We start from the raw sequence: 144,179 nt of genomic DNA on the forward strand, positions 1-144,179 counted from the left end.
AAGGCTGGGAAACAGGAAGAGATCACAGCCCCTGGCAAGTGTCGTGACCTCAGTCTTTTTGTACTGCTGCCTTGCTGTGCCTACTCTGGATCAGGTTCTGCAGTGCTGGGTAGGAATTAGGGAAGGTGGTAGTTGTGGCCAGCCAAAAGAAAAAAAAATGATCTGGGTCAGGCACGGGTCCTGAACTTGAGACGCTTGCCAGGCTTGGTCTGGATTAGAGCTGACAACTGCCAAATTATGCTTGCAAATTTCAATCCAAGCAGAGAGATTTCTATCAGCAGGAGCTTGGGAGTCACATTTTAGTTCTTTCTCTGGCTAACATTGTGCCTTTTCTGGCATTGTATAAAGTCTTCAGTAGTCAGAGAACCATGTTTATGTTCCTGCTTGTTGTCGTGGACGTGCATTACCTGTCTCATAGGGTGTTGCACTTCTAACAGTTTGGAACCTATTTAGTGGTGATTACCCACATGATGAATGACTGTATTTGTTGCCCCAGGCCACGTTCAATGAGCTGTTTACATGACTCCTGGAGACTCACTTCCAGTGTTATTACTGTTAATAATAATAATGATATTTGTTAAGCGCTTAACTATGTGCCAGGCACTGTACTAAGCGCTGGGGTGGATACAAGCAGATCGGGTTGGACACAGTCCCTGTCCCACGTGGGGCTCACGGTCTCAATCACCATTTTACAGATGAGGTAACTGAGGCCCAGAGAAGTGAAGTGACTTGCCCAAGGTCACACAGCACATTTACTGTTACTTATCAGAACGTTCACACAGCAGACGTACTGTTACTTATCAGAATGTCATGTCCAGTTATTTTCTGTGGGTCTCCTTATGCCCTGCATGTCTCACGGGGCCTGTTGAAAGTTTCCCTTCTGCCAAGAAGAAAGCCAGTGGCTTAATATGGGGATAAAAAAGAAGAGGTTGATGCTCACTCTCTTGTTCACGTTCCTGCGGTAGTAGAAATCAATCAATCAATCAATCATAGTGGTAGTAATAAATAAATTTATGCATAAATCAATCATATTCAATAAACACATTTTCAATGAATGAATAGTAATAGCACTGATTAAGCACTTACTGTGTGCAATGTACCGTAGCAGCTTGCTTTCCTGGACAACCTGATCACCTTGTAATAAAAATAATAATAATGATGGCATTTATTAAGCACTTACTACGTGCAAAGCACTGTTCTAAGCGCTGGGGAGGTTACAAGGTGATCAGGTTGTCCCACTTGGGGCACACAGTCTTCATCCCCATTTTACAGATGAGGTAACTGAGGCACAGAGAAGTTAAGTAACTTGCCCAAAGTCACACAGCTGACAGTTGGCAGAGCCGGGATTTGAACCCATGACCTCAGACTCCAAAGCCCATGCTCTTTCCACTGAGCCACGCTGCTTGTCTGTCTCCCCCTTCTAGACTGTGAGCCCGTTATTGGGTAGGGACCGTCTATGTTGCCGACTTGTCCTTCCCAAGCGCTTAGTCCAGTGCTCTGCACACTGTAAGTGCTCAATAAATACGATTGAATGAATGAATGTGAGTCCGTTATTGGGTAGGGACCGTCTAGGTTGCCGACTTGTACTTCCCAAGTGCTTAGTCCAAGCGAGAAGCAGCGTGGCTTAGTGGAAAAAGCCCGGGCTTTGGAGTCAGAGGTCATGGGTTCAAATCCCGGCTCTGCCAACTGTCAGCTGTGTGACTTTGGGCAAGTCACTTAACTTCTCTGTGCCTCAGTTACCTCATCTGTAAAATGGGGGTGAAGACTGTGAGCCCCACGTAGGACAACCTAATCACCTTGTAACCTCCCCAGCGCTTAAAACAGCGCTTTGCACATAGTAAGCGCATAGTAAATACGATTGAATGAATGAATGAATGTGAGCCTGTTATTGGGCAGGAACCGTCTATGTTGTCGACTTGTCCTTCCCAAGCGCTTAGCCCATGCTCTGCCCACAGTAAGCGCTCAATAAATACAATTGAATGAATGAATGTGAGCCCGTTGTTGGGTAGGGACCGTCTATGTTGCCAACTTGTACTTCCCAATAATAATAATAATAATGGCATTTATTAAGCGCTTACTATGTGCAAAGCAGTGTTCTAAGCGCTGGGGAGGTCACAAGGTGATCAGGTTGTCCCACGGGGGGCTCCCAAGCGCTTAGTCCAGTGCTCTGCCCCCAGTAAGCGCTCAATAAATACGATTGAATGAATGAATGTGAGCCCATTATTGGGAAGGGACCATCTATGTTGCCGACTTGTCCTTCCTAAGCACTTAGTCCAGTACTCTGCCCACAGTAAGAGCTCAATAAATACGATTGAATGAATGAATGAATGAATGTGAGCCCATTATTGGGTAGGGACCATCTATGTTGCCGACTTGTCCTTCCCAAGCGCTTAGTCCAGCGTTCTGCCCACAGTAAGCGCTCAATAAATACGATTGAATGAATGAATGAATGAATGAAAGAATGTGAGCCCATTATTGGGCAGGGACCGTCTATGTTGCCGACTTGTCCTTCCAAGGCGCTCAGTCTAGTGCTCTGCCCATAGTAAGCGCTCAATAAATATGATTGAATGAATGTGAGCCTGTTATCGCTCAATAAATACGATTGATTGATTCTCTGTCTCCCCCTTCTAGACTGTGAGCCCACTGTTGGGTAGGGACTGTCTCTAGATGTTGCCAGCTTGTACTTCCCAAGCGCTTAGTCCAGTGCTCTGCACACAGTAAGCACTCAATAAATACAATTGATGATTGATTGATTGGGCAGGGACCATCTATGTTGCCGACTTGTCCTTCCCGAGCGCTTAATCCAGTGCTCTGCACACTAAGCGCTCAATAAATACGATTGAATGAATGAATGAATGAATGTGAGCCCATTATTGGGCAGGGACCGTCTATGTTGCCGCCTTGTCCTTCCAAGGCGCTCAGTCTAGTGCTCTGCCCATAGTAAGCGCTCAATAAATATGATTGAATGAATGTGAGCCCGTTATCGCTCAATAAATACGATTGATTGATTCTCTGTCTCCTCCTTCTAGACTGTGAGCCCACTGTTGGGTAGGGACTGTCTCTCGATGTTGCCAGCTTGTACTTCCCAAGCGCTTAGTCCAGTGCTCTGCACACAGTAAGCGCTCAATAAATACGATTGATTGATTGATTGGGCAGGGACCGTCTATGTTGCCGACTTGTCCTTCCCAAGCGCTTAGTCCAGCGCTCTGCCCACAGTAAGCGCTCAATAAATACGATTGAATGAATGAATGAATGAAAGAATGTGAGCCCATTATTGGGCAGGGACCGTCTATGTTGCCGACTTGTCCTTCCAAGGTGCTCAGTCTAGTGCTCTGCACATAGTAAGTGCTCAATAAATACGATTGATGATGATGATGATGATGATTGAATGAATGTGAGCCAGTTATCGCTCAATAAATACGATTGATTGATTCTCTGTCTCCCCCTTCTAGACTATGAGCCCACTGTTGGGTAGGGACTGTCTCTCGATGTTGCCAGCTTCTACTTCCCAAGAGCTTAGTCCAGTGCTCCGCACACAGTAAGCGCTCAGTAAATACGATTGATTGATTGATTGGGCAGGGACCGTCTAGGTTGCCGACTTGTCTTTCCCAAGTGCTTAGCCCAGTGCTCTGCAGATGATTGAATGAATGAGTAGTAGGCCTTAACAAATACCATCATCATCATTATTATTACCACGTGGTGTGGGGGGGCACCGCCTAAAAACTGGCCTTCCCCCTGCTTCTGGAGACCTAGACTGTAAGCTCGCCGTGGGCAGGGCATCTGTCCGGTAGACACTGTTCCATTGCGCTCTCCCAAGCGCTTAGTCGAGTGCTCTGCACGCAGTAAGCGCTCAATAAATATCTTTCCTCCTTCCCTTCCCCACAGCACCTGTATATATGTTTGTACATATTTATTACTCTCCAGGAGGCCTTCCCAGGCTGAGCCCCTTCCTTCCTCTCCCCCTCGCCCCCCTCTCCATCCCCCCCATCTTACCTCCTTCCCTTCCCCACAGCACCTGTATATATGTATACGCGTGGCTCAGTGGAAAGAGCCCAGGCTCTGGAGTCAGAGATCATGGGTTCAAATCCCGGCTCTGCCAACTGTCAGCTGTGTGACTTTGGGCAAGTCACTTCACTACTCTGTGCCTCCGTTACCTCATCTGTGAAATGGGGATTAAAACTGTGAGGCCCCCTGTGGGACAACTTGATCACCTTGTAACCTCCCCCAGCGCTTAGAACAGTGCTTTGCACATAGTAAGCGCTTAACAAATGCCCTCATCATCATGTGTTTGTACATATTTATTACTCTATTTATTTATTTTACTTGTACATATCTATTCTATTTATTTTGTTAGTATGTTTGGTTTTTTTTCCTCTGTCTCCCCCTTTTAGACCGTGAGCCCACTGTTGGGTAGGGACTGTCTCTCTATGTTGCCAATTTGTACTTCCCAAGCGCTTAGCACAGTGCTCTGCACATAGTAAGCGCTCAATAAATACGATTGATTGATTGATTGATTGTCTCCCCCTTTGAGACTGTGAGCCCACTGTCGGGTAGGGACTGTCTCTCTATGTTGCCAATTTGTACTTCCCAAGCGCTTAGTACAGTGCTGTGCACATAGTAATGGCTCAATAAATATGATCGATTGATTGATTGATTGATTGTCTCCCCCTTTGAGACTGTGAGCCCACTGTCGGGTAGGGACTGTCTATGTGGCCAACTTGGACTTCCCAAGCGCTTAGTACAGTGTTCTGCACATAGTAAGCGCTCAATAAATATGATTGATTGATTGATTGATTGATTGTCTCCCCCTTTTACACTGTGAGCCCACTGTCGGGTAGGGACTGTCTCTCTATGTGGCCAATTTGTACTTCCCAAGCGCTTAGTACAGTGCTCTGCACATAGTAAGCGCTCAATAAATATGATTGATTGATTGATTGTCTCCCCCTTTGAGACTGTGAGCCCGCTGTCGGGTAGGGACTGTCTCTCTATGTGGCCAACTTGGACTTCCCAAGCGCTTAGTGCAGTGCTCCGCACACAGTAAGCGCTCAATAAATATGATTGATTGATTGATTGATTGTCTCCCCCTTTTACACTGTGAGCCCACTGTCGGGTAGGGACTGTCTCTCTATGTGGCCAACTTGGACTTCCCAAGCGCTTAGTGCAGTGCTCCGCACACAGTAAGCACTCAATAAATATGATTGATTGATTGATTGATTGATTGTCTCCCCCTTTTACACTGTGAGCCCACTGTCGGGTAGGGACTGTCTCTCTAAGTGGCCAATTTGTACTTCCCAAGCACTTAGTACAGTGCTCTGCACATAGTAAGCGCTCAATAAATATGATTGATTGATTGTCTCCCCCTTTGAGACTGTGAGCCCACTGTCGGGTAGAGACTGTCTGTCTATGTGGCCAACTTGGAGTTCCCAAGCGCTTAGTGCAGTGCTCCGCACACAGTAAGCGCTCAATAAATATGATTGATTGATTGATTGATTGTCTCCCCCTTTTACACTGTGAGCCCACTGTCGGGTAGGGACTGTCTCTCTAAGTGGCCAATTTGTACTTCCCAAGCGCTTAGTACAGTGCTCTGCACATAGTAAGCGCTCAATAAATATGATTGATTGATTGTCTCCCCCTTTGAGACTGTGAGCCCACTGTCGGGTAGGGACTGTCTCTCTGTGTGGCCAACTTGGACTTCCCAAGCGCTTAGTGCAGTGCTCCGCACACAGTAAGCGCTCAATAAATATGATTGATTGATTGATTGATTGATTGATTGTCTCCCCCTTTTACACTGTGAGCCCACTGTCGGGTAGGGACTGTCTCTCTATGTGGCCAACTTGGACTTCCCAAGCGCTTAGTACAGTGCTCTGCACATAGTAAGCGCTCAATAAATATGATTGATTGATTGATTGATTGTCTCCCCCTTTTACACTGTGAGCCCACTGTCGGGTAGGGACTGTCTCTCTATGTGGCCAACTTGGACTTCCCAAGCGCTTAGTACAGTGCTCTGCACATAGTAAGCGCTCAATAAATTTGATTGATTGATTGTCTCCCCCTTTTAGACTGTGAGCCCACTGTCGGGTAGGGACTGTCTATGTGGCCAACTTAACTTGGACTTCCCAAGCGCTTAGTACAGTGCTGTGCACACAATAAGCGCTCAATAAATACGATTGATTGATTAATCGATTGATTATAATGATGATGACGGTGTTCTTTCCTCTGTTGTTATCGGCCTCTTTCCGTCCCCTCAGGCCCGCTCCTCCCGCCAGAGGGGGGCGCGTCCCCCCGTCACGTGACCCCGGGCGCGCGTGCGCGGGCGCGCGCGCCCGCGTCAGCGCGTACTCGACGTGCCGGAGCACCTCACCCTCCCTCCCCTCCGAGGCAGAGCGGAGCCGCGCCTGCGGGCTGGGGGCGCCGCGGCGGTGCCTCGCGCGCACGAGCCGGGGGCCCCTCGGTAAGGAGGGGGCGACGAGGAGGCGCGCGCACCAGAGGGGGTCGCGCGCGTGCGCGCTTGGTGGGGGGGGGGGGGTCCGGTCCGTACCATGGAGAGGGGCTGGGAGGGGGCGACGGGTGTGTGTGTGGGGGGGGGGGGGGGGGAGATAGTGGAATGTTCCACTGTGAGGGGCGCGCGCGGGGGGGGCGGGAGTCCAGGGCAAGGCCCCTCACCGAGCCCGTCGTTGTGGAGGGGCCCCCGCCGCGGAGCCCAAGCGCTCAGTACAGTGCCCTGCGCACGGTAAGCGCCCAGTCAGTCAGTACGACGGAGGGAGCCAGTGGGCTGACGTGAAGTTGGGGGTGTCCTGACTCCCTGGGCCGCCGCCCGCCCCGCCCGCTCCCGTGAGGGACGGAGGGTGTGCTTACTTGTGGTGGTGGGCCACCCCTCCCCCCCATAATAATAATAATAATGATAATAATAATGGCATTTGTTAAGCGCTTACTATGTGCAGAGCACTGTTCTAAGCGCTGGGGGGAATACAAGGTGCTCAGCTTGGCCCACGGGGCCCTCACAGTCTTCATCCCCATTTTCCAGATGAGGGAACTGAGGCTCAGAGAAGTGAAGGAATGGAATGGAATAATGGCATTTGTTAAGCGCTGGGGGGAATACAAGGTGAACAGGTTGGCCCACGGGGGGCTCACAGTCTTCATCCCCGTTTTCCAGGTGAGGGAACTGAGGCTTAGAGAAGTGAAGTAATGTAATAATGGCATTTGTTAAGCGCTTACTATGTGCAGAGCACTGTTCTAAGCGCTGGGGGGGAATACAAGGTGCTCAGGTTGGCCCACGGGGGGCTCATAGTCTTCACCCCCGTTTTCCAGATGAGGTAACTGAGGCTTAGAGAAGTGAAGTAATGTAATAATATAGTAATGGCATTTGTTAAGCGTTTACTATGTGCAGAGCACTGTTCTAAGTGCTGGGGGGGAATACAAGGTGATCAGGTTGGCCCACGGGGGGGCTCACAGTCTTCATCCCTGTTTTCCAGACGAGGGAACTGAGGCCCAGAGAATCAATGAATCGTATTTATTGAGCGCTTACTGTGTGCAGAGCACTGTACTAAGCGCTTGGGAAGTACAAGTTGGCAGCATATAGAAACAGTCCCTACCCAACAGTGGGCTCACAGTCTAGAAAGTCAGAGAAGTGAAGTAATATAATGTAATAATGTAATAATGGCATTTGTTAAGCGCTTACTATGTGCAGAGCACTGTTCTAAGCGCTGGGGGGGGGGAATACAAGGTGCTCAGGTTGGCCCACGGGGCGCTCACAGTCTTCATCCCCGTTTTCCAGGTGAGGGAACTGAGGCTCAGAGAAGTGAAGTAATGGAATGTAATAATGGCATTTGTTAAGCGCTGGGGGGAATACAAGATGATCACGTTGTCCCCCGGGGGGCTCACAGTCTTCATCCCTTCCTTCCTCTCCCCCTCGTCCCCCTCTCCATCCCCCCCATCTTTCCCTTCCCCACAGCACCTGTATATATGTATATATATTTGTACATATTTATTACTCTATTTTACTTGTACATATCTATCCTATTTATTTTATTTTGTTAGTATGTTTGGTTTTGTTCTCTGTCTCCCCCTTTTAGACTGTGAGCCCACTGTTGAGTAGGGACTGTCTCTATATGTTGCCAATTTGTACTTCCCAAGCGCTTAGTACAGTGCTCTGCACATAGTAAGCGCTCAATAAATACGATTGATTGATTGATTGATCCCCGTTTTCCAGATGAGGGAACTGAGGCTCAGAGAAGTGAAGTAATGTAATAATGGCATTTGTTAAGCGCTTACTATGTGCAGAGCACTGTTCTAAGCGCTGGGGGGGAATACAAGGTGCTCAGGTTGGCCCACGGGGGGCTCACAGTCTTCACCCCCGTTTTCCAGATGAGTAGGGACTGTCTCTATATGTTGCCAATTTGTACTTCCCAAGCGCTTAGTACAGTGCTCTGCACATAGTAAGCGCTCAATAAATACGATTGATTGATTGATTGATCCCCGTTTTCCAGATGAGGGAACTGAGGCTCAGAGAAGTGAAGTAATGTAATAATGGCATTTGTTAAGCGCTTACTATGTGCAGAGCACTGTTCTAAGCGCTGGGGGGGAATACAAGGTGCTCAGGTTGGCCCACGGGGGGCTCACAGTCTTCACCCCCGTTTTCCAGATGAGGGAACTGAGGCTCAGAGAAGTGAAGTAATGTAATAATGGCATTTAAGCGCTTACTATGTGCACAGCACTGTTCTAAGCGCTGGGGGGAATACGAGGGGATCAGGTTGGCCCACGGGGCGCTCACAGTCTTCATCCCCATTTTCCAGATGAGGGAACTGAGGCTCAGAGAAGTGAAGGAATGGAATGGAATAATGGAATAATGGCATTTGTTAAGCGCTGGGGGGAATACAAGGTGATCAGGTTGGCCCACGGGGGGCTCACAGTCTTCATCCCCGTTTTCCAGATGAGGGAACTGAGGCTTAGAGAAGTGAAGTAATGTAATAATGGCATTTGTTAAGCGCTTTCTATGTGCAGAGCACTGTTCTAAGCGCTGGGGGGAATACAAGGTGCTCAGGTTGGCCCACGGGGGGCTCATAGTCTTCATCCCCGTTTTCCAGATGAGGGAACTGAGGCTCAGAGAAGTGAAGTAATGGAATGTAATAATGTAATAATGGCATTTGTTAAGCGCTGGGGGGAATACAAGGTGATCAGGTTGGCCCACGGGGGGCTCACAGTCTTCAGCCCCGTTTTCCAGATGAGGGAACTGAGGCTCAGAGAAGTGAAGTAATGTAATAATGTAATAATGGCATTTGTTAAGTGCTTACTATCATCATCATCATCATCATCAATCGTATTTATTGAGCGCACTAAGTACTATGCGCTTGGGAACTACAAGTTGGCAACATATAGAGACAGTCCCTACCCAGCAGTGGGCTCACAGTCTAAAAGGGGGAGACAGAGAACAAAACCAAACATATTAACAACAGATCAATCAATCAATTGATCGTATTTATTGAGCGCTTACTGTGTGCAGAGCACGGTACTAAGCGCTTGGGAAGTACAAGTTGGCAACATATAGAGACAGTCCTTACCCAACAGTGGGCTCACAGTCTAGAAGAGTGGGCTCACAGTCTAGAAGATCTGGAGTGGCAACTGAGAAATCCGTTTCAGTTAATGGGGTGGGTATCAGCGATTCAAACGAAGGCAAGACGATCCAGTTAACAGGATACACTGAATTTCAAGGTGGTCCCACACCGGGCTCATAGACTTAATCCTCATTTTCCAGATGAGGTAACTGTGGCCCAGAGAAGTTAAGTGACTTGCCCAAAGTCACACAGCTGACAAGCGGCGGGGCCGAGATTTGAACCCATGACCTCTGACTCCAAAGCCCGGGCTCTTTCCACTGAGCCACGCTGCTTTGGCATTTGTTAAGCGCTTACTATGTGCAAAGCACTGTTCTAAGTGCTGGGGGGGATACAACGTGATCAGGTTCGTGGGGCTCACAGTCATCATCTCCATTTTACAGATGAAGTAACTGAGGCTCCGAGAAGTGAAGTGACTTGCCCAAGGTCACACAGCAGACATGTAGCAGGGCTGGAATTCGAACCCATGACATCTGACTCCAAAGCCCGGGCTCTTTCCACTGCCACATCTTCCCTGATATGCCTTCCCCTGCCTACGGGAAGCGCGGGCATGTGTGTGTGTGTGTGTGTGTGTGTGTGTGTGTGTGTGTGTGTTGGAGTGTGTAGGTGTTGTGTGTGGTGTTTGTGTGCACACACATCTCCCACGCAGCTCTCCTTCAGAGCCCAGAATTCATTCATTCAATCGTATTTATTTTACATGTACATATTTACTATTCTATTTTTTTTGTTAATGATGTGCATTTAGCTTTGATGACTTGACACCTGTCCACATGTTTTGTGACTTGTGGCTTTGGGCAAGTCACTTAACTTCTCTGTGCCTTGGTTACCTCATCTGTAAAATGGGGATTAAGACTGTGAGCCCCCCATGGGACAACCTGATCACCTTGTAATAATAATAATAATAATGATGGCATTTATTAAGTGCTTACTACGTGCAAAGCACTGTTCTAAGCTCTGGGGAGGTTACAAGGTGATGAGAGTGTCCCACGAGGGGCTCACAGTCAATCCCCATTTTACAGATGAGGTAACTAAGGCACAGAGAAGTGAAGTGACTTGCCCAAAGTCACACGACTGACAATTGGTGGAGCCGGGATTTGAACCCCTGACCACTGACTCCAAAGCCCGTGCTCTTTCCACTGAGCCATGCTACTTAGAACAGTGCTTTGCACATAGTAAGCACTTAATAAATGCCATTATTATTATTATTATTATGTGCTGTCTGTCTCCCCCTTCTAGACTGTGAGCCCGTTGTTGGGTTGTTGTTATCTCTCTGTGTTGCCGACTTGTACTTCCCAAGCACCTAGTACAGTGCTCTGCACACGGTAAGCACTCAATAAATACGACTGAATGATATATATATATATGTTTGTACATGTTTATTACTCTTTTACTTGTACATGTTTATTCTATTTTATTCTGTTAATATGTTCTGTTTTGTTGTCTGTCTCCCCCTTCTAGACTGTGAGCCCGCTGTTGGGTAGGGACCGTCTCTATATGTTGCCAACTTGTACTTCCCAAGCGCCTAGTACAGTGCTTTGCACACAGTAAGCACTCAATACGATTGAATGAATGAATGAATAAATACGATTAAATGAATGAATGAATGCAGAGCACTGGACTCTGTCCCATTTGCGTATTTGGGGCCTTTGAAGGGACCGAGGTCACGTCTGTTTCTAGACTGTGAGCCCGTTGTTGGGTAGGGACCATCTCTGTGTGCTGCCGACTTGTACTTCCCAAGCGCTTACTACAGTGCTCTGCACACAGTAAGTGCTCAATAAATACAATTTAATGAATGAATGAATGTTGGGGGTGGACAGCAATGCAGGGAAGTGCCCCTGAGCAGAAATTTGCCCTCCTGGCTCTGCTTGGGGGTCTTCTCTCCTGCCGCCTTCCCTTCTCCAAGGGGATGCCTTTCAGGAGATGTGTAAGCGCTTGGGAGAACCTCGGAGGGGAGAAGGATGCCCAAGAAAAACCGAAGGAAGTCAGGCCCAGGTGATGTTCGTGTCGCAGATTATGCCGCTGCAGTCCTGCCGGGTAGAAATCCATAAATTGTACCTTTAACCAAGTTTCTAAGGTGTGCTGTTGAAAGACAGCGCTTAGCGGGGACAAAGATCGCAAAAACCCATTAAAGTGGCTTAAGATCGCACGCCGGCTTTATAGTTAACTGTATCATATAGATTTCCGTGGCTACGAAAGAGAAGTCGAAAGTCAGTCTGTTGCAATTTGGCTTGCGCAGGCAATTTCAAGTTACTCTGCTTGATTGATTTTCATTTGGCAGTTTAGTCGAAAATCCACTTGATGAAAACGGATGGCGGTTTTGTTTTGTTGCTGCTTTCTTTACTGAAGTCCTAGGCCTAGTCTGACTTGAATGGCCTTGTGTAATTCTGAGGAGAGAAAATGGGAATTACTGAAAACTATTTGTCAGAGTAGACACGTTCTGAAAGCCTACAATGCTGTATGTGCACGCAGTTTGTGTTAAAGTGTTGGAATTCGGTTCTGTCGCATAAAAATTTAAAAATTTACGTTTGCATTAGTGCGGTAGTTTCAATTTGATGTGAAATCAAGGTGCCTTCCTTCAGTAGTGAAAGGAAAACTTAAGGCAGGTGAAAGACAGTTGAGAGTTACTTGTTTCATATTTCACTAGGCTGAGTGTTTTTGTATTTTCAATTTTGATATTGGGTTTTTTTTTAATAGAAAATTAGTGTATTACTCAATGACATTTTGGTTGAAAGTTTGAAGATATTTTGAAAAACTAAAGTCAACTTGAAAAGTTTTAAAAATACTTAAGGGTATTAGATCTTGGGTGATCAGTTTCCTACAAATAATTATGCTCCAAAGCAGGAACCTATTTTATCTTCTAATAATACCCATACTGGAAAATCTGTGTTGCCATTGCTTTGTGTAGGGTACTTTAATGATGTTTGAGAATGGGGTGTGGTGAACTCCCATTGTAGTAGCTGGGCCTGAGTGATCCATTTTAAAAGTGATCCATTTTAAAATCTCCTGTACCAAAAGGGTAGGGCATCTAGTGTTAAAAAAGTATGAAGTGGAAAAGGTGAGGATGGGGGAGTTTGAAAATTCATCCTAAGTTTTCTTGTGGAAGAAATTGTGATTTTTTTCGGCCTTCAAGACAGGAATTAAGTGAACCTGATATCTTAACAATAAAAACTTATTTTAGTTTCTGCAGGATTAGAATGTATCTTTTTTTTTAACCAGGAATCAGGGAAATTTTAAGGATTTGTCAGCAAACGTAAATGCAACATTCTTTTGGTTGTTATTCTGTATCTTGTTTTGGAACCGTTGATTTTAAGTGTTGGAGTTATCAGCGCTGCATCCAACCTAATGTCCCATGAGTGAAATGGGTTAGGTAATTGGTCCGGTTGTATTGAATCTGTTTAATGTAACCCTGTTGGACGGAACAGCCAGGGGCCTGGAAGCAGTTTTTAGACTGCATGTGCAGCCTTCCAGAAACCTTTTTTCAATAGCCTATGACATAATCGTGTGTTTTGGAAGCAACCATCTAAGAACTGCTGTTGTTGATTACTGTGCTCTTGAAAGACACCCACAGGAAAATATAAAGAGATTATGGACTGTTTTTCAAGGTAAGCACAGTGCCATGAAATGACTATAATCTTGAAGAAGACAGGTCATGTACCAGCCTGCACGAGGCCTACACTACACATAGCGAGATATTTTTTTCCCTTTGGCAATCCTGAAGTGAAAAATGTCACTAAATTATTTTACCTTAGTTGAAAATGGCACATTGATGTGCTGACTGTCAGAATGCCAGTCTCTACAGGAGAATGGTGGTAACATGGCACCAAAAGCATCAACCCAAAGTGTTTTATAGACTCATAGTATTGTTTACAGAGAGGTGGTAGATTCTCACTTTCTTTGTGAATGAGACTTGGACTTGCCATAGATGTATTATTCAGCTTCTTGAACGGTTTCATAAGTGTCCCTTGAGAGACATACTGTACTCCATACTAACTTAGAAAATAGCATCACCAACAATGAGTTCTTGGAAGCTAGCCAGTCTCAGCATTGAAGTGAAGTTTTCTGCAGTGTAGTCCTATAGAGTAGACGTTTGGGGAGGATGTCCAAAATACTTTGAAAGAAGAGTTTGAAGAGACTTGGGAGTGTGCCGAAAGGGAAGAAGGAATATGGTTAACACATGCTGGAGAATCACTTCACATAGTGTGGTTTAGCTGGGGAATATTCGAAAAATAGAAGCAAGAACAACAGACTGACCAATCTGGCATTTAGATACACTTTTGTGAAGAGCTGTCCAGATGTCTGTCAGGCAGTAGTAGAGCCATAAACAGTGACAGATCCTCAAATGCAGAGGAGTCTTGAGACTCCGCCATTGTGAAAAGGTCTGATACCAGTCATGGAGATTGGAAAAGTGTATGAAGTTGGGATGTCTGCAGTGGCTGAGGAACCCAGCGATACGATGTCACTACGGTGGAGGCACAAGTGAGACAGTGGTCCTGGAGCTGGGGTCATGGGAGGTTAGCAGAGGGTGGGGGAGAAACAGAATTCAGAGAAGCCAGAGTGGACAAAGCCTGGAAAATAAACCTGACTGGATGAAGGGGTGCCTGGGTTTGGACGTTCCCCTAAAGAAATAGGGGGCGAGGGGGAAATGAAGGTACGGGATTGTAGTGGAGGGAATGCCCAGGAAGCCGGTAGTGTAGCTGGGCTCCAACTACTTGGCTCTTTCAGGACCAACTACTTAGAGAATGTGAACTGTGAGTTGGAAGGGCCCTCTGCTCATCACTAATTCTCCAGCCTCCTCCTCTCACCTTCACCCAGTTGCCCACCTCATCTTCCTGAAATGCCCCCTAAAGACACCCCTCTCCACTCCTCATGTAGCTCCAGTGGCTGACTGTCTCCCTCTGCCTCAAACAGAAATGCCTTACCTGGCTTCAAGGCAACACCAGCCTTCTCCATTATTCATGTCCTCTCTCTTCACCCCTGCTCCCCAGCTGTCGCTCCTTACTCCTTCCAAGCTTTTGGAGTTGAGCCCCAAGGGTTGCTGTAACACTGAAGCTCTAAATAAAAGGCCAGCTTGGGAGAGGGTCCAATCCCAACTGTCTCAAGAGCAGGGCAAGGTAAATTCCAGCAAGAGAAGACTCGAGGCGATCGGCTGTCCTCCCTGTCCTCCCCTTTCTCCCAACCAGTTTGCAGAATAACTGTAAAGGTGAAAAATCTTAAAATCTTTGAGCAAGGTCAAATTTGAGGGAATCAATTGTAACTAGAGGGAATGTGGTGATGAAAGTAGAAAGGATTCCAGTGGTAATGAAAGGCTATTAGGATGCTTAAAGGACATATAAAGCAGGGAATCAAGTAAAATTAGGTGTCTCCTAGCTGCCGGGAAGCAGTTCTAAGAAAGGGAAAGGGAGGCAACCAGGGATAGAATGAGGTTTGCCAGAAGCACTGTGGACAGTCTTCTCGGAGGAATGTTTTCCTTCTCACTGTCACTAATAACAGTTGGAGGCTGTTAGCTCCATCTTAGATGCAGACAGCAGATGGCAAAAAGGTCACCGTACCCCGCACCTAGTGACTCAAAACAGTCTGCGTGCAGTTTAACCTCATTTGATTCTAATGCTCTTTGGCAGGAAGGACTCAGTTAGCCTTAGTAGTAATGGGAGCATTTATTGAGCATTGATGAGGTTCACTGTACTAGGACCTTGGGAAGTGCAGAATAAAGAAGTGACGTGTTTCCAGCCCTGGGGAATTTACGCTCTAATGGGGAAGACAAACATAAAAATATTTACATCTAGAGTGGTCAAAGTTTGAGCATGTGTATCTACATACATGAGGGCTGCTGTCTGAAGGAAGGAAGGGTGCAGACTCTTGCGTGTTTAAAACTAGTTGCCCAGTTGGTTCTTTGGCACTTTACTGTCATTCTGCCAAGAAGCTTAGGTCAAATTCTGCAGCTCTGCCTATCAAAATTGACTTTGGGACAGGCTTGTAATGCATGGCAAAGGGATATTTGCTAAACAAATGTATATGTTTAGCGATGTTGGTTTTAGAATTTCACCCTACAGATTCTGGTGGGATTAAAAAGATCCCCGGCAAGGGTAATTCAAAAAGAGAAAAGTAAAAAGTTATGTTTTTGGAGGATATTTTGGGTTAGGTAATTTAAATTTGAGTCTTATTTTGCCTAAACTGCTTTTACAATTATAAAGTTATTTTGAAAGAAGGGAGTTCTTTTGGACAATTCTAAAAATGAGATTAGAAATTTAAAATATATCTATATTATATTATATGTTATAGTATATCTATATCTAGATATAAACGTATCTATGTAAATGAAAGAACAACGCTCACTTTGTCAAGCGTTGTTCTAAACACTGGGGCAGATGCAGATTAATCAGTTTGAACACAATCCCTGTCCCATATGGGGCTCGCATTCTATGCAGACATGAGACCAGGTCAGTCACCATTTTTACAGTTGAGGAAACTGAGGCACAGAGAAGTTAAATGACTTGCCCACGGTCACACAGCAGACGAGTGGCAGAGCCAGGATTAGAACCCAGGTCCTCTGACTCCCAAGTCTGTGCTTTTTCCACTAGGTCACGCTACATCTCTATCAGTATTGGGTGGTGCTTTTCCCCAGTTCTCTCCCCTTTTCCATGCTTTTCCTACTGCACTGGGCTTTCTCAGGTTTACTTTCTGTCCTGACGTTTCCCTTGGCCATTTGTTAAAATTTGAATAGGTTCCATGTGTGGATCTAACTTCCATATCCTTATTCTTATTGATGGAACTGGGTATCCTCATTAGTCACCATAGTATTGGCAGTTACTAGATGCAAGGTTTCCATACATCCATCTCTGAAAAGATTGGGACTGAACTTCTTTCAGTTAATCAAGTTTATTTGGTCTGGGGAGGCTTGAGTTACATTTCTGATGCTGAGTGAAGTCAGAAGAATCCCCCTCTGAGCTACACCCTTGGCTTGGGAATTCCCTTTTCTTGCAGCCTGAACTTTGAGCTAGGCCAGCCTATAGATAAACTGCAGCAAAGGCAGGGGACTCTTAGGTCCTGTGTAGAGCCAAAGGGTGGGGTCGAGAGAGAGAAAGGTCAGTGCAGCAGAAAGGGAAAAGGGACAGGTCAGAAACAAGGGCTAGGTAGCTCCTCCTTCCCTTGCAGCTGTGAGTCAGGGGTAGGAAAAAATAACCCATTCCTCGTGGAGAGCTCAGGGCAGAGGTTGAGGCTGGGAGTGCAGGTCCATTTTCTGACCTTGGAGGGGGTCAAGGGGGAGTTCAGAATCCCATTCTAGAAACCTAAGTAGTACTCTGGTTTCTCTGAACTCTCCTGTGACCCCAAACTCCAAAAGGAAACAAGTTATTTTAAGCCACTCTTTCTAGAGTCCAGGCTGAGGAGTAATAAGGGAAAGTAATTTTTCCTTAAACTGGGAAATTGTGGCTGAAATCAGATATGAGTCTGTTGTACGTTTTGCCCCTGTCGGCGGGGCACTATATTTGTGAATATATTTATCTGTGTTTGGGGTTTGAGATGCAGCAAGAGGGAAAGATTTTTATCAATATGTGTGTGAATGTGGTTGATAAGACCGATAAGTAACCAGCAATATCATCCACAACGCTACCGCAGGCTGAAGGCCCTCAAGTCATAGCCTGGTGGAACCAGGTTGGGTCCCTTTCCCCATTTGACGTCAGAAGTGCATTTCTAAATAGACGTTTCAGGTGCATTGGCTGTTACTGTATGTGACTGCTGCCTCTTTAGCAACTGAGTGGCCGGTGTAATAAAAAATATAATAATAAAAATGGTATTAAGTGCTTACTATGTGCCAAGCACGAAGCCCAGCAGTGTCTACTGCTGAGGTGGGTGATCAGGGATGTTCGGTTCTAAGACAGTGATTGCATTCAGCTGTATTGCAACTTGTGCTTACTGGTCCCAGGAGGAGTGGATGAGAAAGTTTGGATGGCTCAGTGCTACTCCACACCACTCCTCTAGAAACAGCACCAGAGCTGTGTTCTACTGATGGTGGGAAAATCCCCCCAAAAGTCCTAGGCTTTACTGTAGACAAACCGTAGGATTGGGAATCAGGAGACCTGGGTTGTAACCCAAGCTTTGCCACTGGCCTGCTTAATATATGACCTTGGGTAAGTCATTTTTCTGTGCATCAGCTTGCTTATGTGTAAAATAGGGCTAAGCTCTTGGGACACATGACTGCATGCAAACTGATAATCTTCCTCAGTGCTTAGCATATATTAGGTGCTTAATAAATAGCGTAATAATAATCATAATACCTGGTGAGCAGTAATCCAAGTGGAAATGAATTTAGGCTTATCGGCTGGACTGTTAAAGAACCGCCCCAAGAGTTCTGGATAGGTGAGTCTTCTCAAGACCACCGTTAAACCTGAACTAAAATAGTGGGATAGTAAATCAACACATTTAAAGTATGGTCATAAGACATGTTAGGGGAAGTTGAGAAGCAGCGTGGCGTAGTGGAAAGCGCATGGTCCTGGGAGTCGGAAGGACCTGGGTTCTAATTCCAGTTCTGTCACTTATCTGCTGTGTGATCTTGGGCAAGTCACTTTACTTTTCTGAGCCTGTTGCCTCATCTGTAAAATGGGGATTAAGACTGCGAGCCCCATGTGGGACATGGACCGTGTCCAACCTGACTGTCTTGTATTTACCCCGGCGCCTAGTACAGTGCTTAACTGTAAGTGCTTAGTAAGAGCTTAACAAGTACCATTTTTTTAAAAAAATTCCAGCCTATAGCCAGCTAATTGAGATATTCTTCCCATATTGAAACATGTTGCTTGAATCTGGCCTCCTTTAGAGATTCATTCATTCAGTCCGTCATTTATTGAGCACTTACTGTGTGCAGAGCACTGTACTAAGCGCTTGAAAAGTACAAGGTGGCAACATATAGAGACAATCCTTACCCAACAATAGGCTCACAGTCTAGAAGGGGGAGACAGACAGCAAAACAAGTAGACAGGCATCAATAGCATCAATATAAATAAATAGAATTATGCACATCATTAATAAAATACATAGAATAATAAACATGCACTTATATACACAAGTGCTGTGGAGAGAAGGGTAGAGCAGAGGGAGGGAGTCGGGGCGATGGGGGGAAGCAGAGGAAAAGGGGGGCTCAGTCTGGGAAGGCCTCCTGGAGAAGGTGAGCTTTCAGTAGGGCTTTGAAGAGGGGAAGTGTGCTAGTTTGGCGGATACCTTGTTCAAGATTGCCTTGAGCAGGAAGTCTAAGCCAACTAAGTAGGACCAGGAATTTGTCCCATTTCTCCAAATTACATGGGATAGCCACCTAACCCCACAGTTCAAATTTCAGAAGAAACACAGAGACAGATCAATTAATGATATTTTTTGAGTGCATACTGTACACAGAACACTGTACTAAGTGTGTGGGAGAGTACAATGCAGTCAAGTTAGTAGACTCGTCCCCTGCCCATAAGAAGCTCATAGCCTAGAGGGGGGAGAAAGACATGGGGGAAAAAAAAATTATGGATATGTTCATTTAGTGCTCTCAGACTGAGGGTGGGGAGAATATTAGGTGTTTTAGCGGTTAAAGTGGGCAAGCAACGCAGAAGGGAGAGGGAGTGGGTGAAGAAATGGCTCTTGGAGGAGCTATGACTTTATTAATAATGTTTCAGGTTTTGAAGGTGGGGAGAATGGTGGTCTGTCTTATATGAAAGGGGAGGAAGTTCCTGGCCAGAAGGAGAATATAGGCCAGTCGTCGGGTGGTGAGATAGACAAGATCGGGCACAGTGAGTAAGGTGGTGTTAGAGGAATGAGGTGAAGATCTGTGTTAATTTTGTTATTTTGGGAATATATGTTCCTAAAAGGCTTTTTGAATGTTTTGAATAGTGTCCAGAATAGTGTCTTCTATGAAAACAAAATCATGCAACAGGCAGTTTACTAAATTAACACTTCTTTTTGCATTGTTAACTTTATGCCAAAGTCTGCTGATTGCTTCAATAGGGTCAGTGCTGGCACTGCTCCAGAGGTAGCGTCAGCGATGAGACAGCACGAGGGGGGGCCAGAGTGGGGACCCCAAATAGGAAAGATAGGTGTGCAAGACTGTTACTCCTTGCCTTGAGCCTCTGTGGGCCTTCTCAGATGTCACCAAAACCAAAACCTTCCTACTTCTCATCAATTCCAGGTGGAGTTATGGGTGAGGGAAGCTCTCAAGGGGAGAGGAAAAAGCTGAAATCTTTCCCGTGCCCTGGAAATTCAAGTCTTGCCACAAACTAGATCGACATTTTTTGGTCGCATCTTGGGCACCAGGCAATTACAAGTCACAACCACTGCTCTAAAATGACAAGCACAATGTATACCATTCATTTAAAAGCATTCAACTTTTTTTTTTCCTCCCCACTTTTCTATAGGCCTAATTGTGGTTGACTTGGAGAGGGAGGTTGCTTGACGTATGTTTGGAGGAGGCAGGTTCTTCATCTGACCTTTGGAATCTGGGGGCCGTCTCTAGAAGGTGGCATAGAGGAGGAAGAGGAGGAAGTAGAAAGAGGGGTTAGGTCAGGTTTATTGGCAGAATAGAAACTGCACTTTGATTGTATCTCAGGAAGATGGAATAGGAAACTAGATTTAAGCACAGTGAAATAGATCCCTGAATTCTCTCTGTGACCCTGGTAATACAGGATATATTTTGTGGGAAAAAGTGCATTAATGGCTGAGAGTAGGAGCTGGAAAGGGAAACAGATGGTTTAAATGAGGTTCCCAATTAGTGTCATTCTCCCCCCCCACCCCGCCCTCTTTTCTTACCACCTGGCATACTCTCACCTAAATTTTTCCTTTGGCATTTTGTGCTCACCGAAATCTTCCCCAGTATAGTTTTGTGACTTCTCTGATCTGCAAAGATCAATCTTACTATTTAGAGAGGTTTAAAGCTTGTCTTTTTCTATTAGTGAGTATGGCAAATTTTTTGTCCCCAACCCTATATTATAACTAAGGGCCCCCACCCATTTTAACCTAGGTGACACTGGAATGGAACCTCCCTTCCTTTCCCCAGTCATCCCCTCTCCTCCAGAGCCCATCCTTGTGTTAAAAAGATGTGGCCGAAGAATCCCTTTCTGAACTGGAGTTGAGCATGGTGAAAGATTTCTGACCCTAAGAAGGGGTCAGGAGATATGAGTTCACCATTTTTATCCCATTGACAATGAAAACAAGTTTATTGTGAGCCTGGCACTAGAAGATTGGCTAAACATAAAGAAAATCTGTGGTCACAGAAAGTAGATTTTATTCTGGGTTGTTTAGGCACACTATCCATTTGGCCGAATGTGTAAATGTTATCTCTTGGTGGAAGGAAGAGGCCAAACATATTTTTCTAAAGTCCAAGCTGTGTTGCTGTCCTTAAAGAACGACGGCACCCTTAAAAAAACATAATCACTTATGCATTCCTTTCTTGTAACTTTAGAAAACTTGAATAAGAACACAGGATCAGTAGTTCTGAATTCCAATCTTGCCTTTCATGATATTGGGTCTTGATTCTCTGTTAGGGAATGCTAAATTTGTGTCAATGAAGTTCTTTTAAGGCGTAACTTAACCTTAAGAGAACTGTTTCTTTCTTCTGAGCCTACAAGTCATTCCATCCAAGGGGTATTGTGTAAGTTCTTAATATCCTCTGAAGAGTAAAGCCTTGGGTGAAAAAATCTGGGGTAGTGGAAAGAACGAGACCATTTTCTGTAGGTTATTTTTATTCTTGTTTCCATATCTTCACACAAGAATGGCTATTCCATTAACAGTACTGTTAACTTTGCAATTTAGCAGTGTGTGGGTTTGTATCAGGAGAGAATTGTGCGTCAGGCAAAAAGGAAAACAGTACCAGCTGCTGCAAAGACAGATACTTGAGACATTGTGTGGTTGGGCCTGTCAGCTCTCCTTCAGCTTTTTCAGCCACAATTCATTGTCAACGGTGTCACTTTTTTTTTTCATATGAAAGACGGATGGGTAAGTATCTGTATTGTTTTAATGGTTCTGATTGTCATCTAATGCAAAGGAGGGCATTACAAGGAAACAAATGCAGTAATCTTTCTGTCTGAAAAAAACAATGTAGAGAAAAGTGAGTTCAAGTCAGTAAGGTAGTAAGGTGATGGGGTGGGTGAGAGTGATGAAACAGGAAATCTGTTCCTGAATGGCTCTTTGATGTGTTTGTAGGGCAAGCTGAGGCAAGATAAGTATGCAAACTTGCACCAGAAAACTTTATAATTTTGTATATAACTGGTGGAAACAGGCGTATATTCGATTCTCAGAAAGATGAGCAATGTTAGCCTTTTTTCAATGATCCTGCCTGATTCTAATTAACTTATTTTTTCCTCCTGTAGGTCTGAGTTTTCTGGTCTGACTATTCTTCATTGGTGTAGAGTTTTTGTTTTTTCTCCTTCTAAGGTAGGTGTTGAAAAATGAGTTTTCTACACTTGCGATTCCTTTTAAAAGAGAAGACCATTAAATGAAAATTATAGTTTTAATCCTACTTCATTTTTCAGACTTTGTTGACAATGAAAGTTGAAAGAAAAACACGAATAAAAGGATGTTTCCAAAATTTTATCGATAACTTTATTGACATTTATTCTCTGCCAGAAGTGGGCTAGGTGTTACTCCGCATACATTCCCACTGTAGGAGTCATGATCTAAATTGAGCATGGAGGAAGATAATTCACCAAAGGGAAGGAGCGGGCTATCACAGCGTGTTTAGCTCTTTAAGGAAGTGAAGGAAGTGGTGTTCACTGCCTTCCAAAACACCCGAGAAGCAGTTTGACCTAATGAATAGAGCACAGGCCTGGGAATCAGAAGGACCTGGTTTCTAAACCCGGTTCCACCGCTTGTCTGCTCTCTGATCTTGGGCAAGTCACTTCACTTCTCTTTGCCTCAGTTACCTCATCTGTAAAATGGGGATTAAGACTGTGAGCCCCATGTGGGACAACCTGATCACCTTGAATCCTCCCCAGCGCTTAGAACAGTGCTTTGCACGTAGTAAGTGCTTAACAAATGCCATTATTACTATTATGAAACCCCACCTATTGCTGGAGCCCTTCCCCATGTCGACTCCTTTTATTTTAGCACTTTTGCAGCACCTTAACACTTTTGAACTCACTGCTTCCTGTTACACTTTTGCGGTGTTTGTTAAACACTTATGTGCTAGTCACTGTACTAAACAGTGGGGTAGATACAAGATTATCCGGTTGGACCAAGTCCCACGTGGACTCAGAGTCTTAAAGAGGGAGAAGAGATAGTTCCCATTTTGCAGATGAGGAAACCAAAGCACAGAGAAGTTGTAACTTGTCTAAGTTTCTCACAGCAGGCAAGTGGCAGAGCCCCATTAGAACCCAGGTCCCCTGGTTTCCAGGCCCCATGCTCTTTCCTCAGGGCCATGTTGCTTCCCTCTGTATGAATCATTGTACATTCTCTGACACATCTTGCTTTTATTGATAAATTATTTTATGGCTATTACCATACTTGATTGGAAGCTCCTTGTGGGAAGGGTGAATAGTCACTCAAAAATACTCTTGATTGGTTGTCAGGCCAAGGAAGGGCTGGCTTGGCTGGGACCAGAGCCAGACCCTGTCAGGTTTGGGCTAGGATTTGACAGTCTCTCTTCTGATGCTACCTTTGTCCCTCCGAGTAACCAGGAAGAGAGGAAGGGATACTAAGTGCAAATTTACATGACACGTTGTTTTGGCTTCATGTGTGCTGGAGGTGAAACCAAAATGAAAGTTCATGTAAATAAACATTTAAATGTTTACTTGCAGCTCCTGGGCCACCCCGGAATCAGAAATAAAGGGACGTGTCAGATAAAAGGGCTACTCTTCATGTAATTGTTAGACCTGCCACGTGAGTAATTAAAAACACTGGGGTCTTGAGTCAGCCAAATGGATTTAAACTTTTTTTTTTTCCCTGAAATGCTCATTGAGTTTAGGCCAGGCTCTGGTGTACATGGTTGGAGTAGCATCCTAAAATTTGTCCACGTTAGTGTCCATGTTGTTCAGGCTCAAATCAGTCCTATCCCAAAATGCTCTGGAAAACAAGAGGCTCCAGGCTCCTATTTATTTCAGAACACTCTAATCCCACCGTTGGGTCTGGAACTAATTTACTCTTTTAGGGACTTTCCAAACTCAGCATCGTGGAGTAGGCTAGATCAGTAGGCCTGCCTGCATTTTTGTACTTGTACCTCAGGGGCTGTAAAGCCCTGAAACTGACATTTGTTCCTGAGCTGTAGGCCAGAGTAGTCTAAAGGCTGAACTCGTAATCAATCCAGTGTTTACAAGGTGGAAAGTACCCTGTTTCACTATACAGGTTTGATAGAACTCTGTTAGGAAAATCTCTTCCTACAATCCACATCTGAGTAAAACATGATTTGCTTTTGTAAGACATGGTTGTGTGAATGGACACAATGTGGCTCAGGGCACATGTACCATGATACAAGTTTTCCTTAATGCGGAGATCATCATGAATCTAATCGCCAGATAGGTTATAGAACAGAGTGTACTTGGGATCTTTCAAGTCAATTTAAGAACATGGCTGAAAGGCTTTGAAAGGGGTGACCACTAGCCTTGTCTAGGGAAAGACTATTAGTGTGATGGCTGTAGTGTGGGAGAGCTAAAATTATCTGACAATCTCTGAAACCCTCTTTCCAATTTCTCACTTTCTTTTTTTCTTTCTTTTTTTCTTCTATAGCCATCTGGTTGCCAGAATGATTATCCCACTTGTCATCTCCTGTCAGCTGTTATGGTCATGTGTAGATGTAGCAGCATGATGAGGGGAGCAGGTTTTTTATGTTGATGTACAGTAAACATCATCATCATCAATCGTATTTATTGAGCACTTACTGTGTGCAGAGCACTGTACTGAGCGCTTGGGAAGTACATGTTGGCAACATATAGAGACAGTCCCTACCCAACAGTGGGCTGTGAACTAGAGCACAGTAATAATAATAATAATGATAGCATTTATTAAGCGCTTGCTATGTGCCAAGCACTGTTCTAAGTAGTCTTGATTCGTTAGCATTTGGAGTTTGAGTTGTTGAGAACTCATCTGCTAAATGGCTTAAGTGAAATGATTATGTGGTTGGAAATGTTTTAAAATGATCTAACTCACTTTCTCCCCTCCATTCTCCCTTTTTTCTCTTTTCAAATGACAATAGCAACCTTGATATAAACAAAAACAATGCAGACCACCTTTTGCCCGGAGAGGTGAATAACACTGAATAAAAATGGCTGACAGAGGTGGGAAGACTTTTCCAGGACAAGTGTATATTGAAGTGGAATATGACTATGAATACCCTGCAAAAGGTAAAACAATTACGATAAAACAAGGAGAAAGATACATTTTGGTGAAAAAGACAAATGACGACTGGTGGCAAGTCAAATCAGAAGAGGATTCCAAGACTTTTTATGTCCCTGCCCAATATGTTAAGGAAGTAACTCGCAAAGCATTAATGCCCCCTATTAAGCTGGCAGCTGGACTACCAAATAACCCTTCAAAACTGGCTCAGAATATACACCTACAGAGATCTTCAGAAAATGTGAACAAATCACCACCAGAGCTTTCAAGTTTTGGAAAGTCATCTTCTGCTCATGCAACGAGTCTCGTTCGTGATGCCAATCAGAACTTTGGACCAAATAGCTCAAGTCAGACTCTAAGCCTGGACCTTACCCATAATAATGGAAAGTTTGGCAGTGACTCTCAGTCTCCAAAAGTTCCCAGCCAGCACAGACTACACTTAATGGGGCAGTTTCCAGGCCCAGAGTTCATGGATGTAGAGAAAACCAGCTTCTCCCATGAACAGTCCTGTGATTCTGCAGGAGAAGGTTCAGAAAGAATTCTTCAAGATTCTGAATCTGGTGATGAGCTTAGCAGCAGCTCTACTGAACAGATACGGGTAAGAAAAGTACAACTGAAAACAAAGCAGATATCCCAAACTTTTTGATTTGAAAAAACAAAAAATCGGGAAGGAAAGGTTCGGAATGACTGTTCAAGGAAAAGGAAGGCAGAAAGAGGAGCGTAAAAAAGGTGTGGGCAGAAGAAATGAAGTAAGGGCTTCAGGAAGTGTCAAATTAGGCGAGTGGAAGTTTAATCTTGAATGGGAGAGGGCAGGATGCGATGTGTTTTTTTTTAATTGCTTTGAATGCTTGTTGCTTACTGCTTTTCAGGTTGCAATCTCATTTAAGAGAAATCTGAATTCGTATTTTTAGAAATAATTTTATCATAAACCAAGAGTAAATTCAAATCAGTGACTATTTAATCGATTACTCCCTTTGAGTCTCTAGGTTATTTCTGAATGGCAATAGAACTGTCTGCAGATTTTTCCATTTTATTTCCTTCATGTGATTAAAACAGAGCTTTATTAACAGTTGAAAAAATCTCAAGATGCCTCACTTTTTAAGATCCCCAAATAAGTATCCAGTGGTGGGATTGAAATAATGGAGTTGAACTTTATCAGTATTATAAAATCTGTAATTTGAACCCGGTGATCTAGGATGCCCGGATTAAGGCTATTGGCAGGACTGACTGTTTGAAAATGGCTTTACTCTTTTAAAAGCTGGTTTGGCGTTGTTCTGAGACTAAGGAGCACGTAATCTCTTAAACTATGTTATGACTTTCTAACACTCTTCATCCATCCAGAAAAGGTGATGAAGGAGTCATCTGACTGTTCCCTAAACGTGGGTGTGAGTTTTATACTTGCATTTGTCCAGAAAGTTGGTAGAAAGATTATATTTGCAGTAGTGTCTTGAAGAAAGTGAAATTCTGAAGTTGTTTGTCATGAGTGCATTGGGTTTTTTTCAACCTGTCACTGCTTTCCTTCCCTCCTTCCCACTAATGACATTAGCAAGATGTTCTGTTAGTTAAAACAGTCACATTCTAATGCCAAGTAACAGACAGTATTTCATGATTCTTTAAAGTGTTCTACAGCTTGTGTTGGCAACATTATCAGTGCCTAGTCCAATGTTCTGCATACAGTGGGTGTGGGTGCTTAATAAATACTGATGACAGTCTGGGGAAAATGATGTTTGAAGTTAAAATGTTTAGCCCAGTGTGCAGCTCTCCTGAGGAATTTTGGAACTTGCTGAAGGAAAAAAAGTCAATTTGTAAGAATGGTTATTCTTCTGATAGAGCTCGTGATCAGCACTTGCATAATAGATTGTTAAAGGGAAACATAAGGAAACAGAGGGCCGAAGGTCTGTCACTCTTCATGAGGCTGGGTGCCGGGATTGGGGGTCATCTATCACATAGATGTCACTGTTGGAAACAGAATTCTGGGCTAGAAGCTTAGGTTCTTATCAACAGCTTTGTCTTAAATATAATTATCTAAAGAATTATCCTGATGGCTGTAGCTAATGGATATTACTGCAATGTTGACTTTTCTGTCATTTTCTTGGTAACGTGAGTGAATATGGATGATATATTTAATCCATATATTATCTAAAATTTAAGTGTATTTAAACTATTTGGCCACAGGTGTGAACATGGTGATATTCCAGGTAGTTGCCACATCTAGACTTGACTACTACTTTAGCCTCCTTGCAGTCAAATCTATCCTTTCTCCAGTCCATATATCACTCTGCTGCCCAGATCATTTTTCTAAAACATTGTACGACACACTTCTCCCCATTCTTCAAAAACTCCTAATGGTTGCCCATTCCTCTCCACAACAAACAGAAATTTTGAACTGTTGACTCTAAAGCGCTCAATCAGTTTTGTTCCACTTACCCGTTCCCTTCTCCCACTGTCATCCAGGTCACAATCTGTATTCTTCCAACACTAATTTATTATGCCTTTCCTCTGCAGACCTCATGCCCTTCCCACTACCAGGAACTACCTCTCCCTTCATATCCGATAGACCACAACATTCCTCCTCTCCCAAAATTCTCCTGATATCACAGGAGGCCTTTCCCATGTTACCTATAATCTCCCAACTGCCACTTCAGCCCGTCCACATCACCTAAGCACTAAGTTAACCACAACCCAAGTAGCTCTTAAATATATATCTAAAGTAGTTTTTTACTTTCTTTGTAGTTTAAATGCTTGACTCCCCTGCTAGAATGTAAACCCCTTGAGTTCTGGGATCATGCTTTGTTACTTTTTGCACGCTCTGAAGTACTTAGTACAGTGATCTGCTCCCAAAATTGACAGTGTCTTTTTGAGTGAGTGTGGGATAACTTGGAGAGGCAGCATCATGCTTGGATAATTTCAAATTGAATATCCAGGTCTTAGATGATGGTTGCTACCACAGCACTGATGTACATATCTATAAATTATATCTTACACATCAATTGTAATAAAGTATTATAAATTATTCACATTGGCATCTCTCTCCCCTTTAGACTGTAAGCTCGTTCTGGGCAGGAAACGTGTCTACCAACTCTGTTCTCTCCCAAGTGCTTAGTACAGTGCTCAAATACCATTGATGATGATGATGGTTGCTGTACTAGAATTTAATCTTGATAAATGTGATATCCATCTTTGAACTGTGTCTTATTTAGACCTAAGAAATTGCATGAGGGAGTTGTATTTGTCATATGTTAAATATTTGATTATATGAAGTCACAGCATATAAAGCACTTCAGACTATTCCAGCGTGGGCCATTATATTTGTTGGAATAAATTATGCTTGATTTAGCACTTTGAAGTGAAATACTTCCTACTTGCGTGACATTGTTTTCTGTTTCTTGGATACCGGAGCAGTGTTAGGTTTTATTTGTTGTTTGGTTCATTGTCTGAGAATATTCTCTTTGGTTTATAATTCATAAAGGAAATTCCGTTCAGAGGGCAGTTGTACATTGATTATTTGTACCTTTAAGTGATGTAACTTCATGAGATATTTTCCAAGGATTTTAAAAAGAATATGAAATGGTTTAATTCTAAACATTAATTTTCAGTCTAAATGATAATTTTTATTTTTTGGAGATAACTAAGTACAGTGAAGGAATAGTAGTAAACATATTTTAATGCTTCTATTCAGAAAAGTAGGTTCCAAACTCATTCGATGCTCATCTTAATATTTTCTTTCTTGAAAAAAATTCTTAGGATTTTATATTTTCCTTTTTAAAAATAATGTAAATACTATGTATGAATATAGTAGTGGAATAGGCTTGCCGGGTAATTTTACAAAGTCAGTTGTAAGCTGTAGAACAGAAATGAGTCATTTCATTAATGCCAAGCAGTTGGTTCCAATTGGAGGTACTAGTCAGATCATTTGTATAATGTTCTTAGTGTATAAATTCCACCACCTTTATTTCTCCTCTTTCAACTTGTAGTTGGAATAGAATCTGTATTAAACTTCTAGACCATTCAAATCATTAAAAAAAAGTTGTGTTGGGTAATCAGATTAATGAGAACCGTGAATTGAAGCCCTGTCTTCTGGTGACTGAGTTTCAATGGCTAATTTTAGTATACTATGTCTCAGAAATTCAGCAGTAAACTATATATTTTATTTTTAGTACATCACCAACTGAACGAACATTGTTTCTCTGAGTAAAGTTTGTTTTTAATCACTCTGGAGTTAGCTTAAATTGTTAATTGATGTTCTCAAGCAGAAAGGTCAGCAGATTGTAAACTGCAAAGCAGCATGGCCTAGTGGATAGAGCAAGGACCTAGATTCTAATCCTGATCTGCTACTTGTCTGCTGTGTGACCTTGGGCAAATCACTTAACTTCTCTGTACCTCAGTTACATCATCTGTAAAATGGGGATTAATACTGTGAGCCCCCATGGGCTATGTCCTTATTAGCTTATGTCTATCCCAGCACTTAGTACAGTGCCTGGCACATAGTAAGCACTTAGCATTTCATAATTTTTTAAAAAAGCTCCTAGGTTTGTAAGCTTGCTGTGGATAGGAAATGTGTCTACCAACATTACTTAGTTTCACTAAAATTTGTGCAGTTTTGTACCAATTTGGTCTTAGACTTGGGACAGTGTCATAGATGAAAACTTATTGCATAAGTCACAGTTTTGTTGTAGAACATTACAAAGGTATTGTGGAATTTTAAAGTTCGTTGCCATGGTTATCTTGTATGTTCTGAGGGATAATTTGTGACAGATGGTTTGAGGAATATTTGTGTGATGAATAATATAGCAGTTCTATGAATGTAAGATTGTTGACTGAGGCCCTATTTTGTATTCAAACAAGTTGACAGATCAGCAATTTAAGTGTAAGCTTGTTAGGAATAACAACTTCAGGAAATCTCTGTCCTATGCTACAACTAAAGGCTCTGTTTTTCAATACATTTTTGTAAGCTTTGAATAGATTCAATTGTTTGAATTTTATATAGTGATCCAGATGGAATTCAGGGAGTTCTTGATCTTTTGAGGCCTAAATATTAGAATTAGTGAAGAGTAATTGAGTTGGATTTCATATTTATAGGCTTATACTGAGGTAGCCTGGAGGACTGCATTATACGGTGGAAAGACTCAGAAGCTTTTGTCCCTCTGCGGCTAACTCTCCTTTCCCTCGGCATTTTCTACTCTCATTTCTGTGTTACTGGAGGAAGGGAATTCCTGGCATTTGGGTTCCTCCACCACTCAGTCCCCATCCATGCTTGTGAAAGTGAACCACTCCTGGCAGTGTGGAGTTCGGGAATGATGTCTCTCTGGCATTGAGGAATGACACCTGTATTGGTCGGTTGTGTGATCTTGGGGAAGTCACTTAAACTTCTCTGTGCCTCGGTTCCTTCATCTGCAAAGTGGGGATTCAGTACTTGTTCTTTCTCCTACTTAGACTGCGAGTCCCTTGTGGGACCTGATTATCCTGTATCTACCCCAGCGCTTGGCACAGAATAAGCACTTAACTGCAATTATTTTTATTGCACTTGGATCTGTACCCTTTGAGCACTTGGTATTCACCCCACCCTTAGCATTTCTAGGCATATCTGGAACTTATTCATTTACATTAATATCTATCTCCCCATCCAGGCCACAGGTCCATTATGGGCAGGGAACATGTCCTACAACTCTGTACTCTTCCAAGCACGTAGTACAGTGGTCTGCAAAGGGTAAGCACTCAGTAAATACCATTGATCGACTTATTATTATTCACCGTTGCTCCAGCTGCACTGTTCCCATGGTCTGCCCCTCAACTGATGGATCGAGGCAGCTTTGGGTCAGAGACCCTGATTTGCACCCCGCTAATGGATTACTTTTTCCTGGCCATCATCTTAGCCAAGAGCCACCCTAATGGCCCTGCTCCGCGGCACCCTCACTTTCTATCTGTACCCAGCCCTGACCTATTAAATCCGTGGGCCAGGAAGAAGCCCTGATCAAGGTTGGGACCACCTGCCTGATTTCTGTTTCCTAGGGCTTCAACTCAGCAGGAGGACCATTATGGATACTTGCAATCAGAGTGTTGGACGTTTTCAGAGAGCTACCATTATAAATGACTAACCCCTTTTCCGGGTGGGGCAGGTATTTTTGAGTTGAAGCATTATCTTTTTTTCTTTGGTTTTTCATGTGAAATCTTGGATATGTCAGGGGGGTAAATAGCAACAATGCAGCCATGCAAATAAGGCGCTGATCTAATTAAGGTCTAAGATGACTATTTTAGAAACATCCTTAATAATAATAATAATAATAATAATAATGTTTGTATTTGTTAAGCGCTTACTATGTGGCAAGCACTGTTCTAAGTGCTGGGAGGATACAAGGTGATCAGATTGTCCCACGTGGGGCTCACAGTCTTCATCCCCATTTTCCAGATGAGGTAACTGAGGCCCAGAGACGTTAAGTGACTTGCCAAAGGTCACACAGCAGACATGTGGTGGAGCCGGGATTCGAACCCATGACCTCTGACTCCAAAGCCCGTGTTCTTTCCACTGAGCCACGCTGCTTCTCCAAAAGCGTTTACTATGTGCAAAGCACTGTTCTAAGTGCTGGGGTGGATGCAAGGTGATCAGGTTGTCCCACGGGGGGCCTCACAGTCTTAATCCCCATTTTACAGATGAGGTAACTGAGGCTCAGAGAAGTGAAGTGACTTGTCCAAGGTCACACAGCAGACATGTGGCGGAGCCGGGATTTGAACCCATGACCTCTGACTCCAAAGCCCATGCTCTTTCCACTGAGCCACGCTGCTTTCTGCTTAATTCCCCCCCCCGCCCCCGTAGAAACACTTATTTTTGTCAGAAGCCATTTAACTCAAATGCAAGAACTGAGTGCAGCTGAATGGGACCTGAATTGTTAACTTGGCAGTGAACCGTATTTTGCGTAATGAAGTGTAAAGATGGCTAATCTGTGGCAGAATTTTTCCACTTGCCATAAAATTTACAAAAAGTCTCTGTCATTTGTGCTGCTGTTTTTTGGAACCTAGTGGAAGCAACAGGTGGGGGTGTTTTGGAGTTCAAAAACCATGTCATTTATCTTGGCAAGCATATGATCAGCTGTCTAGTAAACAGTGTGCTACATTGTTCAGTATGAGTGCATTTTTATAAATGCATTTTCTTATATTTGGATCATTTGCAAGTTCGTGTCTAGCAGGTGGGTTTGAAATAATGACAATTTTTGATGACGGTTTTCTCAAAAGCACTGTAAAAGCCAAGTCTCTAAATCGTCAGTGGAAATTCAGTAGGACTGAAGTTTTGCATGGCTTGAAGGGTATTCTTATTCATGGTGGTATAATAGTATCAACTGAAAAGTACTATTACTCCACATAACTAAAAAAGCTAGGCTTTAGCAATTACGTTAACATGAAATAAGAAAGTATTATTTGGCCTGCATGACGTGAATATTTATATCTTTTAGAAATATTACTTGGTGTCTCTAGCCTGAATTGTTTACATGTATCTTATGAAAACCCCACACTAGACAGAAGAACTAAACAAAAATGCTGGGTGAATGAGGCCAAGTTTACGAAAGTACAAGTGAGAAGGGAAAGAGAATCCAAAAGTAGGAGGTGGGGAGGAAGGAACGAAAAATTGTTCACAGTGTTTTTGGTTATAGTCGTGTTGAACTTTTAAACTGGAAGTTTAGCCTGAAACTTTAGATATATTCCTGTTGCTTGCCTTATGTCTCTTCTTCCACCAGTGAAATACAGTAAATATGGAATGAAAATGTTCCGAGGCAAGAAGGTGGACTAGTGATGTAAATATTTCTTATCAACTTATTTCAAGTTGCTCTTCAGTGCCATCAGGGGATTTCAACTCGTTGGAGGTGACCTGCCTATGTATTGATGAGTGGCTAAGAGGAAGATGGCCAGGGAGTACTGATTGTGCCAAGGAGGTAGAATTTCAGGAGCTATTTGGATAAAGGGAGGTAGAGCACTTGATAAGTGTGAGAGAAGAGTGTTTCAAGCTGATGGTGAGGTTTGGGCCTAGGCATTGGTCCAGGGACTAAAAAGAGTCAGCTGGGCCTTTGAGAAGCATGGTTAATTCAGTAGACCTTTTAACCCTACTTCCTCCTGCTTAGTCTGTGAGCCCCATGTGGGATGGGGGACTGTGTCCAACCTGATTATCTTAGTGCTTGGCACATAGGCTTAACAAGTACTATCATTATTAATAGTTGAAAATCCAATGTAGTTGAAAATGTAATGAAAATCTAATTAATAAATCTAATCTAAATCTAGGAGAAGCGGCGTGGCTCAGTGGAAAGGGCACGGGCTTTGGAGTCAGACATCATGGGTTCAAATCCCGGCTCCGCCACTTGTCAGCTGTGTGACTTTGGGCAAGTCGCTTAACTTCTCTGGGTCTCAGTTACCTCATCTGTAAAATGAGGATTAAGACTGTGAGCCCCCTGTGGGACAACCTGATCACCTTGTACCTCCCCAGTGCTTAGAACAGTGCTTTGCACATAGTAAGTGCTTAACAAATGCCATTATTATTATTATTATTATTAATGTGAAGCTAGTTTGTAGGTATTAGTAATCTTCAGGACATTGGTAAAATATGGAGGGGATTGGGTAGACTAGTGAACTGAGGTTTCTTTTCTAGCTGCATTGGTGATCCTTCCCCCCCGCCTTAACCCCTAAGTGATACTCACTGCAGTAAATCATTTTGAAAAAGACAGTGTCCAAATTTTATTGTGTTACCTGATTGGGAGCTGAAAATGAGGACTCCTTTAGCACATCAGAATGTTACCAAATTTGGTTTGGGTATTAATGAAATCTTTAACGCACAAAGTTAAATTCACTTGTTAAACTTTCAAGAAGACCCAATAATTTACAAGGAAATGAAATATAATTAGAATGAGAAATGGTTTTCCCTGGTTTTCAGCACAAATACTGCCCTTTTGTATATTTGTAAGTATCACGTGAAGACTAAAAAAATTAATTTATATAGTAGAGCAAGTGTGCTAATGAAATACTCTTTCAGCTTTTAAAAGAGAAATCAACAGTCAATATATTTGAAATTATTGATGCTGTGTGCCACTGAAGAAATATCTGTATTCACCTGCCAGTTACAGGGCCATTAAAAATGCTTTTAAGTGGGAGTAACATCGATCTTTTAAGCTACAGCTCTGAAAAAAGGATTTGCAAGGAAGAGCAAACTGAAATATTAATATTGAGGTTGCCGTTCCTTTAAAGTAGTATGGTCACTGGTAGAACATGTGCATGAAATCACCTTTGGCCTAGTGATATGGTAAATCAGATTGGTTGTCAACTGCAGTAATTTCTTTTATCGTTTTCAGGCTCTCCCCAGGACTTATTTTGTGCTTTTAGCAAGTCCCTTAACCTATGTATGCTTTTTCAATAATAAAATAATAAAACCATTATCTAATAATGGCCAAGTGCCAGTGATTGTTTCAACCCAAGCTGGATGTATGGATCAGGACTAAGTTGGCTATGGTAGTGTTTGATCTTGTTTTGACTGGACTTGAGAGATTGGGTCATCTCTGAAGAATGGGAACTTGGGAGGGAGTGCATCAGAAAGCCAAATAGAACATGAGTGCATGGACTTATGGCAAAATTAATTCCAGAGATTGTGACGAATGGAAATGTTGGACGTCTAAAATCAGTATTCTCGTAGGAAAAATGTGATAAAGGGGAGATTGGTTCCTGCATCAACATCTTCTTTTTACCAAAATGATCCAGAATTGTGTGCTCAATTTTAGGTAATATAGTTACATTAATGTATTTATACAGAATCAGAGAGACTCCACGATAAGGTTCCGTACTTTCAATCACAAATAAAATGGACTTGTTATTCTGCCTGTAATCCTGTGACCTCTCCCCTGACCTCCTGCCTTTCCCAGCTCATCTCCCCTCTTTTTTTTTTTTTACTTCCTCCCCAGCTCTCTCCAGATCATGATTTTAGAATTTTGCCCATTTTCCTGTGGTTCCTTGTGTGCCCATTCCCCATCATCCTACCTCCCACTACCTGAAGCCAGTTCTATGCAAGGGGATTAGTATTTTAGGTTGAAACTGATGTTTTGTGAAGCCAAAACTGGGTGAAATATTAGAACACTACAAGTGCTGTGCATCTTCAGTTAAAATGACTTAGGTTGCCTCAATTTCTGGTTTAACTCAGGAGAGGAAAATTTACAGAGCCCTTTGGCATAACTAGAACAGAACCCCGATTGCACTGTTGTCACAGGGCATGAAGGATATTTTGTGCCTTGGTTCAGGCCTAGGCCCAGACCCTGACTAGGGTGGCTGCAGTTGACAGTCGTGGATGGATACGGGAGCCAGCTCTGTCCACTCGAAAGTAGTTGATATACTTCCATTAAGTGGGTTATATGATGTAATGATGTCATATGGAACCTTTTACGGAAATCTGCAGATCCTACAGTGTGACCCTGAGTGGATCCCTGATATCTCTCTTCTCCCTCCTTTACTCCAGAGCCATTGCAGTTCCCTCCCAAATCCACATAAATGAGAGCAGTGCTTCCAACTGGGGGACCTGGTGGAAGGAGCTGGGGCAGAGGACGATTGGGTGTTGAAAATAAAAATATCAGACATAAAGGCACCCTGATCATCCTCTAGACTGTAAGGGCCTTGAGGGCAGGGGATATCTACCAACTCTTTTGTATTATCCTCTTCCAAGTGCTTAGTACAAGTGCTCTGCAAATGGTAAGCTCTTAATGAATTCCATTGATCGACAGGGGGACAGACCAGTGGAAACCCAGGGAAGTGGCTGTCCTACGCCCAAACCGCTTGCTGGGGCATGGCCAAAGACAGAGCCTAGACTCAGTCCAGAGTTCGGACAATGCCAGCATCAAACCCGTTTTTCCACATTGTACATGCTGCTAGTAAGAGCCTAGTTCAGTTGGGCGGTCTTAAGCAAATTGCCTGGTAAGCTAGATCAGTCAGCTCATAGTATTTAACGAGTGCTTACCGTGTGCAGAACACTGTACTAAATGCTTGGGAGGGTAGAGTACAGCAGTTGGTTGACACATTCCCCTCTCACAATGTGCCTAGTCTAGAGAAGTGATGGCTTGGCGGTGTTCTGATACTTTATGGCTGAAACATTCTTAGGTTGTGACTTGAAGATTTTCTGAGGAACCCAGATGATTTATAAAGTTAAGGCCAGTGTCGCACTTTAGCACCTTTAGAGTTGAGTCCCTGAGGGACAGGGGCTGTGTCAAATTCCAACTTATGTTTTTTCCCAGCACTGAGTTCAGTGCTCGGCGCACAGTAAGCACTTAAATACTATTTCTACAAAAGTGTCTTTTATTTGCTCTCCTATGAATCAGCGCCTTACCGTGGCAGTAGAGTTTACGTGTGCTAATGAAACTTTGAGGTATGCCATTGAGAGATGCCGTCTCATCAGGGTTACCCATAATTGAAAGGCCTAAGCCGAAGTGTCAGACAAAGTTGATTCACCTGTGCTGGGCAACAGCAGCACGGGAAAGAGTCAAAGGCGGATGATGAAGTGATCAAAATGTTGATCAAAGGCAACAGCAGAGCCTTAAGTTTTTACTGCGGAGAAGGTGGCAATGGTAAACCACTTCTGTATTTTTTTACAAAGAAAATTCTGTGGAAAAAGAAACATAGATTTACTATGAATCAGAAATGACGTGACGGCATCAAAGAGGTCTTCATTTGAGTTCAGTTAATGAATGGTGTTTATTGAGCGCTTAGTGTGTGTCGAGCACTGCTGTAGGTACACAGGAAAGTGCGGTGAAGTAGAAGGGTAGACATGATCCCTGCCCATGAGGAGCCTATAGCTTTTGATTCCTTACTACCACTAATAGCTGACAGCAAGATAAAATTGATGCATGGCTGCTACTTCTATTTAGTTTGGGGGATGAGTATAAGCCATGTTGACATATCCAGGGAATGCCTCTGTTTTCTGGGCCTAGAGCAGATTGAGTGAATCCTTGTTTGCATACATTTATGTCTTCCAAGAATGGAGTTGACTTGTATGCCCGATCTCCCTCTCCTCATCCTGAACATATAGCCCTGGAGAAATGAATATTCTTAGAGCTGCCATAGGCTTGGCCAGGAGTTAAAATTTCAGCAACTCATTGGCATTGTCAGATGTTGGCTTAGATCTCCTTAAGAGTTAGTGCTCGCAGATGCTGTCAGTTTTATTTGGGACTGTTTGGGGTACAACTATTAGCTCAGGCCCCAAGTTTTTTGAGGGCAAGGGAGCAGCTGAGGTATCGGACTTTCTGCTCCTTGGAACCAAATGGGAATAAAAAACAAATTGATCCACAGGGTGGAGGTTTCAATTCAAGTTTCCCTCCAAGGCCAGCCAAGAGCTTGACTTACCCATGCTGCAATATGGACAGGATGCTTGACTCTTTGCTATGGCAGCTCCACCGAGTTCCAAGGCTGGTGCCTTGTCTGCCCATCTTCCTGGGAGTTCTCAGTGATATGTCCTCCAAAGGTTTGTCCCAAGTTGATCCTCTCAATGCTGATTACAGAGTTAGCATTCAGTTCTAAAGAAGGGGATGCTTATTGTAATGAATGGTAATTCTCCAGATCAGTGCATGTTGCCTCATCAGCACAAAGCTAGGAATTAAGTTTTGCCATCTCAGCTTTAGTATCCTACTAATATGTTTTATTTGCTTTACTGGCCCATGAAGAGAAAGGGAATCTGGAATGTTTTAATAATTTCAAGTAGTAAAGGGGTCTAGTTTTCATTTGTGCTTTTTTTGATCACCCTAATAAAGCCCCCAAAGGAAGACAGGCCAAGACCCAAGTGTGGTTCAACCTGGGGCAGAACCAGAATTTTGAATTCATTCAATCGTATTTATTGAGTGCTTACTCTGTGCAGAGCACTGAACTAAGACCCACAGTTCCCAGTCTAGTGAAAGCCATTCCTTTGGAGCTGCTGTGAGGGTGCTGAAACATGCCATCATCGTATGGTTATTATTATTATTATTATTATTATTATTATTATTATTATTATTCTGGAGTGGCATTTGCAAAGGGAGGCCCATTCCCCAGCCTTTCTTCATGTTCCCTGCCAAGCTGGGGGCTTGTAGACCCTTACTGCTGCTATTAATTTATGTTGGATTGTTAGGTGAAGGCATTATCGCTTAGATATATGAGTGATCATGTCGATATATCTGTAAATACAGAACACTGCTGATCTTGTCTCCTTTCACCCCAAGAATAGGGACTACGTTTTGTCTCTATGATGAAAAATCTTACATTGAATAGAGATTTTTGTCTTCGTCATTCATGCCTGTTGATGCAGTTTCACTGTATGCAGTGTCATCTTCAAACCAAATAATTTGATTTTAAAGGGGTAGTTTCAGTTACAAATCATTGAAATTTAAAAAATGGGATTAACTGAAAATTTTAAAGAGGTTGTTAAAAAGATGAATTAAAAACAATATTTTTTATTGCTGAAGGCTTTTAGTTGCAAGATTCTTGGTTCTGAAGAATTTTTGTTGGTGGACGGATTAGTCCATTCTCTGTTATCTTTCCAGGATATGAAAGTCTTCTGTAGTCAGAACCAAAAAATAATAATTTTAGCTCTACATTTTATCTATATCCATCTCCTCTAGGAATACTCGCCTGCTAAAATTGACTTTAGTCAATTCTGAGCTAAAATTCCACTTCTGTGGAGTGAGTCTTAGTGTCACAGACAGAGTTGACACAGTAATTGCATGGCACTAGCCGTCTAACTTGAAAATTGGCATAAAAACCAGGCTGGTTCAGGTCTTAGAGGTTGGGAGTTTTACTTGGGTCCCAGAAAAATTGTGCATAGCAAAAAATTCTTCAAAGATAACTGTTTTCTTTCCATCTTTAATCCCTTCTATTAACAAACTTTGTCAGCAAAAGTAGCTCTTTAAGCTTGACATGACAGGATTTTGACTTCAGATGTGAATATGTGAAGCAATAATTGTATGATAGGCTTAAGCTATCTTTTATCCCGGAGTGCTTCATAAACTAGTTTAATACTAAGATTATTTCGCCCACTGTTGAAATGCACTGTGGAGGAGGAGAGTGGCAGTCACATGAAATCCAGCTAACTGCACAATAGCAAGAGGTGGGTGGAGAGAAATGAACTGCGGGAAGAAAGGCCTTTTCTAAGAACACTGGATCAAATCTGTTAGAAGAAATAGGGGATCATCAATCTTTATGCTGCATATGCAGCTCCTTGGTTGGCACCCCTCTTTGCCCGTAGCCCAAGAGACAGGGCTTTACTTTTCTAAGACAAATTCAACTAGAAATTAGTGGATTCTCTTGGGAGCTGAACTGTAGTAGGAAACTAAGTAATGGCTACATCAATATAGATGAATCATACAGCTATATTTATACTGCCCATACCAATCATCAATATAAAAATCTTTTGATTCACAAAGCGAAAAAGGTTCAGTCATGAAGTTATTTTTGAGAGGGAGATCAGAAAGAGGTCCTTTTGGTCAGTGATTTCTAGTAAGAACTGAGCTGATTTAAACTCTTAATCTTCAAGATCCTATAATAATAATAATAATAATAATGGCATTTATTAAGCGCTTACTATGTGCAAAGCACTGTTCTAAGCACTGGGGAGGTTACAAGGTGATCAGGTTGTCCCACGGGGGGGCTCACAGTCTTCATCCCCATTTTACAGATGAGGTACTGAGGCCCAGAGAAGTGAAGTGACTTGCCCAAAGTCACCCAGCTGACAAGCGGCGGAGCCGGGATTTGAACCCATAACCTCTGACTCCAAAGCCCGGGCTCTTTCCACTGAGCCACGCTGCTTCTCTTCCTATCAGTCAATTAATGGTATTTGAATGCCCTACCAAGTACTTGGGAGAGTTCTACAAGAAACATCCAAACATGTTCTCTGCCCTCAAGTTGCTTGCAGTCTAATGGGGGAGATGGACAGAAATATTGGGAACAGGGAACAAACAAGGATTTATCAAGAAATAGTACAAATATATCAGGATGAAATAGCTGAATTAGTAATTGAATATTCAGATAAAAAATACATATGTATAGCATGTTAGTCTTGAGGAGAGGAACAAAATAACTGATGCTAAGGGTGGCTGTTCGGTTGGTGTGACTTAGAATGTTGTGAGCTAATCAGGGACGATGTCTTGGAGGAGTGGGAATTTTAGGGGAGAGCTCTGAAGAAGTCTGGTGGACTTGGTGGGAGAGAGGAGAGAATTCCCAGCCAGGAAACAAGGCAAGCAAGGGATTGGTGGCTAAAGAGTTAATTGATAGTAGTTGTTGAGGTTTCTCTTCTGTGAAGGACAGTGCACTAAGGAATTGGAAGAATACAGTAGAATCAGGAGGATGATTCCTACCTTTAAGGAGGGGAGACAGCCATTAAAACAGGAGGAAAGGGTATGAGTATCCAGGGTGGTGTGGAAGTGCTTTAGTGGCAGTGGGTAGTTAGGGAGAATCAGTTGTATTTACTGTGTGATTACAGTGTACAGAGCAGGATGCAAGCACTTGGGAGAGTACAACAGAGGAGGTAGATGGGATGGGGAGATAGGTTAATTAGGAAATGTGATTTCAGATCTTTAAAGATGAGAACAATGGTGCTGAATCTGAAGAGGGCAGGAACAAAGCCAGTGGTATGAAGTTTCTGCTTGATGCTTAGTGGAATGGGTAACAACTGGAGGTTTTTGAAGAGTGGAGAGACATGCAGAAGAAAGCCTTTGTATGCTCTGGAGAGGGGAGAGAACAGAGGTGGGGAGGTGATGTAGTAAAACAAGCAGCTGGTAGTGCCAGTTCGAAGAGAGAGGGAGTGAAGACAAGCTTAGGAGAGGCAGATAAAGAGGGATAATTTGTAAAATGGAGAGAGCTTTAAGCCAATTGAAAGGATTCCCCCCTTTTATCTGTAGGATCTTGTGGGCAGAGAACATGTCTACTAACTCTATATTGTATTCTGCCTAGTTCTTAGAACAGTACCCTGCACATAGTAGGTGCTCAGTAAATACCATTGATCGATTGACGGATAGAGTTTTTGCTTGATGCACAGATGGACACCCATCTTTTTATGGTATTAAAGTGATTACTATGTGTCAGGCACCGTACTAAGCTCCAGGGTGGGTTCAAGCAAATCGGGTTGGACACAGTCCCTGTCCCACTTGGGGCTCACAGTCTCAATTCCCATTTTACAGGTGAGGTAACTGAGGCACAAAGAAGTAAAGTGACTTACCCAAGGTCACACAGCAGACAAGTGGCGGAGCTAGGATTAGAACCCATGACATTCTGACTCTCAGGCCTTTTATTCACTACAACATGCTGTTTCTCTAAGGTAATCAGGTCCCGTCACAGTCCAGTGTCCCACATGGGGCTCACAGTCTGAATCCCTAATTTATAGATGAGGTAACTGAGGCACAGAGAAGTCGTGATTTTCCCAGGATCACACAGCAGACAAGTGACAGAGCCAGGGTTAGAATCCAGGTCCTTCCGACTCAGTCTTTTTGAATATGAATTAATATTTATAGTTGAAAGTTTAAGCACAAATTTGCAGTCTCTCAAGAAGTGCATGTAAATTAAATTATAGAATCATTCACTTTATTAACTGCAGTTCAGATTTTATGGCCACACAGATATTAGGCTACAAGATTATGTTTATTGGCTATACTGTGTCAAGCTCAGTCCTGCGGGTTCACTGTTTATTCCTCTGGGTTATGTTTGTACATGAGCCACATTTTTAAAAAGCTGCAAGTAATGATTGCAATATTTATAAAATGATTAGCAGCCCAATACATTTGTTTTTAAATAGTACCAAAGGAAATTGAAATGGCGAATGGGAAAATCGTTGTTAATTTCTTACCATTATAGTTTTGATAGGGCTTCCACGGGGTTAGGAGTAATTCACAATTTGAGTTGAGGATGGGGTAAAAATGCAGGAACGGGAGACAAGCTCTGTTTTTTGATACTTGCCCAAATGACTAGGTCGTCTTCAGACAGTTGCTGCAGCAGAAAAGAGACCCTCGCCAAGCCCGCCCCTTCCCTATCTCTGTTACTCTCCATCCCCTGTCTCCCCTCTAGACTTTAAGTTCACTGTGGGCAGGGAATGTGCTTGCTTTAATATCCATTGGTGCATCAAGGCTTAGGAATGCTTTGAATTGAGGCCTCTGGCCATTTTCCTACTCCATTTTTGAAGGATTAGTCTTTTAAAATGTATTCATCTTAGATGAAAATCTTACGACTTATGTAGGTCATGCTTCTGGCTGGGGAACCTAAAAATCCTGAGCACACATTCTCAGACGCTCACCACATCCCTATAGAGAAAGGTGGTAGAGAGGGTAAGTTTCATTTTGTTTTATAAATAGAGGAACTGAGCCATAGAGATTTTTAACCGCACTGTCCAGAATAATGCCACAGTGTGGGGCCAAAAATGGAATTGCTTTCGCCTAATGAATTTGGTTGGAATTTTGCTGTTTTTCCTTTTAACTTGGCCCTTTTCGATTCCAGAGTATCCTGGGTGCCACCTGCCCTTTTTTTAATCACATGGTTTCTTACGCTTAAACAAGTGACTCAGTTTTTCAGCTGTAGTTTCAATTGTTGCTTAATGTTTTTTCCACAAAAAGGCAACTACTCTTTTGCAGTATATTCAGTCATTTGAGCTGGCAAGTGATTTAACCAGAAGTTTCATTTTCATGAAACAGCTGTGAAAGTGAGGAGAGAAGAGGAAGCAGCAGCAAATACTGACAAAAGAATGGAGTTTAATATATCCACATTTCGAAAATTATTTTTGTATGTTGCATTTTCAACCCCTTGTTCCAATCCATCAATGGTATTAATTGAGTGCTTATTACTGTGTGCAGAGCACTGGCTAAGTGCTTGGGAAAGTACAGTACAGTAGCGTTGGAAGGCCTGTTCCCTGCCTACAAAGAGCTTACAGTCTACGGTAGGAGACAGACATAAAAATAAATTAAAGATAGAGGAAAATAGTTACTCTAGTTATAGTATTAAGAAATATTGAGTGCCTGCAATAAGGAAACTAGCGAATTGATTTTCGGGAACCAGGTCCTCACAAAATCAACTTCAAATACATTGTTCCTAGCTATAATTCTGGCATTAAGATGTTCAGACGTAGGTTAAACTTTCCCATTAACCCCAAATGTTGGCTTGGTTTGGAGCCCTGTGGATGAATCTAGTTGAGACTTCTTGATAAGGACCTTCAAGGTTCTGGTCTTCTGCTAATAGATCTGTTAATCCTGGACATGCAGTCTTTACTGAGTGTGATAATCACATCCCTCAGTAACAATCGGGGCCAACACTTTTAGTGTCACTGATGCGAAGGTGTTTAATTGTGCTCATACACATTTTCTTTCTTTTTTTTTTTTACCCTACCGTTATCATCAGATTTGAACCCAAGCGTTTTGAGAGGGAGGTAACTGAGAAGGCACCTGAAACTTTGGATTCCTTGGCTAGGACATGCTAAAAGAAAAACACTTTTTTATTAAAAATTCTAAACTAGTTTACCATTTTAAACCTTGAAACCCAAGTTAATAATGACTTAATCATTTGCTCTAACTGAAATGAACATTTGTCAACTTCCAGTTAGCTTTGAAGGAAGGCATACAGGTTTGATGTGGTATGATTATCATCATTATTATAAGACTATGTAAGCTCACACAGGTGAGCATATTGTGGTGGATGTATTACAAAGAAATAATAGACTATTTAAAAAGATTGTATAGATTTGGAATTGCATAAGATTCTGTGCAAGAGGAGCAAAACAAAAATGCTTAATTTTGGTTTTAAAAGGTATCATTATGAGAGTCACTCAAGTTGTAAAAGTTGGGAGTTACTTAGATGTAGGTTTCCAAAAGCTTTCACTGTTATCTGGAGTGGAGTACAGTTTAGTCTTGGAATAGAAAAGAATAAGTAGAACAGGACAGATCTTTTTTTAAGTATAAATTTGGGTCATGTTCAAAAGAACTGTTCCCAATTCAGTTTTCAGTTAATGATAAATATGACCTGTGTAAAATTGACTTTGTCCTGATCTTCTCCTTTTCCATTTTTCTTTTTCGGGAAACTTCTCCTTAATGATTTAGATAGCATAAGCTCATAAACATGTACTTGTTGTTTAGTAATTTAGGCCTACTTTAGTAAATGAAAATTCTATAATTTAATTCTTTTAAAAGACTTGACCAGACTCTGAGAGGCAGCAGGAAATTGAAATGGAGCATTTGAACCTAAATTTCTCCTCTGACATGTTGGCTAATGTAAAGAAGGTACTGCAGAGAAGTTACTGTTAGTCTGAGCTTAACTGCCACTTTAAGCAAATGTTTTTTGACATTCGGTTTCCCTGAATCACCAAGTTGGTAGCAACCGTTTTCTTGAAAACAAACACATCGGAAATTAAGGACTGTGTCTTAGAGGATAGAATTCAGCTAGAAGCATGGATGCTGGTAAGTTCCTTTAGGCCCTGATTTGTCTATTTAGTCCAGAAGGGCCTCTGGGAGTTTAGATGTATGTTTGGGTCCCGTAGGGAAGTTGCTAGCCTTGAGGTATTGTAGGGTGGCATGTGAGAGTCCTCGAACCAATTTGTATTTGGAATTGTCAATTTTCTTACATTTTTATTTCATGGATGAATTCTGAGTAAAGTGGAAATCTATTTCTAGCCTTTTTCACTTTCTTATGGATTTTAATTTTATTTTCAACTCACTGTACTTGGAGATATGATTTCATATTAATTCCATTAATGCTATAAAACAGCTGACCAATGTCTCTGGAAATGGTTTAATTTTTGTTCATCTCAAGTGCTCTCTTGCCTTTGCCCCTTCTACCTATAGAGTATATATAATAGACTTGGTAGCTATTCATATAAAAAGGGAGATGGGTGATTTACTGAGCGAAGTTTAATCCTCTTATTTTTTTAAACCCTTTATATATTACCAGCTTCATTTCTATCAATTTTAGAAAGTTCTTAAGTAGTAATTACAAAACTCTCAATCCAGTTTTGTTTTTTAGTCAATTGGACTGTACATGAGGTTTAACTTATTAACCTTTAAAGCTGTATTCCAGTAAAGATGGTATATGGGTCACTTCCTTGGATTTTTCCTAAATTCATTTTTAGTATTTATGGAAGAATCTCAGTCTGGAAGCCCTGGAACAAGTTGTTCTACATTCAAAGGCATCATTATTCTCTCTTGCCTGGGAGGAAGGCTTGGAGAAGCAGATACTTAGAGATCGGCTGACACTTGATAACAAGGTTCTACTTCGGCTGGCTCCAGCTTACCCTTCTGCTCTCTTCTACTACACCCTCCAGCTCGTACTCTGCACTCCTTTTTTTCCAGGAGAACCTCTAACCCAGTGTTCCCTCCATTGCCCTCGGATCTGGATTTCCTCCCTCCCTCTTCCAGTTTTGCCAAACATATCTCCCCTCCTGGGCAACATTAGGAAAAGGATATACCGCCATGCCCCAGTTAACACTTATTGATTTCAGTCTGGAAGGACAGTGACTGAGAGGCAGCCCAATTACAAAATCGTACAGAGTTGTTGATCAAATCCAACAGCAGCTGGGCGGTGGGGCAACCATTGTGACTTGAGAGTGGTAGATTTAGATAAATGAATGGCCAAGAGGTCCACAGTGGATTAATTAAAGGTCTGAGTTATTCTCATTTAAGTCTTGGTGACTTACTGGACCCACAATCTCTAAGCAGAGAAGCAGCGTGGATTAGTGGAAAGAGCACGGGCTTGAGAGTCAGAGGTCATGGGTTCTAGTTCTGCCTCCTCCACTTGTCAGCTGTGACTTTGGGCGAGTCACTTCTCTGTGCCTCAGTTACCTCATCTGTAAAATGGGGATCAAGGCGGGACAACCTGATTAGCTTGTACCCCCCCCCCCAAGTACTTAGAACAGTGGCACAAAATAAGCGCTTAACAAATACCGTCATAATCATTATTATTATTATTAATAATGACTACCTGGTAAGCAGAGCAACAAATTGTTTAGCACTATATAAAAATGAGTTGGAGCTTAAAGTGCAGGACAATAGCTGGAGGCAATATTGGTCTCAAAATTAAAGCAAACAATTCTTTTTTAAAACTACCTATTGGATTAGTAGTCTTAAAATGAACTTTTGCTCAGGATTGCTTCCCCACCTTCCCCCTTTTTTTTGTCTTGAGAACTCTTCTGTTGTTTTCAGCAGTTCATCATGTTCATAAGGTCTGGCCTTGAAGGTTTAAATAGGTTTTAAGTACCATATTGAGTCATTAAGAAAATGAGTTTCCTGTACTCAGTAAGAATTATTGAAAGAGGAAGCATTTTTTCATGTACTTGAATGAATGCGTTAGCGCTTGGCAACAGGTTCATAAATATTTCCCAAGGCAATAGAGTCTATTAAACTATTTGACTTACAGCATAAAAATAAGTTACTGAATTTTGAGTTAACATCTGCCAAAAGAAACAAATAGGTCGTATGTCATTTGAGAACTTTCAAATTATTGGATTTTTCACAACCTTTATAAAGAACAACAAAGTGCATCTCCCATAGTAATAAAGAACACTTCATATTTAATGTGAAACTCTAGAACTTGGAGTATAAAATTACCAAAGGAATGCATCTTTTAACTTTTATTTTCTGATATAGAAAGGGAAGGGTAACATGCTGGCTATGCAGTTTCCTAAGTCAGTCACCACCTTGTGTAAAAAAAAGAAATAGGGAATTGACTGCTGGTTTTAAAGGACTGTATTCAACTTTTAATGCCTGACGGAGTAGAAAAAAAATCCTCTGAACTGGAAGAAAACAATGACTTAACTGGTGAGTAAGAATGGCTTGTCTAAATATTGTATTTTGTTTGCAAAAAGGGGATTTCAGCACTGGGATAACGAAAGATAACAAAACTTGCTAAGTGAAAATTGTGCAAAATCCTATCTTCATACTTTTTTGTTCCTTTGGGATAGGAGGAAATGTTAAATGTGGGAAAGAGGAAATTGTGATTTACCTAGATTTTGGCTCGTCCTTCATGGGGGTAGAGAGGAATGCTGACTTGGAGGAGTTTTTTGCAGGGCATATTGCCCTGAAAGGTGGTGAGCATGACCCAGCAATGCGTGCCAGTTTTAGAGGATTTTTTTTTTTTTACTTTAGTATTTTTATATAGCATACTGGCTACTCAGCTGGCTAATAGTTGGGGAAGAAAGGGGAAAGTGAAGTAAGAGGACTGGGACAAATACTGGAAGTTGTGGAGCAATACAAACATAAATTAGAGCTTGAAAGTCATGGGGGGGGTGGGTGCAATCCATGGAGTTTATAAAGCTTTTTGGGTTTTTTTTTGCAGAGATTGGTGTATTGGCCTCAGTGGAAAGCTGATGATAACTGACTAAATTGAGAGAAAGTATAACATTGTGATAACAGAAATGAGGGTTTTAAAAAAATCATACTTGACCTCATTTGCAGTATTTTAATAGTCAGGGGGCTAAAAGGAACTTAGTCATCTAATCTATCCTCCTGCTTCCAGTAGTAATAATAGTATTTAATAAGCACTTACTCTTTGCACTGGAAATGAATGCACAGATGGGAATTAGTCCCGATCCCTCAGAGGGCTAAGGCTGACGCTATTTAGTTCAAACCTCCCCTCCCATCCCACTCCACATATGGTTGTCTTCCTTACTGTAAGCTTGCTGTGGGCAGAGACTGTGTTTACCAACTCTGCTACTTTGTCCTCTCCCAAGCACTTAGTACAGTGTTCTGCACAAAGTAAGTGCTCAATAAATACAATTGATATATTGATTAAGTAAAATCTCCATGAAGGTGGTTCCAATATCTTTGTGTTTGTCTCCCCAAGATGAAAGCAAAAAAAGAATACAGAAAAAGTATATTTAATTCACCATTAAGAGAAGTAATCAACCTTGTTAGGCTTATATTTGAAATATTATCCAGTATAAATATTTTATGCTTAAACTACTTTTTTTCAAAAGAAATTGGACCTGGTGAATCATTCAGGGGTATTGAGCGCTTACTGTGTGCAGAGCCCTATGCTAAGCACTTGGGAGAGCACAATACAATAGAGTTCCCTGTCCACAGCAAGCTTACAGTCTGAAGGGGAAGACAGACATTAATAGAAACAAATAATTTAAGGATATGTACATAAAATGTTGTGGGGCTGTGTGGGTGAATACCAAATGCACAAAAGGTATGGATCCAAGTGCATAGATTCATTCATTCAGTTGTATTTATTGAGCACTTACTGTGTGTAGAACACTGTACTAAATGCTTGGAAAGTACAATTCAGCAAAAGAGATAATCCATGCCCACAACAGGCTCACAGTCTAGAAGGGTGAGGGAGTGGGGGCAAAAGAGAGCTTAATCGGGGAAGACCTTTTTGGAGATGTGACCAGAATAAGACTTTGAATGTGGGGAGAGTGGTGATCTGGTGTATATGGAGGGGAAGGGAGTTCCAGGCCTTAGGAAAGATGTGAGAAAGGGGTTGGTGAAATCAGGTGGAGGGGAAAAGAGGCAACAGTGTTTAAAGAGGTTCATAGTGGGTTTTAGGGAAATCTGTGTTCTCCTAAAGCATCATGCTTGTGTGATGTTTCCTGCTGCTCTGGTTCGATCGAATGGTTCCCAAGGCCACCCTGAAACTAGATGCCCGTGCCAACTTTTCATTGTTCCATAAAAAACACATGCACATTTCATCAACCACAAAAATCATTAAAGCAGGCTCCTTTTTGTAGTAGGGTCAGAAGACCAGGAAAATGTAAATATGGTCCACTAAAGTTGACCTGATATATAGCCTGTTGGTTCATCTTTCCTTTTTTTTTAATATTAATTTCAAGGACAATCAGAAGCAGGGAAGGCAAGATTGAAAGAATTCCCAACTGTATAGTATTCTACTAGAATGCAGAGTCCTTGTGGGGAGATCGTGTCTACCAATTTTATTATATTGTGTTCTCAGTATACTGCTTGGCACATAGTAGGTGCGCAAGTAGGATTGATAGTGCTCCCTCTTGGACTGAATTTTTCCATTGAGGCTGCTCAAACCTGTTTCTTTGGTGGTGGCAGTTTTGGAGGAAGTTGCATTGCAGGTAAGGTTTTCCCTAGGAAAACCGGTAAATGCTCCTGTCGCTTCTGCTCTGCATGTTGGGCTCCTGCGGAAATGGCTGGGTAATCACTGGAAGAGCAGTGTAGTCTAGTGGATAGAGAACTAATCTGGCTCCGCCGCTTTCCTCCTGTGAAACATGGGGCAGGTCACTTAACTTCTCTGTGCCTCAGTTCCTTCATCTGTAAAATGGGACTTCAATTCCTGTTCTCCCTCCTATGTAGATTGAGAGCCTGTGTGGGACAGGAATTGTGTCCAACCTGATTGACTTGTATCTTCTCTAACAGTTAGAACAGCACTTGGCACATAGTAAGCACTTTAACAAATACAGTAATAATAGTATTTTTTGTTTGGCTGCTATTATGTTAAGTTCTGGAGGTCCAAACATAGGTTTGAGGAAGCCCAGATATTGAAAGGTTGTAAAACACCTGGTCCGAATCTGATCCTTGGAGGTGCTCTGTTTTTGTTGCCTAGCTTGTGGGCCTGGGGGGCTGAAACTTGGTCCCATGTAGGGCCTTATTTCAACCACCCCTTTGTTTTCTGTCTAATTCTTTTGTTTGATTTCTGAAGCAAGTCTTATAGTTAAAGGTTCCGACTTCCTCCAGTTTGTTCGTTCTTTATTGTAGTATAACCATGTAGGCCAGAAACCAGGGGTTGGAAAAAAAATTGTATTCTCGGGTGTATTTCCTGAGTACAGTGGAAATGTGCAACCAGATCAAGGTAAGGCCCTAACCACCAGTTTTTGGTGACTTTTGCTTGCTTAACCAATTATGGAATCTTTTAAAAGCTACTAAACGGAATAAAGCCACCTGAAACTGAAAATGGAGAAAACCCAGTTTTCCCCTCTTACCAGCTCTCGCTGATCTCCTTCGGCAACCCAGCACCCATACATCACTCCTCTGTAGAACAGCTCCACAATCCTTCCTGTCTCACAAGCCCATAACCTTGGCATTTTCCTTGACCCAGCTCTCTCATTCAACCCACATATTCAATCTGTACCAAATCCTGTCAGTTTGACCTTCACAACGTCGCTAAAATCCGCCCTTTCCTCTTCCATCCAAACTGCTACCACGTTAATCTGATCACTTATCCTATCCTGCCTTGATTACTGAATCAGCTTCCTTTCTGACCACCCTGCCTCTTGTCTCTCCCCACCCCAGTCCATACTTCACTCACTGCCTGGATCATTTTTCTGCAAAAATGTTCAGTCCATGTTTCCCCGCTTTTCAAGACCCTCTAGCTGCTGCCCATCCACTGCTACATCAAACAGACACTCTTCACCATCAGCTTTAAACCACTCAATCACCTTGCCCACTCCTACCTCACCTCGCTGCTCTCCTACTACAACTCAGCTCATACACTTCACTCCTGTAATGCTAACCTACTCACTGTACCTCCACCTCGTCTCTCTCACCGCCGACTTCTCTCCCACATCCTTTTTTTTTTATGGTATTTAAGCACTTACTATTTGCCAGGCATTGTATTAATCACTGCGGTAAATACAAGTTGATCAGGTTTGACACAGTCCCTATCACACATAGGGCTCACAGTCTTAATCCCCATTTTACAGATGAGGTAACTGAGGCACAGAAAAGTCCGGTGACTTGTGGCAGATCCAGGATTAGAACCCAGGCCCTTGCTCTCTCCACTGGGCAAGGGTGCTCCTCTGACCTGGAATGCCCTCTCTCTTCATATCCAACAGACAATTACTCTCCCCACCTTCAAAGCCTTAGTGAAAGCACATCTCCTTCAAGAGGCCTTCCCTGACTAAACCCGCATTTCCTCTTCTCCCACTCCCTCCTGCGTCTCTCCGATTTGCTCCCTTTATTCGCCCCTCCCTCAGTCCCACAAACACATATTTAACACAACACATAATAGAGAAGCAGTGTGGCTTAGTGGAAAGAGCACGGGCTTGGGAAGCAGAGGTCATGGATTCGAATCCCTGCTCCACCGCTTGTCAGCTGTGTGACGTTGGGCAAGTCACTTAACTTTTCTGTGCCTGTTATCTGTAAAATGGGGGTTAAGATTGTGAGCCCCACATAGGACAACCTGATCACCTTGTATCCTTCCCAGCACTTAGAACAGTGCTTTGCCCCTTGTAAGCGCTTAACAAATACCAAAAATATTATTATTATTGTATTTGTAATTTCCTTATGTCTGTCTCCCCTCTAGACTGTAAGATCATTGTGGAAAGGGAATGTTTCTACCAGCTCTGTGTTCTTGTTATATTGTACTCTCCCAAGCACTTGGTTCACTGCTCTGCACATAGTAAGTGCTCAATAAATAAGATTGATCCTTTAACACCTGCTTATTCTCTGTACCTCTATCTTGCCTCCGACGCGTGGCTCCCACCCTCTCCCTGGCCTGGAATTCCCTCCCACTTCATGTCTGACAGAACCACCACTCTCCCCATCTTCAAAGTCTGTCAAATGTGCTTTTGTCCTCCAAAAGGTCTTCCTTGATAGCTCATCTCCGTACCCGGTTCATCCTCCTCTCTGCGTCACCTGTGCCCATAGGACTGTTCCCCTTAATAAATTTCATATTCACCTCACTCTCAGCCCCAGAACACTTGTGTTTATAGCCTGATATTCTGCCTCTTTCCATAACTGTAATTTATTTTAACATCCATTTCCCCCACTACCTCATTAGCCCCTCGAGGGCAGGGATCATATCTACCAACTCTATTGTATTCTCCCAAGCGCCTAGTACAGTGCTCTGCACTCAGCAATTGCTTAATTAATACCATTGATTTATTGATTCCCCAAGTTGTCATTTTAGCAGTTGAGCGCCCATAATGATCCGGACTCTAGAGAACAAACTTGATCCCTCGCCACTTAGACTAAAGTGTTTTTCTTTTTGTGGATTTAATATCGTTCATTTCAGGCACACCATAAATTAATGCCACAGAATAAGTGATTATATTACTGAAGAATTTTACTAAACCCCAAAGAATTGCAAGCTGATAATAAAGTCCTGCGTGCACCTGAGAAATGTTGTTAGTTTGGTTGTCACATCTTTAATTTACGCCTGTTTAACTATTTGAAGTACACTAAGAGATGCTAGGCTGTGAAATACTTTTAATTGCTGCCACTTTTTTCTTGTATCCTATAGAAATACCCCAACTTTGAACCCCAAAAGATTTTCAGCATTATTTCAAATGTAATGAAACTATCCATTCTTAGCACCTTATACGTCTTAATTGGGTTTTAAATCACACCGTACCTGGGCTTGTAATTTCAAGTTCTCCAGAGGTGGTTAAGGGACACACCAGTTAATCAGTCCAATATCCAGGAGTAAATTCCAGAGTGATCCTGTGTTTGGCTGTCCCCACACTTTTGTTTATGTATGTTACACTGTGCTTCTCGGTGCTTATTTTTCCCCACTTCTACCCTCCCTGCAGAATTGTGAAATTATGACTTACCCCAGTATTTCAGCAAGATTCACACATTCCGAGAAACTCTGGGGAGGAGAAAAAGAGGGAAGGGAAAGCAGGAATAAGGGAGAAGGTGGGAGGTGGGTCTGCTCTCCACAAACCTGCAGTTTTCATGGGATTGTGGGTTGTTACCAAGAAGAAAGATCTGTACGTAGGATATTTTGTTTTCTCACATTCAAACATTGTACAGCTGCCTGAACGCATCATTTAATAGTCTTAAAAGATTGAGCCTCTTCTGAAGATAGGTATCCACAGTACTGCATGCATTAAAGCGAGTTATTTTTCCTGGGCTTTTTCTTCTTCTGTCTTTAACAAAAGCAACATTATCTAGCACTGTAATTTAGCATCATCTGAATTTTTTGTAACCTAGCTGGGCTTCCAATAGTCCTGGTTTAAAAATGAATAATCATCAAAACATAATATGATTTCTTGATCACTAAAAACCCTACCACTCTTTTTCCCCAAGTACCCTGTTTTCCCTTTTGGCTTAGACATCTAATTTTGAGTTGAATCTGAAAGTTAGTTTCTGAGACACTTGAAGTCAGATTTTAGAGGTCTAATAGTACGCCAACCTCGGTAATTTGTTACCTTGTGGACTCAGTGGATCATTCCATCATAAATGATTAACAGAGGTATGTTCATACAGAGGTGTGTCCTAGTTTTATTATATTTGTGGAATTCTTGGAGTGCTACATATAGCCTTCTAGCAACATTCTTGGGGAAAATATGTCTGAATTGCATCTTCTGCATCGAGTCAGTGAGATGTAGGGAGTTCTCATGGTTTTATACATTAAAAAATAGATATTTTGCTGTGTATTTAAGTACATTAAGTTCTCCCTGAGTTCACTGCTGCTTTGTAACGTCTCAGGGCTGGGGTCAGCACTCTCCCTGGTTGCTACATACCCGGGACCATCTCTGTCATGGGACTAAGGTGGGGAAGGGGTCCAGGGACCACAGGCCTCCCCGGCCCCCCATCCTGTCCTGGCCTCTGTGGTTGGAGCAGTCCTGGGGTCTGCATCTGGGTCCAGCTGCAGCTTGGAAAAGGATTCCCAAAAAGTAGTGTTGGGAAGGTATGTACAGTGCTCTGCACACAGCAAGCGCTCAATAAATACGATTAAATGAATAAATGACTGCAGTGATTGAGGGAGATGGGACATGTGTGGGAGCTGCTGGCAGTCGGTAAAAATCACGTCTTAAGCTTTGGAAGAGGGGGAGAAAATTTAAAGAGGGGTTTGGAGAGTTTGGAAGCACTGAGTGGGAGAGGCTGAGGGAGCAGGGCTGCTCCTGATTTCTAGCCAGAGACACCAGAAAGATACAGTGTGACTTTTATTTACACGGAAGTAAAAATCAACACCACTGGCATGTCTCTGTAGAGGCTTCTCTGTCATCTTAGGAAAGGAAAGGCCCGGAGACTTTCGATCCATGGGGTCAGTCCTGACTCCCTACTCATCCTCATCCCTCCTGCCGCCCATGTTTTATCCCTTGGAAGAAAAGAGGGAAAGGAGATGGAAGGGATGGAGGGTAGAGTAAAATTCTCAGAAAACATTTCATCCTCTGTGAGCATATAGTCTGCCTCCTAGCACAGCCTCCCAGTAATCACAGGAAATTAAAAAAGGTCTGTCAAGAAAGGAATGAGGAGCATACGTGCTCCTGGTACTTATTGTAATTTATTCATATTAATGTCTGTCTCCCCCTCTAGACTGTAAGCTCATTGTGGTCAGGGAATGTCTGTTTATTGTTACATTGTTACTCTCCCAAGTGTTTAGTAAAGTGCCTTGCACACAGTAAGTGCTCAATAAATACAATTGAATGAATGAGTGAGTGAATTCTGGTGAGCCAGGAGGACCACGAATGGCTGGATTCAGGGCTGATGTCATGGAATTACAAAAAGCAGCTGGAGGAGGAGGGGGCTCGTAAATTACTCCTCTCCGTTTTTCTACACCTGGTCTTCATTTTGCTTTTGCTATTTGGGACTATTAGAGGAGCCCCTTTTTATTGAGGGATTTTTTTAAAATGATACTTGTTAAGCACTCATATATTAGGCACTGTACTAAGTACTGGGCTAGATACAAGACAATCCCATCCCTGCCCAAATGGGGCTTAAAGTCTAAGATTTTAAAGAACAAATTTACCAAGGAGATGTCCTGTTCTGAATTTCTTTTTTCTGCCTTTCCCCCCCAAATTAACCACCTGTTGAATTCAGTTTGTGTGGTTTATAGCACGAACCAAACAGATCTCCTGGGGTTTGGGTGTGTATAATAATAATAATAATAATAATAATAATAATAATGGCATTTATTAAGCGCTTACTATGTGCAAAGCACTGTTCTAAGTACTGGGGAGGTTACAAGGTGATCAGGTTGTCCCACGGGGGCTCACAGTCTTAATCCCCATTTTACAGATGAGGTAACTGAGGCACAGAGATGTTAAGTGACTTGCCCAAAGTCACAGCTAACAATTGGCAGAGCAGGATTTGAACCCATGACCTCTGACTCCAAAGCCCCTGCTCGTTCCACTGAGCCACACACGTGGAACCTGATTATCTTATATCTACCCCAGCACTTAGTACAGTGCTTCGCACATAGTAAGTGCTTAAGAAATACCACAATTATTAAAAATTATTATAAAAGAAAAAAATCCATTACATTTTAACTGGCTACACTACTATGTAGTTTATGAATGATATAAACTCTTGGCTGGCACCTAGTGGAACATTTTAAAATTAGAAAACAGATTCCAAAAACCTAGGGTTTAAAGGTCTGCACTTTATTGAACCTGGTATGGAAGATGACGCGACAGCATAAGACAAGACAAGTAATAGTAACTGTATTTACTGAGCACTTTCGATGTGCAGTGTACCCTACTAAGTTCTGGGGAAAAAATTCACAAGTCTCCTGAAAAACATGAAGGGAGTAAAGAGGAGTAAAGGGAGTAATGTTTGTCAAAATCTGCAAGTTTTTCCACACTCAGCAGTCTCGTAAAACTCTTCCTTCCTCTCTTTTTTTTCCCTAGCTATTTGCCTCAACTGTTTTTTTCCCACATGCTGTTGGATATATAATCTTCTTGGTAGGTTTTCTTTTCAAGGATTGGATTTGTAAATAATGTACCTTTTTAGGAGTTATTTCCCATTTGATTAGAACCTTAAATTTGGTTTCTTGTGATGTGGCGTACAAGTCTCTCCCACGTCCTACCAAAGAGTTAAACCAGTCTGTATTTAGGATTCAGATTAGCCTCAACTAGCAGTTCAGCACTAACAACGATGAAAGGGATGACATTTTAATATAACTTTTTCCTTATACATGCAAATATATCTTATACAACTACTTACTAGAAATATCCTGACTTTTCCCCTTGCATATCTTATTCAGAAAATGACTATGTAACATTCTTTCTAGGTTTTTAAAATTGCATGATTTTGACAGATGTATTTCACAAGGGAATTCAGTCATGACTCAAGATTTCAGTTGCTAATCGGGCCAAGTTATATTGCTAGAGCATAAATTTTTTGAGCTGTTACCATCTCAATTTAACATCTGATGTTCATCTGTTATGGATTCTCTCTATCCTTACCACTGTGAGGGAATATGGGAAAGGGAGATTTGTGGTTATCACTGCAAGAATTGTGGCACTGAGACCTGGGCAAGTCACTTCACTTCTCTGTGCCTCAGGTCCCTCATCTCTAAAATTTTCATTAAGATGGTGAGCCCCATGTGGGATAGGGACTGTATCCAACCTGATTGACCTGTATCTTCTGTAGCACTTTGAACAGTACCTGGCACATAGTAATCTCTTAAGTATCATTAGTGTTTTTATTTTGATTATTAGTAATAATGTCTGTTGGCTGACACGTTGAGGGGCATTTTAAAGATGATAAAGAAAACTTGTCAGGATAAGTTAAAGTACATTTTTAATGTACTAAGATACAGCATACAAAAATTCTAGTTTTGTTGTGGCTGATCTAATGTGACCTTATATGAAAAACTGTGTATAGACTAGTCCTGGTACGACTGATGGTTTGTCAATAAACCCAGGTCCCTCAGTGTTTAATTTTTAATTTATTTTTTCACATATTTCTTTCTCCTCATTTGATTCCCAGTTTGTCTCATTTGGTATTTAAAGAGTTGTCCTGAAAATTAGAAGGGTGAAATTGCTCTCACAAGTGACATTTTTCTTTTAAATTCATAGACGGAAGGGATTTGCAAGAACCCTAAGGGCAAGCCAGAATAATTTACAGTATCACACAAATACCTTTCTACTGTTGATCTGCGAAGGGAAGTGTAGGGGTATTGGTGATTTGCAAAGAAGAAAAGGTGATTCTGAAAAGAATTCTGTGACTGCAGGAGGAAGTTGGGCAATGATCTCATCTCCCTAGTTTCTAGTCAAAGCAGGTAGAGGGAGGAGTGGGTAAGATAGTTACTTTTTCATCACCATTTATCTTCCCCATCTCTCCTACTCTACATTTTCACCCAAATCTGCTTAAAAGCCTGAGAGCTGGCTCATTGCCTTTAGTTCTGCAACTGCCCACTCCCCCTTTTAGACTGTGAGCCCACTGTTGGGTAGGGACTGTCTCTATACGTTGCCAACTTGTACTTCCCAAGTGCTTAGTACAGTGCTGTGCACACAGTAAGCGCTCAATAAATACAATTGATGATGATGATGATGATGATGATGCCCATGTAACATCTCAAGGGTTGTCACTCCGTGGGCGACTCCATGATCCGTTATGCCATAATCCCAGTGAAAGCAGTAGGGATGATCAGACAAGGATATTTGTATTGTAAATCAGACTAAATTGGTTTCCTAATTTGAAAGGTTGATCTTGCTAAATGTTTCTAATATCTAGTAATTCTGGAAGTTGTCTTTTTTGCTTTTTGCAGATACTAACAAAAAAAGGACAGTTATTATTTCAAGCCTCTACTGCACAGTGAGGAAAACGAAATAGATTCTTGGTTGAGTAATAGATTCTGAGCTGTGCAGTGTTGACAGCAAATCATTTGTGTGTGAACTGAACTATTTGACGTGAATTTGAGAGAGATGATTTGACACTTTAAATAAAATCTTACTCTTTTCCAACCAAAATTATTGCCTTTGCCCTATTCAGTAGTAATAGTAGTGTTTTCAGGGTTTCCGTGTGATTTATCCAAATGACCCAGACAGTACAAATGAAAAAGACCATGTGGTGTTTGTTTAATTTTGTGCTGAAGTTTTCTTTTGAATATGAAAGCTGTCTGAATTCTTGTTTCCATAGGCTACTACACCACCAAACCAAGGAAGGCCAGATTCTCCCGTCTATGCTAATCTGCAAGAATTGAAAATATCTCAGGCTGCACTCCCACCTCTTCCTGGGAGCCCTGCGATTCAGATTAATGGAGAATGGGAAACTCACAAGGATAGTACGGGACGTTGTTATTACTACAACAGGGGAACGCAAGAAAGAACATGGAAGCCTCCTCGTTGGACGCGAGATGCCAGCATAAGCAGAGATTTCCAGAATCCAACCGATCAAGAGGTACGACTGAGTAAGCAATCAGTGGCAGTCAGCCTTGCATTGCTTTGGAGAAAAGGTTGGAGTGACTTCCTTTGGCTCCATGCTCATAGCTGTTAGGAAGGGATAAATTATTTTTTTCTTAGGTTCAGGTTTTATCTGTGCAGATGCCAGCTCATAATATTTTGCAATATTCACATTCATTATCTCTGTCCTTGCACAGTTGTAAACATTACAGTGAATCTTTTACAGTGCTGTCTGCATCTATTTATAGAATACCCTGCTTCTATTCCCCCCCATTCCACTCAATAGTACAGTTAGCCCCTATTAGAAGAAAAAGCTTGCTCAGTCTCTTAGGAAGAATAGGGAAAAAAAAGAGATCATATTTTAAATCAGCTAAAAGTGACAGCATTTTTGGACTTCAATTCTTCCCAGTTTCCAGCCAAATCTTTTACAGGTATCACTACATTTAATTCCTGGCCATTCACACAGTCAGGCCTGTGTTTAAGACCTTATTTTGCCTGAGGCCCAGTCCCCACCACTGCATAAATAAACAAATTTTTTTGCCACCCATTTGATAAGGGGAGGAGGTAGGTTCTGTGCTTGCCCTAGACTCTTGTTTAAGCTTGCCCTTACCAGCTTGTTTGTATTGTACTCTCCCAAGTGCTTCCTGTAGTGCTCTGCACACAGTAAGTGCTCAGTAGATACCGTCAGTTCACGGTTGCTCAGTAGGTAGTTATTGCTGCATTCTTTTAAAATAATAGTGGTATTTGTTAAGCATTTTCTAAGTGCTAAGCCTTTCATTAAGCACCCGGGTAGCTGTATTACATGCAGTTAGGACACAGCCCCTGCCCCTCACAAGGCCCACCCTGCAATGGGGAGGGAGAACAGGTATTTAATATCAATTTTACAGGTGAGGAAACAAGCCCAGAGAAGTTAAGTGACTTGCCCAAGGTCACATAGACAATCGATCAGAGGTATTTATGGAGTCAAGTGGAAGAAGCAGGATTAGAACCCTGGTCTCCTGACTCACAGACCTGTGATTTTTCCCTGTAGTTCAAGGTGCATTTCCTAGTGCAAATGTTCTCCAAAGTATCCATTATTTTGTTTTTCTTCTCTAATTCGGAATGGAAAATGCATAAAAATATGCACCATCAGAGGTAGTGATTAGGATGCCTTTCAGTTTTCCTGCTTGTGTAAATCTAGTTATTTCACTCAATTCTTCATCTCCTTGCTTGCAGTTTGAAATTTTAACACATTATCATTAGAAAGCAAAGTTAACTATAGAATGATAAAGCAAGTGGGAAAATCCCCTGAGCCCAGAAAGGTTTCCAGGGGAAACAAATCACTTGGGCCTCCTAGAAGGGCCTTGAAAATAACTGTGGAGACAGTTCTGGCACTCCTCTGATGATGGAAGTCCAAACTCAATAGTTCAGTTGTTCTAGAAGGGGCTACTGCATTCCTTCCCAGCTACAGACTTTGGCAAGGGCTCTGAGCACACCCCTCTTTACTTCTTTTCTTGCTTCCATCAGAAATGAAGAAGCCTAGGGATTATGGTGCCTAGAGCTTGACATTTGAAGCGTATGGAAGTGAAATTATACAGTGGTTAGTGGTTGGAGAAGGAAAAATTTGGAGAAACCCGTTTAACTAGCAGGTCATTTTAAAGAACCCACCTGGAGAAAGAGAATATGATCGTTCTTAAAATATGATGTCAAAAAAAATCATACTACTAGTGTATTTTAAGCTAGAGTTTTTGTGTTCTGTGGTATAATGTGCAAGCCCTGATCTTTCAAGTGTGCTGCCAGGTCTGGCTTGAAAATTACAGTAGCCAACCCCCCAGATTCCCAACCCTGGGGTTTCCAGTCACTCAGGTCTGAAGTATCTGGGCATGCAAAGTGTTCTGACCCACCACTAGCACGAGAAAGCCACCAAACCCACTGAGTTGCACCTGTCCCTTCATTCTGGCTCTGGGCAGTTAAAGGAAGCTCACTGATCCCTTTTCAGAAGTTGTGTAGCTAATTATTATTAAATGTTGGGGCCAAAGTGTGGCTTCATTCTGCACCGTAAATATGCCAGGTGGAGCCAAGCCTCATGGACCAAAGAGCCACACACCAAAAACCTAATATATGGCCAAGAGCTTCAGGGGGGAAAAAAAATTTCCTTTAACCGTAATGATGGTCAGGTGTCCCAGTGGTGGGGTGGTGGTAAGTGGCCTAAAGCAGACGTTGCAGGGGGTGAGGGAGGGGCGGCGGCAAGTGGTAGCGAGCAAGAGATGGGGACAGGGGTCATATCCTTCCCTTCCCTGGCCCAGCTGGACAAAGATCCTGCCACCGCTGCCATAAAAAATGGAAGAGTGATATGCAGCAGCCTACTGCAGCAGTGGTGAAATAATGAGTAAAGCATATGGTTTGCAGTTCTTCCTCGCGAGCCTCAAAGCAAGTGAAAAGCCATATGTGGCTCATGAGTAGTAGTTTAGCCTCCCTGAAATATGCTGTCTGCTTTCCATCATTTGGGGATTGTCCTGGCCAAGTCTCTACTACTACTACTACTAATAATGGGTTTTTGTTAAGCACTTACTCTGTGCCAAACACCATAGTAAGTGCTGGGGAAGGTGTAAGATCATCAGGTCCACGTGAGGCTCACAGTCTAAGTAGGAAGGGAAAACAGTATTGAATCCCCATTTTGCAGGTGAGGGAACTGAGGCACAGAGAAATGAAATGACTTGCCCCAGGTGACACAGCAAACAAGTGGAGGAGCTGGGATTAGGACCCAGGACTTCTAATTCCCAAGCTCGTGCTCTGTGCGCTTCCGTATTTTCTTGAAAAATTAATCTAGCGAGTTAACTGTACTTTCTCTGCTTGCAAGGGAAAGCAGTGCTCCATGTTTTTGATTAGACTAGGGAATGTTAACTAAGTCAGTTAACGTTTTTTTAAAGGAATGAAAGTGACTCAGTGAACATTTTAAAGCACTCTGGAAAAAAATGGAGCCGGCTTTAAAGAAGGAGAGGTTCTGTGCCATTCAGATTGGGTCACAATAAATAGGATTATGTTACTTGCACCAACAATTAGGCCATTTACGCCACAAAAAAGCACTGTCCCAATTCCCCTTCCTTCTAACATTGGTAATTGACAGCATGACTTGCCACGCTCAGATGCTCACTCACAGTCTGTCCAAAGAAGGTCCAGGGGATGTCTTTATTTAACTGAGGCTGAAAGCCTAGCAAGGTGAAAATTACCAAGTCTTGCCTTCTGATTTTTGTTATTCTTCCCCTGAATGTAGAACAAGTATGCAAGATAAATGATGTGCTGGGGAGAGGTCGCTTCAGTATTACACTTTATTTCCAAACAAAGCTTATCTATTAGTGCAGGTATGGCCTCATGCACACAAGTGGGAAAATGATGGTGAACAGTACCCTCAGCCCAGAGGAATGAAGGATATAGTGCAACTCCACGCAACTAAAGTATTTATGACTTCAGGATTTGTAGTTGTTATTGTTTGTGGTGTTCTCTCCCTTTTTTTGCCCTCATTGAGCTCTTTAAGAGTAATACAAAACTTCTGGCTGGCTTACCCTTCTTAGGAATATCTCTTTTGCATATTTGCAGTGGTCTGGAGGAAGGCTTAGCTCTGACAAAGGCCTTGTATAATTTTTTTTAATGTATTCATCTTTTCCTGATCAAATTCTGGGGGATATTTTTTGTGGGCTTCACCATTGACCATCCCTTCCCCAACTTTCTCAGGACCTTTCATCCTTTTTTCAAGTTGGTCTTTTTTTCAACTTTTTGTCCGCATGTTTTGATGTTCATCTGTCAGTTCCATATTTGTTTTCTTCGAACAACTTCAGGGTTCACTGCCATGAAGAAAACTTGCAAGTAAAACAGTACAGCATGACTTTAAGGAGCTTGAAAGCTATGGTATCCTATAGAGCTACCTCAAGGAGATTGTTATTTATGGGTTCTAAAATCATATTTATTTTTGCATGCCCTGATTATAGTTGGGTGTAGAACAAGGAAGTGTTTATTAAAATAATCAGCAAATTCCATCAACACTAGTAGCCCTTGGGAAAGGGAAATCTCTTGAAGTAGATGGGTAACCCATATAAAATAATTTCAGTGTTTTCTTTTTAAAGGCCCTCTCTACCCACTTCTCAATGCTTTCTGTCACAGACTTCACAAATTAAGTAGAACTTAGTGAGATGTTCCACGGACACTTTAAAAGATCTTTAAAAAAGTATCTAGGCAATGAATGGGTGTGGGCCACCCATTTCAAAATATTTTTACCCTCACCTTTACAGTAGAGACACTGAGCATGGTAAAATTGCTTGTTTTGTGAATGTCATTTCAGACTTTTCTGTGCTGACTGGCTTTTTGTTTTAAATAGATGCTTTTCTTACTGATTATTAAAGGTTGATTAAAAGTATCCGTCTTTATGGATATTTCTGCTTTCAAATGGTCTTAGCGCTTCATTAGACCCTTTGGGCCCTCAATTTCCTTCTTCCTTTACCTCACGCATAAGGATATCTTTCCTGCATTTTACAATTAAAACCTATAATGCTTGATGGGAAAATGAGACATTTGATCAGACATTAACTGAGACTTGATCATTTCAGTGTAATTGTAAACTCTGAAATCAGGATGTTTTGATCGTGATTCAGTAAAAAAAATACTCCCATTGTACTTCTGGACTTGCTCTGATGGCTGTGAGAAATTTAACACGTTTTTGGGATTAGAAATCTTAACAAGATACCTGGAAAACTCTATGGTGATTATTTTGAATTCTATGGGAGTTTAGTAAAGAGCAGAAAAAGTTCTCCATTGTAAGTCCTTTAGTAATGATAATAGTAATAATTGTGGTATTTGTTAAGTGTTTATTATGTACCAGGCACTGTACTAAGCCCTGGGGTGGATACAAGCAAATTAGGTTGGACACAGTCTCTGTCCCACATGGGGCTCACAGTCCCAATCCCCATTTTACAGATGGGGTAAGTGAGGCACAGAGAAGTGAAGGGACTTGCCCAAGGTCCCACAGCAGACAAGTGGCAGAGCTGCATGACTCCTGGGCCCATGCTGTATCCACTATGTCATGCTGCTTCTCTTTAGCCCTCCAAGAACCAGATATCAAAATTCAGAAACTGTAATTATGGTTTTGTATTAAGAAAAAGTAGGAGGGGATGAAGTGTCAACCTCAAAAGTTTACTAGAATTAAATGCTCTTTTCATTTTGAGCATTTTTTTAAGTTACTGTTATTATCCACATTTCCCATTCAAGAGGCTTCGGAGTGCCTTAGAGCTTCTTAGAATTTTGGAACCCTCGAACAAATTGTACGACATCTGCTTGTAACTTAGTATTTTGAGCAGAAGACTGAATTTTTCAGCTGATTAAAATAAAAGTAACACCAGAGTTGATATTGTTTTGTATGTAGGGTGTATCAGTGTAAGATTTTGGTGTTTGAAGTCTTGAATTGCAAAATATTCTAGGAGACAGGTAGAGTTTTTAAAACTTTTACCAATTTCTGTAAAAGATTAAGGCATTCAAGCTGATTTTCCATATGTTTGTAGTCTGGTAAACTTGATATTTTAGTTTCTGAACTGCTTCATATTTCTACTCAAAGAAAAAATTCCTTGTATGTTTCTGACTACTTATAGCTTCTTTCATCTGAAGAAAGCCACCACAGTTCTTGTTACAGCCAGTCAGATAGTAAGTGTGGCTCTTCTCCAAGGGGTTGGTCAGAAGAGTTGGATGAGCGTGGGCATACCTTATATACCAGTGACTTTACTAACGAAAAGGTACATTCTCCTTTCTTTTCATCATTCAGTTCAAGTTGACAGATTCTTTGTATAAAGTAGTTGTATGTGAACCCTTATTAGCATAAAAAAGACTCATGGAAAATATTCGTCAGAAAATCTGATTTATAATGAGAATGGGCAGTTAAAACTGTCACCAGCTATGCATTATGGATTTTAATAGTCAAGTGCTAAACTCCAGCAAAGTAAATGATGTATATATATATATATATATATTGTAGTATTGTGTACTTAAATAGATATATTCATTTAATCTTACATTAAAGAAATCTATTCTTTTTCTTATTTATTCTTTGGAGATAGTGCTTTCTGTGTTCTGTTTTGTAGGGTAATAAGTGCTTGATGTCACCTCATTTTCTGTTGAGCTAGCTATTTTCTTGCTGTACACTTGATTTGGGGGATTTTTCTGTTACATAGAACAGGTAAGTACTTCATGTGTCATTGCCTACTCTGCTCTATAATTTTAACTATTTTTAAGGCAAAATATATTGTAACAATTGTGGCAATACAAATATGAAGTGTGGTATGCATTAACCCAGGAATAGGAGTAGGTAGTAAGTCCCACACTTTGGGTGTATAGCACTTTTTGTCTGTCAATAGGTGTACTCTTCTGAAGAACTAAGCCTTTTGGAAAGTCACCTCACTGTTTGGTGCAGGCTCTGTTTCTGTTTATAATTATTTGGCTTTTGTGGGACAAAATTAAATAACTTATAGTACATCTTTTCTCCTTCTTATTCTGAACATTGCTTAAAATGGGTTCTCTGGCGATAGTCAACCGAAAGGCTTTTGAGACAGTGGGCTCTATTTCAGCCTGTGTCCTTGGGGCCCTGCACACGGGGGTTTGTACACAGTGTTGGGAGAGGTGCATGTGTGCATGTGTGTTTGTTGGTCAGTAAATGTTCTCCCCTCCAGCTTATTGTAAACCTCCTGTGCTTATGTAAACTTGGTCTCACCATCACCCTAACTCTCCTTCTCCCAGCCTCCCAAACACTGGGAATGAAAAGATCTGTCACTTACCATTTGGGGAACTTAACCCCCCTAAATATTGACTCCTTTTGAAAGAAGTTGATCTATAGGATGGAGGGACTTAAACTGCCTAAGGAAAAAAGTACCATTCAGTTTTATGAATATATCCCCAGAGTCTTTCTTCTCTAACTTTTATTCTGCACACATAACCGTGTGTGTGTTGATTTGTGCTCCGCTTGGTCTTTGTAACTTAAATATATATATATTTATATATTCAGGGATGTTTGTGACTGGGAGAGGTAAGACAAGGGTAAAGAAGGTTAATTGGTTTACTACCAGTTCTGTAACACAAATTGTGTTTCTGAAGAACCTTGTGTTTGCAAAACTTTGTGTTACAGTATTCACATTTTGACTGTGGGGAACACATGCCCCAAACTGTTTCTTCTGACACCACATCCTCCCTCTCTATCCAGACAGATGTGTGGTGTAGGAAGAGTGTTCTCTATCCAAAATGTGTAATGAGAGCAGGTGTTATGGAATAACTGACTTATACCTGTTTCTCAAGAATGGCCTTTTGTGTGTCAATATCAATTTTTTTTGCAACTTTTATTCAGTTTTTTTGCAAACTGGAAATCAGTAATCTGCAGTAGCATTAATCACAGTTTTTAACTTAAAGCTATTTTGTTTCTATTGTTTTCTGTTTTCACAGTGGCTAAGACACGTAGATGACCAAGGTAGACAGTATTTCTACAGTGCAGATGGATCCCGCTCAGAATGGGAATTACCAAAGGTAATTGAGAAATAATTCAGACCCCAGTTGCATATTCTTTCTTTGTTGAATCTGAAGAATAATCTTTGTCTCAAGAAGATTATTTTAGAAAAATTCTGCACATATGCTTAAATTAATAGGATCCCACAGCCCTTTTAAAAGGCTGTGCTGTCCTTTGGAAGTACCATAATATTTTGGTGGGGATCTTATATTAAATGTCAGTTTAATCTGAAATTTAATTGCTCTGTTTACATTTGCTGTTCTTATTAATTTTTAACTTGCAAAATGGTTCTAGTTCAACTACTCCAGAAATCTTTCACTCTTTGGAATATTTGATTTTTACCTAACTAATTTATCTTCCTGTTCTATGAAGATGACTTACTGCAAGCTTATATATAAGGAATGCCTATGTGTGTAATATAAAAGACCGTGAGTATGGTAGGTAAAAGCACAGCCAGCTAGCAGACTTCTTTTGGCATCTCTGCAGTTGGGTTCACTCTGCATTCTTTAGGCCCAATGGGCCATGCTCCTGAGTTTTTTGCTTTTTGTTTTTTTGTGGTATTTGTTAAGCACTTACTATGGCCAAGCATTATATTAAGCGATGGGGTAGATGCAAGCTACCCCAGGTTGGACGCAGTCTGTGTCCCATTTGGGGCTCAAAGTCTTAGTCCCCATTTTACAGATGAGGTAACTGATCTAGTCTCTATTCTCCATGTCATATTAAACCCCATAGATTGGATGTTGTAGGCATTGCAGTGACTTCTCCCCACTGCCACCCCAGAGAACTCTACCTAAGATGCATTAACTTTTTCCCTCATAATATTTTCATGCTTTTACAACTATACTTTCCAACTATAGATGTGCAGCTCTTTTGAGCAGATTTGTTCCATTTTAATGACATATTTTAAAATGCTTCTGTAGATTTTATGGTCCCTTGTTTAAAGCACACAATTTCTTTGGGCTCCATAAGTTGCCCGTTTAAAGACAGGCTTGTCCATAGCATTATTTCAGCTTTAGAACTGTTTCTTTCTTATACTTAATATTAATTAATGTTTCTGTGTGACTATATAACATTTTACCTCACTTCAGGTCTTGGAAAAGCTATAGGTTTTTCTAGAACCTTAATCAGAATTCAGAGTAATAGAAACAAGTGCTTTATGTAAGAAATTATCCATAACCACAGATGTTCAAAAAGATAGGAAGGCATGTAGAGTAAAAAAGAGTAGGTAATAGATGCATAGTAATAATAATAATAATGGCTTTTGTTAAGCGCTTACTATGTGCAAAGCACTGTTCTAAGCGCTAGTAGATCATCACCCATGGAATATCATCTGCAGAAGAAGGTGGTTGACAAGTCTGAAAACCTAGCTTCTGAGTAACCCCAAAGGAGGAGGGGAAGTTTAAGTAATGGAGGGCAAATGTGAGGAACATTTTGCCCACACCCCACACTGTCTGAAGGCCAGTTAGCCTGGTTGCCCATTTAAGCTTTTCCCTTTGCAGTGAACGTTTTGAGCATCATCCTTCCTCAGGAAATTGCTTCCAAGGGACTTGTGGTCTGAGTGTGTACCCAAGAAATAACTCCTTTCTCTTTGCCAGTAGACTTATTATTATAAGTCTGTTATTATAGCCTTATATATAGTCTTATTATTATAAGTCTATTATGATTATTATAAATCAAAAATATCATGAAAGCAGGAGAGGTAAGAAACATACAGTAGCCTCCCTGCTTGGGGCTTGGGTCATGTCAAAGACCTTTGGAGTTATGGGAGGAGGGGTCAGAGCCAAATTGAGGCTGACTCCCAGAACTCCTGGACTTGCTGTTTTTTTCGAGTGGGATCCCATAGCTCCAACTAGCTGGACGTGAGCCGGGCCAAGCTGGAAGTAGCTTAGAACTTAATTTCTGTGATGCACGGCAGTGCCCCATCGGTGCCTGGGCACTGGGGTCACTGTGAAGTCACAACAGCACCCTCAGAATTATGATCTGGTCCCGTTTCAGGTTCGCCTAGCTAATTCTGCATCCTTGTCACCGCACTGTGGCCTCTATTGGACCAGGCCTTAAGTTTCTTTCTGTGCAAGGTTCTAAATACATCAGGTGCTCAAACAGTCAATATATTTTTGGTAGGGACATGAAAACACCTAGGTTATGAAAAGCTAATTGGAGGTCAAATGTTATTCAGTTTTTTGTTTGTTTTTTTTTAAAAAACTAGATAGCCACTAACAAACAGCTGTTCACTGGTTTCTATCTCTGGTTTTCAGGACTAGTATTTCTGAGAAACCTTCCCTTTATCCCTTTTCTCCTCTCCCACCCCTCTTAGTGGTCTTTCCCCCAACTTTGCCTAATGCATTTCACAATCAAGTTTGAACCTAGAAGTCGACTTTCCTGGAACATTTTCTTTTATTTTATTTTTCAGAAAGAAAGTACTGAACACTAGTGTTTGGGGTATTATGAGTTCGCGGTCATTGGATACTGTCCGCAAGATAAAATAACTTGTTTAAAACTATTTATCATCTTGAATTATTGAACAGAGTGAGGTATTCTCATTTTACAGATGGGGGAAACCAGATTAACAGAAGTCGTTTCTGAAGATAACACAGTAAGTTTTTAGACAGGATCTATGATTTAAATTTTGAAGACTGATCATAAGCTTTAGTATCCTACACTACTTTTCCTCCGTATAATAGAAATAGCATTTGTCAAGCACATAATAAAGATTCTGGGAACAACCACTGTAGATTGGGAACTCCAACTATACTTGGCAAGCAAAGATGATTGAATAATTTAAAGATTTTTTCCCCTGGTATAAACACGATGACCCAAGATGTTTTTCCAGATTGAATTGTGTATACAAAGTAGCACTTCTAAATTGAAAGATTTAGAACCAAGTTGTCTTCCCAAATATTATTGGCAATCAATTTTCATTTTAATTTGGATGTTTTCAACTCCTTAGAGAAATGAACTTAGTCTTGCATAAGAAAGAAAAAGTGCATTATTGGTCTGAGTAGTGTTTTAAGTAAAAGACCAAGGAATCTTGAAGTACACTATGTATAAATGAAACATAATCAAACACAAGTAATCTAGTCCTATGTTGAAGTTAAAGAGATAAAGCACAAACCTGTGCTTTTCAAGTTTTTCTGTAGCTAGAAGAAGTCAAGAATGAAAGCTATAAGGTATAGTGATTAGACATACATGAAACCAGATACAGAATCCTTCTTTTCTAATTTAGACTGAATAAGTATGGATATCTAAATGGGGTTGTCTACTGAAACCCATTATTTTGTAGACAAGGAGTAAAGACATCTAAACTCAGTAACAAAGAGGCCTCATCCCAATAAAATTCAGTCTGACCATGTAACCTTGCAATCCAGTATCGAATATCCAATCTGAAATAAATAATGTATCTGGATAACCGGTACTATCAAAGGCTCCCAATGGGCTGAAATGTATAGATGCTTGGGAAAATTCCTCTCCAATCCTAAAATATTCTTATAGACTCTTTACTAGTAGGTGACTAGTGAATGGCTCACGTGGGAGTGGGAATGTTTGAGGAACAGCTTACAGAAGGCCCCATACGTGACATTATAGCCACTTGTGCCAGAACCAGCCTTGAGAGTGCTTGGAGAGTAAGGTATCCAGTCTCATCAGATCCATATTGTACAGAGCAAAACACTGAGAGTAGTTTTCAATAAATTCAATTCATATTCAACAAATTAAATATTCAGTAAATATGAATGAATGAATGCTATTAGCAATTAGTAATACAAAACAATTACCTTTCTGTCTCCCAGTGCTTCCCCTCCCCAACACTCTGCCCCAGTACCTTGCTCCATCATTTCATTGAGACTGCTTGAACTTTAAGTGAATGCTTGCATACTGCACTCACTGCAGACTGGATGCTTGTTAGACTTCCTTTCTTTATCTGCTAACCCTTTTCTTATGTTCCATTGGTTTTGCACCTCAAAGAGGTGTAGGAGTGAGGTATGATCTTTGTGTCAATCTGTTGAAGGAATTCTTTACTCTCTTGTCTTTCCATTCTAATAAGGGCTTTTTCTTATGCATTCCTACGCAGTTGTTCCAGTATTAGGTTTTTGTACCCACTATCGTAAACTGTTTCATGATGGAAAGTAGCGTTTTTGTTGTTTTACACGCAGTATCACAGATATTGTTAGATAATTTACTGTTTTGCGTAGCCTATTTCTCTATTTCAATCCCTAGATTCATATGTGATAAATACAATGTTAGTTTCAACAAATGTTTATCACAATTCTTGCTTGGAAAGGTGATACGAACATAAATGAGGCAGCGAATGGCCATATTTATTTAGGGGATTTCTAGTTTAGGGGATTTCAGTTTCAGTTTCTACAATGTTTCATTAAGCCATGAGAACTTCTAAAAATGAATAGGAAATATTTCTATCTTTAATATCACTCAAATATGTTTTTTTTTAAATACTTTCCCTGAGAGATTAAAAAGTGTACTTGGAAAATTTGCCTTTTTGATTTTATTTCTGATGCACAATACTTAAACTCATTTTGATCACTAAGCAGTTTAGATTAGCCTTGGGGAAGCAGGGCTTTTAATTATAATAAATATATTTTCTTTTTTTGAAATTAACCTTTTTGCATGGATAGCAGGCAATACATTATTTTATATTGTAACTTTGGGTTTATATATATTTTTAAATCTATTTTTTCATCTAGGGCAGCTATTTAATGTAACTTCATTCGCCTGGCTATATGCTAGGACCCTGAATTCAGCTGACCTTTGGTTAGGTAATGCCCACACTGGATGGTTTTGAATTTTATGGAACTCTTTCAAGAAAAGTTTCTTAATTGTTGTCAAATTATTTTCTGACTTTCAAAACTTTATCATTAAGTATTAAGGCTTACCTGTGGGCAGAGAAATATAGTAGATCATGAGGGAATTAAAGAAGAACGTGGAAGGGGGAGGGCCTGTCCTAAATAAGTTTATAGTGATAGAGGAAACAATATCTACAGCAAAATGTAACCCTTATTAATGATTTAAGCTTTTGAGAATAACAAAAAAAAGCCAAATGTCAAAAGGTTAAAAGCTTGAATCAGTGCCACAGGGCTGTATCATGTACTAAAATGCTTCGTCTCTTCTTTCTATCCCCCTCCCGTGTGTGTGTTTCAGTGACATTTTCAAACTCAACCAGTTCAGACCCTCATGAGGTGGGAAGGTTTCAGTTTTTAGGTAAAGTTTCATCACTTGTTTTCTGTGCAGCTGCACTTAGTGAGCCTAAGCGCCTATTAGAGCAGCACTGGCCAGATAGGAAAAGTTTAGAATCATATAAAACTGTGTTTGTTGTGTATGTGCCAAAGCATCAGCCTCATTGCAGAGTTTCTTTGTCTGACCTTAACCTTGAAGTCTTTGTCCTAGTTGTGCGTTTGCGTAATGTAGAAAAACACTTGTTTCTGTTACCTTTCTCTAATGAATTATACTCTCTGTGAAAATGTGGATTATGAAAAGTTACTCAATACACCCTGGGCTTCAAATAAGGGAGTAACATACACTCAGACCCAATATGAAGAGTTCAGAATACTGGGTAAAAGAAAAAGGGAAGCATTAGAAAAAGTCATTGTCGGAGGGTGCTGAATGTCAAGAGCTGGGCCTTGAAGTTGAAGTCATTAAGCCTATGATTTTAATTTTGGATCTCTATGTGTAGAACTAATATTATTGTAGTAGTAATAATATCATAGTATGAATGAAGTGTTTCCAAAAAGTGAATCAATTTCTCTTTATTCAAAACATCACACCTGTGCATTAAAGCAGAGAAAATCAAGGCATGTTGCTTTTTTGTTTCAGTTACTACAGCTACACCAAAATTTTAAATTTAGAAATATGATTTCCTCTAACATGGACATTTATTATTTCAGCTAAATATTGTTGTATTGAAAATTAGCCAAATTGAAAACACACACACCTGCCAAATCCAAGGAGCATGAGATTTGCATCTTGTTCATTATATTAATATTGTACTTAGAGGCTTCTGAGTTTTTACATATATGATTATTGGATATCTTAGTTATTCCCTAAGAATTCCAATAACCTGGTAATTGTAACTACACTAATTATGCTTCAGTTCTACAAAAGTAGAAGACATTTGAGGATGAGTAGACTATTAGGTGCTACGCAGAATAGCGCTTTGCAAAATGCTTATGAGTCACATTGAAACTCACCCTCCCATCTGCTCAGAGTTTATTTATTTGAAAGGCCAAAACTTAGGTGTTTTCTCCACCTCCTTTGGGTTTCAAATCCTACTGTAGGTAGCATTTCCAATTGGAGTAAATAGAGGTTGCAACTCAGTTCAGAATCTCTTTCATGGCAGTGCAGAGTGCTACCATTACCCATCAGCCTAACTCCTGTTTACTTCTTTAAAGAAACAAGCAGCAGAGTGTTTGGGTTTCAACTCAAAGCAAGAAAAAACAGAGCTAATACAATTGTGTAAGTGTTTGTGTTTTCAAAGCCTTTCAGTTATCTGTGGTATTGTAATAAGTTATTGCCTTTTTGGGACAGGCAGATGTGTTATCCGGGATTTGTTATATCAGAGTTCTATTTGTGTTCTTGTTGTTTATAATACTCTCTTTTTTTCTTTCTTTTTTTTTTTTTAGTTTAATGCTTCACAGCAGCAAAGAGAAATAATTAAAAGCAGGAGCTTGGACCGAAGGATACAGGATCCCATAGTATTAACCAAGTGGAGGCACAGCACGATTGTATTAGACACTAATGACAAGGTAGGAATATTTGGAAGGTGGTGCTAGAATTGTGGCAAGTTCTTTATGTATTGTGTTGTTCAATGATGTCTGTCCATTCATGACTATACTCTATCCCATACCAAGTTTCTCTGAAATCAACCCAATTGTTTATTCAATCAATACATCATATATATTGAGCACTTACTGTGTGCAGAGCACTGTATTAAGCACTTGAGAGAGTACAGTATAACAAACACATTGGTAAACATGTTCCCTGCCCACAATGGATTTACATTCTGTGATGATCTTTCATGTACATACCTGATAAAATATAGCTAAAATTACTTATCATCCCATATTTTAATGGCTACCTTATGTTCAAAAGAGTAGCCGCAAATGACTTTAGTGTTTTTAAAGCACATTTCATTATTTAATTTTGGTATCCTTAAAGAGCCAAATAGGTTACCTTGCTTGGGACACATTCTCCTAATAAAATTGAGGAAGGGTAAGTTCAAAATGTGAATTCTCAGGGTCAGCTGGGAAAACAGTAGCTTATCTTGTCTTACAAGCCATTTAAAACCTGTTCTGTGCACAAAGAGAAATAGTGACATTTGCTGACTCGTAATCACTACCTATTGATACAGAGTATTGATTGGTGATCCCTCTAGGGCTGTAATGTAAAGAACGGAGAGATCACTTCTACGTAAGACAACTTAATGAATTGGGAGAATAGAAAATGAGCAGAGTTGTGGCATCTTGGGAAAAAGTTTTTTTGTTATACTGGATTGCCTGAATGCATTTAACATGCAGGTTAAGTGGAAGATGTGAGGGCATTAGAGACTTCAGTTTAGAGGCCTTCAGATTTGAACAGAGTTCTAGTTCTTTAAAACTTAATAAGAGGAACAAACAGTGTACGGGTCTGGGCCAGAGTAAACCAGTTCAGATACTTGAAAATTTGACCATACCATTTGAATCAGACGATTCTACCGTAAATTTTAACCAAGGACAAAATGATCTTTGTTTTATAAGGAAAAATGGCATAAGGAAAAATGGCAGTCTGGCACTCAGGACTGTAATAGGTTTAGTATTTGGTATTTAGTAGTGAGACAATTGATGTGAGTCAATAATCTTGTTTGTTATCCTTCTAAATCTTTTCCCTTTGACACAAGGTGATTTCTGTCTTTCACTTTGTGCTGGCTTGCGAATAAAGGATTGTAACCTTTTCTCTGCAAACAGTTATACATTCCTTTCCCAACCTACCTCCATCACAGATGAGTAAACCAAGGCGGAAAAGAACATGACAGAAAGCAGTTTCCCTTTCATCTCGGACTTAAAAACAGATTTATATATATTGTGAATATTTTTAAATTTTCATTTTGCCAATTAATTTTAGTTCTTTGGTTTGAGTAGTTTTTTTCACTTGATTTTTATTTGTAGTTTTTGAATATACAGAATATCCTAGATGTAAAACAGTGAAGGTACCAGGAAATTTATCTCTTGAACCAGGTGTCACTAGCCATTTTACAGTTCATTTTGAAGGTGTTGCTGTCTTTATTGAACTCCCACCGTGTTTGGAGTCTGTACTAAGTCCTTGGGAGAGTACGGTATAATTAGAGACATGTTTCCTGCCCTCATGGTTTCTAAGTTATGTACCAAACAATTTGCATGCTATTAATTACTCTCTCTGTCTGTCTTTCTCATTTTTTAAAATTTAAAATGCTCCTTTTTGCATAAAATACTTGCTCCATTTTGCTCCCATCTTTGTCTGTCATATATTTAAAGGGCAAAGAATATACCTCCTTGCCATTACTTGTCTGCAGGTTACTGCCTTAGAGGTAGGCTCAGCTTCTGTAGTGTGTTCAGGGAAGCTGTGTTTCATGCTTTAACCAGATGATTCTTGTTTTAGCATTCCTGAAGATCAGGCCAGAACAAGGCAATTGCTTTCCTGATAAGTAGGTTCTCACAATTAGCTAATTTGTTAAAAGGAACCATTTCTATTACTAGCAAGGAAACTGTGTGACTAAGATACCATGAGAGGCAAAGTTCACAAAGAGAGCATAAGGGAATAACTTTGATAAATATGTCACTGGAGAAATGAGGTTGGAAAATATTTCCTCCTAGCCAGACAATTTGTTTCTGTATATTGTTATAAATGTCAGTTATTAGGTAATTGTGATTCCTTTTGTTTTAATTTTGTTGCTAAGTGGAATTTTTTTTCCCTCACTAAAAAATGATTTCCCAGGAAAGTAGTAGTCTGATTTTTCAGACATTCTCTTGGATAGTAGTTTTAATTACTGTTGGTCTGAACCACAGTTTCTTCTTGCAAAGCTGTTTAATTTTCCCTAAAACGAGCCAGTTTCTTTTTCAGGCGGTTTTCTTTCCCATCTTTTTTATGGACTGACTGAGGTGGCTCATTCATTTTTATGAGACTTTCACTGCTTTTCATTCATTGTCATATTTATTGAGTACTTGCGGTGTACAGAGCGCTATACTAAGCACTTTGGTTTTCCACTGCTTGCTAGCACCTCCAGAAGAAGGCAGGATTGATGAGAGAGAGTTTTTGAAACTCAGACCACATAATGTTTGTTAGATTCATGGCTAAAATGGTATTTTTCATTAGCCATGGATTACATAATTCCCTGCTCCTTTTTGCCCACTAAAAGAGGATGAGAGTTGTAGTTACTTCTGTAAACAGTTAGTCTTAGAGGCATTTGACACAATAGCTTGTGATATTCACAAGTCATTTCATTTATCTGTCAGTTTAAAATCTCTCTTGCCTCATTGTGATGGTTCCTGTGAAGGTAAAGCCCCAGGCCTTTGACATGTGAATGCAGGTGCTACCCTCTATGCCAGTTTGACTGAATCAGTGCCTCTGGCATTTATTTAGCTAAAAATTCCTTGTTACAAGCCCCTTCCCCCGTCTTATTTTGTGAGGAACACTGTGATGTAATTTGGTCTAATTGTATATGAGAGACTGAGCTAAATAATAATGATTGGTTATGAATATAGAAATACTAGAATTTCTAAGAAGCAGCGTGGCTTAGTGGAAAGAGCGTGGGCTTGGGAGTCAGGGGTCATGGGTTCTAATTCCGGCTCCCCCACTCATCGGCTGTGTGACTTTTGGCAAGCCACTTAACTTCTCTGTGCTTCAGTTACCTCAGCTGGAAAATGGGGATTAAGGCTGTCAGCCCCACTTGGGACAACCTGATGTATTGTGTATCTACCCCTGTGCGTAGAGCAGTGCTTGGCACATAGTAAGTGCTTAACAAATGCCGACATTATTATTATTATTAGAGTGATGTAAAGGTTGTTATTTAGAGGAGAAGTAGGTGATCTGGTAATAGTAGTAGGATTTATAAAGCACTTACGGGGTGCAGTGCACTGTACTGAGCTCTGGGAAAGAATACACACTTGGGAATTTCACAGTCCCTGTCTCTTGGGGGGCTCACAATCTAACATATTGGTGCAACATAACCCCTAGTGTTATAGATTAGTCTTTCAAGTCCTCATTGGTAGCCGAGCTTCTATGAAGTTGAAGTATATTCGGGTTAACAGGAAAAGGAAACGAGATTGACAGCAATTCCAGAATAAAAAAAAAAATCCTGAAACACAAAACGAAACCTTTTCACCTTGTCCTTTATGAATCACTCACACTGCAGATGATTAGTTAAGTGACTGCATGTAGCCTTTTGTATTGGTAGGGTATAATGACTTGAAAGAAAATTTTTTCTTGCTGTTCTCAGATCGTTCCCTCAGTCTTCAGAGATTTTAACATTTTCTTTTTAGCTGAATAATTAATGTTTAAATCAAAGGTTTATTCCTTATGATTCTTTGATGCTCTCCAAATTTCCAATCCCTGCAAATTACAACAAATTTAATTATAAATTACTTTAAATATTAATAGTATTATGGTTTAAATTTTAATTTGGTCATAATTGAATGTCATTAAAAGCACTTGTATTTTTACAGTTGCTGTCTGAACACAGGAGTAATTCCTCTGAATGATCCTTTCCACTACTGGCTACAGTGCCTGGAACAAGTTAATATGATAAATATCATTTATTTATAACCAAAGCATAACTTACAAATCCATAAGATTTAAACCATTTTAAAAGTGCTTATTACAAATTTATGGAACACATCAATATGATTCCTGTTGAGTTACTAAAGCCACAGTAATCCAATCTCATTTATTTTGGTTAAAAGAAGACCACATCTAGTAAGCCCTTTGTAATTCAGAGATTTCCTTCAAAATCCAGTTTAGGAGGGCCAGGTTTCAAACAGCGAGGAAAAATACGGGGAAAAAATTGCAGTTTCCCCTCTTTCATTCATTCAATTGTATTTATTGAGCGCTTACTGTGTGCAGAGCACTGCACTAAGCGCTTGGGAAGTACAAGTTGGCTTGGGAAGTACAAGTTCCATTCGTCACTGCAATAATAGCATTATGTGTTTTTGTGTGTGTGTTTGTGTGTCTATGTGGTGGCATAATAGAACAAAATAACTTCCTGCATTTACTTATGTTTATTTTGTAGGAATCTCCAACTGCTTCAAAGCTGTGTTTTCCTGAAAGTGAATCTTCTTCCTCCTCACCAAAGCACCAATCAACAGTTAGTATATAAGTAACTGAATAATACATAACAGTTAATTTTGATCACCAATTCAACATTTGTTGGCTTAAAATATAATTTTAATAATTTGTTCATACTATCATAAAAATTCATTGAATCTCAAAACACTGGTGAATTTTGCTTTCATATGTAATTATCTGACATTTGAAAAACTGTGTGATCGACTGATTAATCAAATCTTAAAATAACAATTGGTCTTTTTGGCACATTCTCTGATTGCCGAAATTGACTGCCCCAGACCTTAAGAAATCACTCTTCTGCAGTATCACAACTGCCTTTTTGTAAATGGAGATGTACTTTGTTACTTTATAAAGCAGGCTGAAGATTTTGATTCCTCAATCTCTTGTTTGCTATTTTTACCACTTATTTGGCAGTAAGAAACTAAAATGCACATCCATTTTGAAGTAAGGCAGGGCTAAGAAAATGTTAAAATGCAGAATGGAGTTAAGAGGAGAGTCATTTTATGCAAGTCAACTTTAATGCCTTTATCGATAAAGTGATTGGCTTCTTCCCCTATGCAAAAGTAGATTTGTTGATTATTTCTCCAAATAGAATGATTAGAGTTTTCTGTTTGATTTATGCAAAAGCTTTTTGCAAGTCAGAATCATTGATTAGAATTCTTACCCTGACAAAACATCACCTTTTCTTCAAATAGAAAAGTCAGCTTGGCTAAGAAAGAGAGGGGCTATTTAATTTGGGGCTTATGTGCAAAAAAAGTAGAATAAATCTGGAGACTTGTTACATTTGAGGAGAAAGAGGAAGGAGGTATGTAATGCATCTATAAAGTGAAGGAAAGAATATCTATCTTTCCTGTCTTCACACGGATGCCGTGAAGACAAATAAGGTATAAAAGATGTTAAAACACTTGGAGTTGTTGAGAAGGAATCCACCATATAAAAATATTAGGAATTATCATTAAACTGTTGTTACCAGACCCTTTCCTCCCAAACCTACTGGGTTCACACAGCCCGAATAAGGTAGTCTGTAGGTTTTCACTCCTTTTCACTTCCTGAAAGGTCTGACAGTATTTAATTATGATTTTATTAAACAATTGTTATGTGCCAAGTGCCAAGAGAGGTATGAGCTAATCAAATTGGATATAATCCCAGCTCACAAGGGGCTCACAATCTATTTTAGCCCCAGATGAGAAAACTGGGACTCAGAGAGGTAAAGGAAGTTGCCCAGGGTCACACAGCCAGCCAGTGGCAGTGGAAGGGTATTAGAACCCAGGTCTCCTGACTTCAATCCCATGCTTTATCCATGAAAAAAAATCAATTAAGTCTTTATTCAAATGATATTAAAATGGAGGGCGTAGTCTTTTATGCAGAGCCTTGATTAAAATCCTATTATCTCCTTTCAGAGCAAATCCAGAAATATTCATAAAGGCTAGAGTGGCCCTTTGTTCTATTTTGTAGTGTACACTACATTTTCAGATGGTTTGTTCCTTGTCCAGGGTAGATTTGGGACACTTACGTCAAGGGGTTACTTTTAAATGTCCAGCCAGTTGCAAAGTTCAGTGACTCAGAAGTGGTATCTTCTTTCAGAGGTACCTGAGAGGGAAATACAAAGGCCCTGGAATAATAAATGGGGTGATCAGAGGTCTCTCTGGGGATAATTTAGGCTATTCTGCAAGTGGAGTATGGCTATACCCCGCTTTAGGCTACATGACTGGCATAATGCACGAGACATTTCCCCCCCAAATTTGTATTTTTATTAGCTATCAGTACATATTTTGGGGGTTATTTCTGACAATGTTTTGGGCCAAGTTTCATTAGCTTTGATGTAGTCATACTAGTGGTCATAGAAGCCCTCTCCACTCTAAGGTGGCCACTGATGCTATTCAAGAGTGTTAAGCAATAATTTGGTGATGCCCATTCCATTTTTATTTCAGTCGTTTTTCCATATGAATAATCTCATTATTTTTAAAGTACTTATTCATTCAATCGTATTTATTGAGTGCTTACTGTGTGCAGAGCACTGTATAATTTATTATTTTTAAAGTACCTTTATCTTATAATTTTAAAAGTACTTTTAGTATTTATAGCCACTCAGCAAAGAATAATAGTATCAACAATAGCAGTAATAACATCACTGCATCCAGTTCTTCTAGAACACGTTTTTTATTAAATGTTTTGGCTCAAGTGTTTCTAAAGGGAATTAGGGAGCATTTGTATTACAACAGGAGCCTGCTTGGTACAAGACACTACTGTGTCAAAGAAATGCTCCTGTGTGCCATACCAGGCACTGGAATTACTACATTACGTGTTTCCCTTGGTTTAAATTTTGGGATAACAAAACCCACCTTTTAGGATAAATTGATGTAAATAACAAAAACATTAATTAAAAAATAAAAACCAGTGTGAGTTTACCTTGGAGTAGTGATTCATGTTTATCCTCATGTATTGTTGAAAGTCATAAGGTTTTTAATTTTTTATTTGGAAGCAGTTCTCATATTGGAGCATAATGTAGGTTGTTGCATAAGGTCACATACAAAAAGGTTCTTTGTGGTATCTGTACAGTTAGGAGAGTAAATAAATTAAATATTAATTGGTTATGACTGACATAATTTTCAGAAGTGATTCTTAGAAACTGGATTTAAAAAACAAAACAAAACAAAATCCAAATAACCGAAACCAGGGCATAAGTGCCCAGTACTGTTTCAGTTCCAGTAAGAGATCAACTAAAAAATGGCCTGTTTGGCATAAAACTGGGTGAATGGACATTTTAAATACGATCGCTCCTTTTTGGGGAAATTAAAACACTAATTCTTCTCTAAATTGGGAGATCAGGGAAAACATGGGGCCAGGCAGAGTGTTCATTGTTTTTGGGTGACAGTCAACTTTATAAAAAGTTTATTTGTAAGCATGCAAAAGCAAATCATAAAATGTTGTTATTCACTGGTGTTCATTTATTCAATCGTATTTATTGAGCGCTTAATGTGTGCAGACCACTGTACTAAGTGCTTGGGAAGTACAAGTTGGCAACATATAGAAACAGTCCGTACCCGACAATGAGCTCATAGTCTAGAAGGGGGAGACAGAAAACAAAACAAAACATGTAGACCGGGGTCAAAATAGTCAGAACAAATAGAATTATAGCTATATGCACATCATTATCAAAATAAATAGAATAGTAAATATGAACAAGTAAAATAGAGCAATAAACCTGTACAAATATATACAAGTGCTGTGGGGAGGGGAAGGAGGTAGGGCCGGTGGGGTGTTGTCTCAAGTTAAGCAGGGAATGTAAAAAGGTTCAAACTGCTCAGCCAATTCTTATTTGGCCACAAGCATTAAGTTTGTGTGATATAGACATTTATGCAGATACTGGATATTTTAAAGCAATTTTTGTTTTTAAAGCATGGCCATGTTATAGTGTGCATCATGTTATTTCTTATGTATATTTTAAAAATATAGACTCTTAAATGGTTTTTTTTAGATGTTACAAAGGATGTGACACACTCAGTAGACCTGGTCTCTGGAAACTATTGAATAAGCCTCACTGTTCTGAAAAAGAAAAGCCCTCACAAGACTCCTCCAGTTCGGATCTTTTGCAGGGCTAGGTTGATTTGATTACTGGTAAACAGGATAATAACCATCTATTGTTCGTAAGTCTTGCGTAACTCGTCTTTGTATGTTTTCTAGGGTCAAGAGAAATTTGGAGTATTAAATGTAACAAAAATCACTGAAAATGGGAAAAAAGTTAGGTAAGTGAAATAACTCATTGGTGATCTCACAATGAGATATACACATAGCTTAGGGAATATTGGTATGCTAATGTCATACATTTTCAAAGAGCACTGTAATAGAATTTACTAGATACTGCCTTTAAAAAGTTGCTTTCTTCATTGTGTGATTTTTTTTCAAAATTGAATGTGAAATTTCATCCTGTGCTCTAGACTGTTTGTTCATTGTGGGCAGGGATTGTCTCTCATTACTGTATTGTACTTTTCCAAGCACTTAGTACAGTCCTCTGCACACAGTAAGCACTCAATAAATATTATTATTATTATTATAATCAATAAATATGATTATTCAGAATAATTGCAGGTCAACTAAACTAATTTCCCAGCACACTTCACTGATCATAGGTTGTTTTCAGTTGAATTCCATCAGTCTGGCTTGCAGAAGGGTGAAAAGGAATTCTGGTTAACTCACTTCCGAGGCATCTGGGAAGGCCTTTTCTTTTGGCCTGGGAGCTGGAGTCCCTGGTGGGACCCATCTGCCCAGCCTAGGGGCCTTTCAAGACGCTGTGTGTACAGCTTCTTCAGCTGTAAACCTGGACCGATATCGGCATTAGCTGAGAACTGAGAAACATGATGATGACTGCAGTCAAAGAATTGTGGCTAAACTGCAATAGTTCCTTTGTTTTGCCCACTTTATTCCATAAATGCCCTCATGACTTCCCAGCTCACCTACTGCAATATTCTCTCTATTGTCCTCCCTGCTTCCAGCTCTTCCCTTCTCCAGGTTATCCTAAATGGGAGTGGTGGGAATTATCATTCTAAAACATCACTTGGATCGCAGTCCCTGCTGTGCTCACCACTTAGCCCATCACCTTGACCAGATTTTAGCTCTTTTTGAAGGGTTTAGGTCTCCAAGTTTTTTCCTTTCATATCTACATAACCACTTCTCTTGCTCCTCCCTAGCTGATTGCCCTTTTCTTTGTCTAGACTGACTTCTTTTTTTGACACTGCACCCCTCTAGACCGTAGCCTCTTGGTGGGCAAGGATTGTGTCAACCAATTCTGTTGCATTGTACTCTCCCAATCGCTTAATATAGAGCTCTGCACACAGTAAACACTTAATAATAACTTTATTATTTTATTAACTGATTATCCCATCTTTGAGTTAAGGGCCTTCCTCTTAAAATGTCCCTCCCCACCAGTGTTTTACCAAATCACATCCTTCCCTACCTTCAAACTTCTCCCTCGTGCAGGAAGCCTTCCCTGGTTAGTTCCCTGCTGTCTTAGTCATGTCATTCACCTCGACTACCTCCCCCCAGTATTTGTAGTCCTATATGATGCATAAAAGTGAATTTAATGTATACTTTGTTGTCCTCTTATGCCCCAATTTAAGGATTGATGAGGGCATATTCTCCTCAGGGATGAGTATGGTGCTTTGCACCAAGGTAGGTGCTTAAATTGATATTCTGATTGCTACTTAGGGACCATTTTAATTGGTCTCTAAGAAATCAAGTTTTTTTTTTTACTGAGTTCCTTAGTCTGTACTTTAGAGTACAGTTATATATTTTGTAACTAAGGGAAGCACCTCATTGGAAAAAATGCTCTTATAAAATATTTATATTTGGGTGCGCTTTTGCTCTCAAAACTCATGTACTAAAATCTTCCAAGCTTCGGTTTACAGTTATATTACAGGATCACGGTGAAGTTTTCCCTCACAAGGGAGTTTTTACCAAAGTTTCCTTAAGTATTTCAGTTCCCTAGGTAATATTATTGATCCACTTTTATAATTACCTGGAGGTATTCCAAAGCTTTGACCTATAAAAATATAAATAATGAAGTCTCTAATCCTTATGTTTTAGTCAGTGCTTTCCATCCCAGGGATAAAATAGATGACTTCTGTCCCGTTTCATCAGTGAGAACCCATGATTCTAAAGTTGTTTAAAAATACTAGTTTATAGTAACTATTAACTGTATTTTCTAGAAATATAAAAAAAAATTGGGACACAAATTTAAATGGCTTTACTAAGGTCATTTCAGTAAGAGCAGTAAAACTTGCCATCTTGCTACTTTGCTGTTGTGTGATCTTGGGCAAGTCACTTAGCCTCTCTTTGCTTCATTACCTCATCTGTAAAATGGGGATTAAGACCGTGAGCCCTATGTGGGACACAGTCTGTGTCCAACCTGATTAGCTTGTATCTACCCCAGTGCTTAACAAATACCATAAAAAACCACCAAACCTCCCCGCCGCCCCCCAAAACCCCAAAACTTTAAATCTTTACAATTCAGATAAGGGCCGTCACTTTCTAGGTAGAGGCATACTTCACCTGGTTTGGCTGTCAGCAATGAAATTCATTGAATTCAACCCTGTTACCCTTAGCAAGAGGTTAATAAGCAGATCAGTGGGCACATCTGAAGGCCTGGTCAGGACTCAGAGAAATCTGTTGTATAACTAGGTAGCAGCAAAAATCTCTTGCCAGCCCCTGTTAGGTATGTCAGGAATAAGACAGTTATTGTATTAAGGAGAGCTAACACTATAGAGCAGGAGATTTCCAGGCTTCTGTTAAGGTTTGGATTGACAAGAAAAACCTGGAAAGGGATAAAAATATATACATACCAAATTGGAGATGAAACAATATAGTGAAATGTGAAGGGCCCAAATTCTAGTTAGCAGTTTTTGAGAATTTGAAAGATTGAGGAGTGCCTAAAGACTAAGCCTTAGAAAGGAAGAGTAACTCAGTTTGGAAATTACAGATCTGGAAATAGGCAGAAAATGAATTTGTGGGTCCCCACAAAAAGCATGGTATTCAACAACCATGAGCATAGACAAATATTTATTACTTCCAGTATTTGGCAAAAAAAATATGCACACTCTAAGCATTGGAGTGATAACATGAAATTCATATCAGGTCCTTAGCCTATAAGAAACCCAACCTCTAATTAGGGGGAGGCCGGGAAGATAAAGGAGCCTATAATCCAAACAAGAAGATATCAAGGAAATAGCGTTGTCCTTTGGTTTGAAGACTGCACAGTTGGCAGTGAGATTGAATCATGAATATGAGTGTTAGTGAGAGAACTATGTACCTTGCCCCTTGCTATTTGTGTGGAGTATTCATCCCAGCGCTTAAAACAGTGCTTGACACTTAGTAAGCACTTAACAAATACCATCATTATTATTATTATTCATTCATTCAATCATATTTATTGAGCACTTTGCAGGGCACTGTACTAAGCACTTGGAAAGTACAATTCAGCAACAGAGACATTCCCTGCCCACAACGGGCTCACAGTCTAGCGGTGGGGAGACAGACATCAAAACACGTAAACAGGCATCAATAGCATCAATGTAAATAGAATTATAGATATATACACATCAGTAATATAAATAAATAGAATTATAAATATGTACAGAAATACACAAGTACTGTGGGGTGGGGAGGGGAGTAAAGCAAAGGGAGTGAGTTGGGGTGATGGAGAGGGGGAGCAGAGGAAAAGGGGGCTTAATCTGGAAGTATTGCTGAGACTCCAGTGATGAGGATGTAGGAATGTTTTATTGCTAGCAAGGAAGGCACTGGAGTTTTTTTTGTTTTGTTTTGTTTTCCAGTAGCACTGATGGTTTGAGCTTTCTTGCCTGGGCCCTGTGTGTCCAGCAGGACATAATGAGAGTTGGTTTGTAGGAATAATAAATGCAGAAATGAAACACAATATCAGGAGCAAACATCACCCTGCTCCTCCCCCATTTCCTAAGCCACTACTGAGGTTGATATGCCATGTGATTTAAGAATATTAAAGCATCAGAAATATCAACAGGAGTGCTTTGTACAAGTTAATCAGTGGACAACAAACTATCCAGGTTCAAAATCAGCCTTGTGGGAAACTACCAGTGCTCTCTAACATTTTAAATGTCAGAGGAGTCCACTGCTCCTTCTGGGGCGGAGAGAAGGGGGTCGGCTCCCTTGGAGAGGGCATTTAAGGTTCCTGATCAGATCAAAAAATAGCTCTAGCAGCAACAAGAAGGGGAGGGCAAGTCAGTAGATCAAGTCCACATGCATTTCAGGAAAGGGGATAGATAAACCTTGGCCTTGGATCCCTCTGTGATAAAGGAGCAGCCAAATTTTAAGAATAAGTACAATTTTTTGTCAAATTTAGTACTCTACATGTGCCAGATAAAGATCTAGGCTTTCCTAATTATCCTTTGTTTTGAAGAATTTAATTTTTGTTGAATGTTGTGGGTGCATGAAATTAGCCCTTTGCTGCTCTTGGCTATGCATTGGATTTTTCCTAATAATACTGACATCACTTGCTACTAATTAACTTTATTTGATTTTGGTTTTCATGGTCAAGTTGGGACTATAGCACAAGTGTTCACTTCCCCAAATGTGTTTCTGCCAATTAAAAAGATTGCCAGTATCTTTAATGAATGAAAACTGTGCTAATGTGAAGGTTTTGTAGTATTAATGGATCAGTTGGAGGGTAAGTAAATAGTAAAGAAAATATATTTCTACATTATCAAATGTAAATGTCTTTTTTTTAATTGCAGAAAGAATTGGTGGTCATCTTGGGCAGTATTGCAAGGTTCATCTTTATTGTTTACCAAAACCCAAGGAAGTAGCACTAGTTGGGTAAGTATTTTGTCAATTTAAACTGAGTTTAGACACAAGTCTCTAAATGTGCCAACATTGTATAATAATTTTAACTGAATCTTCCCAAATCACCAGGACAGTTAAATAGAAGCAGGGAGGTTTATGAAGAACAGTGCTTGGCACATAGTAAATGCTTAACAAATGCTATTATTATCATTATGAAGATATAATTCAGATTAAGACAGGAAAAGGACTAGTTACGTTGCTATCCAGTTGAAGTAACTTTAGGAATGATGAACATCAAGTTTTCAGATTTCTTGACTGAAAGGGGGACTCCGAATAAGCATTTTAGAATTTGATTTTCCCCCAAAATTTTAGAATCTGGATCCATTTCCATTCCTTAATTGTTTTCTTGTTGTGTGGTTAACTTTTGATAGTCATGATATTATGCAGAGTGAGGGAGGGGGAAGCATTCTTTAAAAAAAAAAAGACAATGAGAATGTTAGAACAGGATGAAGCAGGAGAAACTAAGCAGAATGGCCAGCAGTCTTCATGTTGTAGTCTGCTCTGAGTCCAGCAGTGAGGAGCATTAACAGCATTAGAGCTCTGTATGCCCAGGCTGGGTCTTTTGGAAAGAATTATCCTGTAGAAAAGGTTTCGACTGAATCTCTGTGAGGAAAATCCAATATTAGGCCTGAACGTAAGGTTTCTGGGGATTGTGCCTTACAGTCATGCCTTACCATCATTTTGAAGCTGTGTTCAACTAATCCTGCTGAGCCTGTTTCATGAGTCCTCACAGCCATAAGTCGACTTGTGTGAAAAACTGGCAGGTTGCATTCACTGTTTCCACCCAAATTTCACCACTTATTACCTCCAGTGCTTTGGATAAGGATATTAGAGAATGTTCTTCCAAACAGTGCATGTTTCTGGAAAGGACGTGATGGTGGAAGAAATGGTTATGTGGTCAAGATGCTTATAATATATCATGAGGGCCCTTAATTCTTGGAGAACTAGGTGTACTTAGATTTTATAATGCGTATGAATCAGATTTATCATTTTAGTTATTACTGATTCATATCAGTTCATTTCTAGAATTGTGCAGTTTTCTTTACAATTAGGAGTTTGACAGGGCAATGTCAAACATTTCAAAATATAATATTACCATTTTAGCCTGATTCTTCTTCTGATCTATTACTCAATTACTGTAACTTCCACCTGCCAAATTTCATGTAAAGGAAATGGGAGTTTTGAGCATGGAAGAGATTCATAATGTCACAATATGTAAAAGCAGATGTCAGTTATCAGCTAGTTTTATAAAGCATCTGTATGAGCTTAGCTTTCTGAACAGGTTAGGATGTCACTTTCTAGTTTCACTGCACTAGTTACTTAGTATTCTGTTCTTTGTGCAGGCTGGACAATAAAATGATCTCAGTCCTATTCCACGCCGAAGGAATTCAAACTTGATGTGAACTTTTATGTGGGGGAAGAAATCCCTCTTTTTTAAGATGACACATACATCCACATTTTTATTATCAGTCAGTTCTTTCTAGAGAACCTTTCTGGTCATGTTTTCCCCATATTGCATAAAGTTCCTTACAAATGGAGGAAAACAAAAATAGTGATGAAAAAAGAAAAGGTGAAGATTTAGTTTAGTATTAATGAGGAAAAAATGGGAAATAAAAAAAAATCCAGGTTGGGCTTGAAAAAAGTAAGAAAATGACAAAGGGTGTTGTCCACTTTGGGTTATGTTTGGCAAATTTCAAAGAAGTCATTAGCCACGGGGCAACCAGTCCTCTGAGCTTCTTACTTTTGCAGCAGCCAAAGTTCATTATACTGGCTCTATTTACCCAGTGCTGTGCTCGTCAATCACCCAGGCAAGTCATGAAACTGCGTGGGAGCAGGGGGAAATAACCTTCTCTGTTTTGTATTATCTGTTGGTATTATTAGAGCATTAGTAAAGCGCTTACAATGTTTCAAGCACTGTACTAAGCACTGGGATAGATACAAGCTAATCAGGTTGGACACAGTCCCTGTCCCACAAGGGGCTCAGGGTGTTACAGTTTGGGACGTGACATCAATTTTATCCCAGTTTAGTTTGAAACTTATGGACAGAGGCAACTCTAGATGAGTGTAAGCGATGGAACACACAAGGAGCTAAATATAGTTGCCTACTCCTGTCTCTACCCTCCAACTTTAAGCAAAGCTTAAACAAGATTCAACAGTATTCATTCATTCATTCAATCGTATTTATTGAGCACTTACTGTGTGCAGAGCACTGTACTAAGCGCTTGGGAAGTAGAAGTCGGGAACATATAGAGACGGTCCCTACCCAACAACGGGCTCATCAGGCATGGCCTCCCAATCAAATAAAAGGCTGAAGAATAAGAGGCCCCACCTCTAAGTCAAGTGGCTTATCTTTGCACTTGATTTACTAGATTAGCTGTCTATAATAGATTATACATAGTAAGATACCATACCAAGCTTCAGTAGCATTTCAATTAAATATAAAATGTGCATAATTATCCCCCACCGTTAGCATGGGGGATAGTATTAGTTAGTAAATGAGAGTTGACTGTAATGTACAGTGATAGTGAGGTTGTTGTAGAGAAATAATGAGTAGGAAGAAAAATTGTTTAGGGCAAGAGGCACCTATAAGATTTTAATGTTTCAAGATGATTAAAGTGCCTTCTAAAATGAATTTTAATGAAAATGTAAAAGCAATCACTGCACCAATTTTGAGCCATAAATATTATGGGACAAATTTCATAATTTTAGGCCTTAGGCATCGCAGAGTTTGGAGGATGCCTAGTTATCTATATGGGCTATATTGTGATTTGAGGTTAAGGTTAATGTAATTTGGAAAATGTCCAATTGAATAAGTCCTTTTATAGTGCTTACTGGCTGGTTCTGCTGAAGTTCAGATTTACTGATCTTGCTTGTAAAATGATATACGTACTGCTTCCAAGAAACCCACTCCTTCTTCCCAAGACGATCTCTCCGGTCCTCCCCTTAAGAGAAACCGTCACAGGGATTTTCATGCCAGAGTTTCATTTGTGCGGCTTTCACTTTCTAAGAGTTTCGTTCTTCTCAGTCAGATGCCTCTCACCCTCAAAAGCCAGTATTTAAAGTCAGAAGTACTCTTTAACTTGAAAAGTTACATCCAAAATCTCCAGATCAATCAATCAATCAATCAATCGTATTTTTTGAGCGCTTACTGTGTGCAGAGCACTGTACTAAGCGCTTGGGAAGTACAAGTTGGCAACATGTAGAGACAGTCCCTACCCAACAGTGGGCTCACAGTCTAAAAGGGGGAGACAGAGAACAAAACCAAACATACTAACAAAATAAAATAAATAGAATAGATATGTACAAGTAAAATAAATAGAGTAATAAATATGTACAAACATATATACAGGTGCTGTGGGGAAGGGAAGGAGGTAAGATGGGGGGGATGGAGAGGGGGATGAGGGGGAGAGGAAGGAAGGGGCTCAGTCTGGGAAGGCCTCCTCCAGATGTTTTGTCAACTTTAAGTAAATCATTTAAGTTTCTTTTAGATGTTACATTATCAATCCTCATCAGTGGTGTTTGAGCGCTTACTGTGTTCAGAGCACTGTACTAAGCACTTGGGAGAATATAATACAACAAAGTTGGTAAACACATTCCCTGATCACAGTGAGCTTACAGCCTAGAGGGGGAGACAGACATTCATAATAAATAAAAGATGATAATATGCAATTTATAGATATGTATGTAAGTGCTGTTACTGAATCTTATTGGAAACACCCATTATTCAAAAGTAGCTGCCTGTATTCTTTGCCTAGATTCTGTATAACACTTTTCTAAAGAATGGGAGTTTACTTGTTTTGATGTCTGTCTCCCCCTTCTAGACTGTAGACTCAGTGTGGGCAGGGATTGTGTCTCTTTATTGCTGAACTGTACTTTCCAAGCGCTTAGTACAGTGCTCTGCACACAGTAAGCACTCAGTGAACACAATTGAATGAATAAGGTTGATTCTGGAAAAAGTATTTTAGTACCACATGAGACTCCTGAATGTAAAATAACTTCATAAAAAAAATATGTTTAGCTCTGCTGATTATTTGCCTGGTGGAGTGGTACTTTGTTCCTGTCTGTGCTGTTAAATTTTTTTCTCTTGTATGTCACTTGGCCTTCATCCTTTGTTTGTGACATCATCACTCTTCTTCCCTTTTCCCATCAAGTCCCTCTGCCCACAGGGCTCAATTCCTGAGCTTCTGCTTTCGCTGCTTTCTTCCTGGAAAAATTCTGTCAGCCGTCGCCCTGCTGTCACCTATGTAAACCCTGGTCCTGTTTCAGCCATCACTGTATGTGTTCTTGTTGCATGCCTCTTGCCACCAAACTGCTATTTTCTTTGCCATAGCCACAATAGAATAAATTCAGTAAGGAAAGACTATGATGGTGGTATCTTGGATTGAATTAGAAAAACTTCAGACAAGAAATGTGCTTTCTGCCATGCCATTTTGTCCTAATTTACTCATGTTTTTGCTGCTAATAATGCTTCTACTTAGGTAGCTTGGTTCAACTGAGTACCTTAATCATTGCTTACAAATTAATGATAGCTGTTCTAATCTTTTATTTAATGGAGCTAATTAACTAAAGGCCACTAATTTTGGGTGCCGAAGTATGTGTATATGTAAATATCCTATCAGTGCTACTTTAAAAGAGGTTGCCTACTCCCCATGATGGTATTGGCTTGGATGATAAAGTTTGTGGAGCTCCTGTGAAAGGTAAACTTGAATATTTTATGGATTGGAAGCTGTGAAATGACAGCATTTTTCTTATTGGAATATGGTTATAATCTTTGAAAAATAATTTACATTTTTAGGAAGGATAACTCATTATCAGCATCTTCTGTGAGCATAATGTTTGCTGTTGAGTTACCAGAAAGATCAAGTTCAAGATTTTTGAGAGATTCTCTCATTTTGGAATGGAGTGCAAATGCATCGCTGTGTGATCAAAGGGAGCAATGAATTGTCAGTACAAGCAAATTATTGCTGTCCTTGTTAGTTACATCACTGCCTCACATGTAGATATATTCCAGAGAGAGAATTGAACTCTTTAGAGGCTCATCTTTGTGTCTGAAAATCATCTTATACTTTAATTGGCACCTGGGTAAGACATGCCAGGTTTTGATGATAGAGTGAATCTAAGAGAAGGGGAAGCAGTGACTTACACAATGTCTAGGCAGCAACATTTAGGTAGTTGATTCAAGAGCTGAAGTCTTGACCTTTTTTTTAATTTGGATTAGATCCTTTTCAATGAACTTTGTCAGTGGAAATTTTAATGCAGGTATGCTTCTACTAAAAAACATAATTAAGGGAAAAGAAGGAGGAATGAACTCAGGCACATTCCTACAGCTGGGCTGAATATGTTGCTTATTTATCCAGGATGGCTGATTCAAAAATTGGGCTATGCTTTCCTAAACCGAGAGTGAAAATGTGTAGTTAGAAGACTTAGGGTATGTTTTCATTACTCTTAAATCTCATCAACATTTTTTAGATTTAAATCTCCAAGCTTATTTTAGTAGCTGTTTGGTAGCTTTCAACAAGAACTAGGTGTTTTGGGAAAGTGACCCAAAGCTACAGCCTATTTTATTCAGTGAAGTTAGCTGCATTGAGGTTGAACTAGAATATTTAATTATTAAGTTGTCATTAAAAAAACCTCTGTCACATGAAGCCTAAGTGATCTTTGCCTAGGCCTTTGGGTCCCAAGACCTGAAACAATAATTCTCTGGGAAAGTAAGAATTTAAATAAAAAATTGAAATGGGAAGCAGCCATAATACTGTGACACTGCTTGCTGTTCAGTACCTCATCATTTGATGTCTTAAACATAAAACAGGGGTCAGTCTAGTTGAGGCAGGAAAGCCTTATATAGTAGAATGTTTGATTTCATTGATTTCATTTCATGTTTGAAATCATTACTATGATTTCATTCATATAGTAGAATGTTTGATTTGATTAGAGAAGCAGCGTGGCTCAGTGGAAAGAGCCCGGGCTTTGGAGTCAGAGGTCATGGGTTCGAATCCTGGCTCTGCCAACTGTCAGCTGGGTGACTTTGGGCAAGTCACTTAACTTCTCTGTGCCTCAGTTCCCTCATCTGTAAAATGGGGATTAAGACTGTGAGCCCCCCGTGGGACAACCCGATCACCTTGTAACCTCCCCAGCGCTTAGAACAGTGCTTTGCACGTAGTAAGCGCTTAATAAATGCCATTATTATTATTATTATTTCAAAGGTTAATATTAGAAGTGCTTAAAAGTCTGTTTTATTTTCTAGCTCTTGGACAGTATTCTGTGGTTTCGAAACTTACGCAGTGAGGCTTTTTCAGACGTTTCCAGGATTAACTTGAAACTAGTTTGTCCATCTCAATTTACCTCTGTTCTGCTAATTTTTCCCCATTGGTGAAAGAGTAGGCGGCAGTTTGTGATGGTGTCATTAATTTGCCAGCCCAGAGAGGGGCATGGGAATGTGTGGCCCGGGGGAAATGCTGGCTCCTTGGGAATGTCACAGCTCAGAATTACTGCGGGTTGTCCTACGGCTCAGCAGGTCCGTCCGCCTTGGCTGTCACTGCTCCGCCCTGCCGCTTCTCACTCTTCGGATCCGTATCATTCCTCAGTTTGACCCCGATGTCCCAGGCAGATGCAGGGGTAGGATGGCTCTCTGCAATGGACTAGAACTGTGGAACATTGGAAGGCAGCAATAGAAACTGGTGGGAAGGTCAAGTGGCAAGGCAGCCTACTCTGAATGCTAGAACTTGCTGAGGCCTGGTTTAGTGATTGTTATAACAATGAAAGGGAAATGCAACAGCAAGACATGTAGATAGATACTTACTGTGCTAAAATCCCCAGGGGAGTTTGAGGTTTCTGCAGTTTGCATCTTTGGTTTTATTGTTTAGAGTAGCAGCAGAAACAATAATCTCATTTTAGCAGGTAGAGACTGTACGAGAGAAATGGATGAACTTAGGGTAGGCCCTCAATAACTAAACTTGTCAGGTTTTTTTCAAGTGAGTTGATTTAAATACAAAGTTTCTGTTTTCCTTCTTCTGAAACAAAGTTTGGGAGTAATAATTCCAAGCCAGAGTTCACAGTGGACCTCAAAGGGGCAACCATTGAGATGGCTTCGAAGGACAAATCCAGCAAAAAGAACGTATTTGAGGTAATATCCTGTCTAAGAATGATTAATCTGAATGGTTGTCATTCATTTTTTTTTTAAAATGAAATGTTCTTTTGAGATTTTAAGTGATCATGTTATAATATGTTCTGTGTAAGAGATAAATGATGTTATAAATGATACTATTTTAAGAGTCAGAGGTACCTAAAATCAGAGCTGGGCTGAGAAAAACATTCCTGAGAGGTCATCCCAGGTCTGGGAACTCTTGGTGTGGAATAATCTGACTTCCTTTGACTGGATGAAGAGAGGGGAAAGAGTTTATAATTACACTGTTTTGGAGTATAACATTTTTACCCAAGAGGAATATACTGAGGTATAATATAATCCTAAAGCTTCACCTGTTTTGAAAAAGCAAATTGAATTCCTTCCTTTTTTTAATGGGGTCTCATTTGTATCCTAAAGCTGATTTCTAGACAGCTGTCTGTATTTTGATCAAACAAGTCTCATGGCATATGTGGAGTGAAAGACGGCAAGATTGAGTCCTTAATTCTTAAACTTGCATCAAACATTCATTATTCATAATTAGCAAAGCAATTGCATTTACATTCACAGCTGCTGGAGCTATAAAATTTTGATGTAAAAATCATATAAAGATATTCTAGTTTTCCACGATACTTTTGTGTTTTAAAAATATAATTCTATCATTAATTTCAACCAGTGATATGCAGTACTTAACTGGTAGTTATGTAAAACTCTGAATTAATGTGTTTAAGAACATTTTATAATTTTGGAAAGCCTTAATTGCACTCTTCCTTCTCTTCTTCTCTGAAGTTGAAAACCCGACAAGGAACGGAATTACTAATTCAGTCGGAAAATGACAGTACTATTAATGAGTGGTTTAAAGTTATTAACTATACCATCAGTAATCAGGTATGTTTTTGACTTATGCTAATCTTTCCTTCAGATTTTAATTTACTTAGCAATTTTTAGTGCATAAAGCCAGAATCCAGTCCATGTGTGATGTAATTAGACTCTTCTGAAGTTGTGTGTGTGTGTGTGTGTGTGTGTGTGTGTGTGTGTGTGTGTGTGTGTGTGTGTGTGTTGGGATGGTTGCTTGGAGGTTGTTAGGATAGTTGCCAATCTCTTCACTGGATCTTGGAGACAAATAGATGTATTAGCATTCTCATTAATGTACTAAATGAATGCTTCCCTTTCAAGGAAAGGTGTCACCAGCGGTGGCTTTAAAATAATGTGAAAAAAAGGGATTGTACTTCCTCTCCCTCCTCCCTCTCTCCACCTGCCAGACTTTATTTTGACTCCAATCAGTGAATAGCCACCTCCTCTATGCCTTTGCTCTGGGGGCATCTGGTGCTCTTCACTTCTGTTAGTAAGAAAATTTGGAAGTCAGTAATGTTTATTCATTTTGCTTGTAAAAATCACTCTCAGCATTTAGCAGCCTGGCATTGAGAATGCTATGTTATTGCTCTCTCTGAACCAATAATAAATTTTGATGAACAGCTATGAGAGTAGTTTTAGATCACACATCAGAGATAAAAAAAAAGTAATCTTTAGTAGTCCTTGAATATGTGTGTTTATTATTAGAATATGTTTAAGTTTACTATTTGATTTTGCTAAAGGTTGGTAGAAGGGAACCATTTTATTAATGGGTCTTTTTGCAAATTGCAAAAAATCCATGTAGGAATTGAACTGATCATTTTCTGGGGTCTCTTTAAAAAATATGCATAAACAGGTAGCAGAGTTTGATGAAGCAGTTGATGAAGAGGTACCAGATTCGCCAGGGGTGGAAAAACATGACAAAGAGAAGGACCCTAAGGATTCTAAGAAACTCCGTCGTAAGTGATAAGGAACATGGTATAGTCTTCATTAACCCATAGACTGGCTTGCCTAGTCACAGGCTTTAAACCGTAGCACATGTCTGTCTCATAGTTTTGTGGGATGTAGGGAAGCCAGTTATTTCTTTTTTTAAAGTTCATTTGAAGTCTAGCATAAAAAAAAACCCAGCATTCATTACTCTGGGAGGAGAAATGGGATTCTTTAGCTATAAAAATATACTACTGCTATACCCTGACACTTTTGTTCATGGTTTAATGTTGGCCATAAACTACGTGAGCATAATTGCTGACAAAATTTTTTTTTTGTTTAGCGTTTTTCTTCTTGAACTCTGAAGGGACTAAAGCTAGAATTAAAATAACCATACACTTTTCCAAAAATAATTCCTATTTTAATACTTGTTTTGTCTCTTCCAAAAATTCACTCTGAGATGCTTGAATGCAATGCCTCCATTTCCATTTTGGCTGGTAAAATAGGAGGTGACTGGATTTTCATAAAGTTTATCAAGCTTCCTCCCCTGTCCTCCCCATCAATATGAGGAGAAAATGATTTAGCAAATTCTTATAGCAGTTACCTGTCCTGTCTTTCCTGTCAGAGAAATATCTTTGGGATTCTCAACTGTTTTCTGGGTGTTAAGTCACTTTACGGACAGCACCCGTTGCTGACCATCAGGTTCTTGTAGAAGCCAGGTATTTGTATGAGGGTGACCCTTTCCCCTCTGAGTTGCTTCTGTCAGAAGACCACTTGAAGAGGACCGAATTCAGGGGGCGGGTGCCGATTGTCATGAGGCAGGTGCCTGACAGGTTATTGGTGAACATATTTCTGGCAAAATTGTGGACTATTTTTTTTGATTGGAAATTAGTAAGAAAGTCACACTTGCACAGAAACAAATGGCAAGTTTGAAACTGTTGAAAATCTGATTTGTCAGCTGCAAGGACATTTGGTTAATTATGGGTGTTGTTGTTTGAACTTTTAAATTCTGTACCAAATGCTGGCATTTTGGTTTTTGAAGCCTTGAAAATATCCAGCATAGATTCTTCAGAACAGAAGAAAACAAAGAAAAATCTGAAGAAGTTTCTGACACGGCGCCCTACTCTGCAAGCCGTGAGAGAGAAAGGCTACATTAAAGGTAAGTAGAAGTGATGTTCTCCGATGTTATGCCAAAACCACAATTGGAATTTAAAATAGAAATTTGAAATTAATCAGCTGAAAGTTTTTTCATTAGTCATTTACTTGTATTTCATCACATTTTGGTTTTGACTGTCCAGATGGTCAAAGCAAGTCTGAACAGGCTCAAACTGCCTCTGTGTTGCAAATTAAACCAGAGTCGGAGGGGAACCAGAGAAACAATGATGAATAGCACAAAAGAGAGTGCCCAACTGATTTTGAGAAAGTAAAAGTACTGTCCAGAGTGAAACTGGTGTGCCGGGCAGTTTCCCCCACCCTCCCACCCTGGAGGGGGCAGGGGTCACGTCTGTCCCCTGCCCTTTGCTTCATAACTCGTATATGTCTGTACTAAATTGTTTATTTACTTAGATCACTCTATTTGTAAATACTTTTCTGTATCCCCCATTAGAATATAAGCTCCTTGCAGGCAGGAAATTTTTCAGTTGCTTGTATTGTGCCTCCCAAGTACTTAGTGCTGGGCGTTGCAACCAATACGTGCTCTAGAATACCATTATTCATTTTCTTTTTGCTACTGTCACACAAGGCACAAGGTCACCATGTTGAGGCTCAGTACAGAAGTAAAGAAAAGCTTTTCCTATGAATTGTGTGAATTCTTCCCAACCTGGATCTGTTTAGGAATCTCCTTTCTCTGTGGGTGTGGGGAGGTGTTTATGTGTGGATTGGGGATCAGTCAGTAGTTTTGAGTGTTTACTGTGTGCAAAGCACTGTTGGGAGAGTATAATACAACTGAGTTGGTAGATGCGTTCCCTGCCCACAATGATTTTTCAGTCTAGAAGGGGAGACAGGCATTAATAAAAATAAATATATTATGGATATGTACATAAGAGCTCATTTCAAGGGAAGCATAGATTTAGTATTAAGTCCCAACTGCAATGAACGTAAAATACATTCAGTATTACTTTTTGCATAGGTTTATAATGATAAAATTAAAAATATTGTCATTTGAACATCGCAACCGTATGAACAACTCGAAAGGGTAGTTTTCAACATACTGCAAAATAATTAGCACATATATGAAATATAAATAATATAAAACCTGCCTTCGGAAGTTGAGCTGAGTAAAGCAGTGTTTGAAAGCATCTTTACAGCTCTGAGTTTTACCTTTAGTTGATTGAACTTATTTTCTAAGAACTGGCTTGTCATTGAAATTCTTTTTCTGAGTTATTCTTTTTATCCCTTTAATTTCAGATCAGGTGTTTGGATCTAATCTTGCTAGTCTGTGCCAAAGAGAGAACAGCACAGTGCCAAAATTTGTCAAGTTGTGCATCGAGCATGTTGAGGAACATGGTAGGAGAAATAGAATTTACTTATTTCCCTTGAACTAAGAACCCTTTTCGGGATGGTGTGGTTGTTTTCAAAAATCTCCTTCACCCACAAAGGAGTGGAATCAGAATCTCTGTGGAAAGAATTTGACAGCTGATAGAGGGAACTCTGTTTTAGCCTTTTCTCTGTTCTAAACTAGGACTGGGTGACTCTGAAATTAATTGGAGTCTATGCTTGCTCAGAGTTACTGAGGTAAGTGTTGGAGAATTTTTAGGGGGTAGTTTGAGTGTGAGGCAGATAAGAAAGGGCAGTTATTGTAGACAACTTTCCTTAATGAGTTAGGAAGGGATTAATATAAAATAGGTGAATGTGAGAATAAAACCTTGTCATTTGCAGAATTATTTCCAGTAAATTTCTGGATGTATATTGAAATGGCATCTGTTTGGGAATATAAGTAAAAGTGAATGGGATAACATTAACTAAGAACAGACATTTCTCCAGATAGGGGAAGAGCATGATTCTGGGAGTCAAACGGGTTCTAATCCCAGCTCCCCTCCTGAGAGATTTTGGAGAAGTCACATAACTTCTCTGTGCTTGAGTTTCTTCATCTGTATAATATGGATGAGAACGACTCTCCTTGGTATTAATCCCGGCTCCGCCAATTGTCAGCTGTGTGACTTTGGGCATGTCACTTCTCTGTGCCTCAGTTCCCTCATCTGTAAAAAAATGGGGATTACGACTGTGAGCCCCACATGGGGCAACCTGATCACCTTGTATCCCCCCAGCGCTTAGAACAGTGCTTTGCACATAGTAAGCGCTTAACAAATACCATCATCATTAAGCCCCATGCGGGACAGAGGTTTAGCACAGTGTTTTGCCTATAGTAAGCATTTAATAAATACCATAACTAATTATTAATCCCGTTGGCCTTCGACCTTTGTCATTCAGAAAACAGTAGCGCTAGCCTCCCATCCAAATGCCAAATAATTACCACAGTGTAGTAACAGTTTGGAAATTATATGCCACAATTAACTTTTAAGATCCTTGGAGAATGTTTGAATTTTCTTAAGGCTGTGTCCAATAATGAAAATGAACAATGAAGCTTTATGCCAAATCACTCCATTATTTCCTCTTTATTAATCTGCTTGTTCCTTGACCTTACATTTAATAATAATTATGGTATTTAAGTGCTTACTACATGCCAGGCGCTGTACTAACGGCTGGGGTGGAGGCAAGCATCTCAGGTTGGACACAGTCCCTGTCCTGCATAGGGCTCAGAGTCTTAATCCTCATTTTACAGATGAGGTAACTGAGGCACAGAGAAGTGAAGTGACTTGCCCAAGGCCACACAGCAGACAAGAGGTGGAGTCCGAATTAGAACCCATGACCTTCTGACTCCTAGGCCTGTGCTCTATCCTTTAGGCCATGCTGTTCTCCATCACAAAACTTTTTACCCTACTTTCAAAATCTGTGTGTGCATTTATTTAGGTTGATCATGCTTTTTAAGAATGAACTGGTATGTCTTATTCTTAGCTACTTGTCATACTTGTGTTATTATTATTATAGATAATTCCATACCATGTTTGAATAATACGAAATTTATGTGAGAATGCTCTAGGTTGGTTTCTTGTGGAGGCAAATGCATTTTTGTTAGTGTGGTAGTTGAATAATATGCAAAAAGCTCAACTGTCCCAATGCTGATAGGAAATGTAGATTAAAAAAAAAAAATAAGTTGCAATTCACCTTGCTCCTTAAAAGTGGCATGAAGCAGAAGATATCTGCCATTTCGTTAAAGGTTAATAACTGAAATTTGAACAATATGTTCTCTCCAGGAGAGAGAAATGGATAAGCATTGAAAAGTAAACCTTTATTAAAGTTTTTAGAAAATATCCTTCACTTGTCTCTTAGGCTTGGATATTGATGGGATATACCGAGTAAGTGGAAACCTTGCAGTGATTCAGAAACTAAGATTCGCAGTTAATCATGGTAAGTGCTGTGGTACATTATCACAAAAAATTTCACCTTAAATATTTTTCCCAGAAATTGTGATTCATTTCTATCACAGGCATTTATGTAAATTATAATTTTAGGTAAATATAAATATGGACAGACATTTAACCTTTTTTGGGTATTTTTTGCAAAGAAAAAATCATCATGCCACATAGGTTCTCCTCTTTCACGCGGAGGGCACTCTAACCAAATGCCTAAAATCATTAATGAAGGATGTATCTACATGGATCCTCGACTAGACTTCAAAAGATAGGCACTCTGTCCCCACTTTAAAAAGTTTTAATGAAACACTTCTGAATGGTTTAAAACAGTGAATCCAACCGCACAAGTTTTATCAAATATTTAATCCATTACTGAGCTTCCAAAGAGAATAACATAACGAGCATTTTGTACAATCAGAATTTCAATTAGATGCTAATTGGAATCAAATTAATTATTTCCAACTGTAGTATTAGTCCTTTTCTTCCAACCACAATAAAAATTAAGTGGTAGGCTGGAACTAACTCCTATCCTTGTCATGTCTTGCAGATGAAAAATTGGACTTGAATGATGGTAAATGGGAAGATATTCATGTTATCACCGGGGCACTCAAGATGTTTTTTCGAGAATTGCCAGAGCCTCTCTTTACATTTCATCATTTTAATGACTTCGTGAATGCGATTAGTAAGTATAAGGAGATAGAGTATATAGAGAAGCAGCGTGGCTCAGTGGAAAGAGCCCGGGCTTTGGAGTCAGAGGTCACGGGTTCAAATCCTAGCTCCGCCAATTGTCAGCTGGGTGACTTTGGGCAAGTCACTTAACGTCTCTATGCCTCAGTTACCTCATCTGTGAAATGGGGAGTAAGACTGTGAGCCCCCCATGGGACAACCTGATCACCTTGTAACCTTCTCAGTGCTTAGAACAGTGCTTTGCACATAGTAAGCACTTAATAAATGCCATTATTATTATGATTATTATGAGGCGCCCAACGACGAATAACCCAGCAATATTAATAGTGACCACTAGGGGGCGCTGTATATATGTCAAATGTCATGTTTTCGCTTCTCCCAAGAACTTTGTCCAACTGATAACTGTCAATCAATCAATCGATCATATTTATTGAGCGCTTACTGTGTGCAGAGCACTGTACTAAGCGCTTGGGAATTACAACTTGGCAACATATAGAGACAGTCCCTACCCAACAGTGGGCTCACAGTCTAAAAAGGGGGAGACAGAGAACAAAACCAAACGTACTAGCAAAATAAAATAAATAGAATAGATATGTGCAAGTAAAATAAATAGAGTAATAAATATGTACAAACATTCTGTCATTTCCAGAACAAGAACCGCGGCAGCGAGCTGGTGCTGTCAAAGACTTAATTAAACAGTTGCCAAAACCAAATCAAGACACCATGCAGGTTCTTTTCAGACACCTCAAAAGGTAAGAAAAACACTCTTAGAGGACCGACAGTCTGAAGCAACTGGATGTTCAGTCGATTTCTGCTAACCAAAGTAGGTTGGAGGCAAACCCTCGGGCACTGCTTTGCATTGACAGTTACTTTAAATATGGATTTTCCTTTCCTATAGTTAGAATATGGCTCAGTGGAAAGAGCACGGGCTTTGGAGTCAGAGGTCATGGGTTCAAATCCCGGCTCCACCACTTGTCAGCTGTGTGACTTTGGGCAAGTCACTTAATTTCTCTGTGCCTCAGTTACCTCATCTGTAAAATGGGAATTAAAACTGTGAGCCCTCCGTGGGACAACCTGATCACCTTGTAACCTTCCCAGTGCTTAGAACAGTGCGTTGCACATAATAATAATAATAATGGCATTTATTAAGCACTTACTATGTGCAAAGCACTGTTTTAAGCACTGAAATGCCATTATTATTATTATTATTATTATTATTCATTGCAAAGGAATGTGTGCAGCCAAGCAAAGTCTTTAAGATTGCCAACAGGAACAATTCGTTCACTCATTCGTTCAGTAGTATTTATGGAGCCTTTACTATGCGCCGAACACTGTACCGAGTGCTTGGGAGAGTACAGTACAACAGTAAGCCGACATATTCCTTGCCCACAAATGAGCTAACAATGTAAAGCACCAATAGTGCTTAGGACAGCGCTTAGAACAGTGCTTTGCACATAATAAGCGCTTAACAAATGCCATTATTATTATTATTAATAGTATTGGCATGTGGAGAATTTGATTTGGATGGATCCTGTAAAGCCCAGTGTATTTTTTTTCCCCCCTTGGGTTTTAAACTGTGTGGTGGATTCACTGTTTTAAACCATTCAAAAGGCCTTTCATTAAAACTTTTTAAAGTGAGGGACAGAGTGCTTATCTTTCGAAGTCTGGTCAAGGATCCATGTAGCTACATCCTTCATTAATGATTTTAGGCCCTGGTTGGAGTGCCTGCCATGTGAAAGTGGAGAACCTATGTGGCATGATGATTTTTTCTTTACTGGAAACAATTAGAATTACATAGCCATAATTTATTTATATTAATGTGTCTCCTCTTCTAAACTGTAAGCTCCTTGTGAGCAGGGAAAGTCTTGACCAACTCTATTGTACCCTTCGAGGACAAGACAGTACTCTGCACATAGCAAGTGCTCAATAAATACCTTTGATTGATATCCATTTTATAAGGGCAGACTTGTGCATTATTGACTGTAACTGTGGAGAAATTGTTGTGTTCTGCATTTGTTTTCCATTTCACTGTATTGCCAGCTATTTTAATACCCAGTTTCTTTTCCATGCCTCCACAGAGTTGTAGAAAATGGAGAAAAAAACCGGATGACCTATCAAAGTGTAGCAATTGTGTTTGGCCCTACCCTGTTAAAGCCAGAAAAAGAGACAGGCAATATAGCAGTCCACACAGTATACCAAAACCAGATCGTAGAATTAATTCTTCTGGAACTGAGCAACATTTTCGGTCGTTGAATCTTCCCAGAGACAAATGCTGGAGTGATGGCGTGGAAGTCCAATTCCCAGTAGACTGTAGATCTTTGTATTGTTTTTTGGACCAAGCAGCAACTTGATGATTTTGCACTTTTGGAGGGGACAAGGGTGAAGCCCTCTTATAGTTGCTATTGTTTCAAGTTGACATTTCAATTTAATTTTAATTGTTTTTATTTCAATATGAATATTTTGAAATTTATACTCTGCAGTTTAGTAATGATTACAAGTAGCAATTCTAGTATAGGCATATACACTGGATTTCTTGTTGAGAAAGCTTAAGTTGCTATTAATCTCAGACTGGATAATCTGGAATTGCTTCTTTTTCTTGATTTTTTTGTTACTGTTGTTGTTTTTGTCATGGTGTTGGGGTGGCTCACCATTTGGTAGGGAAAGAACCCACTATTTTGAAAACCTGTTGGGGCATTTTGAGCAAAAATTAAAGTATATCCACTTAAAAACCTGTGTAATACTATAAGGTTCCCTCTGCAGGATCTCTGCATGCAGTTTTAACTAGTGCTAACAGTGGTCGGTATAGTTTACAATAAACCAAATATAATCCCTTTCGAAGTGAGGCTTGCTGTCTTTACTGTGTTGAACGGCATCCTTATAGGATATCTTGTTGCTTGATATCCTTAGTACGCTAATATACTTCAAACACTGAGCTCACCAGTTTATCCACCAGAGGGTATTTGTTCTGTGACTTTTTATGTAACGTGAGTCAGTTGCTCAGGATATTTCTTGGGCTGTCATCTAAGCTCCACTGAATTAATTCTATCAATCCTAATTAAAAGTCAACTTCATCTGACACTGTACTCAGTTCTTGGTTTGACCCTGTGGTAGTGAATTTTTTTTGTCGTTGTTTGGGTCTTTTTTTGATGTAAATACAGGCTAAAGACCCCGTGACCTTTAGCTTATGTGTATATAACTAAATGGCTGTATAGTCTCAAAGTACCTTCTAGTCACACATTTCTAATCATGGATAGAGTAGCTACATGGTAGAGTAGCTTCCAGTGAATATTAGGTTTCCTCAAAGAAACTGGCTGTTATTTGGGAACGCTAACTGTGTGCACTTTTAGATTATAATTACATTTGCAGGCAAATCACTGTAACACAAATGGTACTGGAAAAATACTGAATAGGCTTGCTAAATGGTTAATGCACTACAAGAGGAGCCTTTTAGGTTATTTAATATGTACAGAATTCATTAGACAAATGTGTATTTCAGAATTTTAACTCTACAGTATAAGCAGCAGGAACCCATGTGTAAATTGGATGGATGTTTGATGGAAAATGATGTGGCTCAATTGGAGGATTTCATTTTACATTACTAATGTAGAGTGACTTGTATAATAAAAATAAGTTTTGGAACACTTTGTTACAGGGAGCATGGTCTGCTGAAGATTTTTAAAACTGTATTTTTCTAGACTAACTGCTGTATATGAAATGCCTAATCTGAATAAAGAACGCTATTAGATATATAGAAAAATTTCCATCGCCAAATTGCATGAATTGTATTGGTTGAAATTACAGGCATGCTTGATACCTCATTTTAGAAAAATAATCGAAGCTGATATTTCCTGTGGCAAAGATCTCTGTGTCTCCTTCTGCTACCTCTGCTTCCCCTTGTCTCTTTGTCAGGACTAGTGACTTTCTGATTGTAATTAGGAAGGCTTTTTGAAAAACGTGCTACTTGATGTGTGTTGCCTTTCATGGGGGAGAAATAGGGATGTGATCCATCAGAAAAACTTTCAAATGAGTTAAATGGTGAAAATATTGTGTATTCTATTGTGGACTGGTAGAATTGGTTACATATACCAAGCTACTTGCTGCTTTTCTAAATATGGATTGCTTTAGGAAAACACCTAAGGTAGAACGTGTACATTTGCAAAAAATTTATATAATGATCCAGTGTACAGTAGAATTCCACAGCATTTTCAACTAAGAAAGCAGTGAGTCACCTCAGCTCAGTGCAGCTTTTTGTCTGTGTTGTAATGAAAAATGGAGACATCAAAATGTGTAACTGTCTTGTGACTTGTCTGTGTGTATTTGTCTGTGCTCATTGCACCACAGATTACATGGTTTATTGTAATGCTGTATGTACAATCAGTGTCTTCTCTGTTTTCAGCCTTCTAACGGAATTAAAAAAAATAATGGTGTCACTTTCTTTGGTAACTAACAGCCTAACCAGTAGAATTTATGCTGAGCTAGCTCATTGAATTTTAGTGAGAAAATATATCCAAAGCAAGCTAAGTAGCACTAAATACCCCACCTCTCATAAAAACAGCAGAAAATTGGTGTGTTGCAGAATAAACTATTTTGATCCAAAATAACTGGCCCCCTTTTCCACCACCCATATAGGAATTGAGCAGGGCTAGTGTGAAGTTTTCAGCTTTCAGCCGCCCCCCATTTTACCACAATATATTTTTTTTTCTTAGAAAACAAAGTAATCTGAACATAGGCTTTGGTGTAGATAAGACTAATCAGACCAGTCCCATCATAGGCAAGCATAAGCCCATCAATACTGTACTAACAGATCCAAAAGTCAAGTACTGGAGGCTATTTGGACTTATTACTATCCTTCACTACACAGGCTTTAGTGTAGAAAATAAGATCAATAACAAAAGTACCTGTCCCAAACTGTCAAACATTAGCAATTTTTTTCCTACTGGAAGGTGCTTCTAATGGGATTTGGACATTAAGTATTTTGCAAAATATGCAATCTGCCGCATTTGTAAAGCTTTCCAAGCTGTTTGCTTCATCAAGTTTTCAGTAGAGGACATTTAAGAAAATAAAACTTTGGGGCTTCAGACTATCTTTGTTGTCAAAGCTGGTGGGTTCATGGAGCAGAAAGGCTCTACAAATGTTAATAAAATGTTTTAAAATCCCGTAAGTCTTAAATCCCACCTTGAATTTTAACCACCATCTACTGAAAGCCATGATAAATTGCTTCTTTGAAGCAAGCCCAGCTCTGAAGCATACAACTTCCTAGCTTCTGAAAGCGACTTAGGCTAGAGAAGCTATTCTTAAATAACTTACGAGGGAGAAAGCGGTTTAGAGGCAAGCTCTGGTTTACTCTAGCCTAATAGCATTCACTCAACTCTCTTTTAAAGGAAACTCCAGTTGGGTTCCAAAGCCAGTACAGGGGTTTATACAAATCGATTGGCAATTCTCACAAGCCGTAAACTCGGGCTCCATGGTGTCAGACATTGCGCTGGAGAAGGGAGAGGTGTAGAATGCCTAATGAAGCATTCTGTAGTTCCCAAAGACTTAGGAGTTCTCCTAGGGAATCTCAATTAGCCTCCACAAGGGTGAATCTGTGGGCCAGCAGCGGCTGCAGCTATATTTACCAGGAATGAGCCATTAGTTAAGTGAATATGGGGCTCGAATGAACCCTTTTCTGTCTTTGTGTTTCTGATCCTCTTCCTCTCAACTCTTCCTTGGAAAAAAAAAAAAATCAAGGAAATCATTAATGATGCCCTTCTATAGTACTTGTTGAAGGGCCGGGGGGGGGGGGGGGGGGGGGAGGATCAATAACTTTAAAGGAAGTTTGGGAGTCCCTTTCTCCTTTTATTTTCCTCCCTCTTTATTAACATTCAAATAATGCAGTTTTAAGATGTAATTTTTTGTGTTTATTCTGTTCCTTGGGTCAGACCTTTTCTCTGACAGTTCTGTCTCACGGTGCCATATGGCACTGATTTGTGTGTCGTGAACCTCAGGATTTGAGATGGCTGTTGATGAAATCAGTAGTGGCTCGAGTGTATCCAGCACCTGTTTCTGAGCTGCCCTCCAACGGGAAGACATTTCACTTAGCGCTGCAGTATCGCCTCTGTATCAGGCCAGTTCACGTGCAACAAGTGCAGCCCTTTCTTCATTGACCGGTCTTGTCCTCACGCAACATCCTGATGTTCTAAAATGCCATCAATATTTTCTTTGTGTTTTATCTCCTTGTAAATGTTTGCACCATGAGGATTAAACCTCGTACAGTCCGGCGAGCCCAGTCGACTTTGGATGAGACAGGTGGTTTTTAGAATGTCCTTTCTGTTTCCTTTCCCCAGCTGATCTGAGCAGTGCTTTCCTCTAATGGGTTGCTCAGACAGCCAGGGGGCTTTTGCTGCAGCAGTCAGATGCTGTGTTAGACTGTGAGCCCACTGTTGGGTAGGGACTGTCTCTATATGTTGCCAACTTGTACTTCCCAAGCGCTTAGTACAGTGCTCTGCACACAGTAAGCGCTCAATAAATACGATTGATGATGATGATGATGATGCCCAATTTCCTGGGCCGCTCACTCATGTAAGACTTGTGAAGACAAGGAATTAGCCCCCAGCCAGCGGGGTGTGTGCACTTGTGATATTTTTCTCAACCGGGCTGTAGCAAGTCATCCACACTCTTGTCCTCTGTGTGGCTTTTGCCTCTGTCAGTGTGAAAGTCTATGACAGACAATCTCTTGAGCACTGAACTGAGGACATTTGGTCTGTGAGAATATGGTAGTGAGCCCTTTATAGCCCAGGCCATTTGGGTGAGCACTGCCCTGACACCACTGGTTAAGAGGGAAAAGCTATGTTCTACCACCAGCGATGTGTTCACTGGAGTCATTTTTACAATAGAGGGGATGGGTTGCACTGAATCATTCACACTCCCTCACCCAGTGCCTATGTGTTAGCACACACAGTGAGTTGGCTGGTGGGAATATAGGGGCAGCCTGTGGCAATAGGACAACACATCTCAGTAATGGCTCACAGTGGGTATACAAATCCTTGTTGTCTTTGCTGGAAAAAAAAAAAACAGGACTTGGAAGTGGTCTCTAATGAGAAAAAAGGTCCTAGAAATGTCAATTACTGGCTCCAGATAGGGCGGGGATACTCCTGAGAGGATAAAGGAACAAAGACAAAAGAACTAAAAACATACTGCGAATAGCAAACACAAAGGACCCAGAGCCATCAGCCCTGCCTGGTGGCCTCTTCAGCTACACTCAGTTAAAGGTCAGCAATGATTATAATTATTGTGGTAAACACTGCCTGTGCACCAAGCACGGGGGCAGATACAAGATAACTAGGGAAGACGTGGTTTCTGTCCCACGCAGGACTCAGTCGAAGTAGGAGGGAGAACAGGAATTAAATCCCCAATTTCTGGATGAGGAAACTGACGCATACTTGATCAAGATCATAAGCAAGCCAGTGGCAGAGTCAGGATTAGAGCCCAGGTCCTCCAACTCCCAGGCCTGTGTTCTTTCCACTAGGTGTTGGTGCTTCTCATCTTTAAATCCCAATCCCACTACATTTATATGTAGTGACGTGGAATCATGACAGGTAGTTGAATGGGGAAGACAAATAGTGATCAGGGGAAGAAGGAGTTAGAGCTTATCACAGTAATCACTGAGAAGCAGCGTGGCCTAGTGGAAAGAGCACAGGCTTGGAAGTCAGAGGTCATGGGCTCTAATCCTTGCTGTGCCCCTTAGCTGTGTGACACTGGGCAAGTCACTTAACTTCTCCATGCCCGTTAGTTACCTCACCTGAAAATGTGGATTAAGATTGTGAACCCCATTCATTCATTCAATCATATTTATTGAGCGCTTCCTGTGTGCAGAGCACTGTACTAAGCGTTTGGGAATTTACAATTTGGCAACATGTGGGGCACCTGATAACTTTGTATTTACCCTAGCACTTGGAACAGTGCTTGGCATGTAGTAAGCGCTTAACAAATACCATCATTATTATTATGTGAGTGCCACTGGTATACTCACCACCCTCACTTTTAAGATGACAGGGTGTTTAATTCTACTTGCCATTTCTCAATTTAGAGGTGGGATGGGGTCTGAATAAAGAGGAAAAGGAAGCAGACTTTGAAGTTAAATATGGAAGAATGGGAAGAGACCCAAAAATAACCAGATAACTGGGCTTGCTGAAGGGAAGGCCTGTCAAGATTCATTTTATTCATGCTGCTGGAGTCCTGCAAAGATCCGGGCTGGTAGCTTAGACAGCTCATGAGGTTTGATCATTTGATAATTTGACTGATAAACAAGGACATTATGTTCTGAGCTGCAGCGGTTTCAGTGAGAAGAGGCTCAAGGCTTTTTTTACTTGCACGGCACAGCCCTGAAACATCACTTCCCTTGCATTCCCTCTAAAGTCCTCTAAATTTAATTCTAGTGGGTTCACACTTCAGGTCGGAATGCTGGTCTTTGGAGAATGGTTCAGGGTCGCTCGGTTCTCAGCAGAACTCATAGTTACATTCCCAGGAAACCATTTGAATCTCTTGGCCAGGTATCCTCACAGGATTTGACTGGTTTTTAGGTAAATAGAAACACTGGGCAAGTCACTGAACTTCTTTGTGCCTCAGTTACCGCATCTGTAAAATGGGTGAGCCCCAGGTGGGCCAGGGATCGGATCCAATCTTCCCCAGAACTTAGAACAGTGCCTTGAGGCTGCATTAAAAGTAGTAATAGTGGTATTTGTTAATGCGCTTACTGTGTGCCAGGTACCATACTAAGTGCTGGGGTGGATACAACTAAATCGAGTTGGACAAAGTCCCTATCCCAGAGGGGCTCACAGTCTAAGTCTCCATTTTACTGGGCCTCAGAGAAGTGAAGTGTCTTGCCCAGGGTCACACAGCAGACAAGGGGCAGAGTTGGGATTAGAACCCATGATCTCTACTGCCAGACCGGTGCCCTGTCCAGTATGCCATGCTAACAATAATTGTGTATTTGCTAAGCACTTACTGTGTGCCAAGCACTGGAATAGATCCAATATATGCCGATTGGACACGATCCCTGACCCACACAGCACTCACAATCTAAGCAGAAGGGAGAATAGGGATTTAATCACCGTTTTACAGGTGAAGAAACAGGCACAGAGAAGTTAAGTTACTTGGCCAAGGGCACATAGCAGGCAAGTAGAAGAGCTGGGACTGGAACGCAGGTCTTCTGACTCTCAGGCCCGGTGCTTTACCGCTAATCCACGCTGCTTCTGCCCCTAGCAGGCTCTGCAATCCCTACAAAAGTTGCTGTATCTTTAGGGGTGGTCTTCAGTTACTTCCCCTTTAGGAACTACTCTCTCCTCGGAGAAGCAGTGTGGCTCAGTGGAAAGAGCCCGGGCTTTGGAGTCAGAGATCATAGGTTCGAATCCCGGCTCCGCCACATGTCTGCTGTGTGACCTTGGGTAAGTCACTTAATTCCTCTGATCCTCAGTTACCTCATCTGTAAAATGGGGGATTAAGACTGTGAGCCCCACATGGGACAACCTCATTACCTTGTTTCCCCTCCCCAGCGCTTAGAACGGTGCTTTGCACATAGTAAGTGCTTAACAAGTGCCATCATTATTATTATTATTATTATTATTATTATTATGGTAGTGGTATTAAGTGCTTACTATATATTAAGTGCTGGGGTAGATACAAAATAATCAGTTCAGTTATGGAGAAGTTAAGTGACTTATCCAAGGTCACACAGCAAGCAATGAGAAGCAGGATGACTTAGTGGATAGAGCATGGGCCTGGGAGTAAGAAGGACCTGTGTTCTAATCCCCACTTGGCCACTTTTCTACTATGTGACCCTGGGCAAGTCACTTAATTTCTCTAGGCCTCAGTTACCTCATCTTTAAAATGGAGATTAAGACTGTCAGCCCCACTTGGGACCTGGCCCGTGTCCAACCTCATTAGCTTGCATCCAGCACTTGGTACAGTGCCTAGCACATAGTAAGCACTTAACAAATACCATTAAAAAAAAGTGGCAATGCCAGTAATCAAACCCAGATCCCCTGACTCCTAGACTTGTGTGCTTTTGGAGAAGCCATGCTGTTCCTCATTCCTGGGAAGCTTCCCAGAATTGTGGGTTCTGTCAAGGCAGCAAAACAGACCCTGCAGATTTCCTGGGAGAAGCCTACTGAAACCTATGAGGTCCAGCCTTGGGTACTTGAGGTTCTTGAACCTGTTTGGGGAGCAGGTAGTGTTATCTGCAGCTAGGCATGCCTCCAGCTAGTACTGTTGCCCATACTCTCGGAAGCCAGGTGAGGAATAAGGTCATTACGCTTTGCCAGACCTCCACCTGTGTTTGCTGGGAACCATAAACAAAAACAGAGACTGTGATACCCTGAAACTAGCAAAACACTAGCCTGGGACCTTCTCTCTAATGTGGGAGTTGGAGTGGGGGGCTGCCCTCATAAATTATTGTAAATTAGAGCTGCATTAGCTCTGAACTATGACTTTCCCTTCCTTCCGCATCTTGCCCTCTTGAGTTCAAGATGTCAGTTCCTTTCAGCCCTGCCTGCCCAGGACGGGCAAATGCACTTTAAACTTAGGACTGAGCGTTACCCTTTTCTGTTCCTGATCTGATGGAGGTTTGTAAATGCTTTCTCTTTTCCATTGCCATTTCATTTCCAATTTTGCTCCCATGTGGCCCAGTGAATCCCAAGGCCTGTTTTGCCTGTTCTGCCATGACCAGTTGAAAACCCTGGCTTGGGGATTATTCCTTATAGGGAGGACACAGTCCGGAAGGTTCTTTACTTGACATTTCGTGTGACATTTGGAGCAGTTGTTAGGTCCGTAGATCAGAGGGAGAAGATTCCCTGAAACCTCTCTGTAAATCTCTGGGCCTAGACCACAAATGAAATGGAGAAGAGGGAGTGTGAGTGGCAGTACTTTCCCTGGGCCAATCACTGAACCTCTGGGCTCCTCTTGGAGTATTGAAGAAGGGGCTTTCATGTGGGGATGGGGATGTGGTATGTGCTGGGTGGAGACTGATTACTGTGTCAGCACCCATCAAACCACGGTCCCAGGCCAACTGTCAGGGTGTATGCAGGACCACAGGTGGTTATATGTGAGAGGGGGAATGGAGGCCTTTGAAGGCTCCCCTCCTAGTGGGTTTTTTTTGGCCAAAAATTCCACCCCTGCCCATTGTCTGAGGTCTCCGAGGAGCTTAGGGGCCAAGTTCCAGGCCAGAAAAATGAGGATCCAAAATGACATTTCTGGCAAAAGACCTGGGCCACTTGGGAATATGGAGAAGCAACTTGGTCTAGTGGAAAGAGCACAGCCCTGGAACTCAGAGTACCTGAGTTCTAAACCCGGCTCTGCCATGTGGCTGCTGTGTAACCTTGGGCAAGTCACTTAACTTCTCTGTGCCTCAGTTACCTCATCTGTAAAATGGGGATTAAACCCTACTCCCTCCTAGTTAGATGGTGAGCCTCATGTGAGACAGGGACTCTGTCCAACCTGATTAACTTGTGTCGACCCCAGCACTTAGAATAGTGCTTGATATATAGTAAGTGCTCAACAAGTACCATAATTAGTGTTACAGCAGGCTCACAGAAGGGTTTTGTACACCCAGCTGACTTCTGGTTAGATCAAGGGTGGGAACTGTTCAGCCCTGTTCCTCATTCCTTGCCCTCCAGGTAGAAAAGCACCCACACTTGGTTGAACTTTAGATTTTCAACAGCTCCTCTCCCTTCTGCTCCACCTGCCCCTCACCCGTAATAATAATAATAATAATAATAATGATGGCATTTATTAAGCGCTTACTATGTGCAAAGCACTGTTCTAAGCGCTGGGGAGGTTACAAGGTGATCAGTTTGTCCCACATGGGCCTCACAGTCCTTATCCCCATTTTACAGATGAGGTAACTGAGGCACAGAGAAGTTAAGTGACTTGCCCAAAGTCACACAGCTGGCAAGTGGCGGAGCCATATTTGAACCCACGACGTCCGACTCCAAAGCCTGTACTTGGCCGAGGTGGCTGGGGTAGAATTCTGTTAGCTCATATTCCGTGGAGTCGGGCAGATTACCTTTGATACATAGTAGGAGGAAAGAAATTCCATATCCTTCATTAGTGAATATGAAAGTTTAATTTGTATAGAAGCGCTGCCTTGTCTCATTTTGTTTTGTCTAAGTGGTGTTTATTGAGTAATACATCTGCATGATTTTCTAGTCATTACACCAATTATTGAAAAAGAGACATATGGTCTCTTCCTGTAACAAGCCAAGGCAGCTTAGCTAAGACAGTCAGTAGGAGTTGAACTTCTTGGAGTTTTTCACTTAGAGCACAGTTATATTTTATTAAGAATCATTTTGCTGCTAGGTAATGGAAAATAAACATTAAACACTGATACTATCATCGTCTTGACTTGTCTAATTTTCCTAGTTCATAATGCATTGTGGCCAGACTGATGAAATCAAACCGTTAATGGTAAATTACCTGTCAGTTTGATTTGTCTGCACTGTTCATTATCTTCTGGGAGAGTTCGAGCTCCAGGGTTGTGTGTGAGTGGGGGAAAGGGAGCGTGTGTGTGCGTGGGGGGAGGATGACTTCACTTTAGAATGGGATTTAGAAGTGCCCAGGTATTATGGAAGACAAACAGTGGGCTTCACTATTAAAAGACAAAATGGCTACTTCTCTGATCTTTTCGCTTGCTCAGAAATGAAAATACTCAACTGGGTGATGTTGCTTTGATTTTTGTTGTGTCCGACAGACCTTGGACATACCTCAGGGCTCTAGTACACACCATGTTGTTTTCTACCCCCTTCCATCTGAGGCCTATTTCCAGTACTTTCTCCCTAGGCCAACCAGAGAAAAGCTTGGGCAATAAGACTTACCCTCCCCAGGCCAAAGATTTAAGCCCTAGGCAAGCCATGAACAAGATGGTGGATGAGCTGGAGCTGCCCCTCAGAGGCGTAATATCTTGTCTCTCAAGAAGAAATCAATCTCAGCAAGGGAATGCAATTATTGTCCTATCAAGTATAGAGCTTCTTCCACAGGCTTGAGATACTTTCTGTGGAAATGAAACTTCATGCTGGCCACTGCAAGGAAAGGCACTATTCTAGGAAAAACTCAGCGAAGGACAGAATGGCAGTCAGCTGAGGGCCTCTGAGAGACTTTTAGCCCAAGGTCCCTGAAGTGTTTAGAGTGCTTGGGTGGAGAAGACTGGCTCAGGAGCTCTAAGAACACTGCAAAATGGAATAGTTATTTGACTTCCCAACCACCAGCATTCCTTGTGACATGGATTGGAACCAATCTAGCATGACCTGGGCCATGCCATTTACCAGTCTGCGCTAACCTGGGGGCTGCCGATCTAGGCTGGAAGTCCACTCTGGACCTCCTCAGACCCCAAAAGAGGCTAGAGGTAGAACAAGCCACAGACAGCCACAGACCCACTGCTGGACACCCCCCGGGCCGAGGCCTTTCCAAAATCTCCAGTGGACGGGCAGGGAGCTTGCCCTTGCTTGCTGAAGCAGTCAGGGTGGACTGCCAATGTGTTTTGTGATCCCCTTTCAAGGAGCCCACAACCATGTGCTCACCGAACTTCAGCACCCTCCTGCTGAAATGATTTTTTTTTTGCGTTTTTCCTAGTTCAATTTGTGTCCTCAAATGCATATAGGGTATGGCTCTTCAAAAAAACCTCATGTTTCCCCACCCCCAAATCCGGGCGCACCCCATGAGTCAAACTCCGGGTGGATCAGCACGGCGGCTAGAGCACGGATCTCGGGGTCAGAAGGACCTGGGTTCTAGTTCCGGCTCTGCCACTTGTCTGCTGTGTGACCTTGGGCAAGTCGCTTCACTTTTCTGTGCCTCAGTTACCCCATCTGTAAAATGGGGATTAAGAGTGTGAGCCAAACTTGGGACAGGGATTGTGCCCAGCCTTATTAGCTGCTATCTAGACCAGTGCTTAGAACAGTGCCTGGCACATAGTAAGTGCTTAACAAATACCGTCATTGTTATTATTATTATCACTCCATTGAGCATAGGAGCTCCAAGGAGCATTTGAAAATAAAATGTAGTCAGTCGGTTCTTGGCCGGTATCTGCCTAGAGGCCTGGTGACGGGGCCCAGCTGGGAAAGGGGGGGCAGCCAGAGGCGTCTGAGCGTCTTAGTCTTCCCTTAGCAGCCTTTTCCTTCCTTCTCCCTCATTACCTTCCCCTTTGTTTCTTGCTGATGGAAAGCCAATTCGATTTGGGGTTGTTTACTCCCTCACTTAAATGCCGGCATGGCCGCCTGCAGCGTTGTGTCCTGCTCCACGGCACTCACCACGCTTGCTCATTCTGCTTTGGGGTTTGTGGTAATAAGTTTACAGTGGAGAAAACACAACTGGGGACGTAGAGAAGCAGTAACTGTTCAATGTTAGCCAGTGGGAGGACTCTGCCGCCGATGCGCAAGTGTTGGTCTCAGTCTATAATTATGTAAACTTTCATCTAGGAGACTCCTAAGGCTGGAAGGGAGCTCATAAAGCAGCATGCCCCAATGGAAAGACAACAGGGCTGGGAGTCAGGAGATCTGGGTTCTAATCCCGGTTCGGCCACTTGTCTGCTGGATGTCCTAGGATAAGTCAGTTAACTTCTCTGTGCTTCAGTTTCTTCATCTCCAAACTGGGGATTAAACTCCAGTTCTTCCTCTCCCTTACACTGTGTTTAATCTGATTTTTTTTCACCTACCCCAATGCTTGGCACATAGTAAGTGCTTAACAAATCTCACAGTTATTATTATGAGGTCATCATTGAAGCCATCCTCCTGCCTCTGTGCAGCTTCTCAGTAGAATTTCCAGTTAGTGGGGATCATCCTTGTTAAATAAGAGGGATCAGCAATGATATATTCAAAGACCTCAGCATCTTTGAGTTTACATAACTGACCTAGATGCCACCATGGAAGCCCCTGGCTGGCTGGGCAGAACACTCCCCCAACCATGATGGTCCTGGGGGGGGCCACGATCAAGATGCGGCTTCATTCCAAAAATCCCCTATGACTCTCAACCCTTCCCAAATGAGCCTGAAACTTGCCCTTTCATGCACGGGGCCACAACTCCCTAGGACTAGCCTCTTCCGTGAATTGCCCTCAATGCTAAAAGGATTATTGCTGGCAAGAAAAAAGTTGACTGTAACCCGAGGGAATGAAGGGTGGCCCAATGGTCTGAGTCCAGTCTGAATGCCCAGACCCTGCTTCCCACAGGACCTCAGGATCTCTCTCCCTCCAGCTTTTCCCTCGTCTGCCCTGTGCTGGTGATGCCTGCAGTCCCTCTTCCGAAGGAGGCGGGGGCTTGCAGCTCCCGGCTCTGCAAATGGGAAATGCAACGATCACGAGGGGAGAGTTCTTGGGTCTTCAAGAGCGGGCCTTTGGGGCCAAAGGGTCACGAGTCAGTCACCATAGTGATGACATCTTTCAAGGTACCGTAGACAAGAACTGAAATCACCATTGAAGGCAAAAAAAAATGGTTGCGTGTCCAATGCAGTCTCCTCAATCATTAAGGCTTTCAGCCTAAGTGTGGGCTCCTCCTGCTGCTTGCCTGTGACCCGTCAGTACTTAGCATTGTGTGTTTAAAGGACAGCATGCACAGCACTGGAGATTTTGCATGTTCTTTTCCTCCACTTATTTCTGACCTGGAGACACCGAATCACTCTCTTCCCTTGCTCCCCCTCTGGGAAAATCCTTTCAAAGCATCCGATGTTGCATTCAATCCCAGATGGCTTTTAAAAAGTGTAAAATGCCAACTTAACGATTGAGAAATTTCCCAGAATTGATGATCGGAGGAGACACATTCTGAATCGAGCCAGAACTGAAAGCAGCCTAGGCCACAGAGCAAAGGGAACAGGCCTTGGGCAGGAAAATGGCAGTCAGCTAATGTGACCAATTTGCATTTAAAATAGGTCTGGAGACCCAGAGTAGAGATTTAATCTGGCTTTGCTTGAAAAAAGGACAAGGGCCTTTCACTGAAGATTTCCAACACCTCAATAAATCCCTCTCTTGGAACAAATAGTTACAGCTCTCATCAAATCAAAACTCCCATCTTTCACAACATCTAAGATTAGGGACTTGATGAGAAAGCAAGAGGGAGGCCAAAGATCATCCCAGAATGCTAACCAAAGCATCAGGAGATGGGGGCAAACTCTTTCTCTCTCTCTGCCTCTATTTCTCCTGCTCTCACATCCATCCTGTGGGAGATTTTCTAAGGCATGGATGGAAGTGTTGAGATTCATTAGAAAGAACTGTTGGATATTTATTAACTCTAACCATCAGATTTCTGAGGTTACCCCTTGGAAAAATGATTTATGGTGAATAGTGAAGTGAACCCCATATGGGGTTTAAGGTAGAGAGCTCTTTTATTATTAATGTTAACAACAAAAACAATGATAATAATAATAGTATTTTTAAGCACTTACTATGCGCCAAACTCTTTACTAAGTTCTAGGATAGAAACAGTGCAATCCCACTGGATTGAGTCCCTTGTCCTACATGGGGCTCCCAGCCTAAGGGGCAGAAGAACAGATATTGAAACTCCATTTTACAGTTGAAGAAACCAGGATCCAGAGAAGTTAAGCAACTTGCCCAAGGTCACACAGCAAGCAAGAGGCAGAGCTAGGATTAGAACCCAGGTCTCCTGATTCCCAGTCCCCTGTTCTTTCAGTAGGCCACGCAGCTTCTTCTCAGCAGAGAATGAGGAGGTGTCAGGTCAAGGCCCAACCAACCACAAAGTGGCAAAAAGCACTACAATAAAATGTCCGCTACGTTCTGCTCTAAGCGATCAATAAATCCCATTGATTGATTCGGTTTTTTCAATACGTATTTCCGTTAGAACATAATTGGGGAATTAGAGACATCTTTCTGGTGATGCGAGCTTGGTCGAACACACAACATGTGAGCTTTCCTTAGCATAAGGTTCCCCAAGAAGTCTGCCCTAGCATTCTAGGAGAACTAGGTGTGTTCCATTTTCATAAGCTCTTTTGTGGCTTACTATCTTCGGTCAGGGACAGTACAATTATCCTGCCTAACATCATTCAAGGTCTATGTACCTTCCCAATAATTTGAACACTAACTTGTTTTTTGCATGGTGGCTGAGCTTAGTGTGTGCTTGGAAATTGTGTATGGGTTTTGAGCTATGTATGTGTGCAAATTGTGTGGCGAACTGGGGATACAGGTTAGGGGAGTGTCAGCCTCCGGCTTCATGGTTCCTATGGAGCACTGGGCTTTGGGGAGAGGTCAAGTAGGTGCAGCAGGGAAAATAAGTAGGGAAAAAAACAGACACCAATAGCAACATCAAGCATCTTTAGGTCAACAACAAACATGGTGGCTGAGGCTCTGGGTGGGCGGGGAAGCCGGGAAACCCCTGGGGCAGACTCGGTTTGCTCTGTTTGAGATATATGATGCTGCTCCCACTGTTCTGGGAAACTTAAAATTAACCCCACCCCACTGGGGAGGGAGAGAGAGTGCGTGTGTGCATGCGTATGTGCGTGCATGTGTGTCTATGAACTTCAGAAAGCCTCTTCAGGGTCCGTTTGAAAAGCGGAAACTCAAGCCAGAGATGATGTGATAGTCAGCAGTGGGGGCCCAGAGATCGCTTTGACTTTCCTTTTTCCTCTTCCTGGGCACTCTGAGATTTTCCTGAAAGAAAAACAACTCTCCAAATCCACAAGGCGAGAGTCAAACTCTGCTCTGGACTAAGGCGCTGCTCAAAGCCGCCAATTGTGCAGCATCGGGTGGGAGACTTTCAGTTGAATTTTCACAATGAGGATAACTGAAAGGGAAAGAATTAGTCACGGGAATTTTCAAAGCCTATTCATGGGCCTTAAAACCAAGTGCTTTCCCCTCACAGGCAAGTCATTCTTCTCCCTGTGCCGGGCAGGCTAGGGTCATCCTTGGAGAAAACCAGCTTCCATTCATGCAGGTTGAGATCCAAACTCGTTTCTGGACTTGCAGGCCTGTGGCTAATCTTGAGTCTTCCAAAGATCGTGGGTCCGGGCTAAGGAGATCAATCAATTGATGGTATTTATTGTATTAAGCGCTGTCTACACCTATTTCCTGGCACCTGCGGAGAGAGTGGCGGGAGAAAAAAAGTCCCCATTTCTCATTTCAAATCCCCCCCACCATCCAGACTCACAGGGAATTTCAGTCCTTTCCCTTAACTCGGCAGCAGGGCTAAGAAGATAAGCCCTTCTGTGATGGGCAGGGGAAGGTGAGGATCAAAGCTGATTCCTGTTGACCCTCTGGAGGGGAGGCTCAGTCTTATCTGGCAGCAATGTAGACATTACTGGCTCGCAACCTCCAGGCCATTGCTGTGCACCCTGGAAACATTCAATAGATTCTGCTAGCTGACTGACTCCCTGACAGACAGACAGCCTGGCTGCCTGAGGGGAAGAGGAGAGGAACCATATTGAGGTGGGAGGGAGCTGTTTGCTGAACTCCAGCAGAGCAGGGGAGAAGGTTCAAGGTGAAGGGTTGCTGTTGACAAAGCCCCTGCTCTGACAGCAAGAACCACTCCACTCTCCCTTTGAAGTTTCCCATCCTCAGGATCCCTAGGATGCAAGCCCGTAGCCCCATTCCCCCAAAACCCCATTCCCTGGCAGCGAAGAGCCATCTACCCCCTCAGATTTTCTCTGGGAGCCTCAGTTGCACCAGGGAGTTGCCAGTTCCTCACAGTTGCCAGAGGGAACTCCATGTTAGGCCTCACAGAGGCCAGGGCTGGCAGTCTCCAGGGTCCCACCCTGTCCCACCCTGGTCGCCCACTCCCACGCTTGAACTCTGATCCCCAGGAATGAACACATCGGTGCTAGTCACACCTCGTCTCATTTTTCCATGGACTGATCCCTCGCCCCACCAAGAGAACGGGGCACCAAGCCTTGATGGGTCGGTTCCAAATTTCTGAGGAAATAAAAGGTGTTGGGAGACACTACTGGAAGAGCCAGGTCCTCAGGCAACCCCAACCCTAACCCCCAGAATCCCGACTGATCCTGCCAGTTTGCCTTGCCCTTGTTTCTGCCCAACCCAACCCAAACCTCCTCACCGCTTCCATTGACTTGGCCTTGATATGGTAGCGGGTAGAGTGATCTCACAAACCAGGCCCTGGAGTGAACTGAGATAAAATCTTTCAGCTGAAGTTGGCTCCGTAGGATAATTTATCTTGTAATATTTGTTCGGCCAGCGAGGATGGTGCCCTCCACATCATCTAGTAAACTCTGTCATCTGACTGGCCACCACCCGGTGTGCATTCAGTCAGCTTGCTCCATCCTACCTCACCTCGCTGATCTCCTACTATAGCCCTAGGCCTGCACTCCGCTCCTCTAGTGCCAGCTTGCTTACTGTGCCCTGATCACATCTATCTCACTGCCAACCCCTTTCCCACTTTCTCCCCCTAGCCTGGAACTTCTTTCCCCTCAGTATATGCCAGACCACCACTCTCTCTCCACCTTCAGAGCACTGTTATGGTCACAACTCCTCCAAGAGGCCTTCCCAATTAAGCCTCTTTTTCCTGGTTTGCTCTGTCTTCTGAGTCATCTAGCCACTTGGATTGATGACCTTTGGGCAGTTAATATTTGCCCCACCCCTAACCGCACAGCACCTATGTACATATCTTTAAATGATATATTATATTATAAAATACTTATGTGTTCATATTACTGTCTGTCTCCCCCTCTAGACTGTAAGCTCCTTATGGGCAGGGAATACATCTGCTAATTCCATTACATTGTACTCTCCCAAGCATTTAGTACAGTGCTCTGCACATAGTAAGCGCTCAATACATACCATTGCTTGATTGACTGAGTGATTGATTGTTAAGTGCTTACTTTATTGTCAAGCACTGTTCTAAAGCACTGGCATAGATACCAGTTAATCAGGTTTGTTATAGTCCCTGTCCCACATGGGGCTCACAATCTAATTAGAAATCCTGATTTTATGGGTGAGAAAACTGAGGCAAGTTAATGACTTGTCCAAGGTCACCCAGCAGGCAAATGGCAGAGCCGGGATTAGAACCCAGGTCCTCTGACTCCCAGTCCTGTGTTCTTTCCATTAGGCCATGCTGCTTCCCGTAATGTAAACTATTTGTCCCTTCCCTCTCCCCAGCTGCATTTTCTAATTCATCCTCTGCTGTGCCACTCCGCATCCTGATGTGGATTATATGGCCGGTCAATAAGCCCCTTTTAGGCTATGAGAAGGCAGTTTCCAATATCCTTTGCTTTTCACTTTCAAATGATTTTCTGGGCGTTCAAAGTTAAAGGAAAAGCGTGCTGGGGCTTTTACGTTTTGGAAGCTCCCAGAGTTTTTTCAGCCAGAGAGGAGTCATTTTTCAGTCCGTTTTAAGACTTTTGTCCTCTGCTGTCTCATTGAGATGGATTATTTATAAGCGGGGGCAAAGCCCTGGCTAGCCGGGGTTCCGTTTCCAAGTTTGGCAGACAGCAGGCACCACTGTGGCCCTGCTCCTGGCAGGGGTCACGATCATATCATGGACCCAGGCTCTGGCACAACCAGACTTGCCTCTGCATTGGTGGCATCTATCGGCCCACAGTGATGCCCATGTCTGGGGGTGGCTCTGGGCGAGGGTAGGGGGCAGGACCTACTGACATGCCTCAGTATGGCATGTCCAGAGGCTTGGAGAATGACAAAACGACCTCTCGGTTTGGCAAGGGCTTCTCCCGGCTTTCCTGTGATTCCCTCCAGAGTTGCTGGCACCTTGAGGTCAGAGTTCGGCTGCCCTTTCCTCAGCCTCTGTCTTTTTCCTGAAGTGTTAGGTCAGACCTTCACCACCCCCGCTCATGCCTCCATGGAGGCCCCTGGAACCTCCCGAGGCCCTGATTGCAAGCTCGGAAATGAGGAGCAGATGGGGAGGGGAGCAGGCAGAGCAGATGGGACTTGGGTGGGCCGGGGGCATGGAGGCATGGGGGCACGGTGTGAGGGGGCAGGGCCTTTTACAGGGCTCTCGCTCAATCAATCCAGTAATTAATTTCGGGGGGGAGGTGAGCGAGCAGGGATACAGGAGCTGGGTGGAGGCGCAATTCTTTGCTCTGCCGGCCCCGCCACTCCCCCCCTGCTCCCCACTATGATTCTGGGTTGATTCTGGGCCCTTGTTGACTGTTCTCAAAGCTGATCTGGTTATTCAACTCCCCGCACCCTCTAACCCAACTGTCCCTTGCTTCGCTTAGCTCTCGCCCTGCTTCGGTCTTGCTTAGTGCTCCCTCTTGCCCAGATGCAGTTTTACTTAGTGCCCTCTCCCTCACGGTGTTTATTCTGCCTGTTATTTATTTATATTAATGTCTGTCTCCCCCTGTAGACTGTGAGCTCACTGTGGGCCGGGAATGTGTCTGTTGTTGTAATAATAATAATAATAATAGCATTTGTTAAGCACTAACTATGTGCCAGGTGCTGTTCTAAGCAGTGGGGTAGATACAAGATAATCAGGTTGGACACACTCCCTGTCCCACAGAGCAATCACAGGCTTAATCCCAATTATACAGATGAGGTAACTGAGGCACAGAGAAGTGAAGTGACTTGCCCAAGATCACACAGCAGACAGGTGGCAGAGCCAGGATTTATTAAGTGCTTACTATGTGCTGAGCACTGTTCTAAGCACTGGGGTCAATACAAGATAAATGGGTTGGACACGGTCCCTGTCCCACAGATGGCTCACAGTCTTAATCCCCATTTTACAGATAAGGGAATTGAGGCACAGAGAAGGTAAGTGATTTGCCCAAGGTCACACAGCAGACAAGTGGGGGAGATGGAATTAGAACCCATGACCTCTGACTCCCGGGCCCATGCTCTTTCCATGCTCCTTCTCTGTATTCACCCAAGTGCTTAGTACAGTGCTTTGCACATAGTAAGCGCCCAAAAAAATACAATTGAATGAACGGATTTAAATAGTTCAGCATTTTGTAGGATCCAGTTGATTCTGTGCCAACACTAGCCCTGAGAAAAGGGAAGAAAGTCTCTTCCCTGTTTCCTGTAGAAATTTACAAGTTCCCTGGTGGGAAAGAAGTAGAAAAGAGAACCAAATGGTACCACTGAACTGGTTTAGTCACTGCCTATGAGATGACAGACTCTGAAAGAAAAGCAATGTAGGATTGGCATGCGTAGCCAAACCTCACACTCATGTTGCCTGTTGGGAGGGAGCTTGAGAGGATCTCCAGGGTGGCCGCTGGTAAGTTTTCTCGTCCTCTGGCCAGTGCTCTCCGGGCTACAGTCAGTGGTCTCTGCTCCATGTTCAGTGCTCTAGTGGCTCTGGCCACCAATCTTCAGGCCATGGCTAGTGCTCTTTTCCCCCTGGTTAAGCCAAGCTAGCTCTCTTCCTCCCTTCAAGGCCCTGCTGAGAGCTCACCTCCTCCAGGAGGCCTTCCCACACTGAGCCCCTTCCTTCCTCTCCCCCTCGTCCCCCTCTCCATCCCCCCATCTTACCTCCTTCCCTTCCCCACAGCACCTGTATATATGTATATATGTTTGTACATATTTATTACTCTATTTATTTGTTTATTTTATTTGTACATATCTATTCTATTTATTTTATTTTGTTAGTATGTTTGGTTTTGTTCTCTGTCTCCCCCTTTTAGACTGTGAGCCCACTGTTGGGTAGAGACTGTCTCTATATGTTGCCAATTTGTACTTCCCAAGCGCTTAGTACAGTGCTCTGCACATAGTAAGCGCTCAATAAATACGATTGATGATGATGATGATGATGGTTAGTGCTCTCCAGGCCTGATCAGTGCTCATTTACCCCTGGACACTGCTCTCCAGCCCCTGGAAGCACTCTCCGCTCACAGGCCAATGTTTTTTGGCTCGTGGGCAGTGCTGTCTGACTCCTGCCCAGTGCTCTCCAGTCCCTGACCAGGAACACTACGGCAGCTCCATTACAGACACTGGGCTCAGTGCCGCCGGTCTGAGCGGCAGATTAAGCGTCTATTGATTTCAACCGGGCAGTCTGAGGGGACGGGGGGGCTTGGTATCAGTTATTCCACAGATAGAAGTAAGGAAAAAAATTCAAATTAGCCTCGGGTGCCGCGCCGTTGCCATCAGAGCCTGAATGCTAAACAGGCTGCTCTCAGTCCAATCTGCTCAGGCCCTGGCTAATGATTATTCTCCATAGAAACCCTACTGAAGCTGCTTAGTATTCGCCGCGCAGGCCCTTGCAACTCTCCTGTATTTATATAAGATTAAGTAGTCCTGTTAGGTCCTTACCTCTCTGATTGGAGCTTATTTTAACCTCAATTAAGCCATCAGCCCAGCTTTCGGAAAGCGGAGCTATAGCTTTCCCATTATGATGCTCTCCACCTTTTGTATGAAGATGATGAAGATGATTGGTTGCTTGGGGGATTACCCTGTGGCAGGTAACCAGTGAGAGAAGTTGGGGAGGATAAATGGTGCCAGACGCCCAGAGGTGCTGTGGCACGATGTAATTATTGTTCCAGACAGCTGAAAGCAGCAGGGTTCCTGGTTTCCCTGCTCAGTTGCAGTCTGCCATGATTGCTGGCACAGAAAGCTGCTGATGATAAGTAAACATTAATTATGCCCTGCCACCGAACTGCTGAGGTTGCGCGTTCTCGACTTCATGGAACTCCGGCCCTCTACCTGGATTTGTGTTTTCCCTTCCCAGTGTTGAACTGGGAGTACGCTGAGCCTCTCAGGCCAGGATTTTGATTTTTTTTTTTTTTTTTTCTTCAATGCAGGGGAGTGAATCTCTCTCCCACTGGGCGGGAGATGGGGAGAGCTGAGCAAATGCTGTTCTCTCTGTCTCTGTCTTGTGTTCTAGCTGGGGACCCTGCAGGTGGCCTAGGATTGATGCATGTCAGTTGCTCTTTGATGAAGCAGAAAAATGTTTTCGTATTGGTTCCCACATTCCCTGGTTAAGGTCACTTTATAAACTGAGGATGAGGCGTTGCACAGGCGCGCATGCATGTATGCACACATACGTGTGCACACACACAAACACACACACACACACTCACTTAGTACTATCTTCTCCTAAAGTGCAGGGATGTGAAATTACACCCACGCATGCAAGGGACAGGGATAGAGTGCCCTGATGGCAGAGAGCCAAAGACCTTCTCAGAACTTGGGTGAATTATTTAACTTCTCTTTGCCTCAGTTCATTAATTCATTCATTCAGTAGTATTTATTGAGCACTTATCGTGTGCACAGCACTGAACTAAGCACTTGGGGGAGTACAATACAACAATAAACAGACACATTCCCTGTCCACAACGAGCTTACAGTCTGCAAAATGGGGATAGAATACCTGTTTTCCCTTCCTCTTAGATTATGAGCCCCATGTGGGACAGGGACTATGTCTGACATGATTATCTCATTTCTACTCCAGTGCTTAGCAGAATACTTGTCATGTAGTAAGCACAACAAATATTATTATTATTACTATTATTACACTGGGCAGCTCATTTCTAACATTACACAGCCTTATAATGAAATAGGCTCCTTTCCAGTGATTCTTTACAGTAGGGACAAATAGCCAATCCAAAAGCAGGTATTTCTAAAGGTCACAGTGTTACAATATTGTCTACTGTAATTCACAGTCCCTGCAGTTCTGATACCTTGTTCTCTTTTAGGCAAATGTGGCCCAGCCCAGTTATTGTGCGATTGACTACAGAGGGGATAAAAGCCTGTACAGAAAAATGAACTCATAGCTTGGAATTGTATTCATTTAATCACCTTCTCCGTAAATCTCTTCCTTCAAGGCCCTGCTGAGAGCTCACCTCCTCCAGGAGGCCTTCCCAGACTGAGCCCCTTCCTTCCTCTCCCCCTCGTCCCCCTCTCCATCCCCCCATCTTACCTCCTTCCCTTCCCCACAGCACCTGTATATATGTATATATGTTTGTACATATTTATTACTCTATTTATTTATTTTACTTGTACATATCTATTCTATTTATTTTATTTTGTTAGCATGTTTGGTTTTGTTCTCTGTCTCCCCTTTTAGACTGTGAGCCCACTGTTGGGTAGGGACTGTCTCTATATGTTGCCAATTTGTACTTCCCAAGCGCTTAGTACAGTGCTCTGCACATCGTAAGCGCTCAATAAATACGATTGATGATGAAAGAGATGGCTGCCCTTCTTTAGGCGCAAGAGCGTGGTGTGAGGGCCCAGGGTCACCTGGTCGCAATGGGGAAGCAGGGGAAGCACTGAACCCTGTTTGCTCGTGTGCCAAGCACAGGCCTGGTCGGAGCAGGCCTGCAGCTGGTCCAGGAGGGCCAAACTCTGTCTGCCCTGAACTAATAGGCTGTGCACTTCAATTCCCAAGATGCAGAGTCGATTGAAAATCAGCCCTAGGCTCAGAGGCAGGGATGGGCATTGACAGAATGATCGGGGATGCTCAAGGGCATCCTGAAGGACGGGACCACAGACAGAGGAAAAAGCCATTTTTCTAACGTGGGTCAAAGGAGTAAGAATAGCAAGACAACACCCAATCCACTGAACAAAGCCCACCAGGAAACTGTAACCTATCTCCGGGGCAGGAAGCTCGACTGCAGATAAGGCAGCTCAGCCTAAACCTCCGACCCTGAGCAGGGGCGTATTTCATTCACTGTGACATTAACCTCACTGGCCAAGATGGGGGAGGGAGGAAGGATACGGCTTCCCAAGGCAGCCAGACTGTTTCCTCACTCAGAAGGCAGAGCACACTGGAGATCAAAGAGCATTCCGGAAATCATCCTGCAAACTGCCCAGGTATGATAAAGAAAAGGAAAACAAGCTACACACCAGCTCCATGCCTAATTTCAATGGCTTGCTCTCTAGGCGAGAGTGTGAGAGAGAGATAGTCCTAGAAAGAGAAAAAGAGACAGGAGGGGGGATGAGAAAGAGGGAGTGAGAGACTGAAATTACAGGCTTGTAAGAGACCTTAGTCAATGCATAAGGAGAGACAAAGGTGGAATTATTATTCTCCCAAAATCCACAGTGAAAATGAGAGAGTCACAGAATTGTAGTTAGGGAGGACATGTATTTACAGAGACTCAACCTGGGTGTTGAATCTGATTGCCCACAGATCAGTTCATGATTTGTTGTAAAAGGCTCTGTGGTGTTGAAATGTTTAGCTTGGGGCATACTTCAGGTCCGGGCCTCTCTTTTCAGAACAAAGAACTGATATAATTCAGCTCACGGACCTGCAGCCTAGGCCATTTGCTCTATCCCAGCAACCAGGTTATCTTCTGCTCAAGTTCTCTGACTCACCAAGGTTATTTCACTGGAGGTTGTGACTGAACACTATTTCCATTAACATTTCAGAAACCATGAGGCTTCGCAAACTCACACACCCACCTATTCGTACACACATACTCACACACATATGTTACCTACACAAGTCTTTGAGGGATCAAAGGAAGACTAAGTCATGTTGACACTGTCCCTGTATCTTCCATGAAAGCTGAGGTTCACAGCAAAGAGGAAAATGCCTTGGGACTGGGAAAATGAAGAACTTGAAGATGGGATCTGATTCTAGGTGGAGAGACTGTAAGCACAGAATGTGTTGCTTGTTTTGTACTTCCCTAGTGCTTAGTATAATGCTTTGCATCTGGTGGGTGCTCAATAAACCTACTACTACTACTGCTACTACTACTGCTTGGCAAAAAAAAAGAGAAAAGTAAACTCAGCTTCACAGGTAAGAGTAAGTGCAATTAGAGGGTTGTAGAGTGCACTAACTCCCCTAGACTGTAATCTTCTCATGGGCAGAGAATGTGTCACTTTTTTATTTTGTACTTTCCAAGCACACAGTACAGTGCATTACATCCAGTGGGTCTCAACAAATGTTACTACTAGTAACATTGCTACTACTGCTGCTACTCCTCCTCCTCCTCCTGCTGCTGCTAATACTACTACATGGATCTGGGCCTTCGCAGAAAATATGGTCCTTTTTCTTCTCCCACCATCTTCCTCAAATCTCCTCCTAGCTAACTCAGGACAGTGGGGAAAACCTCCATATTCCTCTGTTCTTGTGAATGGCAAAGCCTTTGCCAGAAACCAGGCTGACTGGTAGTAGACTGATGTCAACCAGGTTGATCCTCAGACCAATTAGGAGACATGCGAAAGGGCTTAATCTCACAGACACTATACCTTGTCTGCACAAACTCATCCTCCTTTCAATCTTTCCTCGGCCCTTTTTCCTCTCCTCCTCCCCATCCCCCCCGCCCTACCTCCTTCCCCTCCCCATAGCACCTGTATATATATTTGTACAGATTTATGACTGTATTTATTTTACTTGTACATATTTACTATTTATTTTGTTAATAATGTGCATATAGCTTTAATTCGATTTGTTCTGATGATTTTGACACCTGTCTACATGGTTTGTTCTGTTGCCTGCCTCCCCCTTCTAGACTGTGAGCGAGCCCGTTGTTGGGTAGAGACTGTCTCTATATGTTGCCAACTTGTACTTCCCAAGCACTTAGTACAGTGCTCTGCACACAGTAAGTGCTCAATAAATATGACTGACTGACTAAATGAATGAATACCCCCAAAACTTCCTGAGTCAAATCCCTTAAAATTCTTGGCTTGATGAGCCTGATACTGTTAAGTACACAGCACCTGTATATATGTATATATGTTTGTGCATATTTATTACTCTATTTATTTATTTTACTTGTACATATCTATTCTATTTATTTTATTTTGTTAGTATGTTTGGTTTTGTTCTCTGTCTCCCCCTTTTAAGCTGCCAACTTGTTGCCAACTTTTATGTTGCCAACTTGTACTTCCCAAGCGCTTAGTACAGTGCTCTGCACACAGTAAGCGCTCAATAAATACGATTGATTGATTTTAGACTGTGAGCCCACTGTTGGGTAGGGACTGTCTCTATATGTTGCCAACTTGTACTTCCCAAGCGCTTAGTACAGTGGTCTGCACACAGTAAGCGCTCAATAAATACGATTGATTGATTGATTGATTGATTAAGACCACCTGGATGGAGTTAAAAGATTTTCAACCAGAGGTTAGGTCAGTCCTGGACAGGTAGGTCAGAGAACACAAAGTGAACACACAGTCCTGGGTAGCATATTCATCATCATCATCATCATCAATTGTATTTATTGAGCGCTTACTATGTGCAGGACACTGTACTAAGCGCTTGGGAAGTACAAATTGGCAACATATAGAGACAGTCCCTACCCAACAGTGGGCTCACAGTCTAAAAGGGGGGAGACAGGGAACAAAACCAAACATGCTAACAAAATAAAATAAATAGGATAGATATGTAAAAATAAAATAAATAAATAAATAGAGTAATAAATATGTACAAACATATATACATATATACAGGTGCTGTGGGGAAGGGAAGGAGGTAAGATGGGGGGATGGAGAGGGGGACGAGGGGGAGAGGAAGGAAGGGGCTCAGTGTGGGAAGGCCTCCTGGAGGAGGTGAGCTCTCAGCAGGGCCTTGAAGGGAGGAAGAGAGCTAGCTTGGCGGATGGGCAGAGGGAGGGCATTCCAGGCCCGGGGGATGACGTGGGCCGGGGGTCGATGGCGGGACAGGCGAGAACGAGGTACGGTGAGGAGATTAGTGGCGGAGGAGCGGAGGGTGCGGGCTGGGCTGGAGAAGGAGAGAAGGGAGGTGAGGTAGGAGGGGGCGAGGTGATGGACAGCCTTGAAGCCCAGGGTGAGGAGTTTCTGCCTGATGCGCAGATTGATATTCCCCTGGAGAGTGGGGAACTTTGCTTAGAAATGGTCCAGGGGAGAAGGGTGTCTTTTGGATTGGTTGAGAACTGGACACAGGGACTAGTTTCTCCTGAAGTCCCTTCCAGCCTGATGATTCTGCCTCTCCACCGCAGAGGGCAGCGCCGTACTACGTTCCACCTCAGAGGTCCATCTGTAAATACCCTGACTCACAGCTTCATGGAACAGCCCCTCCTCCTCCCCCAGGGACCCGGTAATGATAGGAGAAGGAGTGAGTGTTTGAAGTAAACACAGGGGAGTGGGTGCGCGTGATGCCTGCATGTGTGTGTTCATGTGCATGCATGGGTGTGAGTGTGTGGAAGAGAAGGACCCTGGGGCAGCAGTCCAGCCATTCCTGCAGCTAGCCCTTCCCTCGGCTGGCCGGGAGAACCCTGACCAGCCCCACCCTGGACTCCACTTGGCCGTCTCAGAGGCCGCGCTTTGCTGGAGCCACACAGGAACTGGCCCTGCTAGATGAGCATAAACAGGGAAGCCTGAAGCACTTCAGTGCCTGGAAACTCCTCACCCTGGGCTTCAAGGCTGTCCATCACCTCGCCCCCTCCTACCTCACCTCCCTTCTCTCCTTCTACAGCCCAGCCAGCACCCTCCGCTCCTCCGCCGCTAATCTCCTCACCGTACCTCATTCTCACCTGTCCCTCCATCGACCCCCGGCCCACGTCATCCCCCGGGCCTGGAATGCCCTCCCTCTGCCCATCCGCCAAGCTAGCTCTCTTCCTCCCTTCAAGGCCCTGCTGAGAGCTCACCTCCTCCAGGAGGCCTTCCCACACTGAGCCCCTTCCTTCCTCTCCCCCTCGTCTCCCTCTCCATCCCCCCCATCTTACCTCCTTCCCTTCCCCACAGCACCTGTATATATGTATATATGTTTGTACATATTTATTACTCTATTTATTTATTTATTTATTTATTTATTTATTTATTTATTTATTTTACTTGTACATATCTATTCTATTTATTTTATTTTGTGAGTATGTTTGGTTTCGTTCTCTGTCTCCCCCTTTTAGACTGTGAGCCCACTGTTGGGTAGGGACTGTCTCTATATGTTGCCAATTTGTACTTCCCAAGCGCTTAGTACAGTGCTCTGCACATAGTAAGCGCTCAATAAATATGATTGATGATGATGATGATGGAAACCTCTGGGCTCCCTGCAGGATAAAGCACTGCTGCAGAAAGGGCGTTAGCCAACGGGGGCCTGAACGCTGTCCAGAGGCGGGCTCCCCATGGGCACAGGCTCAGCATTGTCCTCCAGGATGCTTCCCTAACTCCAGAGGACAGGGTCCTCTCCTACTCTCTCCCCACCCCCATCTCCTCCTGCCCCGAACCCCGACACAGCTGCTTGTGCAGCCACAACCCCACAGAGGTTCCCTGAATCTCATGGCTCATCATCCCAGGGCCCCCTCAGCCATGCTTCAAACAATGTCCCGGGTGTGGTTACGGCCGATAGCAGGCAGGAAGCTCAGTGTTGTTCAGCTGCAAGTGGGGTCTCCACCCCCCTTTCTCCTATCAACAGGTTCCAGCCAAGATGGTTAACGGAGCTGACTGGAGGCCCAGGAACAGCCAAAGGGCAAAGGCCAAGAAGAACGGGCTGGGCCCGAGTCAGGCCTAAGCCGGGAGCAGGGGCTAGCCTTCCATCCTCCTCCTCAGAATCCAGGTCCCTCCATATGGCTAGAGAGTTCCAGAAATGACTCCAAACAGTTTAACATGGGCTTCCCTAGGCAGGCAGGCATGGTGGGAGGGGGGTAGCCGGGGTGCTAGGCTGGGAAATGCTCATATCTTGCTGGATTTCTTCCACTTTATTTTGTCTTCCCTGCATGTGTTCACCCTCCAAGTCTTTGGATGGCCGAGCACTGGGGCTGATTTCACAAGAGGCATCCAAACCGTGACTCTGAAGTGGGGCAGACCAGAACAAAAACCTGGAAAAGCTGTGGCCCATTGGACCTGGCTACCAGCCACCTTCACAGGTCCCCCAGGTAAGTGGGGGAATTTACTTCTTGTCTCCCATTTGGCTAGCCAGTTTGCTGCCAAGGAGCCTGGGTTTAATACACTGTCACTATGCCAGGCCGATAACAGGCCCCCACTACAATACACATGCTCCCCCTGAAATGGCCTTGCAAAACCCGGTCCAGGTGGAAGAAAGCTGGCTTCGGTGATCCAGGCTGACCGACTAACTGGACCGAGATTAGTTTGGATAATCATTTGAAAGTTTGGCCAATGGAACAATCTTGGGCACATGCCTGCCTGAGGAGGCCCAGCCTTGTTAGATCTGGTTTTCCTATTTTTTGGATTAATCAATCCATGGTATGTATTGAGCACTTATTGTGGGCAGAGCATTGTACCAGGCATTTGTGATAATAAACAAGGCTTAGAAGACACAACTTCTACCCTCAAAGATTTTATAATCTAGTGGAGAGAGATATACAATAAAATTAATTAAAGACAGGGGGAAGCAGTAAAGTACAAGCCTAAGTCCATAAATGCCATGATGGGGGGAAGGGAAAAGTGAGTACCAAAACTTTTTGGATGCTTGTAACTAGCCTCCACTCTAAGTATTGAGCATTCTCTGCTCCCCACATCCTGTCCAGGATGCTTTCTGAATCTACAGGTGGGAGAATTGAATGTCAAGATGGTGGAAGCTGCAGGGATCTGGAGTAGGGGCTGGCTAGGTGGTTAAGGAATGAAGGGAAAGGAAGCCTGGCTCCATTTTCCTCTTCAGTTTCACTCCCCTCCGCTGCCCCCACCCAGCTTTTATTTTCTCTTGCTTGTGAGCAGAATTCTGAAATCAAAACAAGGTAGTCAGCTAACAGGCTTTGATTTTTCTTCCAAGCTTTTGGCGAGCCGAGGTGCATTAAAAATGTTTCATTTGTTTTCGTCAAAGCAGTGACTCGGGAAGTGTGGGGTGGGGATGACCAGGCTGTGAGTTTGGAAAGTCAGCAATTAGAATACCTTGAATTAATATATTACTTTTGTTTTTCCTCAAACCATCTCTCTGAGATACACAGAGACAGCTCATATTATCCCTATTTTACAGATGAAGAAACTGGGGCCCAGGTGACAAGCAAGACAGTGGCAGAGTTGAGACACCTTGATTCCTAGCTTTATGTCCTTTCTCTTAGGCTACCCTAGAGGACAAGGTTTGAGTGAAAACTCCAGGTCTGGAGTGGGATGCAGGGGTTGGGATACAGGGCAGTGGTGGGGGTTTTGTGGCCAAACTGTGGAGGCAAGGCAGGAGGGAAGCTTTAATGGTGACACTGGGATAGGGGATTAGAAGGGTCAGGGGTTATCAGGAGGATACAAGGGAGACCTGGAGGGTCATCCATGGCAGAGCAGACCGATCAGGCATCGAGTTGGGGACAGGAGGCAGGAAGGGGCCAGAATCGGAGGCCTCTCCAGTTCCAATGTGCCCCCAGCTGTTAGCAGGAGGGGCATTTGCTGAGCAGAAAAGCCTTTCAACAATGTCCCCCCAGGGCCTCTGCCCAGCTGCTTCCCCCTGGATAGCAGAACCAGCAGGGCGAATGGGGAAGGAACACAAAGCACAGAGAAGGAAATCAAATGCATTCGGCTCCCACAGGTTCCTGGCACGGAGGCTTGAGGGGCGGAAGCTTCCCAGTGTGTGTGTAGGGGGGGCGAGGGTGGGGAGCTCTGCCAGGGTGTTGCTGTGGAGATTCACCAGGGGGGCCGCAGCCTCTAGACTGGCTGGCTGCACAAAGCTTCCCAGACAGCAGCTGACACAGGGCTCCATCCGGGAACTGCAGAGTCACGGGGGAGCAGGCACAAAGTGGCAGGGCAGGACTGCCAACAAGCTGTCAGTGGGGGTCAAAACAGGGGTGTGCCCAGCCAGCAGGTGCTGAGCGGAGTCCCAAGGAGATGTGGAGACAGTCCCCTTGTCCTGAGGTCGTTTTTACATTGATCCGGGGCAATTTTTCAAATAGGGGGAGGGTGTGTGTGTGTGTGTGTGTGTGTGTGTGTGTGTGTGTGTGTGTGTGTGTGTGTGTGTGTGTGTGTGTGTGTGTGCGTGCGCACACAGGTTTGGGTACTGAGAGGACAACCCACCAAACCTCCAGGCCAGCATGCCAGTGGCTCTTCATACGAACAGGACGTGGGACGTCAGGAGGGAAAATAAGCCATTGAATTAGTCATAAGGGTAATGAGATTGCTGCAGTGGAACTTGGCAAGAAAGACGTTGCCTCCAGCTCTTCCCAAAATCACCACAAGCAGACCTGGGAGAAAGACACTTGCTCAGTCAGCTGTAGGCATGGAAAAAACACCTCCAGCTTCCCCAGCCCCCAGCGGGATCTGGGAGACATTTAGTGAGTGGGCAGGGCTTTCAGAGTCTGATTGCGATCTAGAATCGCTGGCACTGCCACAAATGGTTCTATTTCTTTTTTCTTGTTTCCTTTTAACCTCATGTCATTCAAGAAGTGACGCCAAACCCTTTCCCGTCTCCGAGAAACCTCAGAGAAATTACTTCCAGCCTAGTGAAGTCCTGGGGAAGCCAAGAGCCGACGCCCTAGCTCTCTGTGTGGAAAGTAAAATGTGGGGAGAGTGAATAAGGGATGAGGAAAAGGGAGGTGGGAGGAGGAGGACTCCCACTCTCTCTCCTTTTCCCCCTCCTCCCCTCTGCTGTCTCCTCCGTTATGTACTGCATAATGAGCCCTGACTCTCTGAGGGGCATCTAATAAATCCAACATCTACCTTTCAATCCTCCCTGCTCGCCCTCATGTGCAACTCAAAAGGGGAGAAGGAGGCAGGGCGAACCCTTACCGGACGTGGTAAGAGCGTGGGTCTGGGAGGAACCGGGAGGATTGGCAGTTTATGCCAGGCTGTATGGGTCCCTTTCCCACTTGGGTTCTGAGCTAAGTCCTCAGGGGAGACCCTGGGAGAGTGGAACAGCAGCAAGCTGGGATTGTAGCCAGCAGTTGGCTTTGTCTGGGTGTGGCAGCATGCCTCTCTCTCCTGTTTTCTCTCCTTAGCCTGGGAGATGGAAGCCAGGTAAAGGGGCTGGGCTCTCTCCATCCCTCTGCCTCTCACAGCTTCCCCCTCCTCTGCCCTTCCCATCCCAACCAGCTCCATGCCTCCCTTCTCATCTCCCACTCTGACTCCAGGATGAGCAGCTGTCCTGCAGAACGGCATCCCGGCCAGCAAAGCCTCTGCATCCAGGCTTCCCCTTCCCCAGCCCCCAGGCAGAGCTCCTTGCTGCTGATCCCTCCTCCGGCAGACGGGCCCCAGCCTGGCCCGCGCTGAGGGGATTGCCTGCCAGCTGTCAGACCTCCTACTCTGGTCTCAGCCTGGGGCCCTACGCTCTACTCACCAGATGTCAGGTGTTTGGATTAGAGGATCTGGGCAGCACGGGTAGGGGAAACAGTGGGAGAAGAGGGAAAGGGGACACCAAGTTTGGAAGCACATGATTTAGCGTGGGACGAGGAGTACTGGGGATGTGAGACCACCCTGAGGCCTGGGTCCACATAACCTCCCTGTGATTCCTAATAATAATAATAATAATAATAATAATGATAATAATGGCATTTGTTAAGCACTTATTATGTGCAAAGCACTGTTCTAAGAGCTGAGGGGGAATACAAGGTGATCAGGTTGCCCCATGTGGGGCTCACAATCTTAATCCCCGTTTTACAGATGAGGTAACTGAGGCTCAGAGAAGTTAAGTGACTTGCCTAAGGTCACACAGCAGATGTGTGGCAGAGCTGAGATTCGAACCCATGACCTCTGACTCCCAAGCCTGGGCTCTTTCCACTGAGCCATGCTGCTTCTCCTAAGGTCAAGAAACACTGAAAAAAATGAGGTTTTTTTTTTTAAAAGAAAAATGTGTTCCATTTTCCCTCCTCCCAGCCCTCACTCTTTAAGGCCCATTCCCCAGAGCCTCTGTGAAGCTTAGTTCATGGTGTGACCCGGGCTGTGGGAATTGGCCTCTGGGTGACCTGGGTAAAGCTGGATCCCCTCACCTGGCCTCTGGAGTCAGAGGCAGAGACACTGACTGATCCTCCAGCTGGGTGGGTGGTCCTCACTAACCTGCCGCCCATCAGGAAGCACTTGGACAGGAAGTACAGGACAGGAAGCACAGGAAGCACATTGCCAAGATCCGCCCTTTCCTCTCCATCCAAACTGCTACCCTGCTCATTCAAGCTCTCATCCTATCCCGTCTGGACTACTGCACCAGCCTTCTCTCTGATCTCCCATCCTCGTGTCTCTCTCCACTTCAATCCATACTTCATGCTGCTGCCCGGATTATCTTTGTCCAGAAACGCTCTGGGCATATTACTCCCCTCCTCAAAAATCTCCAGTGGCTACCAATCAATCTGCGCATCAGGCAGAAACTCCTCACCCTGGGCTTCAAGGCTCTCCATCACCTCGCCCCCTCCTACCTCACCTCCCTTCTCTCCTTCTACTGCCCAGCCCGCAACCTCCGCTCCTCCACCGCTAATCTCCTCACTGTACCTCGTTCTCGCCTGTCCCGCCGTTGACCCCCGGCCCACGTCATCCGCCGGGCCTGGAATGCCCTCCCTCTGCCCCTCCGCCAAGCTAGCTCTCTTCCTCCCTTCAAGGCCCTGCTGAGAGCTCACCTCCTCCAGGAGGCCTTCCCAGACTGAGCCCCTTCCTTCCTCTCCCCCTCGTCCCCCTCTCCATCCCCCCATCTTACCTCCTTCCCTTCCCCACAGCACCTGTATATATGTATATATGGTTGTACATATTTATTACTCTATTTATTTATTTATTTATTTATTTTACTTGTACATTTCTATCCTATTTATTTTATTTTGTTGGTATGTTTGGTTTTGTTCTCTGACTCCCCCTTTTAGACTGTGAGCCCACTGTTGGGTAGGGACTGTCTCTATGTGTTGCCAATTTGTACTTCCCAAGCGCTTAGTACAGTGCTCTGCACATAGTAAGCGCTCAATAAATACGACTGATAATGACAGGGTAGGGGCCTGGGAGTCACAAGGTTTGCTACCTTTTGTCTGCTGCATGGGGACAGGGTAGGGGCCTGGGAGTCACAAGGTTTGCTGCCTTTTGGTTTTGTTCTCTGTCTCCCCCTTTTAGACTGTGAGCCCACTGTTGGGTAGCGACTGTCTCAAAATGTTGCCAATTTGTACTTCCCAAGCGCTTAGTACAGTGCTCTGCACATAGTAAGCGCTCAATAAATGCGATTGATGATGACAGGGTAGGGGCCGGGGAGTCACAAGGTTTGCTGCAATTTGTCTGCTGCATGGGGACAGGGTAGGGGCCTGGGAGTCACAAGGTTGGCTGCCATTTGTCTGCTGCATAGGGAAAGGGTAGGGGCCTGGGAGTCACAAGGTTTGCTGCCATTTGCTTTTGTTCTCTGTCTCCCCCTTTTAGACTGTGAGCCCACTGTTGGGTAGGGACTATCTCTATATGTTGCCAATTTGTACTTCCCAAGCGCTTAGTACAGTGCTCTGCACATAGTAAGCGCTCAATAAATACGATTCATGATGACAGGGTAGGGGCCTGGGAGTCACGAGTTTGCTGCCATTTGTCTGCTGCATGGGGACAGGGTAGGGGCCTGGGAGTCACAAGGTTTGCTGCCATTTGGTTTTGTTCTCTGTCTCCCCCTTTTAGACTGTGAGCCCACTGTTGGGTAGGGACTGTCTCTATATGTTGCCAATTTGTACTTCCCAAGCACTTAGTACAGTGCTCTGCACATAGTAAGCGCTCAATAACTACGATTGATGATGACAGGGTAGGGGCCTGGGAGTCACAAGGTTTGCTGCCATTTGGTTTTGTTCTCTGTCTCCCCCTTTTAGACTGTGAGCCCACTGTTGGGTAGGGACTGTCTCTATATGTTGCCAATTTGTACTTCCCAAGTGCTTAGTACAGTGCTCTGCACATAGTAAGCGCTCAATAAATATGATTGATGATGACAGGGTAGGGGCCTGGGACTCACGAGGTTTGCTGCCATTTGTCTGCTGCATGGGGACAGGGTAGGGGCCTGGGAGTCACAAGGTTTGCTGCCATTTGTCTGCTGCATAGGGACAGGGTAGGGGCCTTGGAGTCACAAGGTTTGCTGCCATTTGGTTTTGTTCTCTGTCTCCCCCTTTTAGACTGTGAGCCCACTGTTGGGTAGGGACTGTCTCTATATGTTGCCAATTTGTACTTCCCAAGCGCTTAGTACAGTGCTCTGCACATAGTAAGCGCTCAATAACTACGATTGACGATGACAGGGTAGGGGCCTGGGAGTCACAAGGTTTGCTGCCATTTATCTGCTCCATGGGGACAGGGTAGCGGCTTGGGAGTCACAAGGTTTGCTGCCATTTGGTTTTGTTCTCTGTATCCGCCTTTTAGACTGTGAGCCCACTGTTGAGTAGGGACTGTCTCTATATGTTGCCCATTTGTACTTTCCAAGCGCTTAGTACAGTGCTCTGCACATAGTAAGCGCTCAGTAAATACGATTGATGATGTCAGGGTACGGGCCTGGGAGTCACAAGGTTTGCTGCCATTTATCTGCTGCATGGGGACAGGGTAGGGGCCTGGGAGTCACAAGGTTTGCTGCCATTTGGTTTTGTTCTCTGTCTCCCCCTTTTAGACTGTGAGCCCACTGTTGGGTAGGGACTGTCTCTATATGTTGCCAATTTGTACTTCCCAAGTGCTTAGTACAATGCTCTGCACATAGTAAGCGCTTAATAAGTACGATTGATGATGACAGGGTAGGGGCCTGGGAGTCACAATGTTTGCTGCCGTTCGTCTGCTGCTTGGGGACAGGGTAGGGGCCTGGGAGTCACAAGGTTTGCTGCCATTTGTCTACTGCGTAGGGACAGGGTAGGGGCCTGGGAGTCACAAGGTTTGCTGCCATTTGGTTTTGTTCTCTGTCTCCCCCTTTTAGACTGTGAGCCCACTGTTGGGTAGGGACTATCTCTATATGTTGCCAATTTGTACTTCCCAAGCGCTTAGTACAGTGCTCTGCACATAGTAAGCGCTCAATAACTACGATTGATGATGACAGGATAGGGGCCTGGGAGTCACAAGGTTTGCTGCCATTTATCTGCTGCATGGGGACAGGGTAGGGGCCTGGGAGTCACAAGGTTTGCTGCCATTTGGTTTTGTTCTCTGTCTCCCCCTTTTAGACTGTGAGCCCACTGTTGGGTAGGGACTGTCTCTATATGTTGCCAATTTGTACTTCCCAAGCACTTAGTACAGTGCTCTGCACATAGTAAGCGCTCAATAAATACGATTGATGGTGACACGGTAGGGGCCTGGGAGTGACGAGGTTTGCTGCCATTTGTCTGCTGCATGGGGACAGGGTAGGGGCCTGGGAGTCACAAGGTTTGCTGCCATTTGTCTGCTGCGTAGGGACAGGGTAGGGGCCTGGGAGTCACAAGGTTTGCTGCCATTTGGTTTTGTTCTCTGTCTCCCCCTTTTAGACTGTGAGCCCACTGTTGGGTAGGGACTGTCTCTATATGTTGCCAATTTGTACTTCCCAAGTGCTTAGTACAGTGCTCTGCACATAGTAAGCGCTCAATAACTACAATTGATGATGACAGGGTAGGGGCCTGGGAGTCACAAGGTTTGCTGCCATTTATCTGCTCCATGGGGACAGGGTAGGGGCCTGGGAGGCACAAGGTTTGCTGCCATTTGGTTTTGTTCTCTGTCTCCCCCTTTTAGACTGTGAGCCCACTGTTGGGTAGGGACTGTCTCTATATGTTGCCAATTTGTACTTCCCAAGTGCTTAGTACAGTGCTCTGCACATAGTGAGCGCTCAATAAATATGATTGATGGTGACACGGTAGGGGCCTGGGAGTCACGAGGTTTGCTGCCATTTGTCTGCTGCATGGGGACAGGGTAGGGGCCTGGGAGTCACAAGGTTTATTGCCATTTGTCTGCTGCGTAGGGACAGGGTAGGGGCCTTGGAGTCACAAGGTTTGCTGCCATTTGGTTTTGTTCTCTGTCTCCCCCTTTTAGACTGTGAGCCCACTGTTGGGTAGGGACTGTCTCTATATGTTGCCAATTTGTACTTCCCAAGCGCTTAGTACAGTGCTCTGCACATAGTAAGCGCTCAATAACTACGATTGATGATGTCAGGGTACGGGCCTGGGAGTCACAAGGTTTGCTGCCATTTATCTGCTCCATGGGGACAGGGTAGGGGCTTGGGAGTCACAAGGTTTGCTGCCATTTGGTTTTGTTCTCTGTATCCGCCTTTTAGACTGTGAGCCCACTGTTGAGTAGGGACTGTCTCTATATGTTGCCAATTTGTACTTCCCAAGCGCTTAGTACAGTGCTCTGCACATAGTAAGCGCTCAATAAATACAATTGATGATAACAGGGTAGGGGCCTGGGAGTCACAAGGTTGGCTGCCATTTGTCTACTGCATAGGGACAGGGTAGGGGCCTGGGAGTCACAAGGTTTGCTGCCATTTGGCTTTGTTCTCTGTCTCCCCCTTTTAGACTGTGAGCCCACTGTTGGGTAGGGACTATCTCTATATGTTGCCAATTTGTACTTCCCAAGCGCTTAGTACAGTGCTCTGCACATAGTAAGCGCTCAATAAATACGATTCATGATGACAGGGTAGGGGCCTGGGAGTCACGAGGTTTGCTGCCATTTGTCTGCTGCATGGGGACAGGGTAGGGGCCTGGGAGTCACAAGGTTTGCTGCCATTTATCTGCTGCATGGGGACAGGGTAGGGGCCTGGGAGTCACAAGGTTTGCTGCCATTTGGTTTTGTTCTCTGTCTCCCCCTTTTAGACTGTGAGCCCACTGTTGGGTAGGGACTGTCTCTATATGTTGCCAATTTGTACTTCCCAAGCGCTTAGTACAATGCTCTGCACATAGTAAGCGCTCAATAAATATGATTGATGGTGACACGGTAGGGGCCTGGGAGTCACGAGGTTTGCTGCCATTTGTCTGCTGCATGGGGACAGGGTAGGGGCCTGGGAGTCACAAGGTTTATTGCCATTTGTCTGCTGCGTAGGGACAGGGTAGGGGCCTTGGAGTCACAAGGTTTGCTGCCATTTGGTTTTGTTCTCTGTCTCCCCCTTTTAGACTGTGAGCCCACTGTTGGGTAGGGACTGTCTCTATATGTTGCCAATTTGTACTTCCCAAGCGCTTAGTACAGTGCTCTGCACATAGTAAGCGCTCAATAACTACGATTGATGATGTCAGGGTACGGGCCTGGGAGTAACAAGGTTTGCTGCCATTTATCTGCTCCATGGGGACAGGGTAGGGGCTTGGGAGTCACAAGGTTTGCTGCCATTTGGTTTTGTTCTTTGTATCCGCCTTTTAGACTGTGAGCCCACTGTTGAGTAGGGACTGTCTCTATATGTTGCCCATTTGTACTTTCCAAGCGCTTAGTACAGTGCTCTGCACATAGTAAGCGCTCAATAAATACGATTGATGATGTCAGGGTACGGGCCTGGGAGTCACAAGGTTTGCTGCCATTTATCTGCTGCATGGGGACAGGGTAGGGGCCTGGGAGTCACAAGGTTTGCTGCCATTTGGTTTTGTTCTCTGTATCCGCCTTTTAGACTGTGAGCCCACTGTTGAGTAGGGACTGTCTCTATATGTTGCCAATTTGTACTTCCCAAGCGCTTAGTACAGTGCTCTGCACATAGTAAGCGCTCAAAAAATACGATTGATGATAACAGGGTAGGGGCCTGGGAGTCACAGTGTTTGCTGCCATTTGTCTACTGCATGGGGACAGGGTAGGGGCCTGGGAGTCAGAAGGTTTACTGCCATTTGATTTTGTTCTCTGTCTCCCCGTTTTAGACTGTGAGCCCACTGTTGGGTAGGGACTGTCTCTATATGTTGCCAATTTGTAATTCCCAAGCACTTAGTACAGTGCTCTGCACATAGTAAGCGCTCAATAAATACAACTGATAATGACAGGGTAGGGGCCTGGGAGTCACAAGGTTTGCTGCCATTTGTCTGCTGCATGGGGACAGGGTAGGGGCCTGGGAGTCACAAGGTTTGCTGCCGTTTGTCTGCTGCATGGGGACAGGGTAGGGGCCTGGGAGTCAGAAGGTTTGCTGCCATTTGGTTTTGTTCTCTGTCTCCCCCTTTTAGACTGTGAGCCCACTGTTGGGTAGCGACTGTCTCTATATGTTGCCAATTTGTACTTCCCAAGCGCTTAGTACAGTGCTCTGCACATAGTAAGCGCTCAATAAATGCGATTGATGATGACAGGGTAGGGGCCTGGGAGTCACAAGGTTTGCTGCAATTTGTCTGCTGCATGGGGACAGGGTAGGGGCCTGGGAGTCACAAGGTTTGCTGCCATTTGTCTGCTGCGTAGGGACAGGGTAGGGGCCTGGGAGTCACAAGGTTTGCTGCCATTTGGTTTTGTTCTCTGTCTCCCCCTTTTAGACTGTGAGCCCACTGTTGGGTAGGGACTGTCTCTATATGTTCCAATTTGTACTTCCCAAGCACTTAGTACAGTGCTCTGCACATAGTAAGCGCTCAATAAATACGATTGATTGATTGATTTATTGATTGATTGGATCACAGGCTGCAGGCAGATGCCAAGGTGGCTTGAGCTCTAACTGATTACTGTGGCCTTTCCCAACAGCGTGGCTTGCATTTACCTTTCATCTCCTCCAGTGCCAGGACCCACCGGTGGCAATGTTGCCAACTACTTAGATCGGTACCTTCAGACTGTGGGCCGTCAATTTCAGGAGGCCCATGGGAGAGTCTAGAGGGGAATGGATGCTGCTGAGATGTGCCCTGGACTGCTGGTGTAGTTCACTCTATTTTGTCCCATCCTCAATGTAGGCCAGGCTACTACCCTCCTTGGGTCCGTGCCAGCCACTCTGAACTGCATTTTGACAGGAAGATCAGCACTGATAGAGTCTGCACAGTTTAAAACCTGACCAGGTTCTTTTGGGGCCAAACCACCCTGACTCTCATGGAGGCTTCCGGGTGTAGGACAGGGCACAGCTGTGTGGGATACTGGGAAGATCATGATCTGGGTTGTCAGACTTGGCTTCTAGGCTCAGCTTTTCCATCGGCCTGCTGTGAGACCTCAGGTAAGTCACTTAACCTTTCCTCATCTGGAAAATGCACAGACTAATACCTGTCTCTCTCCTGACTTCAACTGCCCAGGTGCTTAGTTCAACACTTGGCACATAGTAAAAGGTTAGTAAACACCATAATTATTAGAGGAATATTGTGAGGATTATGAAGATGAAATAATTGATGTGAGAGGGCTTGGGCCAGGGGAAGCACGATATAAAGTCAAGGTATAAATGATCATTATGTTTATCATTTAATACTATTTTGGAAGTCCTCAGTGGCAAAGCAATGGACAGAGCAAGTGGAGGATGGGCAGAAGCCTGGGAGGTCCTCAGCACTGGGAAGGTTGTGGTAATTTAGTCCCACCTGGAATGGGAAGCAGCTCCCTTGTAGGTGACAGCAAATGTGAGCATAGAAGAGAGGCAGAGAAGGGAGGAGGGGAGAGGGGTTAAAACCTTGTAGAAAGATCGCAGCAGGACACCTGGATTCTAATCCCAGATCCAGGTTTGGGAGTTTGAGGACATGGGTTCTAATCCCAGCTCTGCCACTTGTCCGCTGTGTGACCTTGGGCAAGTCTCTTAAATTCTCTATGCCTCAGTTACCTCATCTGTAAAATGGGGATTAAGACTGTTAGCCTCATGTGGGACAACATGATTATCTTGCATCCACCCCAGCTCTTAGGACAGTGCTTGGCACATAGTAAACACTTAAATACCATCATTATTATTTACCTGCAGGGGGACACTTATCTTCTCTGAATCTCAGTTTCTTCATCTGTAAAATGGGGATAAGATGCCTGTTTTCCCTCCACGGCAGGCTGTGAAACCCCTTATGGGACAGGAATTGTGTTTAATCTACTCATATTGTATAATCTACTCATACTGTATCTGCCCCAGTGCTTGGCACATATTAATGATGATGGCATTTTTGTTAAGCACTTACTATGTGCAAAACACTGTTCAAAGTGCTGGGGAGGTTACAAGGTGATCAGGTTGTCCCACAGGGGGCTCACAGTTTTAATCCCCATTTTACAGATGAGGTAACTGAGGCACAGAGATGTTAAGTGGCTTGCCCAAAGCCACACAGCTGGCAATTGATGGAGCAGGATTTGAACCCATGACCTCTGACTCCAAAGCCCGGGCTCTTTCCACTGAGCCACGCTGCTTCTCAGCAGCGGGCGGGTACCATATCACACCCACTACATGCTGGGTGGGATATGTGGGAAGAGTAATTGACAGCAAGATACCCCAACTTATGTTATATGATGAATTGAAACTGGGCAACTGAAAACAAGGAGGACAGATGTTTAAAGAAACCGTAATAAACAAAAATCTCAGACAGTGTTACCTCCCAGCTCAAAACTGAGAGTCGGTGGCCAAGAGCAGAGCGTCTAACTTCTCTCAAGAAAGGAGCCACTCTTTTTGAGCAGAAGCTTCAAAAGCGTGGAGAGACAAGAAGGCAAAAGTAAAAATAGTTCCAGGTGTTGCAAACGTAACACTTGACAGTGCAATAAGGAACAGCCTGTCCGTGTGAACAATGCAGTCAGGTCTGCGGGGTCTATGTCGGCCCTTTCAGTAACACATCCGTCCATGAATGAATTTTCCTGTCAGTGCCTAAGCTCTGGGCACTTTCAGAGTCATTTTAGTCCGTTCAGCCTAGAGCCGGAGGCCAGGTCCCTAAGGACCATGAATGGGCCTCTAAACCTCTTAATAATAATAATAAATAATGGTATTTGTTAAGCAAATACCAAACACTGTTCTAAACACTGGGGTAGACACAAGGTATTCAGGTTGTCCCACATGGGGCTCACAGTCTTAATCTCCATTTTACAGGTGTGGTAACTGAGGCACAGAGAAGTTTAAGTGACTTGCCCAAAGTCACATAGCTGACAAGAAGCAGAACTGGGATTAGAACCCACAACCTCCGACTCCCAAGCCCGTGCTCTTTCCACTGAGCCTTGCTGCTCCTCATGGGCACCAGGGTGGCTGCTCCGGTCACCATAGCGACTGGGGAAAAGCAGACTCGGCCTGGGAGTCAGAAGGTCATGAGTTCCGATTCCAGCTCCGCCACTTGTCTGTTGTGTGACCTTGGGCGAGTCACTTCACTTCACATCTGTAAAATGGGGTTCTGCCCTCATTCTTTCCCCGTTTCTTAAGCATAAGGAAGGGGTTAAGTGGATTTCACTGTAAAACAAGGAAGCTAAAAACAACCAAAGAATGTGACTAGAAAAGAAATCTAAGGGCAGGTCTCTCCTAGACATAGAATAGTAGTTTTGGTGATTTTATTTTGTTAGTATATTTGGTTTTGTTCTCTGTCTCCCCCTTTTAGACTGTGAGCCCACTGTTGGGTAGGGACTGTCTCTGTATGTTGCCAACTTGTACTTCCCAAGCGCTTAGTACAGTGCTCTGCACACAGTAAGCGCTCAATAAATACGATTGATTGATTGATTGTTAAGTGTTTACCATATACCAAACACTGCACCAAGAACTAAGGTAGATACAAGATAATCAGGTGGAACACAATCCCTGTGCCACATGGAGCTCAAAGGTGGAAGGACGGGTATTTAATCCCCATTTTACAGATAAGAAAACTGAAGCACAGAAAAGTTAAGTAACTTGCCTAAGGTCACGCAGTAGGAAGGCGGCAGAGCTGGGATTAGAACCCAGGTCCTCTGACTCTCATACCTGTGCTCTCATCACAAGACCAACATGCTGATTTATTTCTGAATCCCAACCACGATCTTAGCTTATTTTCTCGTGCTTAGCTAAAGTTCAGAGCTACAGATTGTTTTATATCAACACCAGGAGCTTTTCACTGGTGCTAGCAATACCAAGCCTACCAGTCAATCAATCAAAGGTAGTTCCTGAGACCTTACTGTGTGCAGAGTACTGTACCAAGTGCTTGGGAGAGTACCTTACAACAGTTTGTAGACACCTTCCCTGCCTACAAGGAGCTTACGGTCTAGGGGAAGAGGCAGACATTAAAATAAACTATGGATTGTACATAAGTGCTGTGGGACTGAGGGTGGGGTGAATATCAAGTGCTTAAGGATACAGTCCAAGTGCACAAATGACACAGAAGGGAGGGGGAGTAGGAGAAATGAGGGCTTAGTCGGGAAAGGTCTCTTGGAGGAGATGTGATTTTAATGAGGCTTTGAAGGTGGGGAGAGTGATCTTTGAAAGAGGTGGGAGTTCCAGGCCAGAGGGAGGAAATGGACCCTTGGATCCCTGATCATTCTCTCTATTTGATAAGAAAATATCCCGAGGGATGGGGTGGCATAACCAGAGGGACTAAAGCACAAGTCAGCTGACTCTGGGCTCTCTGGTTTTAGCAGTCACATAAAGTTTCTTAATTATCATCATCATCATCGGTAGCAGCATTGCTTGAGCACTTGATGTGGGCTGAGCACTGTACTAGGTGTCTGAAGAGCATTTG

At 42.6% G+C, this 144,179-nt stretch overlaps 1 protein-coding gene across 5 annotated transcripts; it reads left to right on the forward strand.

The window, feature by feature from the left end:
- The first annotated feature begins 6,363 nt into the window (after positions 1–6,363).
- ARHGAP12 (Rho GTPase activating protein 12) lies at positions 6,364–103,539 on the forward strand. 5 transcript variants are annotated; one of them, XM_038755550.1, is made up of 22 exons: positions 6,364–6,451; positions 21,941–22,004; positions 23,366–23,447; positions 24,757–25,494; positions 57,611–57,871; positions 63,489–63,629; positions 65,323–65,403; positions 67,932–67,976; positions 72,013–72,135; positions 76,629–76,703; positions 80,369–80,430; positions 84,946–85,027; positions 89,206–89,328; positions 92,076–92,177; positions 92,964–93,062; positions 93,883–93,985; positions 94,996–95,112; positions 96,360–96,458; positions 98,343–98,420; positions 98,973–99,107; positions 99,762–99,864; positions 101,191–103,539. In XM_038755550.1, the coding sequence occupies exons 4-22, from the start codon at positions 24,826–24,828 to the stop codon at positions 101,363–101,365; spliced, it is 2,673 nt and encodes an 890-aa protein (XP_038611478.1). In that variant the 5' UTR covers positions 6,364–6,451; positions 21,941–22,004; positions 23,366–23,447; positions 24,757–24,825; the 3' UTR covers positions 101,366–103,539. The 5 variants fall into 5 exon arrangements, with proteins under 5 accessions (XP_038611478.1, XP_038611480.1, XP_038611479.1 ...); XM_038755552.1 differs by lacking the exon at positions 89,206–89,328; XM_038755551.1 differs by lacking the exon at positions 67,932–67,976.
- The last annotated feature ends 40,640 nt before the right edge of the window (positions 103,540–144,179 follow it).

Source organism: Tachyglossus aculeatus, chromosome 13 (genome assembly GCF_015852505.1).
Source record: "Tachyglossus aculeatus isolate mTacAcu1 chromosome 13, mTacAcu1.pri, whole genome shotgun sequence".
Lineage (NCBI taxonomy): Eukaryota > Metazoa > Chordata > Mammalia > Monotremata > Tachyglossidae > Tachyglossus > Tachyglossus aculeatus.

Bases quoted from the DNA above. Each gene is read 5' to 3' on its own strand.
- ARHGAP12 (XM_038755550.1), top strand. From the start codon at position 24,826: ATGGCTGACAGAGGTGGGAAGACTTTTCCAGGACAAGTGTATATTGAA. The intron at 65,404-67,931 runs GTAATTGAGAAA...CTCATTTTACAG, and splicing joins CAGAATGGGAATTACCAAAG to ATGGGGGAAACCAGATTAAC. The intron at 96,459-98,342 runs GTAGGAGAAATA...CTTGTCTCTTAG, and splicing joins CGAGCATGTTGAGGAACATG to GCTTGGATATTGATGGGATA.